Source organism: Neovison vison, chromosome 8, assembly GCF_020171115.1.
Source record: "Neovison vison isolate M4711 chromosome 8, ASM_NN_V1, whole genome shotgun sequence".
Classification (NCBI taxonomy): domain Eukaryota; kingdom Metazoa; phylum Chordata; class Mammalia; order Carnivora; family Mustelidae; genus Neogale; species Neogale vison.
The window spans coordinates 113,629,909-113,774,087 of NC_058098.1; the positions used below are offsets into that span (position 1 = coordinate 113,629,909).

The 144,179-nt window shown below is 42.6% G+C and overlaps 2 protein-coding genes across 7 annotated transcripts; one reads left to right on the forward strand and one right to left on the reverse strand.

The window, feature by feature from the left end:
• The first annotated feature begins 16,652 nt into the window (after positions 1 to 16,652).
• Positions 16,653 to 25,972, forward strand: LOC122915146 (cytochrome P450 1B1). The gene is made up of 3 exons (XM_044261726.1): positions 16,653 to 17,890; positions 18,178 to 19,317; positions 22,128 to 25,972. Exons 2-3 carry the CDS (start codon positions 18,272 to 18,274, stop codon positions 22,714 to 22,716), a joined length of 1,635 nt encoding a protein of 544 aa, XP_044117661.1. The 5' UTR covers positions 16,653 to 17,890; positions 18,178 to 18,271; the 3' UTR covers positions 22,717 to 25,972.
• A 27,329-nt stretch (positions 25,973 to 53,301) lies between these two features.
• RMDN2 (regulator of microtubule dynamics 2) lies at positions 53,302 to 116,608 on the reverse strand. 6 transcript variants are annotated; one of them, XM_044261731.1, is made up of 13 exons: positions 116,514 to 116,605; positions 114,841 to 114,955; positions 109,028 to 109,495; positions 90,282 to 90,456; positions 89,195 to 89,297; positions 85,525 to 85,585; positions 79,157 to 79,232; positions 78,024 to 78,101; positions 73,052 to 73,150; positions 68,072 to 68,125; positions 67,499 to 67,579; positions 57,356 to 57,405; positions 53,302 to 56,058 (listed from the first exon to the last, which is right to left on the reverse strand). In XM_044261731.1, exons 3-13 carry the CDS (start codon positions 109,477 to 109,479, stop codon positions 56,025 to 56,027), a joined length of 1,263 nt encoding a protein of 420 aa, XP_044117666.1. In that variant the 5' UTR covers positions 109,480 to 109,495; positions 114,841 to 114,955; positions 116,514 to 116,605; the 3' UTR covers positions 53,302 to 56,024. The 6 variants fall into 6 exon arrangements, with proteins under 6 accessions (XP_044117666.1, XP_044117667.1, XP_044117665.1 ...); XM_044261732.1 differs by lacking the exon at positions 53,302 to 56,058 and adding an exon at positions 56,070 to 56,224; XM_044261730.1 differs by lacking the exon at positions 53,302 to 56,058 and adding an exon at positions 57,032 to 57,247 and having other exon boundaries at positions 116,514 to 116,606.
• Between the last annotated feature and the right edge of the window lie 27,571 nt (positions 116,609 to 144,179).

Consider the following 144,179-nt stretch of genomic DNA (forward strand, 5'->3'; position numbering starts at 1 on the left):
TCGTTAGAAATGCCTCTTACTTAATACCTGATTACTCGAACCATAGATCTAACTTGGAGAATACGTGTGCATCACTACCTCCTAAAGTGAGTTTAACTAAACTGACCTATTGTCAAGACCAAGGAAAAGTGTTTCTTTTTTTTTTTTTTTTTAAAGATTTTATTTATTTATTTGACAGAGATAGATCACAAGTAGGCAGAGAGGCAGGCAGAGAGAGAGAGGAGGAAGCAGGCTCCCTGCCGAGCAGAGAGCCCGATGCGGGACTCGATCCCAGGACCCTGAGATCATGACCTGAGCCGAAGGCAGCGGCTTAACCCACTGAGCCACCCAGGCGCCCAGGAAAAGTGTTTCAGTGAGACAAAACAATCTACCAGCTCAAGTTTAATGTGTGGAACTTAGCAAGTTTCAGAGGATGGAACCATAGGGCCAAAGACAGGCTGTTCCAAGATGGACCCCTTTGGCCTGAAGATTATCTTGAGCTGAAAGCAATTGAGACCCTGTGGGTGGAGAGAAACTCTTTGCCCCTCCCTTAACTACACAGAAGAATCTAAATTGGAAATCTTTCCCAGAAGAATGGTTATTTACCAGAGATAAATTTAATCTGAGTGACCCATCTATAGGGCAGGGCAAATATCTAATTACCAAACATCTGCTCTTTTTCTTACTGCCCTATAAATTGCATTTCTTCCCTTCAAAGGCCCAGACTCCTACCCCTTCTCTTTAGTTCAGGAGGACATATATACCTCACTTTGCCTGTCTGTCTTTGGAATTTCCACATCTGTGTGGATTCCCCATTAGTACACTATGAAATTTGATTTTCTCCTGTTAATCTATCTCACATCAACTTGATTCTCAGTCCAGCTAGAAGGACCTTGGAGGGGACAGAAATTCTTGCTCCCTGACATTACTCTAAGGTAAACACTCTCTCCAATTTCACTGTTCTCAAAATCTCCAAGAAAAGGTTTGAAACCCGAAGAATTGGCTCCAGGACTCTGGGGCCTCAGAGAAGGGCCTGGTTCTCCTTAGGTCACAAATACCCTCCCTTGACTGCAAGCTGTCTTGCAGAATTCCACAAATGAGGCCAACTTCACAGAGTGTTGACAAAACAGACCTTTAACTTTTAGAGCGGATGTGAAGGAACGCAGGCTTGTGGTGTCACCATCTTTGCAGAAACTGTTTCTGGAGACCAGGTCCTGATACCACACACCTTCCTGGCATTGCTGGTGGCTTTCCTGTCCCTCCTCCATGGATCTCCTCAGTGGGAAGTCCCCTCTCAGATCTAGAAAGGAGAATCCCCTCCCCACCCTGCTGCCTTTCCCCCAAAGTCCTTCCTGTTGCCCTTCCATTTCTCTCCTCGGTCTCTGGACCTCAAGTCTGGCAGTCCTTCGGCCTAAGCTGCCAGATGTTGTCCTTGGTTCAAAGCCCTCTTTCCTCCCCAGACCCCCCCTCCCCTGATCTTCCACAGGCCCTGGCTACCCTTCTCACCTCCTACCCATCTTTGAGAGTCAGCTGTGCCATGTTCACTATAACTGCTGAGACATATTCTTAAAAAACCCCCCGACTCTTCCTTTTCTTCTGAGCCAGCATTCCAGGCCAGCTAAGAGGGGAAAGGTCAGCGCTGCCTTGCTTCTCCCCTTAGGGACCCAAGATCTCCTTCATTTCGCCTCCATTTCTGGAATGTTGCTTCCCCATCCGCACTTGTGGTAGCAAACAGGTTTTATCTGCTTTGCTTCCCCAGCGTTCATGTAAACTGTCTCAACCTTGCCTGCCTCTCTCACTCTCAGAATGTTTTGTAAAGTTGCATCTGCCATGTTTATCCCAATTATTAAAGCAAAAGGACTCTGACCTTTTATCTATTGAATTCCTAACACAGTGATCTCCTGTTCACCAGAAATGACCTCTATTCCTCCTCTGGCTTTTCTTCAGCCTGGATAAAATGAAATCCCCAGCTTTCTTTGCCATTAGTGGCCTACGTACAACAACCGTAAGATTCTTTTTCAGATGTCTTTGGTGAAATTATTCACATATTTTAAGAAAAAGTTACCTCCAAGGACACAGTTATCTAAGCTCTAATTCTGTTCAGCTTTTCAATTAAATGGATCCTTTTCTGGAGAAATTGTTCAAAATTTACAGCACCCATGATTCCTTCTCTGCAAGAGGGCAATAATCAAGGGTGGATTTCAGAAACTTTTTGGGGGGCAGTTGACACTCTTCATGACAACACTTTTCTGTTTGTTCATTCTCATTGTAAAAAGGCTTTGCTGAACATGAAATCACCTTTCCAATAGCACAGCTCTTCCTTATCTCTCTACCACGGTGTTTTAAAGCATCTTGTCTAAACTTTTCCTAATTAGGCTAACTTCAAATCCTCATTCATTTAGAAAAAAAAATTTTTTTTAAATTCTTGTTCATTTTAAAATGAGAAGCCCACACAGAGCTTGATGCCTCCAAACATGACTTTACACCAAATGCAAGGAAGGTATTGATGCACGTTATGGTCCATCTTGGAGAAAGAGTGGGGCAAAGGAAACCATTCCTAAGAGAGTTACCATATGCTGGAAGAAAGAAGAGCCTGGAGCAAGTAAACCCGAATAGCAATTATTCTTTAAATTTTAGAAACACTCCCATGTAATCCAAGTTGGGTGCTATTTATGAAACATTCTGACAAGAGGGTCAACCAGCTGGTTCTAAACCTGGCTAAGTAAGGAGAAGAGAATATGCAGTCCGTCTTATCTAGGGGCTTTGCCCACCACTAAAAAGCCAGCTTTCCCCTGCACCTCACAACACATGCTCCTGGGATCCCAACCTGCCCTCCAAGCCCTAACCCCCCTCTTTGTGGTCACCAGCCTAATCAGTGATCCTAGCGGGGTGGGGATCAGTGCTGCTCAACCCAGGCTTGTGAACTTCTAACCCACAGAGCATTCTTATCCCATTGTGATAAAATCCACAGAGCTCAACAGTTTAATTCTTCTAGGAACACTGAATATATACCAGGTGCTGGGAGAGAGAGGGAGGGAGGAGAGGGGGAGCAGTGAGGCCGAGCTGTGCAGAGACCCAGTCCCTGCTCCCCAGGTCCTGAGGGTCTAGTTAAGCAGAGATAGATTGGATATGAAACCAAAAATAACATGACAGAATGAAGTCAATGGAATAATAGTGCGATGTGCTCAAGGGATTCAGAGGAGAAACAATTCCTTCCATAATGCGGAGGGGAGCAAAAGGGAATTGAGGCTTTTCACAGCAGAGAAAGGGTGGGGGCATTTTTAGCTGAGGGAACAGCCTTGAAGTGTAGGCTGTATTTTTAGCTGTCTAGTGAGGTTACAGGGGAAATTCAATAATTTGACGGGAATGAGTCGGACTAGAACTTTTGTATCACATCTCACCATGGAGGGGTGGGGGGCTAGTATCCTCCTTGTTTCGTGGAAGTAAGGCATATAAAAGTATTTTTTTTGAAAACTTTAAAAGAAGATTTGCCTGACTAGTGAATTCTTTGGAACCATAGAAGGGACTTACAGATAGTAATAATAACATTAATAGTAATAATTGCTACTCTTCTTATTATCTTGTCAAACTGGAAGTGATTTAGGGCATACATAATCGTTTCGAGTTGAAAGAACTTCAAAGACCACCTCATCCAACTCACTTATTTTCCAGATGAGGAAATTGATGCCCAGAGATTTCTTGTCTCAAATCTCTGGCTAGTTAGAGGCAAAGCCAGGTTGGGGTACAGATGGCTTCCCTCTGAAACCAGGACACCACAAATGACTTGCCACTAGAACTAGTCTGCACCACTCCCGGCTGTGTTTCAGGAAAGCAAAAATGGTGACTGGAGTTGAAAGAAGTTTGCCTGGAGTCCCACAGCCACTGGTGGCTCACGTGGAAACTCTAACCCAGGACACAGGGCACAGGCAGCCCGAGCTCTCCTGGAAACACTCAGACTAAAATTAAACCCCTTCATGAGGGATGAAGCATGAGAAGGAAGAGTGAGTGCAGTGGTGAGAGCCCAAGAATGCCGGTTTCTCCAGTCAGGACCTGGGCTGGAGGGAGTCTGCCTCCCCTCAGCTTCCCTGCAGCCTCACCAACACACACACACACACACACACACACGCGCCAAGCCACAGGGAGCTCTCTTCACCAGGGCTTAGCTGCAATATGGTTTAAATTAGACATTTCTTGCCTGAGTAGAACAAATCACTTAGGTTATAGGCTGACAAAAAAGGAACAGTCTGCATGCTTGGAAAGCTTAGGGGGAATTAAATTATGTGCTGTCACTTCTGGGGCTCCTCGTCCTCTCCAGCGCCACCTCTCAATTGCCTGCAGGAGTCCTGGAGCCTTGCGTGCAAGCTGAGCCATAACCCAAGGCTTAACATAAACTTCGGACTCTCAGGTCATTGGGAAATAACAGGTATATCCGGTCGGGCCCTTTGTGCTTGTCTGCACGCAAATTAAAAGTTCGTGCAAAGCTGAACTCCTCTGAGCCTCTGGTGAGGGAGAGGGGAGGATGCCTTGGAAGAGAATTCTCACACAGGGAGAGAATTCTCTCCCTGTTTATTTTTTCAGGGAACCGCAGATAGAGCTCGTTTAGGAGAAGTTCGCACCTCTGGGAGCCTGAGCTCAGAAGGGGCGGGCTGTGGAGGTGGCCTTGTGCCAGATGGTCGGATGGGGAGAAGGGCTCTGAAGGACCCCAAGGCAGGGCTTTGAAGGGATGTAGTTCTTATAGACCTTCAGGGAGGAAGGTTTGGGGGGTGGTTGTGGTATGCCAAAGCCCACACTTGCCCCACTGGAGGCAAACAATGGCAAGGTGGCTGGGTGGGAGCAGAGTTGGGTCGGGAGGGTCATTGTGGGGGAGGCCCAAAAGCCAGTGCTGTTATCTTGGCTCCTCCCTGCCTGCAGTCTTTGATGACCCCCATATTCAGCTCTGAAGCCCCCAAGAGGGTGAATGAAGCTGGAAGGGGTGTCCACTCTGTCCCCATGCTTCATCCAGTGGGAAGCAGTCACATTCAGGCTTCCTGCCCTTGAACTTGGATTTTCCTCCATCAGGAGTTTGCCCGCTGGGAGCTGGGAGCTGGGAGAGAGTTTCTGGTCTGGTAGACCTGGATTCAAATTTCAGCTCGGCTGCCACAGGCAGCGGTGTGACGTTGGTTGGTAATTCGAACTGCTCTTGCCTTACTTTGTCCCTACAAGAGGGATTACAGTTAATAGTTACCTCAAAGGGTTAGGGGTGAGAGATTAACGGAAGGATTTCGGTCAAGTGCTTGGCACATTGCCTGGGTCCAAGTGCTCAATAAATAGTAATTCCACATTACTGGCAGTATATTCTTCTTGTCGTCATTACAATTGGCAGAGCTGCCGTCCTCCGGAAAGCTGCTGTGGCTCACACCTGAGCAGGATCCGCCACCCTCTACCTCTGCCACCACCCTTCCCGCCCTGCCCCCCAACCCCCAGCTCTCCCGGCCGCCCGCTTCAGACAGCGCCTGGGCTCTGGCAGCAGGGCTCCGGCTACCAGCCTGCCTCTTCTTCAGAGCTCTACTTGGGACATAAGGCGCCTCCTCGCAGCCAGACCCCTGCTGATGGTACTTCCGGGATAGCCCAGCCAGGCTGTCGAAGGGTTCTTATGTGTCCACACGTGTCTCCGAGGCTCTCCTCCTGAAACCAATAGCTGGGCCATCACTGCTCCTGAAACTGACCCCCACTCCCACCAACTTCCTGTATCAAGCCCCTTAGATATTGCTTGGATGGAGAGACACACCAGAGGAAAAAAATCACACTTTTAAGCTTAGACAATGGTTTCCAAAGTGTGATCCAGAGACTCCAGAGGAGAGTGGGTGGTCCCCAGGACTCTGTCAGGGGATCCCCAAGTTTCAAACCATGATCCTAAGCTGGTCTTCGCCTTTCTTCCTCTCCGTCTCTCACCTTTATTGGGGCCTTTCAGGGGCCGCATGACGTTGGCGATCACAACAGACTGAATGCAGAGTCAGATACCAGTCTTCATCCGTCTTCTGTTAAGTCAGAAATTAAAGAGATTTGTAAAAATGTAAAAGGATGCCACTCTTGCTAATATTTTTGGTTTTGGAAAATATAGTTATTTTTCCCTAAAACATGTTATTTACGTTAACATGAATGTGTTAGGTTTATTCTTCTCCAATGAATAAATATTTTAAATCTTGTTGCATTTTCTTTTCAAAAATTGTAAATATTGGTAGATATAACCTCAATTGAACAATAGTTTTTTGGTTTCAATAATAATCTTCTGGAGTGTAAGGAGGTCCTGAAAGCTAAACATTTGAGAAGCACTGAGCTAATATTTTGGCATTGGGGTCTATGAAATCATCCCTTTGCTCACTTACTTCTAAATAAAACCATCATTTCTGGAGATTTGGAATTGTGTGAATTTTATAGTAATTTCAATGTAATGGATTTGAGTGGAGCAGGTCTAGTCATGAAGCCCACGTGGAATGCTCTTTCCAGCTCTCGGCATGTTCCAGCCACTGTTTTAAAGGAAAAATGTCTAAGCTCTCCCAAGACCAGACTGTAAATTACAGAGATTAAATCGTGCAGGGCAGACACCAGGGAGATCCTCGGCTGGGAGGCGAGGGACAGGGTTTGAATCACATCCCCCACTGGAACCAAGATGATTTTGCCCCCTGGGGTCCTGGCCCATTATGGGGAGTCAGCTCTCCCTGGCAGGATGGGGTTGGGTGGAGAGGCTTGGGGTCACCCAGGTCCTTAGCAGCCATAATCATGCCAGAGAAATCTAAACTCAGCAAAGAGTTTGGAGGGAGGGGCTGCTGTAAGATTCAGGACCCTCGGCAGAAGTTAAATTATCTTTTCTGCTGGGGTATGGATCAGTTTTGCAGCCTGCGGACCCGAGTTCAAATCTTGACCCCTCTCTTGCAATCTGTGTGACTCTGGGCAAATAGTTCACTGTCTCTGAACCTTAATCCACTTATGTGTAAAGTAGGCTAAAATTAGCAATGCTTTTAGGGTGATTAGAAGAGTTCAATGAAATCATAGTTGTGAAAACATAGAAAACAGTTCCTGGCACTGGGGAGGAATATTAGCTCCTTGTCTTTCTCTGTCCCAACTTGCTCTGTGGTGTTAGGCACCCTAAGAGCATAGAGGGCCGTAAAGCACAGGCCCTGACCTTATTATGACTGTCACATCAGAGAGGAGTCGTCCTCTCATGGCGGGCATTGTGCTCTGCACGTGGCCCTCCCAGGTGCTGTGTTTATTCCTTATTGAATCCAGTGATATGTGTAATTGGGCTTTTACCTCTCTGTCTGCCTCGGGTATGGTGCTGAGAGCCCAGCAGTAAAAGAGAACAGAAATGAGGCTTCTTAGGAGTCCAGATCCCTCCTATGTCCTTGCTGGGGAGGTAGATTTCTCTTTGACCCCACAGCCCCAGGTACGCCTCTGGGGCATGACGCTGGAACCTGGAGTTCAGGGCCCAGTCACATTCTAAGGGCATCAAGAAGTCCCCGAAATAGTGAACAGAGAACAAGGGGCCTGGCGGTGACGGATCCCACCCAGACATGAACAAAGCAGGGTGCCATGCTTCAAGGCCCGGAATCCGCCAGACGCCCTCCTTCCTTCTGCATCCAAACCCTTAAAATGAATGGGTCACCAGGGACCGACTCAGCCCAACGGGGAAAGGAGAAACCGAGATTAGTCACCACCCAAGTCCAGACTATTGAATTTAACTTTCCATTTTGGATGGGAGAGCATTCTGGAGAACGTTCTCCCTGGCGTTTAAGAAGGGGGAGCTGAGAGCCGCCCCACCCTGCCTTCGGGTTCTGCCTCCCAGGCATGGCCTCAGCCTCTTCAGCGTGGTTGTCAGATGGGCTTTCAGCCCCACCTGTAACTTCGGGAAAGAAGGCCGGCGCTTCTGGGAAGCTGGACAGCACTGTGTCATTTGTACAAATCAGCGGGAGGTCCCTTGCATTCTCTCCCATGTGCACCACGAGGACTAGTGCTTTCTCAACTGTCCCTGGCAGGGAATCGCATGAGTCTTGTCCCGGAGCCTCATTCCTGAGGGCTGCAAAGCATTCACCAAAGCCACGGTGGGACTGGCCCCAAGCCGAGCTGAGAGGAGCGAACGGGGCCCTGCCTGGCCCAGAATCTTTCAGGAATGTGGCACCCTCTCGCCTGAAGGGCTGCCTCTGTACTGGGGTCCTGAGCAGGAGCACATCCACGGTGAGCTGGCACGGGGCGAGGAAGGGGGCAGCACGGCTGCCATCTGCGGGGTGGAGGAAAATGCAAGTTGGCTGTTGGTGCTGAGCCTTTCGGCCCGGAGCCGAGGGCTCTGTGGTCAGCCAGCCTCCTCCTACAGGCAGCCGCCAATGGCTTCCCGTGGAACAGTGACTGGAGCTGATGCCCTGAGGCCCTGCGGGGTGCCGCGCACCGCTCTGGAGCCTCACACGTGGCAGCTCAGTGAGTCCCCGCCTCAACTCTAGGGCCTGGGATCAGCTCCGTGTCCCCAAAGCGGAACCCGGACCCCGGGAAGTGGTTTGATTTGCAGCCGCTGGAGTTAGCCACTGTGGGCCTCACAGTCTGACCCTGGCTGGCTCGACAGGGGTGCCCTTGGCCGCTCAATGCTGCCTCAGGAATGTAAGGAGCAGGGGACTAGTGTTGCCCCAGGCTTCCAGAAGCTTGCAGGTGGGTAAGGGCACATCGCCAGGAGCCATCTCACCCGTGCCTTTATCACTGTGAGCTCCAAGTCCTTGCAGGACTCTGACTTTACTGGAAAGGAGTGAGAATGTATATCTGACCAAAACAGAAAATATACTTTACACACACACACACACACTCACTAAATAAATGTATGTATGTAGGCTTAGTAGTAGTAGTGGCAGTAGTAAACAACAACAACAATGACAGTAATAGTAAGGGCTAACGTATCTACAGCTTGCTCTTTCCATCAACCACGTTACTGGTTTCCTCACAATATCTCATTTAAGCTCCCCCAGTGCCCTCTAAGTTTGGGATAGTATTACGTCTCTTGCACAAAGGAGGAAATGCAGGCTCAGCAGAATCCAATAACCTGGCCGAGGTCACTGCTGATAAATAAGCAAGCTGGGCCTCACACCCACGGGGGCCTGTTCCCCGGGACCCAAAGTCCTGACGAGGGGGATCTGCTGGCTTCACTGTTTTTGATCTCCTCCGGAGAATTAGACAAGCCTGGAAGGCATTTGGGCCTGTGCCCAGGAGCCCATAAAGAGTTGTCATCATCTCGGGGAGGCTATCAAGGCACACCGAGGTCACTCTCCCACTGTGGCGTCTGTGATGTCTTCCACATCGATGCAGAGATCTGGAATGTCGTCCCCCCCACCCCCCCACCCCCCCACTGCCAACATTTCACAGACTTTCATCTGGGGATTTCCCTCATCTGTCAAGAAAAGGAGACATCCAAACACAAGCACACATATTCTTTTAAAATAAGGAAGAGTACTGAAAGACAAGTAAGCTTTTGTTTGTTCTCTTTCTACATTTGCAAAGCTTGATGACAGCAATGGTTCTTTACCGCAGCACACAGACTCCTTGTTATGAAACCCAGGTTCCTGAGGATGCAAACCCAGTGCCCCTTTCTGGAAGACAAATGGAGGGTAACAAGACCCTTTCGAATGCAGGTGCCCCTGGTTTAAACATCTCTACTGGAGTGTATATAGACCTGCACAGACAAGCAAAGTATTTCCGGTGAAGTCTACGAGCGAGACAAGGCACGAGTGACCATCTATGAGCTGGTTCAATCAATTATGCTGTAGTCATATCACACAATAGTTCAAAAGCATGAGGTAGGTTTATGCCTTCTATTGTGGTCACCAAGACAATTACTAAATGGGAAAAAAAGGTCACTGAACAGTAATGTACAATCTCGTTTGTATCAAAAATACATACCTCTGTACAAACATATGCACGTACATAAATAGAAGGTCATGGTTCCCTGGGTTACATCTGAGAAGAGGTGGGAGTATGGGCTTTCCCATTTTCCTGCATATTCTTATATTCTGATTAAATCATTTGCAGCAAGAATCTATTTTTGTGCTACTTGTGTGTATTTTTAAAATGTATATCTGACCAAAACAGGAAATATACTTTATATAGACACATACATACACATATATAAAATAAATATATATTTATGTAAAATAAATATCTATCCCCATGTAGTTTTCCTGCTCCTGGTCTCTGGCCCTGAGAGTCAGCAAGAGCTTAACATGGCCTCCGCGGACCAGAACACTGTCTTACAGCCCCAAGAAGCTCTAAGTTCAGCAGAAGACAAGAACGTCCACTCCAGAATCTTTTGTACTGTTGGAAAGAACCTTCTGACATCTAGAGCTTTCTCACTTGGGCAATCCAACAACAGGACAGGCCATGGCTGAAAAACGAACACTTCCAGAGTAGAAAAGAAAAATCCTGTTGGGGGTTGATGGTCAAAAAGCCGATGTATAATTATCCAGCCCATGCGTTCCCTTTTGGGAATGGGCAGGGAAGGAATAACCACTTAACTACCCAATATTATATTATATTATACCCAATATACCAATAATAAACAATATTATACCCAGTATACCAATAAATTACCATTTAACTACCCAATATTTTCTTAAGCCCTGGGTATGACTACAGTTTTTGACCTGAAATTTTGTCCCTTTGTGGAAAGAGACAAAAACCCGTTAAGATAAACAGATTTAACCCTGAAAACTAAGAAGTTTGTGGAGTAAAAGAAGACTGGAATCTGGATTCTCAAACAAGAATCTGCCTCAGATCAGGAAGGTGTACCAGTCAGTGGACCATGGCCAGATGCTGAACCCAAATGTACATTTTTGTTGGTTGGTTGAACTTTACTTACTGTGAGAAGGTGAAATTACTTACTGTGAGAAGCTGAATGTCAGAAACTGGATGGCTGGTAGTCAAAACTCAGGGAACAAAGGTACTGAAGCCACCCCAGACCTCGGCGTCCCTTCCCTTCCTTTGAATTATCACTGTCCCAAGTTAGTGATTGCTTCTCCCCACAAACACGGAGCAGGGGAGTCCTGCCGGCTGGGAGCCCCCCCTGTCTGATCACTGCGTTCTCTGTTAGCCTCGGCGTTTAATACTTTGCCCTTATTCCTTTTCTTAGTTCTTCTAGTCCCCCGATCTCTTTTCTTACTTTCTTCACTCCCCTTCTCTTTTCTTCTCTACCCCTAACTCTTTACTGTCCAGGGAGAGAGAAAAGGTGAGCAGGAAGATGGAGAGAGAAAGGGAGACAAAGGGGAGCAGGGACGGTGGTGGTCGCTCCAGGAAGAACAGAAGAAGGCATGCAGGTGACACGAGGCAAGGATGGACCTAAGGAAAAGGGGAAGGGGAGAAAACAGGATGCAGGAAGGAAGGAAAACTGCAGAGCAAGGAGAAGAAAGAAGGTTGAGGAGGAAGGAAACTGACAGAAGCCAGAAGAAACAATCTGAGACACGAACCCTTGGCTGCTTTTACGGAACGTGGGAAATGGTAAGTGGGTTATCTCCTGGAATTAAGATGCAGAGGGACCAGAGAAAGAGGTTTTTACATATTATATTCCTTTTGTTTTAAAAAAGAATCGAAGGAGATCAAAGACCCAGATTCACTTAGAGCATTCAGTGAGCAAGGATAGCAAAGAAGGGAAGGGGCAAATCAGATAGGAAACTGGGGAAAACCATCCCAGCTGAGCATACAATTTCCTAGCCCGGAACTCCGAGAGCCAGATCCAAAGAAGGAGCCTGAAGGACACGCCAATCCCAGGTCCTTGCCACTGGCCTCTCTCATAAGACACTCTCAATAAAAACGGAGGAGACAATGTAAGAACACAATGTCAAGAAGATCTTTCTTACTTATGCTCCTAGTTTCTATTCTTAGTAACTTTTCTTTTTTTTTTGAGTAACTTTTAATTTTGATACAATTTCAGACTTATAGACATGCCCCAAGAACATCACAAGGAACTCTCATTTACCCAAATTCTCTAATTATGGACATTTTACCATGTTTGCTTTATCACTTTCATTGCTCTTTCTCTCTCTGCCCCCCTCTCTCCCTCTTTCCCTCCCTCCCTCCCTGTCTTTCTAATTGAACTCTGAGAGCATGCTGCAAACGATGGTGTCTATTCACTTCTAAATACCCGTGGAAGTATTCTGGTGGAATCGGGACTAGTACAGTGTAGCTTTGTGACTTTCACTAGCACCAGATTATATGGAAAGAGCTTAGTGGGGCACTGAGATTGGAAGGGGAGGAAGACTAAGAAAATGGTCTTAACCTGCATTGATTTAGTAAGTGACTGTTTTCTTGGGTTTATTTAGGTCAATAAAATTAGCAAAATCTTCCAAAGCAGTTTCTCCCCATGTTTTACATGAAATTGAAGAAACATCAGTTGTTCACATCAAATTAAAAAAAAAAAAATGGAAGGGAAGATGGCTTTGGTAGGTGACACTCCTGGCTCCAAATGCCTTATCTAAGAGCTCTCAGGACCCCCACTACTGAATACAAAGGCAGCAAAGATCACCACCAGCACACAGTGCTCTGTCCATCCTAAAACACACTGAGGATATTTTTAACATCTGTGAAATTAGACCATGTCTTATTAACCGGTGACATAATTGTAAGTGGCAGCCCCCTGTGTTTATTTATATTAGTGCATAAAACAACAGTGCATCCCACAAAAGATAACTTCTTCGATGAGATGAAATAAGAAAGATTTTTTACCTCTGTGCTTCTTAGCCTGTGTATTACCAGGAGGAAGGAAGCAGAAGCAGGTCAGATGGGGCACAGGGTTTTGGTATCACCTCCTAAGAATCCTCCCAAGTCCCAGCACATGATCTGTAGCTTCCTCCTCCTCCTCGCTCTGCCGTCCTCTCACTTGCCTGGATCACTTGCTTATCTCCCGATGGCTGTTTCTCTGCCTGCTAGCATGGGTCTGATGACAATGTCTTGTGCATCCCATATGTCAAAGTCTTGCCAGGGGCTGTTGCTTCTACTCCCTTCTCCTCTCAGTGCATGTGCATATGTGTGTTTGGAGGGGGTTGGAAGAGCACAGCATTCAGCCACAAAATGATGTGCTAGAGGACTAGGCTGGAGGGAAAGTCCAGCAAGAAAACTGACTTCTAGCGTGATGACGTAAAGGCTGACTTTCCTGGGTAGGGGGTGCAGGTGTAATGCATCCATCTGATTTGCTGATTTAAAATGACGAAGAAGGGGCACCTGAGTGGCTCAGTGGGTTAAGGTCTCTGCCCTTGGCTCAGGTCATGATCCCAGGGTCCTGGGATCAAGCCCCGCATTGGGCTCTCTGCTCAGCAGGGAGCCTGCTTCCTCCTCTCTCTGCCTGCCTCTCTGCCTATTTGTGATCTCTGTCAAAAAAATAAATAAAATCTTAAAAAAAAAATAAAATGACAATGAAGGGAAACCTGGGTGGCTCAGTCTGTTAAGGACCTGACTCTTGATTTGGGCCCAGGTCATGATCTCAGGGTTATGAGATCAAGTCCCGTGCAGGGCTCCACGCTAAGTGCAGAGTCTATCCCTCTCCCTATCCTTCTGTTCCCCCTCCCCCAATAAATAAATAAAATGTAAAAAACCCCAAAATGATGATGATGATGATGATGATGATAGGCTTGAGGTATTCTTCAACCCAAAAGGGAGTGATGGACAGAAGTGAGATATAGGAGGACTGAGGGGGCTTTTACCTTTGGTTTCCTAGCATGTTCTCTCTTCCCACATCCTTCTTTTCCCGATATCAGACCTGGAACATTGGCCACAGGGTGGCCTGATGCTGGCCTGGCATGTCAGAGTCCTTCCGGGGTCTTGTGTAATGACCTTGGGAGAAAGATATTCTCTTATTCTTGGAGTGGTCCATTTGGGGCTGCCCATGGCCAGCTTTTCCAGCATGTAAGGAGAGTCTCCAGAACAAAGCCCAGCATGATAGAGATGGAAGAGAGTGGCTCCAGATCCTTGCATCCTGTAAGGTACCACAGTTATCCTTCTCTGAGCACAAGCCAGGGCTTTCCTGTTCTGCTTAAACAAGCTTAAGCTGGATTTCTGATCTTTGGAATCAGTATGATATGAGGTATTTTAAACCTCCACCTTAAACTCTCTCTCTAGCTTAGCTGTTCTTTTGAAAGTTATTTGCCCCACATAATTCAAGTTTGGGATTTGGGAAGGTGAAATCCCCACATCCCGGGCTGTTGACTGAAAGGGGATCCCAGGGCCTTAAATACTACTGGCTTTGGTTGAGGAGTTGTGTTGACGACTGAAGAGCCTGGTGTGGATTCTCACTAGGGGGAGGGCCTTGCCTCGAACTGGGTCAGGGCTCCCCACGGGCCACCTAGGATTCACCCTACATCTCTGTTGGGTCCACGAAGTCTGCGAGAATCTGAGACCTGCAAATTCTGAAGAGGCTGTTACCATAGCCAGTCACTTGGGTTTGTCATAATCGATAAGGAACTGTCCTTTTGACAGGATGGGCCCAGCTGGGGACTCTGCTTTTTAAAGCATGTCCTAGAATAAAGGCTGAGCCCAACGCACCACAGCTTGAAGGATATGCTTAAACTATTCTCTATGGCAAGAGGGCATGCATCTAGTTTACCTAAAAACCACACATACAGCATTATTCAGGAATTACTAACAAGAGGTCTTAAGAACAGCCTTGGGTTGGACTTTGGAAAAGAGTAATTTGCTTGGTTTAAAGGCAACCCCTATTTGCTCGGTTTCTGGTAGAGCTACTGGCATAGAGCTTTCAGGAATGTTGATAGCTGAGAATTGGCATAAGTCCGTAGACAATTCCCGTCTATTAAATTAAAGCCTACTGAGAGACCGGTGTGTGCAGCTGTCTCGAACTGAATTATTAGGCAAGGGGCTTGCTGAAGCTGGACATTGTAAAGTTATGAAACTCATCTCAAAGGGTGTGTAGACCAACCCAACTATGAAACCAATGCTTGTTTATTCCATTGCTCAAAAACAACTTCATCACGGATTGGAGAGCTCTGTTACAGTGTGTGACATCATTTCCAGAGAGAACCTCTCAAAAACTACTGAATGGAGACTTTTTTTTTTCAAATGATTATTTATTTATTTATTTGATAGAGAGAGATCACAAGCAGGCAGAGAGGCAGGCAGAGAGAGAGAGAGAGGAGGAAGCAGGCTCCCTGCAGAGCAGAGAGCCCGATGCGGGACTCGATCCCAGGACCCTGAGATCATGACCCGAGCCCAAGGCAGAGGCTTAAACCACTGAGCCACCCAGGCGCCCCCTGAATGGAGACTTTTACAAAAAGCATTTTCTTATCAGGTCAGATATTTTATTGTTGGTCTCTCACAAAGTGTGATTTTCAGACATCTCTTTGGGCTTTAACCACTTAGTTCCAGGTCAGCTATGAGGCATAGTCCATAGGCCTCCCTCACCCAGTTTTACTGCAAAAGGGAACCACACTATTTCTTCTTTGTGAACCTCACAGTCCTCACTTCCATAAACAAAAACAAGTATTCAAAGAAATTCTTCCAGCTGATGATGATGATGATGATGATGATGATTTTAGCAGGCAGGAAAGATGGCATTTGTGCTTTTCTCACCTGAGGATTTCCTTCCACATAAACTTGTCTGATGGATCTGGAATGAGACTGAGGGGGGTTCGAATTCTGGCTTCACCTCTTGAGAGGTGGTTAAGAGGTGGGAAGGGGAGAAAACCATCAAGCATTTTAATCACTTCCTTGAAAAGAATCATTTAAGATTACAGTGTTGTTGTTGTTGATTTAATTTTTACTTAAAAGGGTTACTTGGGTTACTTAAAAGGGGTGGAGGGGAACAGGGAGAGAGAGAGAATTTTAGGCAGTCTCCACACCCAGGGGGGAGGCGACACGCGGGGCTCAATCTTACAACCCCGAGATCATGACCTCAGCCGAAATCAAGAGTCTGACGCTTAACAGACTGAGCCCGCCAGGCGCCCCAAGATTATGTCTGTAATTGTATTATTGCAGTGCGAGTGATCTTGGTTAAGTCACATAACCTCTCCGAACACCAGTTTCCACCTCTGCAAACTGAGAAGCAATAGAACAATAGAGATTTCCAGCGTGGATAATACTCAAAGCGCAGAGTTGTCACGTGGTAAACCCCCAACTTTTATGACACTTGAGGATCCCAGAGGCCCGGAGGTACAATTCCACCCTGGTCAACTACCAGACATCTCACCCTTCCCCGGGCTCGCCCTTTCCCCAACCTTGCGGAGAAGCCCTTTTCTCCCCCGGGGCTTGAAAATGCTTTGTACCAGCTGGTAAAGGGAGGGCGCAGCCAGCGGGGGAAGCTACCGGGGACGGAGCACCTCCTGCTTCCCCTTGGAAGGAAGCGTCCCCATCTCGAGTTCACAGCGCCCAGATCCGCCTCCCGATAGGGTGGTCAGGGCGTCCTCCCCGCTGGCCCCCGGGGTGCGGCAGTGCGTGCGCCGCGGAGGGCGGTGGCGGCGGGTACCCCGCCCTGGGCTGCCGCCCCCGCCGCCTCGGCGTGTCAGGTGCCGTGAGAAGCGCCCAAGGATATGACCGGAGCCCAAGACTTTCCAGAAGCCGCGCACGCAAAGGTCTGCTCTGCACGCAAGGGGGAGGGACAGCAGAGGAAACTTCAACCCGATGAAATTGGTAGGCGCGAGGAGAACGGCCTCCTGCTCCTCCTCCCCCTCGCCCTCCCTCCGGGATCCTCAGAGCGCCTTCCCTCTGCTCCTAGCCCCCCGTTCGCCCCAGCTTGGCTCCGGGCTCTGTGCCGAGGGTCTCGGACGCGGCCAGCGCGACAGTGCGCGGGTCTGGGGGAGGCGCCACCTTGGGGGACTGCGAAGCGGGAAGCCTCTCGACCAGCTGCGCGCGGCCAGCGCTGGTCTTTGTGTGCCCAGCACCGCTGGGGTCTGGGAGCGGCGTCTTTCGGGGTTCTTGATCTCTCTGCACAAGGTGGAAGGAGAACTTTGCCCGCCAAAGGGCCTCATCCGAGGGGCCTATTTGTTTGCAAGAAAGTTAAAATAAACTAAAACAACTGGGGATATGCTGTAAAGGCAAGCCGCCACCATAACCCGGGCAGTCCGCGTTCCTAAACCGACAGGTTCCCTCCCCCGGCCCGGGCGCCCAAGGATCCCGAACGGGTTTGTCTCGGGGAACGGAGCTCAGTCACCGAGAGGGAAGAGGAGTCACGCGCTCCGGCCGAGGGGGCGCGTTCCCATCCAGAGCCCCGCGGGACGGGCAGGTTCTGTTCCCAGCGCGCTTCCGGGAAACTGCGGCTTCGCTGGGGAGGGACTGATTAAGAGTGGTTTTCCGGCAGACTAGAAGCTCACACCGCAGCTCTGGCAAAGCCGACAGTCACTGTGCCAAGGCCGTCGGGAGAATTGCGGCCGCCTTGCGTGACCGCGGGAGCACAGCTACGCGGGTTAGGGGTCTGAGCCGCTGGACCCTCCCCGGCGCCCCGCCCCCCTCAAGCCCCGCCCCGCCCCGCGGGGCCACCCGCCCAATGCAGACCTTAAAAGTCGCGCGGGATGGCGCGTTTCAACTCTGGAGTGACTGTGCGCAAACGGGCCACGCCTTTGCAACACCAGCTGTCGGAGACACGCGGGGGTCCTGAGGGCTGGGAATTGCCTGCATTCGTTGACCCCCCAGTCTCAGTCCGCACTCTGTGAGAAAACCCCGCTTTGCCGAGGCCCCAGGTATAGCGGCGATCGGCAAAGAAGGGACCCTTCTCGGTCCGCATCCCAGTCCCAGCGCCCCTGGCTCGGACGACGCCTAGAGGCTACTGAGTGGGTGCTCAAGCTCCCAGAGCAGCAGGTGTCCCGGCTAGGTCTCCGATTTCCTGGAGACCTCCTGCCCTCCACAAAGGCCCCAGCCCTGTTTCGGAGCCGTGCATCCCGCGCCCGCAGGAAACCGCGCCACCTCGCAGGTCAGTCTCTCCGCGGAGCTGCTATCCCGCGACCTTGCCGGGCCGGGGTGGTAGGCACCGAGAGGGAACGGAGCGCCTCGGTCTTGATGCCCTCCGGGTTGTCCCCGAGTTGCTGGGACCGTTAGGCCGCTGAGGGTTGAGGTGGGGACGGAGAGTTCGGGGCACAGAGAGGTGGAGACACGCTTTTCCCCTTCTTCTTAGGGGAAGGGGTTTGGGCCGGGAAGAAGCGTCCTCTGCTGCTTGACCAGTGCGCGCGCCCTGAGCTGACCTACGCGCCTTCCCAACAGCGCAGCGTAGCCAGACGCCAGGGGTAGGGGCGCGGGGCGCCGGCTCCTTCCTCCGCACACCTGAGCGCCACGCCTCCGTCCATCTCTCTCCGACATGGCCACCAGCCTCGGCCCCGACGCTCGCCTGCAGCCGAGCGCGCTGTCGTCCCAGCAGACCACGCTCCTGCTGCTCCTTTCGGTGCTGGCCTTGGTGCACGTGGGCCAGTGGCTGCTGAGGCAGCGGCGGCGACAGCCGGGGTCCGCGCCGCCGGGCCCGTTCGCGTGGCCGCTGATCGGAAACGCGGCGGCGATGGGCCCGGCGCCGCACCTCTCGTTCGCGCGCCTGGCGCGGCGCTACGGCGACGTCTTCCAGATCCGCCTGGGCAACTGCCCGGTGGTGGTGCTGAACGGCGAGCGCGCCATCCGCCAGGCGCTGGTGCAGCAGGGCGCCGCCTTCGCCGATCGGCCGCGCTTCGCCTCCTTTCGTGTGGTGTCCGGCGGCCGCAGCCTGGCTTTCGGCCAGTACTCCCCACGCTGGAAGGTGCAGCGGCGCGCGGCGCACAGCACCATGCGGGCCTTCTCCACGCGCCAGCCGCGCAGCCGGCGAGTCCTCGAGGGCCACGTGCTGGGCGAGGCTCGCGAGCTGGTGGCGTTGCTGGTGCGCGGCAGCGCGGGCGGCGCCTTCCTTGACCCGCGGCCGCTGACCGTGGTGGCGGTGGCCAACGTCATGAGCGCCGTGTGCTTCGGCTGCCGCTACAGCCACGACGACGACGAGTTCCGCGAGCTGCTAAGTCACAACGAGGAGTTCGGGCGCACGGTGGGCGCGGGCAGCCTGGTGGACGTGCTGCCCTGGCTGCAGCGCTTTCCCAATCCGGTGCGCACCGCCTTCCGCGAGTTCCAGCAGGTCAACCGCAACTTCAGCAACTTCGTCCTCGACAAGTTCCTGAGGCACCGCGAAAGCCTACAGCCCGGGGCCGGCCCGCGCGACATGATGGACGCCTTCATCCTCTCGGCGGGAACCAAGGCGGCGACGGAGGGCTTGGACGACGGCGGCTCACGGCTGGACCTGGAGTACGTGCCGGCCACTGTCACCGACATCTTCGGCGCCAGCCAGGACACGCTCTCCACGGCGCTGCAGTGGCTGCTCATCCTTTTCACCAGGTAAAGCCTCCAGGAGGCGTGGGCCAGGCCTTTCCTCCCCTGTAAAGGGCGGAGTGGGGCTGGAATATGCTGAGGGCGCGACCAACGCCCAGGGTCTGTGGTTCCGCGCCAGGTCCGCACCTCTCCAAGCTGAGATCTCGGAGACCGCGCGCGCACCCTGCCCAGCCCCGATCGCCCGCGGCTTTGATCTTGTCGCTTGCTACCCCTCCAAGTGGGGACAGAATTGTGAGAGCCGCCTGAAAGGCAGGATCTTCTAAGTGTCCTCAGATCAGTCCTGATCTCTGCCTCCTTGGCACAACAGAAGCAAAATCGGCACGGTTCCGAAAGAAAGGGTAACGGGGGATACGTTCAATAAACAGAGCAGCTCGTTGGCCCGGCCGGTCCCCGGCGCAGAGCAGAGGCCGCCCAGCCCCTGCGCTGCCCGCCAGCCGCGCGTCCGGGCTTTGTTCCCGGGCACAGGGAGCCCCGCCAGCGCTTACCCGGCACGGAAGCTTTAGGAAGGCGGCCAGAAACTAGCAGGTTGTGCTGGGTTTACGAAACCGCCGCGCTAGTTGTGTTAGAAGTATCCGAGTTAAAAAGCGGCAGAGGCAGTCACTTTTACCGAGCGCAGAGCGGCGTCCGGGAGGGCAAACGGGGCATCCAGGAGGCGCCTGCGGACGCACTTCTCTGGTCCCCGGGCCCGGCTCGGTGGGCAGACTGATCAGCAGTGGCCACCTGGATTAGGATCGCAGACCTCTGGGAAGCTCTACACGCAGGAAGCAAACGGGTTGCTGGTATAGGGTGTTGCTAGATTTAGAAAATAAAAAAATAAAATTCACGCAGGACATGCTCTTGCTCAAAGATTAACCATTGTTTATCCGAAATTTAAACATTTAACAGAGCAGCCTGTTTTTGTCTAGGAGCCCTACTCTGGGGCAGATGGCTCACTCAAGGCACATCGTGGTTGCCCTGAGAGACCTGAAGTCTTGGTTGTGCCATTTCTTGGTGCAGAAGGGAGCCACGGTGGGGGGGGGGTGCAGAATTTGCTGGCAATCCAGACATTGGAAGGCAAAGACTGTTTCTTTTCTTATTAGAATCCTCCAACCTCAGATCGGGTGCAAGCACTTTTATAAACTGAATTTTTTGTATTTTTAACATTGCATTTCAGTATTAAGAGCCCAGAAACACATATGGGCAATGAGCAGAAATCAAATACAAACAAGTCGATAATAGATTGGGAAGAAGACATCCCAAAACGAGATCAGTAGGTTTTCTATGTCTCTCCATAAACATATCATCTTTTGAAACTGCGCACGCTCTCTCTCTCTCTTTAAATCAGAAACTGAATTGGGCAGCATAAATAAATAAAACAATTTTGGAGTCACTTTCAATTCAATATAGCTGATGAATACATTTTTCTTCCTTTTAGTGAAAAGACAGTATGATGGAGGTTAGCAAATTACACTGCCCATTTTTGTATGTAAGTTTCTTAGCAAAATACAACCATGCCCAGTCGTTTATGTGTTCTCTATGGCTGCCTTCACAGCACAGGGCAGAGCTGAATAGTTGCGACACAGGGATTTGATTGGCAAAACCTTAAATATTTACTATCTGAAGTATGATGTTCATGAGGCAGTTTTTTAAATCAACCATAATTTCATACCATACATGCTTAAATTTTTTTCAGAGATGCAATAATAATTTACTTTTTTTTTTTTTAAACTTCTGGCATTTTCACTTACTGTAATGGACATTTTCCTATTTTTTAAAACTTTATTTTAGTGATTTTTGGTGGCTCTCTAGTATTTTTGTCATAATAGTCCCATGATATATGATCACTTCTTTTAACACTGTTGATTGCATTTTAAAAATTTCGGCTATTGTTTTAGTTACATATTTTTGTATCTGTTGTTTCCTGCACATACATTTCTAGGCATGGATTACTGGGTTTAAAAAGATTTTTGTATCTGTTGTTTCCTGCACATACATTTCTAGGCATGGATTACTGGGTTTAAAAAGATTGCGTCTTGCTTTGTACTCAGATTTTGTTCTCCAAAAGGACTGTACTATTTGTATTGCCAACAGTGAATAAGCATTATAGTTTGTACCATCGAACACTGGGAATTTCCTTTTACGTTTAGAAGATGTGTAGCTTTATCAGGATACCAATTTGTGTGAAGTGAGAGCAGTGTATGTCCTAGAATTATCCTGGGAAATGAGAGAAAAAAGGATCAGCTTTGGAGGCTGCTTTTTTTCCTTTTGTGGACCCTGGATGGGACCTCTTGCCTCTGTAGACGGCTTACCCCAAGTGATTTTTTAGTGACATTTAGTGACATTTTTAAGTGACATTTTATTACTACATTGGAATAAAGATAATTAGGTTAAAATTACATATTAAAACATTTTCTTTGACCTAACAGCTCCTTTTTTTGTTCCCTGATTTTGAATGAAATGAAAACATTTTCATGGGCCCCTGGAAAGTTTTGTGGGTCCTTGGCACTGTCTCCTGTGCCTCATGGAGAAATTGTCTTTGTTAGGAGCTTTTTCAGACTAGAAAACTTAAAGACTGTTTTCGACTTACGATAGGAAAAAGAGCATCAGCCAGGTGAGGCTTGCTACAGGAAATAGAATTATTAGTTTACCCATCCCGTAATTTAGTGAGAAAGTAGGAAACTGTTTGGGATTGTTTTCTTTTTGAGGGGTTGGCTGTGTTAACTCAGCCACTGATTCAGATAAAGAAAATGGCATGAAAATAAACGGTCATGCACTTCCTAGATAAAAGAATTCATTTGCCTCCTTTACTTTCTCCTTCTGTGTTAACAACCCAACAGGTATCCTGATGTGCAGGCTCGGGTCCAGGCCGAACTGGATCAAGTCGTGGGTAGAGACCGGCTGCCCTGCCTAGGCGACCAGCCCAAGCTGCCCTACGTCATGGCCTTTCTTTACGAAGCCATGCGCTTCTCCAGCTTTGTGCCTGTCACCATTCCTCATGCCACCACCACCAGCGCCTCCGTCTTGGGCTACCACATTCCCAAGGACACGGTGGTTTTTGTTAACCAGTGGTCTGTGAATCATGACCCGGCAAAGTGGCCTAACCCAGAGGACTTTGATCCGGGCCGCTTCCTGGACAAGGACGGCTTCATCGACAAGGACCTGGCCAGCAGCGTGATGATTTTTTCAGTGGGCAAACGGCGGTGCATTGGGGAAGAGCTTTCCAAGATGCAGCTGTTTCTCTTCATTTCCATCCTGGCTCACGAGTGCAATTTCAAGGCCAATCCAGACGAATCCGCGACGATGGATTTTAATTACGGTCTGACCATTAAACCCAAGTCATTCAGTATCAACGTCACTCTCAGAGAGTCCATGGCGCTCCTCGATAGGGCTGTCCAAAAGTTTCAAGCCGAGGAAGGCTGCCAGTGAGAAGCCAGAAGCGAGCTCAAATTTTGGAAATACTCAAGTGAGGGGGGGTTGTATAAGACTGTTCTAGCTCCTCTGTGCCACTTTCTCAATTGGCTTCTAAAGTGAGCATCCACCAATGGACCCACTGATGAGGGGCTTCACGGACCTGTGCTCAGAGCAGCGCAGGGCTATGAAGGAGCTCCTGGAACATTTTTGGAGCCAAAGAATTAAAGGGTCCAAGCTATTTTTACACAATATTGAGTGCTGGTAATAATGTCTTGAGGGAGCATCCTTTGGAGTTGAAACCCACATATGCGCACCCACAAATGACCTAATGAAGAACAGGTTCAGTAACCACACCTTCGTGGGTGGGATCCAGGACTGACATTCCGAGCGCTGAAATCTGCTTCATAGGAAACCACAGTGAGCAAAATTTCTGAAAATACTGTTGATTATGCAAAGGCAAATCATTTCAGTGTAAGACGCGGGATTGAGGATGACAAGGGAAGGGGGTAAAGACCAGAAACTCCTTTCTGACCTCTTTGGTAAAAAATAGTTTAGGGAGAATCTCCGGATGGATTTGTCTTTTTGCCTACTGATGTGCTTTCTCTTTTTTGCATAAATCATGAGGTCATTTGCTTATAAAGAAATTAATAGTGGTTGATTCAATAGTAGGCTTCAATGATTTATCATGATTTTGAAGTGTAAGTTGTTAAACTGTCAAAAATTCCAAGCCGAAGTCACACCTCTGCTGTTGCCAAAGTATAGAATTTCAATGATGAGGAAAAAAAAAATATTTACCAGCCCAGCTAAGCTTTATGGCATATGATCATAATGCACTGATTTCAGTAAGTCTCGTAGAATAAAAAGGTCACCAAATACTATTCAATATATTTACATATATAATTATTCTTAAGTAATATGTATTAGTTATTAGATTATTAAATAGTATTAGTGATTTTAAGAAGTTCGAGTTATGTACACCTTTCCAAAAGAAAGACCAATCAAAAAGTACAGTTCAACCAATTTAGGCTCAAATACTTGAAATGAGCCTATTTTGACATCATGGAAACTAACATAAAGCAAAGTCCATTCTCTCATCTGCAACTTGAATCAGAACTAAAAAGTCTCAAAATTGGATCTCTAAGATGCGTTCCTTATTACTTTACAACATACTTTCTAAAAATTATATTCACAATCTAGAATCTTCTTGTGAAATCAATGTTGTTAATATGCTATAATTCTAAACTCTCACCATACTTAAATTTTAATTTAATTTTAAAGCCGTTCTGATTGTTGAGTTTCCATTGAAGTTACTGGAAATCTGACCGTTAGCCTGTGTAAGGCAAAGAAATTTAACCTGTGTCTGCCTGGTGAATAGGAAAAATGCAATGAACTATCCAGATCTTCCCTTTATTAGAAACCCAAGGGGGAAATTCCCATCATACTAGGCCTAGTTTCTTAAATTATTTTTAAAAAATAGTGTCCATTTCTGTGTTTTGGAAAGTCAGAATCAGAAGGTAGCGTTGGGAGGCTGTTTTGAGGATTGTATCACGTTCCACTGGAGCTGATCAGATCAGGCGTGCTGTTCAGAATGGCTGGCCTGGTGAGCAGCCCACTTTGATAACTGTGAAAACATGAAGCCTGAAGGAAATATATATGTTCCATATATGTAAAGAGCCCCAAAACCTAAAACACACACGCAAAAACAAAAAAACAAGGCAAAACAAAAAAACGCACAATGGAAAGTGGCAAAAGTTCAAAGTGGAGGTTGGAGATTTAACTTGCTGTTGCGTGTGAACTTTCAGAGGAAGGTATACATGTCCGGAGAGTTTACTGCTTCTTACATTCTATTAAGCTTTTTGGGAATCTTTTAATCGTGTTACAAAGGGAGGCATGTCTGATGGCTCTGCATAGGGGCGGTGAGAAAAAAGATAGGAAAAGGAAAAGGAAGAAATATGATTAAGCTTTCCCCCATTCATTCCAAATTAATTCCTCTGTAGCACAAAATTTGAAATATGAACATTTAGAAAAATGTATCACCGGCTAAAGTTCAATCCCAAGTATACTTAAAAAAAAAAATCTACAACACAGAAGATCTATTTTGTAATTTGGAATTCTTTTATGAATAAACATTTTGTATGCTTTTAATCAATAAAATCTCATAGCTCTACCTCTTGAGGATGGAGACCCGTGACAGTATTTTTAAAGGCACTAAAGTCAACTGTAGAAATCGGGCTTACTCACTACATTTAAATTTTTTTGTCACCCACTATGCTAAAACGTGGTTACCCCCTACCCCTAAGCAGGGCCAAGACAGTGATTTTAGGCTGTCCTAGCCCACTTACTCTGAGACATGTGTGGTACAAGAGCAAGCATGTACCAATCTGGATGCCTCATTAAGTCAACCAAGTCCAGATGTGCTATAATCTGTTTGTACAGATGTAGGCTCAGTTCGGCTGAGACTTCTGGCAACGGAGAAGGACGAAGAGAGGTGGGTTCCGGGAGGCTACCTGGCTTATTTAAATGCAACTTGGTTATTCTCTGTTTTATAATCTCGTTAAAGGAAAGAAAACGAAACCCAAAACAAACAAATACAAATAACCAAACTTGGAGGCTACAGTAATCCAGCTACTGGTCTAATCAGAAAACCTTACTATATTTCTTCCAGACAAAGAATGTATTTGCTGGTCGCTATTGTAGTCGGAATATCTACTCTCCAGGTTATGGTAACAGTTAAAGCATATTGTTCGTTAAATAATTCCTTTATATACTGAAGCTTTGACTTTGCAAGAAGATGACTTTTTTTCCAAACAAAAAGATGTCTCAGGTTTGTTTTGTGGGTTATCTGAAAGCTTTTTTTTCCTCCCCTCCCTCTAAAAGCTTTCACATCTCAGAACTTAGCCTTCACCTGTGAAATGCTATTACGGCCTTAATATTTCCGTATTAGATCTATATTAGATCAAATAGTTGCATGGCATTTATATGAATTTGTATGTTTTTAGCTATGACACATTGTGTGGTATTTTAGTAGATGTTTATAGCTCAATGATAACTTTTTATTTACCTTTTCCTATTTTTGTATTTTATCACCGATGCTTTTAACACTTAGAGAGCTACTGTCGTACATGCTTGTAACTGAATACATTTTGGCGACACAGGGTTAACATATATCTTTTACTGTGTTATTGACCAGGTTAAAAACATTCTGTATCTGTAATTACCTATAACCTGACACCGTTACCAAAATAATAAAAATCACTTTCTAGTCTTGTTAGGAAGTTTTACTTTCTGTTGTAGCGAATCTGTTACCTTTTTTTTCAACATGCATCCATTCATTAATGCATCCATTCATTTCAACTCCGACTTACAAGTGCTTGAATTAAAATGTTGCCTTGTAAACATTTTACTTGGTCATTTGACATTTTAGGCTGCTTGCCCTTTTTTTTTTTTTTAAGTAGGTGTTCAGCATTCAGTTTCCTACCATTTTTCTGATCTCTATATTTTTCAGTTTATGAGCACCAACACAGAAGTTAAATTTCAGTGGCAAACACCTAGCAAAGTGAGAGTTGATTTTTAATTTTGAAAGATGGACTAGAGTAGATTTTTTAAGACTCTGGTCTTTTATTTCTGTTTCACCTAAAAAATGCAGGATACACTTCCACCCTCAGCAACAAGCCAGTCTTTTCCTTTGGTATTTCATTCATTCATTTTGTTTCCTTTTGTCACAAAACCGTGTGTGTGTGTGTGTGTGTGTGTGTGTGTTGAAAGCTTTTGTTTTCAATTCAGTTGATACACATTTTTTCATTCATTTTTAAGGTACATGTGCCTTAATTAATAAATGCAATTCATGTCCAATAAAAATAGAATAGGGAAGAACATTCTGTCCCATACTCTGGAAATATTTTCTGCTAACCTTTTTACTGGGTGAAGGATGTGACTTCCCAGAGCCTCTGCTGGGACTCTCCAGGCTCTCTCCGCCCCACGCACACAGATCGCAGGCTCTGCAGTGCCAAGGGCTCTCATTTCTTCCAGACCGAAGCTCCCATTACTGTGAAAACAGGAAAGGAAATTGGACACACACAGTGTTATTGATGCCTTGGCTCAATGACATCATTTCAGCAAGTAAAGGGTATGCCTATAAATTGGTTTAAGAGAAGATCCCCCTGTTTTCCAAAGGTGCTAATCTAGGGTTTTCAGAATGATCATACAGTTTTAGGACCAGTGAAATACATTTTTCCATAGGAGAGATTTTAACAAAATTGTAAGTGGGGTCAGGCGTTTGCAATAATGTCAAGCAGAGTTGAATTCTACCCAACCGATCCACTAAAATATAAGGCTGGAGTGCAGGGTGGGAAATGGACGTAGCTTTAGACAAAAGACAGGCATGATTGCTGCAAACACATAGAGGTCATTTCTCTGACCTTGAATCCAGTCCATTTTTCTGCAGAAGTTTGGCTGTTGACACTCCCTCCCTTCGCCTCAGTGACTCCCATGCTCTCTGCTTTCCAGTTCTGACCCACTAGCTATAATTCTCAAGAGAAGGGAAGAAAAAAAAAAAAAGAATACACTCAGAAGCAATTATTTTTGATGGGAAAGAGTGGAGAAAATCTGTTTTAAATAGGTTTGGGCGAGCCGCAGGCAGACAAGAGCTGCTGGTGCACTTGCACCAGGCTGCGTGCTCCGTGCATACACGTCCAGCACGCGGCAGGGACGGGAGGAAGCCACGCCCCCAGACCGTGTGGGGCGCGTGTTGTGTCTGAAGCACCGCACCCCGCGTAACTGCACAAGCATTCCCTGCTGGGGGCCGTCACGGGGCCTGCTAAACACTGAGAAGTTGGCAGTGTCTGGACACTCCCTAGACAGGAACTGACTCCACAGCCCATTGTCCTCACGCTGTAGTGAGTTACCTTCCGACCTGGCCATGTGTGGGGGGACAGTCTAGTCCGTCTACGGTCCAATCCCTCTGATCCTTGGGTTTCACAGCCATGTGCCAAACCTGTCTAGGGCACGTTCCGCACGGCAGTCAGGTTTGACATTGTGAAGTGCCAGGAAGACTCACAACACTCCTCTCTCCTGAGAAAAGCATCCTCGAACTTCCTTATTGAAAAGGAAGGAAGGGTGGGGGACGCCTGGGTGGCTCAGTGGGTTAAGCCTCTGCCTTCGGCTCAGGTTACGATCTCAGGATCCTGGGATCCAGCCCCACATCAGGCTCTCTGCTCAGTGGGGATCCTGCTTTCCCCTCTCTCTCTGCCTGCTGTTCTGCCTACTTGTGATCTCTCTCTGTTGAATAAATAAATAAAATCTTAAAAAAAAAAAAAGGAGGGAAAGGTGGAAGGGGGCAGGGAGGGGGCAGGGAGGGAGGGAGAGGGAGAGGGAGAGTGAGAAGAAAGAAAGAGAGGGAGAAAGAAAGAAAAGAAAAAAAATAAAGAAAAAGAGAAAGAGACAAAGAAGGAAAGGTCGTAGTTTGTTTTATAATCCTAAAACTTCTATCCTGTAATCTGTTTAGGTTAAAGATCCTTGCCTGAGCCAAAGGCCATCCATCCATAGGGAGGACCAGTGGCCTACGAAGGGGCCTGATTGAAGAATTCTCTCTGGTAGGGGACACCACACTGGATATTGGCTCAGGTGACCCATCAGAACCTTTCCTGCTTTCGGCGACTTTGAGTAGGGTGAACACAGAACATTCTCCAGAGAGAGAGAGAGAGAGAGAGAGAGAGCGCCTGCAAAACCGAGGCATGAATGAAACAGGCATGTTGATGGGAAGCCTCCTTTGAGAACAGCTTCTGGGAGCTGCTGGAACGGATACTGGGCTACTTGAGGTCGTTTTAGGTGATAGAGAGGCTCAATAAACCAGCTGCATAAGTGTTCTACTAAACGAACAGCACGATATTACATAAATTGCACAATATAACAACACAAACTCAACAGCCACTGAGAGCCCTTCAGGTCAGAGAATCACTCCACCAGCCTGGAAAACCTTCTAGGTTCTCCCAAAATTTTTCATTCTGTTTTTTATTCCTACCCGCTTATTTTTGTTTCTCTCCTTCTCTTGATGCTTAATGGGTACTTTTTGTTTGTGTGTGTTCCAGCAAAATTTGTATTATTGTTTTGTATACATGTGGTTTTAATTTATTGTAAGTGCTCTCTGTATCCCATCCTACTGCTTGGTCTTCTCTGTATACGATACTTCAGACATTGTTGAATCCCATGGCTTCTGCTCGCTCTCTTGTGATTTTAGGCGTTCATCTACCGCATTTTCTCTATCCAAGTCTTGGGAATGGGCACCCAAATGGTGTCTGATTTCATGTGTCCCCATATAATGCTGCAAGGAACATTTTTGTGCATGTTCCCTTGAGGATTTATGAGAATTTTGTAATATACACCCATGATCAGAACAGTCAGGTTCGCAAGTCTGCGTCTACCTGATTTAGGGACTGTAAACATGTTCTCCAGGATGCCAACTAGCCACACTTCCGTCAGTCTGGTCCCTCTACACCATTGTCCCTACCAACACATGAAAATGACCTCATTATTTTTTACATGAAATACATTGCTTAGGGAGGTATAATGCATTAGATTTTTTTCAAAAGAGACATCCACCCTCATTTTTCAACATGTCCTATAGATATATCTGTGGTTCTATCAATCTCTTTTCGATGGTACCTTCATTAAAAGCAGGGACTTGGTGCCGGCACTTTGCTATTGAATGGTAGTTTGCACGTACACTTATCAATGAACAAAGGAGTGAGTTCTGGTAAACCTGCTTCTCAGCACTAAGGACACCATCTTTCCCCGACTCCTTTCTCAATCTGTGCCCTTGAAGTCTGACCTCAGTTTCTTCTCCCTGCTGTAGAGTTGAGCTTAGTTAAGGTTTTGAGGTTCTCCCTAACTCACTCCAACAAGCAGATTGGCAAGCAGAAATGCCAATCCTGGGTCTTCCTCCACTGGTAGGAATAGTGGCTTTTAAACATTTTTTTTTTTACCATAATCTGCAGTATAAAATACATTTTGCACCATAACTTAGTACATATCTATGTGTGCCGGGCACCTGGGTGGCTCAGTCGATTAAGAGTCTGCCTTTGGCTCAGGTCATGGTCCTGGGATCGAGCCCCAAGTCAGGAATCCCTGCTCAGTGGGGAGTCTGCTTCTCCCTCTCTGTTTGCTGCTCCCCCTGCTTGTGCTCTCTCTTTCTCTCTCTCTCAGTGTCAAAAAAATAAAATCTTCTAAAAAATAGTATTTAGCATTGTTTTCTGTGATGCAATTTCTTTCAAATCTACTTTATTATTTTTCATTTAAAATTCACTGTAATGAGATACCACAAACTTTTGATAGAAACTAAATTAAAAAACAAACACATAATAAGTGTTAGAGATAATGTGAAGCTATTAGAGCATTCAGACATTGCTGGTGGAGAGTGCAAAATGGTACGGTGTGATCAACAATCCTACTCCTAGATATTTATCCTAGACAGATGAAAATTCATTCACATAAAAGCTTTACATTAATATTTACAGCAGCTTTATTCATAATCACCCCAAACCGGAAACAGCCTAAGTGTGCTTCACAGGCTAAAAAAACCTTGGTACACCCAGACAGAGGAACGACACTCAGCGGTAAAAAAGCAATGAACTCCGCAGATCTATGTACCAGCTTGGAGGAATCTCAAGGGAACACCATTGAGTCAAAGAAGCCATCCTCGAAAGGTCACATACTGTATGAATCCAGTTTTGCGACAGCCTCCAAAAGACAAAATTGAAGTGATGGAGAGCAGACCACAGTTTGCTGAGGGTTAGAGGCAGAGGGGGCTGGGACTACAGAACATAGTGGAGTTTTGGGGGGTTTCTGACTGTGGCAATATAGCTTCAGTGTTAAAGCTTATTAAGCTATACATTAAAATAGGCTGAAAAATTTTTTTTAAAGATTTTTATTTATTTATTTGATAGACAGAGAGAGATCACAAGTAGGCAGAGAGGCAGGCAGAGAGAGAGGGGGAAACAGGCTCCCCGCTGAGCAGAGAACCCGATGTGGGGCTTGATCCCAGGACCCTGAGATCATGACCTGAGCTGAAGGCAGAGGCTTAAACCACAAGGAGAGTTGGCGCAAATGAGTTTCAGCGAAGCTGATTGGTGGTTGGCAGAGACAGCAGCTGCTGGAAGACAGAAAAGCACTGAACAAAGGCCAAGTCCAGGTGTGTGAAGCCGGGTCACAGTTGAGTCCTTGTTGACTGAGGCAGCAGGCCCTCAGAGCAGAACCGGGAAGTAGGACGCCAGCATTTCCGATGAACAACAGCAGCTAAAAGTCAAGAGTGGGACCCTGCCACTCGGTGTGATTGAAATCAGAGTTATCTGAGCACCTACAGTGTGGCAGGCTCTGTTCTGGGCACTGACAATAAGACAGCGATCAAGATACTTGGCTCTGAGCTTTGGGGGCTGATATTCTAGTGGGGTAGACCTGGAGAGAGGAAAGATAGAAAGGAAAGGAAGAAAGAAAGAAAGAAAGAAAGGAAGGAAGGAGACTTCAGTTAGTAGTAAGGGTCCTGGTGCTGTAAAGCCAATGGAAGAGAGTGGAGTATGTGTGTCCGTGTGTGGGTGTGTAAGTGCATGTGTTTGTATGTAAGTGCATGTGGGGGAACTCTATACGTAGTCAGGGAGGCCTTTCTGGAGGAGGTGGCAAGGAGCAGAATTAAGGACTAGCATCCTCTTCCTCCCAGCCTATCTGAAGGAAATAATCGACAAAATTTTCAGACAATAAATCAGTTATCTAAAAAAAAAAAAAGGCTGGTTACAACTCATTAAATTGATTCTGTGGTCACTAATGAGTCACAGGCCACAGCTGGAAATAAAATCACTTCAACACGTCCAATGACAGATGTTGCAGGCAAGCCCTTATGCAGCTTTGGCTTTTGGTTTGGCCACATGGCATCAGTATGGTCCAGACCGTTTCCTGCCTCTGACTCCCAGACTCCATCGTCTTCCCCTGGGAGCACTGAAACAGCTCCCGGAGAATCACCAGCGAGCAGGCCCTCGACATGCCTAAGGATGTCGGCGCTAACGTACTTGACAACGGTGCTTTGAACAAGACAAGTTCGAATGGTCTGCGGATTCTCCCACTTTCTAAGCAGCAAAGGATTTCAACTTGATGCTTCGGAGCACTTAATGGATCTTCTTCTGGAGTATTTCACAGACTCTGCCTCTGGCCCTTGAATGAAACTCTTAGTGTATTTGATTGAGAAGGATTTCCACCCTGATTTCCGTGGGCTTGCGGGGAAGAGCAAGCAGTCCGGGTTACAGTGTCCTGGGTCTCGCATCCCCGGTCTCGTACCGTGCGGCCGGTTAGGCTTTCTCTATGGGCCTTGCCTTGTGGTTGTGTCTGTCAGCTCTGGCTTTTGCCCAGGTGCTGGGACACCAGAGCACAGGTCACACCCAGCGCCGAGACTTCCCCAGTTCCCTTGCGGCTGGCAGGCTCTGGGCTGGTCCTTCTGATGCCGCCTTGGGTGCTCCCCTCCGACCCCCCATTTCACTGCTGCCCCACCTCAGGGGGCCACGGGGCACCTCGGCTCTCCTACTGTCCTTCTCAGCAATCTTCATTTTAACTTCAGACTCTGCTTCTGCAGTTTCCACAGCCTCCAAGCAAATCCAGTTGGCACGCGGCTTTCCCTAGCACTTGGCATTGACACGGAGGGAAAAGTTGGGAAACACAGGCTGGACAAAGAGGTGGAGGAATGGTTGGTTTTTTTTACTGTTGTGTTTTCCAGCGTGGTTTCCAGAAACTCATTGTGGTAAAGAGCAGAACAAGGCTGCTTGCCACTTAGTTTTCATTTTTAACTTCACAAGATGGTTCTGGAAATACCAATCAAAGCTTTGTTAACAAAGCCCACCAGAAACTGTCCTCCCTCCTCAGGGCCCCTCCAGGCTCATTTTCTCTGTGACCATGTGGCAGGGGTTCAGTCCATGATCCAGAACCACCACTGGGCTCTGCGGGGTTCAGTTCCTTTGTCACTTTGCCCCTTCCTGTAGTCCGAGTTCAGACCTCAATTTTTTCTTTTTTAAGGATTTTATTTATTTATTTGTCAGAGAGAGAGAGAGCCCACAAGCAGAGGGAGCAGACTCCCTGCTGAGTAAGGAGCCCAATGCAGGACTCGATCCCAGGAACCCTGGGACCATGATCTGACCCAAAGGCAGAGGCTTAACCCACTGAGCCACCCAGGCGCCCCATCAGCTCACCTTATCTTATTCTACCTTTTCTGTGTTTCTTTTTTTTTTTCTTTTTCACGGCACATGTTTCCTGCTAATATAACATAAATCTAACCTTTCCTTTTTTTTTATGGCTTAACGTCTGTCTCTAACGAACCTTACTCCACAGAATGTAAGGATGGGCATCTTTATGTTCCTTGGGAAGTAGGACATCCAGTCATCCCACTAGGTTTTCTACACAACGTCTGTGGGATCTGATCACTGCCCCAAATAAGTAACACACACACACACACACACACACAAATTGGTTAATTATTGTTGTATAGACCTGCTGTCCAATAAAATAGCCACGAGTTACATGTGTCTATTTAAATCTAAAGTAATTAAGATTGAAAAAATTGAGCTTCATCTCCCTAGTCATGCTAGCCATATTTTAGGTGGTCTGTAGCCACGTGTGGCTAGTGGCTACTGCCGTGGACAGCACAGATATAAAACACTTCCATCACAGCAGAAAGTTCTATTGAACCGTGCTGCTATAGGTGAATTAGTTTGTCAACGTGTTGGATTTTTTTTTCTTTTATCCAAGTGGTAGCTATCCATTTAGTGTCTAATTGGAATAAGGTGCCCTGATAAGAAATGCATGTTGCACAGGGAAGATTCAGAGAACTTGCTTCTTTCAGCAAGTGGGTCTGAAGATAAATATAATATGAAAAATATGTATCAAAAAACCTTGAGGTTGATACAGATAAGTTACTGCAGGAATTCAAAGGAAGGAAATATTTATATTTTCCAGTTCAGGGTAGGAAATCAAGGAAGACTTCTTGGAGGAGGTGGATCTGAAACAGAAAACTGTCCAGTACTTCAGTCTGAAAGCACAAAACACTCAACACCTTGAGAAAACTAGAGGAGAGGACCTGATACAGTCAGAGTCCTGGTGGGAAACTTAGCTCCACACAAGGAGATTAACAGTGATCGTTCCCATAGCTTTGAAGTTCTGCTTTTACTTCTCCCTCACCTCTGCCTTGGGACAACGAGTTCCCTGGAAACAAATACTTCTGGTCCTGATGTCCTCTGCTTGTTCGGAGCTGGGGAAGCTGGTAGAAACTAACCACATTGAATGGTTCCTTCTCTGATTTTTCTCCTCTGTTTGGGGATCGCAATGCAGGGAGAATCTTCTCCTAATTTCATTTCCCCTTGCAGAACAAAGCTTGAAGTCTTGACCTGAAGAGCTCTATTGCAGGATGAGGAGTGATTGACTGTGATTTTTGGCTGAGATTCTCCACCGGGCTCGTTTACCCTCTTCCCGGAGGCTGTAGATGCTGACTAGTGTCAGCCTGGCCTTCTCTCACAGGTGGGGAACCTCATGCTCCCAGTGGAAAACTCAACTCAGGGCAAAGGAACAAGGCACATGAGGAGCACAATTATTTCCACAGAAACCAGTTAAATTTCAAACACTTGATGTAGCTCTCTAACGCTGCTAATATGATTGAATATTTCTGGAATGCTTCTTCTAACACCACTAGCATAGCCTCAGCGGGCTCCACTGATCACCTGCTGTCTGGACAGATGCTACCTTCTGTGCTTCACACCAGAGGTCAGCAAACTGCAACCCACGGACCGAATCCAGCCCATGGCTTTTTTTTCTTCTAGCTTGTGAGCTATGACTTATTTCTACATTTTCTAATGGTTGGCAAATATCAAGAGAAGAATAGTATTTAGTGACACATGCACATTTCATGAAACTCAAAATTCCGTGTCCGTAAATCAAGTTATGCTTGATTTACACAAAGACATCCATTTATTTGCTTTTTGTCTATGCTGCTTTCCTTCCCCAGAGGCAGAGTTGAGAAGTGACGGGGATCATGAAGCCCGCAAAGCCGACAGTATTTATTCTCTGGCCCTAACAGGGTGCCATTCCTGGTCTGTACCATCAACGCCTCGAGGCACTAGCGAATATTGATAATAACTTCTTCACCATCCACCAGCCCACTGTGGCTGACAGGACACTTCCCCGGGCGCCACTTTCCCCTCTGTCTCCAACTGTCCTGGCCTCTGTCCGGCAGGTTCTGGCAGGCTGTGGCTGCTTCACAGACAGACATGAACCCACAAAACCATCACCCCAGGTGAGGTCATTCGAGAGCAGAAACGGGTGCAGGCATTTTTTTTACTGAGGCAATATTCCAGGCTGTTTGAAAATGTAGGCATCTGATGACAGACGAGAGAACACAGCTGTTACGTTCAGGCAACATTCAGATCCACGCACGTGGTGCGGTAACATCACTGAAACAGAATCAAAGAAATAGATTGTGTGTCGGCACTTGAAGTTCTTACTTATTTTCCTCTTCCTGAAGGATTTGGTGTCTGTAAGCTTGTATCATCTGAAAGGGTGCCCTTCACCTTAGCCTGAGCTAAGGCGACCAATCCGATAAACAAAATTCTTCATCTTATACGGCCACATATAAAAACACACTGAAGTGTGTTTTTGAGCAACTCTCATAGGATCTTCCATGCAGAGTGGAGTAAATCAAATATCATTTTAGTACATTCAGATCATTTATTCACATCCAACTTATGCCTCTAAGCATTGTTAAACACTTAGATTTTGTGATAAGAGAAAACTACTGAAAAAGCAAACACATTTCCTGTTTCAGGGGTGTTTATTCTTTTTTTTAAAAAAGATTTTATTTATTTATTTGACAGACAGAGATCACAAGTAGGCAAGAGGCAGGCAGAGAGAGAGGGGGAAGCAGGCACCCTACTGAGCAGAGAGCCTGATGCGGGGCTCCATCCCTGGACCCTGGGATCATGACCTGAGCCGAAGGCAGAGGCTTAACCCACTGAGCCACCCAGGCGCCCCCAGGGGTGTTTATTCTTTGTTCGAGGAAACACACGCAAGCAGTGGGATGGATGCAGCAATGGTTTTGTATGAAGTGCCGGGGGAATAGAGATCAGAAAATACCGGATTCACCTAAGCAATGTGGGGAGGCGAGGGTCGGGAATGGCTCTGCAGAGGAGTTCACTGTGAGCTGGGCCTGGGAAGATGCTCAGGGTTGACCAGAGAGACGGGATACTGGGAAAGAGGGCTGAAAAGATCCTGGCTGGGCGCTGAGGTGTGGAAGGGCCTGGTGGTCTGTCTGGTTCCCTGCTGGGTCCCCAGGGCTTAGAATGGTGCCTTGTCCTTGCTCAGTAAATACCTGTTGGATGAATGAATCTGGCATGTTTGTGGATTGTGATAATCCACATGGAGTGGGGACTTGTTTGTATGGTTAGTAATGTCCTATTTGGGAACCATTTCAGCGATGAGATGAGACTGACTTTTATCTTGATTTTTCATGCATCTGTGAATAAATAAATACGAGTCTCGGAGGGCCTGGAAACAGCTTGCTTTCTCTCTACAGCAGCATTGCTGAAGCTTTCTCCTGCTCTGGCCCATGGGTTAGACATTGTGTACTCTCAGAACTCCCGTGAAACCTCCCACACTGCCCAGGACATTTCAGCTAAAAGTGCTGAGATACTCAGCTGTTAACAATATGCCAGTAACAGCCACCTGCAGGCTGTTTGGTCTTAAGGTGAGAGGGGCTGTGCACTATTTCTCTCACTCAAAAATCATATCATGGGACACCTGGGTGGCTTAGTTGGTTAAGCAGCTGCCTTCGGCTCAGGTCATGATCCCAGCGTCCTGGGATCAAGTCCCACATCAGGCTCCTTGCTCAGCCGGGAGCCTGCTTTTCCCTCTGCCTCTGCCTGCCACTCTGTCTGCCTGTGCTCGCTCTCCCTCTCTCTCTCTGACAAATAAATAAAATCTTTAAAAAAAAAAACAAAACATATCATGAGCCAAGTGAAAAAGATGTATTATGGTAGGAACAATTTTAAATCCACTGCTTTGTTTATTTATTTATTTAGAGCATGCCAGGGAGGGGCAGAGGGAGAGAGAGAATTCCAAGCAGGACCCACGCTCAGCTGGGAGCCAAATTTGGGACTCGATCTCACGGCCTTGAGATCATGACTCGAGCCAAAATCAAGAGTCAGATGCTTAACCGCCTGAGCTACCCAGGCGCCCCTCACTCATTTATTTTTAAGGGACATTATTATTTGTACTTATTGGTACTTTATTTTTTATCAACAAATGACTTTCAATCTCACGGTGATTAAGATATAACAACGCGGATTGAGAACCAGTGCTTTGTACTACAAAGAGCCTTGACATTTATGGATTTGGCGGTCATGGAGTTAGTGACCAAGGATCCGTTCTATATGGTGATTTTTCTGAGACACAGATTTGAATCCCATGGCCAGTTAGGCTGGAGGATAGCAGGGAATCCATTAGCTGGTGAATCCAGCCCACTGCCCACCTGCTTATGTCAAAATAGCGTTAATATTTTCTACTTGACTTCAGGGTCCTCTAATTCTTGGAAACTGATTAAGAAAAAAAGTTTGTAGAACATGTCCCCAGGACAAACAATAATTGCTGGTGATGAAAATAAGAAGACAGAGAAGTCATCTGACAAAGAAGAATCCTTATCCGGGCTCATCAATGCTTATGGAGAATCATTAAGGATATGAAGGTCATTCAGAATTTCCATTTCCACCTGACTGCATTGTACAGAGGGCATGTGAAACTGCTGCCATTCACAAACACCTCCAGACACATCCCACCTGACCGCCAGGGGTCAACTCTATCTTCAACACTCCCCCGGCAATTTGGTTTTGCTACGACTCTGCATGACCTTGAAAGAAACGGTTGGCAAATCGAAGATAAACATCAAACCAGACTTGGTCTAACTGCATAAATTCCAGACTGATGAAGCCTGAGCTAATGAGGTTTCATGCCCTGAAGGACATCTTAGTCCTTGTCACCGGGCTTGGGGATGTCTTTCCTGAAGAGGCTCACTCCCCGGGGTACAGCCAGCCCCACGAGGCTGTGTTCTAACTTGCTCTCCCTCTCTGCCTCTCTGATTCTGGCCATTAAAAACAACACACCCTTCGTGATACTTTCGAGGTAATTCTTCCAGGTGGAAGATTCGCAAAAGCACAGGATTACCCATGAGCCTTCTTTGGACGCCGCTCCCCTCTCTCATTTCCTTCTGATACTTAGACATCAACCACGGTGGGAGGTTATCCAACTTGAGTTTTGAAGTGGCGAATCTTTTTCACAGCCGGGAAACTAGACTCAGATTAAGAGTTGTAAAATGTCTATACTGCCTAGAGCAATCTATACTTTTAATGCCATTCCGATCAAAATTCCACCGGCATTCTTCAAAGAGCTGGAGCAAATAATCCTAAAATTTGTATGGAATCAGAAGAGACCCCGAATCGCTAAGGAAATGTTGAAAAACAAAAATAAAGCTGGCGGCATCACCTTACCTGATTTCAAGCTTTATTACAAAGCTGTGATCACCAAGACAGCATGGTACTGGCATAAAAACAGACACATAGACCAGTGGAACAGAGTAGAGAGCCGTGATATGGACCCTCAACTCTATGGTCAATTAATCTTCGACAAAACAGGAAAAAATATACAGTGGAAAAAAGACAGTCTCTTCAATAAATGGTGCTGGGAAAACTGGACAGCTATATGTAGAAGAATGAAACTCGACCATTCTCTTACACCGTACACAAAGATCAACTCAAAATGGATAAAAGACCTCAACGTGAGACAGGAATCTATCAGAATCCTAGAGGAGAACATAGGCAGTAATCTCTTTGATATCAGCCACAGCAACTTCTTTCAAGATACGTCTCCAAAGGCAAAGGAAACAAAAGCGAAAATAAACTTCTGGGACTTCATCAAAATCAAAAGCTTCTGCACAGCAAAGGAAACAGTCAAAAAAACAAAGAGGCAGCCCACGGAATGGGAGAAGATATTTGCAAATGACAGTACAGACAAAAGGTTGATATCCAGGATCTATAATGAACTCCTCAAACTCAACCCACACGAAACAGACAAACACATCAATAAATGGGCAGAAGATTTGAACAGACACTTCTCCAATCAAGAAATACAAATGGCTATCAGACACATGAAAAAATGCTCATCATCATTAGCCCTCAGGGAGATTCAAATTAAAACCACATTGAGATATCACCTTACACCAGTTAGAATGGCCAAAATTAACAAAACAGGAAACAACATGTGTTGGAGAGGATGTGGAGAAAGGGGAACCCTCTTACACTGTTGGTGGGAATGCAAGTTGGTGCAGCCTCTTTGGAGAACAGTGTGGAGATTCCTCAAGAAATTAAAAATAGAGCTTCCCTACGACCCTGCAATTGCACTCCTGGGTATTTACCCCAAAGATACAGATGTCGTGAAAAGAAGGGCCATCTGTACCCCAATGTTTATAGCAGCAATGGCCACAGTCGCCAAACTATGGTAAGAACCAAGATGCCCTTCAACGGATGAATGGATAAGGAAGATGTGGTCCATATACACTATGGAGTATTATGCCTCCATCAGAAAGGACGAATATCCAACTTTTGTAGCAACATGGATGGGACTGGAAGAGATTATGCTGAGTGAAATCAGTCAAGCAGAGAGAGTCAATTATCATATGGTTTCACTCATTTGTGGAGCATAACCAATAGCATGGAGGACAAGGGGTGTTAGAGAGGAGTAGGGAATTTGGGTAAATTGGAAGGGGAGGTGAACCATGAGAGACTATGGACTCTGAAAAACAGTCTGAGGGGTTTGAAGTGGCGGGGGGGTGGGAGGTTGGGGTACCAGGTGGTGGGTATTATAGAGGGCACAGCTTGCATGGAGCACTGGGTGTGGTGAAAAAATAATGAATACTGTTTTTCTGAAAATAAATAAATTGGGAAAAAAAAAGAGTTGCTATTTGACTTCAAATTATGATGCTTCGATTAAGCATGTTGGGGGAAAACCATAAATAACAATCCTAGGCCTAATCTTCCAAAATTAAATAAGAACTGATTTCAATTTCTTAAACTCATGTCTTTCAAGGAGCGGCTTGCTCTCAGAGTGGTCCCAACTTTTTAGGGTCTTTTTATATTGACGGCCTGGTTTTTTCTTTATATAGATCCTATAGATAACAACACAAATCACAATAATTCAACAGAACAACATGTGATTATTCCAATACAGTGGATGCAGAGGTTATGGTCATCACTCAAAGCCACGTAGTGAATGGCCCTCTGATCTTACTTTAAGAAATCCGTGTGCCCTTCACACAGGGTCGTGTCTTCTCTCAGTTCCAAGTTCATAATGGGGTGACCAGGAGCTCTATTAGAAATTGAACCACGGTAAGATATCCAGGGCAGCTGTTCTGACTAATTAAAGACTAGATTGCCTTCCCCTCAGCCAGGACAGAGATCCCGTGGGCTTTTATTTTTTTTTTAATTTAAAGATTTCATTTATTCATTTGACAGAGATTACAAGTAGTCAGAGAGAAGGGAAGCAGGCTCCTGGCTGAGCAGAGAGCCCGACGCGGGGCTCGATCCCAGGACCCTGAGATCATGACCTGAGCTGAAGGCAGAGGCTTTAACCCACTGAGCCACCTAGGGGCCCCTCCCGTGGGCTTTTAAAGACTCCACCAGAACATCTGAGAGCTGCAAACAATGTAATGGACTGGTGATGTTGTTTGCCTTTTCATGAACACAAGAGGAGAATCAGAGAAATTCAGGCTTTAAGTGGGGACGTGAAGAAGGAAATGTACGGTCAAGGGTCATACTTTGTCAGAGTAAGTCATGCTTAGGCAGGTGTGTATGCTGGACCCCACGATCCTAGAGAGAAGAGGGGGTGAGGCAGGACAGAAGGGAGCTGGTTGTAGGAGTGAGGACCCTCAGAAGGCAGTGGAATGTGGGACGCACAGCTCGTGGGGACACTGGGCCAGGGACACGGAGCTCCTGTAATGTGGGGCTGAGCATTTTTGTCAAATCATGGGTTCAAATCTAGTCTCTGTCAGTTTGTAGAAATGTGTGAATTTGTACAAGTTAATCTCTTTAAGTAGTCATTCCCTCGTGTGTAAAATGGAGGGAATAAGATCTCAAATTTAAATTGCTACCCTTGAGTCTCACACACACACGCATGCACGCACACGCTTGCGTAGGAAATCACTCATCTGTGAAGAAAGATTACGTCCTCAGTCTTTCCACAACTTACCTCCTGGCATTTCTCTGTCCTCCCGACCCACGCTGGCCTTCCCCCAACTTGAACCTGCCGATCCCTGCTTGTCCGGCAGGTGCCAGAGGGCGAGGGTCTTCACCTGCCTGGGACACGACTGTGGACTGAGCCGGAAGCGCGGGGCGCCCCGCTGGGAGGGTGGCCTGGCGGGACAGCCTGAGGAGAGGAGGGGTACCGGGAGGTGGCAAGGAGGCCAGCAGGGCTTGCTGTGGCTTTGTCAGACATGGCGCTGGGCACATTCCCTTTCCTTGTCTTCTTGATTCCTCGCAGCAGGGTCTGATCCTTGGCATCTGGGGGCCGGGAGTGAAACAGGACACATTAGGGTTTTGGGAGGGCAGGGCCAGCTCGCGTCCTTCCCTGCTATCCTTCCTGACTCCTCAGGGAACACACGGTTCAGCCTCAGACAGTGGAAGATTTTGTGGCAGGGGAGGAAGAGGGGTCTTCCCTCATCTGTCAGCAAACCTGATTCCTCCTTTTGTGGAAGTGGGGCCTTCTGGTTAACAGCAGGAGTGAACAGGGGGACTGTTCCATCACCACAGAAACGATGTCTCAGAGGAGCAGGGGTGACATAGGAGAGACTGTGCCCCTCATGTAAAGGAAGTCGCTGCTTCTGAGAAAGAAGTGAAAAAACACGAGTGCCTGGCGATGCTCCGAGGGCTTGTCACTTGCCTTCGACGGCACAGCCGACCTGCAGATTTAGGAACCAGGCAGCTCTGAGTTCGAATCATGTTTTGTGACTCACTAGTTTTATGACCTTAGGCAGGTTAGCCTCTCTGGACAATAGTTTTTGCATTTGTGAAATGAGACCAATCCCAAATGAATAAAACCCTAAAGGACAATCCCAAAATGAAGACTGACTTTTCCAGGACAATCATGTGCATTAAAATCACACACATATATATGAATTACGTGTATTATGGACTGTTGAATAACATCTGGCTTTTAACCGTTGCTTTAAGAAAACCATTACTGTATTTTCATCATCATTTAAAAGTTTCAAATCAAGGTTGGGTGCAAAAAACCCCTACACTTCCAGCTTGGCTTCTAGGAGACATACCGGCCCCAGAAGCACGGGCCTGACCCTCCTAGTGCTGAGGGGGCAGAACCTCTCAGGGCAGGGCTGGCCTGGGTCAAGGCTAAGACCTGATGCGCGTCCTCAGATACGGACTCCACAATCGGGTCTGTGAAAGTGTCTGTCTCTACCTGTCCCAAGGTCTACCTGTTAGTCTCAACCCTGTGGGGTTCTGACAAGGCCCCAGTGTCATCAACCCACATTTCCTTTTGATTTCAAAAGGCTTGCCCTGGGTGCCTGCTGTGGGGCAGGGTTGATTCTAGATGCTGTGGGTACAGAGACTGAAGGTGTGTGCTTGAACCTCAGCTCAGGAAGTCGGAAGGAACCGGCAGACCATGCCCCCCAGTGCGGGGGCCCCTCGCCTGCAGACGCAGACAGCTGCCCAGCACAGGCTGCAGACAGCGGGCTGGAGCCCTGAGCCACGCAGGAGACAGTGCTGAATTTCCCAGAAAACAGCTTACACAACAAGGAGTATCAGTTTTCCTTGGCTCCTTCCCCCATGGACCAAGATAACCGAACCAGTTACACAGAACACTCGGCTTATTTGATTGTTGGGAAAAACCAAAACCTCCCCAAGGGAGGGAAGGCCCAAGCGCCTGGTGCAGAGAGACCGGCAGCTAGGGGCGACCTTGCCCACGGCTCCCAGCACGCCCCGGGGACCAGGCTGCCCCCGGTTCCCCGAAAGGCCAGGCTGAGGCCCTCAAGTAGAAAGTCCGCGAAAGGCTCCCTCGGGGATCGGGAGATTTCCGCTGGCTAACCGGAGGCAATAAGTGCCTTCCGTGGTCTAACTGCGGGAAGAAATGGAAAAAAAGAAGGGAACAGGGGGCATAAAGAGGAGACAAGGGACAGAAGACAGCCGGCATTCTGGACGCCCAACTTGCAAGTGAAGGCAAAACTCCTAGGTTCCAGGGCGCCTGGGGGGCTCAGTGGGTTAAAGCCTCTGCCTTCGGCTCAGGTCATGATCCCAGGGTCCTGGGATCGAGTCCCACATTGGGCTCTCCGCTCAGCAGGGAGTCTGCTTCTCTGTCTCTCTCTGCCTACTTGTAATCTCTGTCTGTCAAATAAATAAAATCTTAAAAAAAAAAAAAACACCCCAAAACAAAAAAAACCTTCTTGGTGCCAGAGCTCTACAGGCTTACAAAACACTCCAAAGCATTGCATTTAATCTTCTCCTGCAATTCTCATTCCCTCACCTCTCTTTCTGGTCTTTCTGGGAATGACTCCCAGCCCAGGCCGGCACTAAAGTCTGTCACACTGTGGGAGTTATTGAGACTCGGGGAGCTTGTTTTTATCACCTATGATGGCCTTGTGGGGAGTGGGGGAAAAGAGCCAGAGGGTGTAAAACATTTCACGCAGTGTCTTCCGTGAGCAGTTTGTGAGTTTCCTGCCTAAAGTTTCTTTCAAGCTCTCGGCCACTAAGGAGAACCCAAAAACGTGATCGAACACAATATGCGAGTTCGGGAAAGACGCACCAGGATTCTGAACTCATTTTGAGACCCTGTTAAGTCAAGGACACCGATGAAGAAGCCCCAGCAGGTGTGCGTGTGGCAGTAGTGGCAGCACTGGTCTGTCTTCCCCCAGGACTCGCACAGAGTCCATGGACGCTGTCCGGCCCTCGCTCTGGGCTGCGAGGCCGTGAGCTCGTGGTCGGGCCCGTCTCTGCAGACATTCGCTCAACCAGAATCTAGAGGCCGAGTCTACAAGCACTCCAGGGAGAGGACAGGGTTATGGGGATAAAAAGCAATGTGGAAACATCTTGGGAAGATAGGGAAGCTGAGAAATCCTCTCCATGTCCCAATGCCAATTATTTTCCTTGCGTTTATTTAAACTTTCTCACAAAATCTTGCATCGTCAGAATTTTTAGCACCATTTTATGAAGGGGGAAACGAAGGCTCACTGAGCTTAAGTCACTGCTGCAACTTTGTGCATGGAGAGAGGGCCAGTCTGGATCAGAATCGGATTCTGAACATTGTACTGGTTTCTCTTTTATATCATGCCACCTTTCCCTGGAAGCCTTGACTGATGGAAAATCAATGCTATCCGGGGATAAGGCGGCACATTTTCTATGCACTTTGCTCTGCACCCCCTCCTACTCTTTCTCTCTGGAAATAGATCATGAAGCCACCAGGACCCCCGAAGTGGCCGTGGTCACCAGCCCTGTGGATTTTTGGCCCAGTTGCTTCCCATCAGACTTCTGCATATCTGCCAGCCTGGTCCAGCACATCTCTGGCTCTGATTTCTCCCTGCAGGAACCTGAGAGTCTGTCTCTGTATGTGTTATCAGACCAGCTAAAGAGTTACACATGTCCGCTCAGAGGAAGAGGGCTTTGATGTTGGATCCGCCTCCAAGAAAGCCTCCTGCTCCCCTGCCCCGGCTGGAGCTCTGTGTTTTCATCAAGTTCCTCACGACGCCTTGCTGCTTGCCAAGAGGAAGGCCAATGAAGCAGGAAGGTCCCGGGGTGGGGCGGGGGAGGGTGACGCGCCTGCCCGGGACCCTGAGTTTGGGCAGGGTGCTGATTATTCCCTGGCTTCCAGCCTTAACTTTCTTCAGGGAAGGGAATCTGGATTCTTGCTGGGTCTACAAATCCTGTGGCTCCTTCAGAAAGGATAGGGGACAACGGCGAGGGGCGTGCTGGTTACAAGCCAGACTCAAGGCAAAGTGAACACTTGTCTGTGACCAGAGTTTGCAAAGTGTACTCGCATTTGTCATTTCATGCTCTTCTTGAGGGAAGCCCGGGAGCTGGGCACAGCAGCCCAACAACGCGTACTTGGCTTGCTGGGCGTACGGAGCCCTACCTCTGGGCTCCTGGTAAGACTATCCTGCAGGTGGTGGCTGTCCCCAGGTGACACCTCCATCTCTTTGTGATGAGATCTCCGTGATTCTCCATCACAGGCACCTCTTTCTTTATCCTCAGGTTGGGCCCATCAGCAAGGGTCCCCTGCATGTGTGCCCAGGGAAGCTCTTTTTCCACATGTTCTTGTAGCTCCTGACACGGTGATGCTTGGAATTGGGGGGGGGGCGGTCCCTGTGACCCGGGTGATGCCCAGAGTGAGCCACCGTGCCACGGTTGGGGGGTGGGTCTCTTGTCCATCTCTCCGACCCTTTTTTTCCCCAAGGGCTCCTTTACTGCACAATCCCTTTTACGTGCCCCCTCGATTTATATTAAATTGGCCGGTGTATCTGGGTGTACTTACAGCCTCTCCACGCTGATGGGTCATCGATTCATTCACAAAACTGTTTTCATTCTTAGAGATTTAGGCTCCATTTTTTCCGATCTGGTAGGAATATCTGCTTCCTATCTGTTTGCCCTTCCTTCCTTGACTTTTTCAGAGTCTTCCCAACTATTCTTCTTGTTGTTTTTCTATATGACTCTTAGGATACGGAAAGGATCTTGTTGGCATTTTAATGGGAATTACACTAAATTTGTAGCTTGACTGAGGAAGCTTTGGTAACTCCAGGATGCTGTCTTCTAGTCAGAATGCAGTAGGTCTTTCTACTTGTTCAAACCCTTGACGACTTTAGATTTCCACTGTGCATCAGGCACGTTCTTACTTCACTGCTAGGGATTTGCTTCTGTCTGGTGGTTACAGTCGATAAGGGCTTACCTTCCATTACCTCTCCGCCCGACTGTTTGTACTGGGGATGGCTGTTGATCTCCACACACTGCACTGTCTTAGTAAACTCTCTTATGTTTGAAAATAGTTTTTTAGCTACTTCTCTCAGTTTTTTTGTGCATACAGGTTGATTTACCTACATAAAATACAATATTTATTATATTCTGTTAATATAGTACTTCTAAATGGACTCTGTAATTTATTTGTCTTTTTAAATTAGAGCTAGTACCAGGGCTAGTACCAGGTGGTCCAGTCGGTGAAGTGTCTGACTCCTGATTTCCACTCAGGTCATGATGTTGGGGTGGTGAGATCGAGCCCCACACGGCTCTGCACTCAACCGGGAGTTTGCTTGAGATTCTCTCTCCTTCTCCCTCTGCCTCTCCCCTGCTCAGGTTCTCTAAATAAATTAATTAAAAATATTTAAAAAAAAAGATTTTACTTATTTATTTGAGAAAGAGCAAGTGAAAGAGAGAGAGCATGAGCACATGAACTGGGGGAGGGAGGGGCAGAGGGAAGAGCCAGCTTCCGGCTGAGCAGGGAGCATGACCCTGGGATCATAACTTGAGCCAACAGCAGACGCTTAACCGACTGAGCCACTCAGGAGCCCCAGTAAATAAAATCTTTAAAAAAAATTCGTGCCAGTGCCTCCAGAACAATATTGAGTGATAATACTGATAACATCATTCTTGTCTTGTCCCTGACTTCAGTACAAAGGTTTCTAAATTCTGTGTTAATAGCATGATCGACTCAGATAAATATCTTTTTATCACTTTGAGAAAGTCTTTTTTTTAAAGAATTTTTTTTAATCAAGAAAGGAGGCAATCCCATGCTTTGAAAAGTTATATACGTGTGTGTGTTTTATCATAAATATGTTAATAGAGTTTTAATATTTGTAATTTATAGATAAATGAATGTAACGATGTTGGGGATCCCAGCTTTGAAAAACTGATTGCCTCAGGCATGTAATCAAAGAAGCTTGGAGACAATGGGCTTGTAAGATCGTAATAAAATTACTATATTAAAATACTAACGTTTACCACTATAATTTAACTTTTTGGTTTTTTTTCAAATGCAGAAGGCACTTACAGATCTTGAATGCTTTAGGTTTATCGCAATGGATGTTGTTTATCTTATCAGTTGATGGAAGATTAGCTAACTAAGCATCGATCATTAGAAGGTCTTAGTTCATCTCTGAAAAAGTCTGATTTTTTGCCCCTCTGAATGTCTTCCTCTACATCGGATGGTTTCAGGGAAGCAGCAACATGCTGGGTTCCCCCAGTCACACCCCCAAGTGTGGAGGCATCATAATATGACAGAGGAAAGATTGAGGGGGGCCTGTGTGGCCTGGGTCCTGCCTTTCTGAAGCACACCTTGGACAAAGAGTGTGTCCTGGTTGAAAGATGCTCTTTCTGGCACAGGCAAAGTAGTGACACACCTATGTGCAGACCACTCAGAGGATGGGAGGGAACCAGACTTCATAATGACTCATGGCTTCAGCACAGTGGGACTTCCTGTCAGGGCCACTGCCGGAAATCTTGAGTAGATGATTCTGACAAGTAAAGAAACACAAGTATTCTTTGTAGTCACAGATGGCTAGAGGGATAAACATCTCAAACAACAAATACTTTTTATGGGATGTCTGGTTTTCTGCAAATTTTTACTGAACCAAGACATGTGTTCTTTTTAAAATTAATACATGCAGTACAAAAACTCAAAGCAATATGCTGATTTATTCCATAAAGATAATTCCCAGGCTAACTGTGGTTTGTTCTACATTGTCAACAAGAGTAGGGAGCTGGGGGAGGAATTTTGTAAAGTCCTGGAGATGAAAAGCTTGAGTCCACATGGAATGACTATAATCTAGATAAATTCAATCTCGGCCTCCCTCCTTCCCTCCATGTTCCTCTCTCCCTCCCTCTATATCCCTCTCTCCCTCCCTCTCTCCCTTCTTTTTTCTCTCTTTCTCTTTTCCTTTCTCTCTAAATATATACATATACATATATGTTTTTATGTGTGTGTGTGTGTGTATAAAATAAACATATATGTTGAAATGGCAAATTTAATTCAACCTTTTAAAAAGTACTCATTGAGTACCACGGGAACACAGAAGCAGGATAAAATGGAGTGCCTTTTAATCTATTTAAGGAGTGAATACATGTGCATATAGAGTCAATAACAATTCAAAGAAATACAGAATTGTGGGGCAACTGGGTGGCTCAGTAGGTTAAGCATCTGCGTTCAGCTCATGGCCTGAGCCGGGTCCTGGGATCGAGCCCTGCATCAGGCTCTCCACTCAGCAGTGAGTCTGTTTCTCCTCCCTCTGTCATCTCTCCTGCTTTTACTTTCAAATAAATAAATAAAAATCTTAACCCCCCCCACAATTGAATAACAAAATAACATGGACTGTGTTATAAGAGGTCAGAAAACTCACGACTGGTTATTGGGATTCTGTCAGTGGGGTGTCTGTAAGTACACGGAGCAAAGGGGAGAAGAAGGACCTAGGATTTCTCTTCCTTCTCCTAGCATTGTTCCAATGTCACAGGATCCATCTACCTGCTCATCTGAAGGTCTGTTCTGATGACCTCATCCTGGGGCAGGGGGCAAATCAGAGCTCCTGTCAGCCTCCTTATGTGCTGCCAGTGTTAAGGCAAGAAGGAAAAAATGACAAGCTACCCGCAAGTGAGAAGGATGTTTTTGGCTGTAGGATTTTTGAGTTTAGTGCCATCTGCTAGTCAGAGCAACTGAGTCAAGGAAGAAGATGGACAACGAGCCCATGAAAAGATGCTCAGTCATCAGTTAGTGAAGTGCAAATTAAAAGCACAATGCAATGCCATCATGCGTCATTAGAATGGCTAAAACTGAAGACAGGCTGACCGTGCGGAGTGCTGGTGAGGAACAATGGGAATTCTCATTCACTTCTGAGGGGAATGCAGTATGGCGCTGCCATCGGAAAAGCAACATGGCGGTTTCTTGTAAAGCAAACATATGATTATCATGTGACAATTCCTTGCCTAGGTTTTGCCTCCTCCTTCCAAATAAAAACATATCCTTGAAAGACTAGTGAATGAATGTTCACATCAGCTTCATTCATAATAACCCCAAACTGCAAACAACCCCAGATAGGTGCACTGACAAACGATTTATGACATTCAAATTATCAGTATTACACAGCAACAAAATGGAATGAACTATTTATTGATACACCCGAAAACACAGATGAATCTCAAAAATGTGCTTGGAGAAGGAATGGTTCCATTTATGTGATGTTCTCAAAAACAACCTATAGTGACAGAAAGCGGATTTATGGTTGCCTGAGGCTGGGGTGTGGGCTAGAGGGACACAAGGGATCCTTCTGGAATGATGCACATATTTATATCTCGATTGTGGTAGGGTTTAACCTGATGTATACATTTGTCCCGACTCATCACCCTTACGCTTCACATGAATGCATTTGGTTGTATGTAACATTTATAAGAAGAGGAGGAGGAGGAGGCCCTTCTTCTGATGAATGGACTTTCAGGACAGGTGAACCAGTGAGAGATAGCACTCGCTTCTGAGAAAGGCCTGGGGGATGATGGACAGAGAGCAACTCAGCCCCACATCTGCCCCAGTGCTGTACAAAGATGGCGGCTGAGTCATAGCCTGGCAGCCATGGTGTGGTCTGCTTGGTTGGATGTTTCTTTTGAGACCCAACTCAGTTCACTGGCTCCTCTCTTGAACAAGAAACTTAAGTTGGGGTCTAGCTAACTGTGGTTTGGAAGAGCATTCCTCCTGGGCCCTGTGCATCCCAAAGATGGTCCCTTCTCCGAGAGCATTTCCAGTTCGAGACAAGGTGGGAGGTCAGAAGGAGATGGGAAGCTTTTGCTTGTGTGCCCCCAGCAAGTTATCCTCTTTGAAAAGAAACCAGGGGTTCATAGTGCATTACTAAGTTTGGGAAAATCTAAATAAACTTCCCCTCATCCCCAAGCTTCTCGGCCAACTCAGTGAGCCACATTGGAACAGTCTAGATTTGGGGAGGAGGGAGTTGTGACTTCGAGATAGATCATAATCTCCACTAAGTATGTTCTGAAATGTAAATTATGGTTATGGAACAGTGATGATTCACATAATTACATCGAAATTAAAATGGAAACAAAGTTTGACTGTGAGCAGCATCTTGTAGAGAAATTACCGCCACCAGATGTACGGAAATTGTTCCCTGAGTAGAGTAAGGCACCTTTCCAGGACATTCCTATGAATTTATATTCTATGGACACTGAACTCTCTATCCAAAGCCCATCTTAATTACTGTTTTCCTTTCCAATGAACCATTTCCCCCACTGTGGGAGATACTTGTGTGGTTGGCTAAGTTAACAATTACATGAATTTCAAGAATTCTATGTTTTTAGAAACAAAAGATATAAAAAAAAAAAAAGAAACAAAAGATAGACAGCCACAGGCAGTTTTTAGGTAAATAAAAACAAAGGAAAAAGAGTTCCTAAGTACATTAAATCTAAAATGGTTTAAAGTTGATTGTATGGATCTGAATATGATTTCCTCCCTTCCTGCACACACCAGGGCTGGGAGTCAGGGCCCCAGGGTCTGATGTCCACTGTCTCATTAGCTAGGTATGTGACTTCCAGAAAATTTAACCTCGTTCCGGTTTCCTCATGGTCAAGTTAAGATGGCACCATGTCCTTGCCAACCTCAGCAAGTAAAAGGCTTGCAACGAAATGTTACATCTGGTGCTAACACTTTGAAAAAGTGAAAGTTTGATATGAATACAAAGGAGCGTTTTTTTGGTTTTTGTTTTTTTTTCCGCATTCCCAAGACAACTTTTACAATGTTATAAACATAGTATATGTCGTATCAGTAGATGTACATACCATGAGACTGGTTCTGAAAGCAATAAAAATCATCTCATTCAAAAATTTACCAATCTGTTAGCAGGAAGCACCAAGGGCTGAGTGTCCTCCGAGAGCAGCCCTTGCTGTCACCCGGTGGCTGTTAGGAACAGTCCTCTGTCACCACCAATCTAAGTCGTTTTAAGTTCCACACTGGGGTACGGCAGGGGTCACTGTATTACTAAACCAAGAGACTGCAAACTGAAGCCTGGAAATGGAATATGAATTAAAATTTCAAAAAGAAAAAAAATAGCAACTGGGTCTTAGAAATGCCACCATGGTTAAGTCTAGAATATAGTCCGCATTCCATTCAATGCAGGCTACAGTTTAAAAAAAAAGAAGAAGAAAAGGAATGTCCCTGTGTCTGTGTTGTTTTTAGGGGAATAAGAGAGTCCTAGGAATTTGAAGTCAAGGACTGGTCTTGGCATTGCCTTCAGCTTACTGCCTCTTGGCCTAGCCCTTGAGCTACAGGGTGGATCCATTTCCTGCCCTGCTCTCCCCTCCTTCCCTCTGCTTGCTCCCTGTCACATCATCTCCGAGGGTAGAAGTGACCCTTAATTTCCTCTTTTAGGAACCCTAGGAGCTGTGAAGTGCTTTTGTGTTTCTTGAGTTGTTTGAGTTAGTTTGAACACGTGTTAATTGAGGGCAGACAGCCAGACAGGCAATAGAAAAGTGACTAATACATGGTCCTTGTCCTCACCTTGCTGAAGATCTGATGGCTGGTCAGGCTGACAAAGGACACAAAAAGTGCCTTGCTATTTTGAGGAAGGAGAGAGCACATCTAGAAATGTGGATCAGGAAGGATTTATGATGGAGCTTCTGTCACTTGAGCCAGGCCTAGATTGGGGATAGAGATATTTGCAATGTGGGGCTCGACTGTAGGACCCTGAGGTCACCACCTGAGCCGAAACCAAAAGTTGGACACTTAACCAATTGAGCCATCCAGGCACTCCTGACTGGGACCTTTTAAAAATTAGGACAACCAATGTTGGGTTCCAGATGATTCCATACACACCATGGTGTGACTAGTCTACCTGACAGGAAGTGGTTGCCCACGGAGGGCTTCATGAACAGCACAGCTGAGTGACATTAATAATTCCTAATGCTGTTTCTACTTATAATTTTCAGCAGATTCTTTTCCCAGTCAAGTTTCCCCAAATTTAAATTAGTAGGGTTGTATAAATCTAAAGTACTGAAGGAGGAAGAAAGGTATAATTTAATTCTTCATATGCAAACTTTATTTGCCAAAGTGTAAAAATGCTGTTTAAAAACAAATTATCGGGGCGCCTGGGTGGCTCAGTGTGTTAAGCCGCTGCCTTCGGCTCAGGTCATGATCTCGGGGTCCTGGGATCGAGTCCCGCATCGGGCTCTCTGCTCAGCGGGGAGCCTGCTTCCTCCTGCTTCTCTCTCTACCTGCCTCTCTGCCTACTTGTAATCTCTCTCTGTCAAATAAATAAATAAAATCTTTAAAAAAAAAAAAAAAAAAAAAAAAAACAAATTATCTGAGTTGGAAACCAAAGTCTAATTAAATAATTAATTTCATAGTACCATGGCTCAACTTGTTTTATATTATAGAATGGATACATTTGAACAGTATAGAAATTTGTTTTAAGAAACAATTTAATATGTTTAAGTTTGCTGTACAACAGAATGGTTTGGAGGACTGGAAAGTGTTCCAGAGTGACAAGTGTTCCTGAAGTTACAATTTCTCTTCTTCAAAATCCAAAATATGGACAAAATGTATGAATCAATGGTTTTCCTGGAGTAGGAAAGAAAGGACAGTAACCCCTGAGAGATTGTAACAGACAGGATAAGCCCTGCATCTGCCCAGGGTTATTGCTTTGAGAGAGTCTCCAGGAGACCATGAACAGAGGAAGAGCCTGAAAGGAGTCCCACGATCTCCCTGAGTTGAGGAGACAAATTGATCAACAAAATGCCCATCAAAATCCTACTGTTTTTTTTTTTAAAGAAATTAAACAACTGATTCTAAAATTTCGATGGAAATGCAAAGAAGCTAGAATAGCCAAAACAAGTTTGAGAAGAAACAAAGCTGGAGGAATAATAATATCTGATTTCAAGAGAATATAAAACTACAGTAGTCAACAGTGTGGTGTTGGCATTAATACTCAATGGAATAGATCAATGGAACAAAATAGAAAGTACGTACGTGTGTGGAAATTGGATTTTTGACAAAGGTGCAAAGGCAACTTGGTGGGAGAACAATAGTCTTTTCAACAGATGGTGCTAGAACAATTCTGTATCCACATACACAATGAATGAATTTCAATCCGTACCTCACACCGTATACAAAAGTTAACCCAGAATGGATCACAGATTTAAATGTAAAACCTCAAATATAAACTTTTTAGAAGAAAATATAGGAGAAAATTTTTATGACCTCATATTAAGCAAAGATATTTACATATACCACCGAAAACAACATACATTAAAGTATAAATTGATTCATCAAAATGAAAAACTTTTGTCTTGTCAAAGACGGTGTTAAGGAAATTAAAAGACAAGCCACAGACATACAGAAAACACTGACAAATTACCTATCTAATAAAGGACTTCTATCATACTTATTATATAAAGAATTCTCAAAATTCAATAAAAAAGAAAACAAGTATCTCAATTAAAATAATGGACAAAAAATTTGAATAGATATTTCACCAAAGATACATGAATGGCAAATAAGCACATGAAAAAATGCTCAGTGTAATTTGCCATTAGGGAAATGCAAACTAAAACCCCAATTAGACCCAATTAAACCCTAATCGCTGCACACAGAACAGTAGTTAAAATTATGGAGAATGACGATACCTAGTTGTTAATAAGGTGGTGGAAGTGGAACTCTGATTCCTTGCTGGGGGGAGGGATAACCACTTTGGAAAACAGTCTGACCATTTTTTTAAATGCTAAACAGAGATCAACCACATGATTTGGCCATTCTACTCCTATGTATTTATCAAAGAGAAATGAAAGCATATGTCCACTTAAAAAATTTATATGACTATTCATAGATTCGTTTGTAATAATCAAATACTGGAAACTCCCCAAATGTTCAACAGATGAATAAAGAGAAACAACTGTGGTACATCCATGCAATAAAAATCTCCCGGTAATAAAAAGGAACAAACTTTTAGTGCACATGATGAGATGAACGAATCTCAAAATAATTTTGTTGAAAGAAATCAGACAAGAAAAGAAAAAACATAATTAATGTACAATCTTAATTATACAAAAGTCTAGAAAATACAATCTGTGGTGACAGAAGGCAGGTCGGTGGTCGTTTGGGGATGGAGGTGCAGGGAGAGTTGGGGGGTTGCAAGCGGGTGTGATGAAACTTTTGGGGTGATGGAAATGTCTATTATCTTGTGGTGATGGTTTCAGGGATATATATATATATAGATGGATAGATCAAAACACATCAAGTTATCCACCTGAAATATGTGCATTGTGGAATGCCAATTACACCCCAATAAAGTTATTTTTAAAAAGCTTAGGATGCGACTTTGGGCACCCAGAGCAAAATCCTAGTTTGGGAGCTACAGAAGTCATGAAACAGCAAGATATGAATAATATTTGGTTCTAAAATGTGACTTGTCTTTAATTGGGAAATGAAATATTGTTGTTAACTGCCCAACAATAGGTCGTAAAGTCTCCACTGAGGCTCTCCCACGACACAGATCGAGGCGAACGAGTCACTGAAAGCAGGTTTCACCACCTCCTTTCCCCCTCCTTCCTTATCGTGGGAAAGGAGAAGGGGGCGAATGTGAAAACAGACTTAATAAAAGGGAAGATACACAACAGGTTGCTGGAAACATATGAAACAGAAAATGGGTATCAATATCCAAAAACTACAAGAAAGATTTTTTCACCTTTGCTCTCTTCCTTCTTTCCTTACCATCTCTCTCTACCATTCCTTTCTTACTAAACCCTTTCTTCCTTTCCTGTCCTTTCCCCCCTTTTCTCCTTCTACCTTCTATAATTTACCCCCACATCCCCTTGACCCCCATTTGCTGGCAGGATTGCACAGCGGTTCAGACTATAGCGCGGACTGGAGCAGACTGCCCAAGTTCAAATCTCATCCCGTGCTCCATATGGTATTTAATGCCTCCTGCTTTAGCTGCCCCATCTGTAAATAGGGTAATACCAAATGTTCGTTTTCATCAGGCCACTGTGGTAGGTAAAGCACTTGAAATACGCAGAACCATGGGTTAATACCCTGCAGTGTTACCATTCCCAGAGCCCCTAATCTACCACCGACAGGCTGGGCTCCAATCAGTTAAATGTAAAAAGTCCTGGGCTCAGAGAAGACCGCAGAAAGCACAAGATTCCGAGAGCTGGAACCCAGTCCTGTCTCGGCCAGTCCCCAGCTCCCCGACCCCTTCCATGTGATTTATGCATCAGAGCTTAGACTCTGATCTAGATGAGAAAGGAAAATGAGGTTGGTCTAGAAGACTGTCTCCATGGTCACATGCAGCTGTTAACACTGCTTTTTATAATTCAAAATCATACAAATAACATCAAATGAGAAGCTTTTTGACAACTATTAGGCACAATGGAGTTTTTCACGTTCCAGCAAAGATCATTCATTATTCAGTAAGAAAGATAACCTTGCGAATTGCATGGAGTTTAAGAGTCTGCGTATTTTGCTTGTGGTGGCCGACGGGTCACTAGCTTGGCCTTAGGGACCCCCCGGGGAGAAATCATTCCGGAAGGGCTCTGGAGCGATTCTGTCTTCTCCCAGGTCAGCGGCACGAGTGGAGTGAAGTAACCATAGAAAGAAAGCTACAGCCAGTTCTCATGACTCCCTTCGTGCGAAGTTCACTGCAGAAGTAAAACAGTGCTGCCCGCTGAGAAAAAGACTCCGCTTTTCACGGGGGCAGACTGAACGTGGAGACTGTTCCGTCGTGACCCAGACAGCATGAAGGGGATCCAGTATAACATGACGAGGGGGAGGTTTCCTCTGCTAACATCCTACTGAAGAAATTGGTAAGTGTGTCAACAATTCTGAATGCTTTAAAGGTTCAAGTAACTTTTAGGAGTGTTACATTCCCATTGGGGTCCTTATCCAGAAACAGGATCACTTAACCAAGGGACATCAGTCTGTCCCCTGAAGGCATATTGACTCCAGGGACCCAACAGGAATTTTGTTAAAACACACGGAGATCGCTTAGCTGTCCCTCATAATTCCTAGCAGAAGTCTCTGCACTGCTCTCTGCTGGGATGAGCTGCTCCCACAACGTGGTTGATTCTGTCATTTGCTGCTAGTGACAATCACCGTTCCTGGAGCTGTTTAGAGAAAGCCAGAGGCATCGTAGCCTGTGGACACCAGGGCTCTGTGCAGGGACCTACTGAGCCTCCTGTCCCTTCCAGCCAGCAGTGTCAACGTGAGACTGGGTGTCAGAGTTTGGGCAAGAATCAGTCGAACCGATCTGGGTATCTCGATGGGTCACTGTAAAAGAGGGAAGATCTGGCTCAGTTTGATTAAATGGCATCGGTAGGTCAGGGCTCGAAGTTTTGAGTGTACAAATGTATGCGTAGCAAGCAGGAAATTCAACTTCTGACCTGATTTCCAGGATGAGGCTGGTTCAGGTGTAGTGAGGAATCTTTATAGATTGCTAAGTTCAATGAAAAAAAAAATCCTTGTAGTTTATTAAAAATTGGGAAATACAGGAAAAAAACCACAACTCCACAGAAATAGGAACTGCTACCAGATTCGTGTCTTTCCAACTGATGCTCTTCTACACACATTTTCATACAGCCGAGATGCCATGGATATGTTTTTATGAGATGACAGGTATACACTACATATACATATACAAATATGTACACTGCCTTGTAAGTTGTCCTTAAGATGCTTTGTGCATTTCACAGTTCTTGTAATTTTTTCAATGTCAAAGTAATAACCTGTTGTAGTTATATTCTCACATGGTTAGATTCTAATATGGTTAACTGCTTTTTTATTGTTGGACGTAGTGTTCTGCTGTAGTAAAGAATGCTTTTATAAACATTTGTGCATAAATAATTGTACTTTCTCTCTTTAGCACTAGTCCCCTGAAATGACATTACAAAACTCAGGAGTTACTACATTTTTAAGGCTCAGGATACATTTTACCAAATGCTGGTGTCAAAATACCCTTCCTCCAGCTGTGGTTGAGAATATTCCAACTCCTGGCATCATGACCAACACTGAGCATCTCTTAAAAGAAAAAAATCCTTGCTAATTTGATGAGAAAACAGTATCTTACTGTAATTTTATTCACATTTCTGATTACTAGTTACCACGTATTTACTATCCTGTTTTTCCTCTTCTATCAATGTGTTCATGACCTTTGCCCATTTTTCCCATTTATCATCCACATTAATGAAATTTTGTTTTGTAAAGTCTCCATTGAAGCAGCAATAAAACACTTACTAGAGTTCACTTTGTTGAATTGATGTAAGTATTTTATTTAAAGTAATATCCTGAAGACTATAGTTTATTGATAGGAAAAATACGAATCATACATGTTTAAAGATAATTTTGTACTAACATTTATGGGAACTTGATTTCTCCAAATAACATGATTAGTTTTGTAGTGCGACTATTGGAATGCATTCTGCAGAAATGTGGTTTTACCTTCAGATCTGAGCACAATACCCTTACATCAAAAAAGAAAAAAAAGGATAATAAAAAAAACGCAACTTGGATGAGTTTAAATTTTAGTAGACAACATCTGATTTGTTGAAGAGTAAGTTCTTTTATTTACCTCTTCAAGGAACTTGTTATTTTTTTCACTTCTCTCTGTGCATCTGTATCCTATAAAGAAAATACAAGTACACAATGAAATTTCACACAGTGATGCTGCTACCCTGGATGTTTCGAAGCAAACTTTGGTGGAGTGAGGCGGTACTTTCTGAAGGACCATTATAAGGAAATTACAGATTTCTTAGATCCAGGTAGTATTCAGATCTCTGAGAAGATGTGTCATGTGGAGAGCTAGTTCCAGGGTCCCCCCACCAGGTCTGGAGTAGTGGGAATGCAGGGAAAAAGAGAGCCTTCTGTGTAAGCGGACACACTTGATCTCACTAGCGTGTTAATGGTTAACACTGTTTTCTTTTTCAGCTGTACCATGTGGAAGAAGTCCCAGCCCTAGCAGTAGGATTTGAAGAAATCTGAGGTTCCACTGCAAGATCCAGGCTAGCAAATACGCCTCTCATTATTGACTTTAACAAGTAGTTTATATGTAAGATGAAAAACCATGTAATATGTTTTCTAGTACTGCACATGTGTTGCTATTTCTTTAAAACGGGTATGGAGGTTAGAAAGAGAGGTGATAAATTCAGATGGCAGGGTACTCCTCTACATTTTTGCATTTAACAAACATTTATTGAGGGACGCCTGGGTGGCTCAGTTGGTTAAGCTTGGGTCATGATCTAGGGTCCTTGGATCAAGCCCCCAGTCGGACTCCACGCTCAGCAAGGAGTCTGTTTCTCCACTGCCCCTCCCTCTGCTCCTGTTCTCTCTCTCTCAAATGAATGAAATCTTGAAAAAACCCCCCAAACCCCAAACATTTATTGAGCACCTAATGGAAAAAATTTAAGGGATGTAACAATTAAAATGAACAGATGAGGAAAAATAAACAAAGTAATATTTGGAAGTAGCTGTTAGAATTAAAAAAAAAAAACAAACCCCGAAGTTCTTCAATAGTTTTAATCATAATGTAGTGTCTGATCAATAGGATGTCTACTTCTACCAAATCAATATTTGTTGAAGCTTGTGAGAAAATATGATTAACAGATTAGTGTATGAATGTATTATTTAAAAGAACTTATAAAAAATAAGCTATAATCCCTGTTGATCTTTGTAACCCTCTGGCTAGCTGAGTGCTTGGCCCCTAGGCGTCCTGAATGGATGCCTGCTATTAGGGGTCTGATGCTAGTAACACTTCCCATTGATCAATTCCTTGGAATACATTTCTTACAGAATAATGACATGAATGAGAGAATTATTTCAATTAGATGCCTAAAGAAATGAAAATGCACAAACCACAATGAAAGATTTAAAATGAAGGTCACAGAGTAGCAATATTTCCACTCATGCCCCACAAAGAAGAGCTCCTCCAACCTCCACCCCAATTCAACTGGCGGCGAATGTGCGCACCCACCCGCTCACACACACACACACACCATCCCTCCCGTTTCACTCTTGCCCAGGGCTTCCTTCAAATATTCTCTTTATTTATGTTTTTATGTACAGAGGACACTGGTAGGGCTTTTTGGTCCCAAAAAGCCAGCTAAAACCACCACCTCCAATCATGCTTCCCTTTGTTATCAGCCAAAATATAGGCCCTTTACACCCTCGATCCTTGTTGGTGCTCCCCTGATGCCGCTCTCCTGTGAATTCTCCTCCTTGACTCAACCTCCCACTTTCCCCCCTTTTCTCGGACGCTTCTACAGAGCTCCCTAGCACGCCTGTTAGGGGACTTGTTTTGAAGTCACTTTGGCATCATCTGTAATGCATTTGCTGAGAGAATATATTCTGGGGGGAAGGGGAGAGGGTGAGGGGTATTACTGGTGGAGGGGTGAGAGCCAATGAGGGAAGAGGGTTCCCCTCTTATATCTTATCTCTTATACTTGTTAAACTCCTGGTCACTCTCCCTTTACGTTTATTTTTATATGACTTCGGGATCTGGGTCACTCTCCACACTGTCTGCCACCACTGTTGGAAACATCCTTGTCCCCACGGCCCGTGGATCCCAGAGCCCCAGGACCTGGTCCCCTCATCACCAATGTCCTCCCGCACCACCCCCGTGAGCACACCCTGGGCTGCGTCATGACCTAGAACCGCTCTACCCCGGACACACGCAGCCTGCTCTCTGAATACAACTGCCTATCTTATTGGGCCCTTTATCCAATTATTCTCAATAACACCAATTTTTTCAACTGCTATGGTTATTATTTCCTTATTGTTCTCTGTCAGCTTCCTGGTGCTTTGACTTATTTTCTACCCACATTAGGTTCTACGTCCAGCTACTCTATGAGCGAGCGCACAAAACCCGTTCTCCCTCTGTGGTGCCTGCCCTGGCTCTCCACCAACGGACAAGTCTACAAACCCATCGAGTTTTCTACTGAGCCCATGGCCAAAAAATAAAAAAATAAAAAAAGAGGAACATGATGTGCTCTCTCTGACTTCCTCAGGACCTTATTCTATCAATTATCTCCTTTCTCCCCAGTCTTTCTCGACCCCTGCCTTCTTCGCTGGCCCTTTCTCATCATTTAAATATGCTCCCCTAGTTCCCATCCAAAAATACATGATTTCTCAACTCCAGCACCACCTTAACCACCGCCTGACCATCCCCCTCTCTTCCCCATCACATTATTGGAAGAGTGCCTACATGTACTGACTGCATTTCCTCACCTCTGGCGCTCAGCATGGTCTCTGCTTCTACTGTTCCATGGAAATAATCTGGGTGAAGATCGCCAGTAACACACATCATTAAATTCAGCTCATTCCAGTCCTGACTTCTCCAGAGTGTCCGACAGAGGTGACCACTTCCACCATCCTTTGGCTTCTGAGGCCCCTGTGGCCACTTCTTTCCATCTCACTTGCAGCTTCCTTTTCTACCTCCCCTTCTCTTATGTTGGTGTTTCTCAGAGTTGATCCTTGACCTGTTGGCTTTCAAATACTCTCACTTAACTGGGTGATCTCTGCCATCCTGGGGCTTCAGAGATCCGTTATATGACAAATATCAATCATCTGATGGATTGGAGAACCTCACAGACACAAACTCAAAAGGTCCATAACCGAACTCACCTTCTCTACCAAATCTGGTTCTCCAACGTTCCCTAGATCCTTAAAGGTACCTCCATCTATGCTGGTCGGTTTCTAAAGGCAGAAACTGAGATCTCATTCCTGAGTCCTTTATCTCCTGGAAATTCAGAGTCTTAGTCTTGTAGAGACTGCCGCCCACAAATCTGTTAAATCTGTGCTCTCTTCTCACTCCTCACTGCCATTGCCTTAGTTCGGGTCACTGGCTCATGCCTGCTTTATTGTAGGAATTCCCTAAATGGTACCCCTTCTTCTAGTTCTGCTCCCCTCTGAGCCAAGTCAGTCTCCACATGGCATGGTGTGGGCTCCCTAGGATCTCACTGGGTTACTTGTTGCTTAAGACCCTGTAATGGGTTCCCCCTCCTTTAAGAAAAAGGTACACAGTGTTCTCATCTCTTTCCTCCCTCTAGTACTCAACATTTCAGCCACATTGTACATTTGATTCAATGCTTTTCAGCATATTTCTCAATTCCAAGCGTTTGTTTTTAGTGTCTTATCAAGTAGGGCCACCCACGTCAGTACCAACCGAGATATGTGAACCACATCGTGTGTGTTTATGGTCCATGTTTCCATTTACCTTTGTCATGTACATACAGATTTCGACACTAATATAATCCTTAGAAAACATTATTTTGTGTTCCCCATTTTTCAGTTACATTAAAATTTGTTTTCTGATTGAACAGTCTTTGTTAATATGTTTAGAGCTGCATAAAGAATAGAAACTGGTCAGCTTTCCACAGTGAGGTAACAAAGGGAAAAAGGCCTGATTACTCAGCACGTTTCATGATTTTTTGAAGACAAATACCAATGTATCAGATTTTTTATCATCAACTTTTATTAATCTGCTGAGGAGGGATTATTTTATATCTTATTGCATGTTACCGGATACTGCCTTCTACATGTCCAAGAACGCGTTTTGGTTCTACATTTTTATACTGCATTATTTTCAGTGCCATAACATTTGCCAAAAGTCTAAATTATATGTTGAGTTGTGTTCTAAAGCATTCTTGATAGTTTTGTTCTCCAGTCTGAGTTTTCTTATAGAAGCTGCAGATAAAGGCATTTCTACTTGGACTTGAAGCCTGAGGGACTCCCCAGTGTAAGAACTTGAAGGCTGACTAAGGTACAAGTGATCGCTGAAGACTTCCCTTCATTTGTGATACTGAGGGTGTTCAATACAGTCAGAATCCTCACGTGTCCTTGAATGTTACTCTGTGAGGAAAAGGTTTCTCCTGTTTATTTCACTGAATTGCTTCTCGAACATGAGTTATCTGGTATTTCTCAAATGGCTTCCTCCTCCTGGTAAAGACTTGCTGTTTTCCTTCTTGTTTTCTGTGTTCTGTGTCTTCAGTGTTCTGTGTCTTCCAAGGCTTGAGCTTTGGCTGAAGACTGTAGGGTGTCGCCCCCGTGGGGACTCTTGTGGAAAGATTAACGCTGAGGCTGAAGCGTCAACATCCGTTACAGGTATGGGGGTTTCTTTCCAGCGTGTGTTCTCATGACGGCTGAGGTCAGAGCATGGGCTAAGGGCTTTACCACGGAGATGGCATTCATAGAGTTTCTCTGCGGTGCAAACCCACTCATGCTCTTTGAAGGATACATTGTTACTGGTGGCATTTCCACACTGATTACAAAGGGTTCTCTGGTGTGAATTCTCTCACAGAAACAAAAGTTAGCTCTGCGGCTGAAGAGTTTGCCACATTCGTTACATTTGTAGGGATTCTCTCCAGCACCACAGACCAGTCAGGAGAGCTGTGGCTACTTTCCCATTCGCATTATATTCAAAGAGCTCTGCTCCCCTGTGAACTCCCTGCTCCTAAGAGGTGAGGCTGCTAAGGGTCTGCCTACATCCGCTCATCAGTTCCTCTGTCCACATGTGGATTCTGTGCTGATCCTTCAGTGATAACCTCCAGTTCAAGTCTTCGCCGCGCTGGCTACACTCACAGGGTGTGATACTCTCCCATACTGAAGTTCTTCTCTCCGTAGCAGGTCAACTGCATGGCGATCTGATGAATTCTGAGGTCTTCATTACATTTCAGGCACTGGATATATATGGGCCATATCTGTGCACATGGCATCTTCTGAGGACTCGGGTTATGGTTTTGAGTTCAGGTTATTCTTTGCCTCCCCAGATTCAAACTAGGAGACCTTTCTGCTGAGACAGCACACTTCCTCTCCTCAAAACACTGTAGTTTTAAATTCCAGGCATATAAAGTTGGTGACATACAAGAATCTGGGCCCTAGAGCCCAAGGGCTCACATTGCCAATGTCAAGTGCAGTGTGATGAGCTTAGAGCTCCCTGAAAGGGACAGAAGACGTGTCACAAAGAACTCACACACCAGGAAGAGATTACAAGTGCCACAAGAAGAAGCACTTATGGGAAAATATATCAATACTCTCTACCAAAAACTTTGGACAAGGAAGTCTCTCTATAACTTATTCTTATTCTTATACTTATTCTTATACTTACATTGTTATGCTCCTGGCATTTGGCAATGATCGTCAAACATCAACTTGACTAGACTGGCTACAGCTTAAGAATGACTGATTCCAAACCGACGGTCTGTCATCAGTTATTTTAAGAAAATTATTAGAGGGAGGTTTAAGAAACTCCTTGAAGGTGTTTTTAAGATCAACTTTAAACATGCAACCAACGCCATTATATATCAAGAAGCCTTAACGAATACAGTATTTCAGAATGCCGATCAATACAAGAGCTGAGAGGGTAGAAATGGGGGGTGTAAACAGGGTAGCACCCTCCCACCTGAAGCTCATGAAAATGTCTCTTTAGAGAATTGGAACAGTCTGTCCATCCGCGAGTGGCCTTATTACGTTCTTTTAAAATGAACCAGGAAGAATCAATTCTCTAGGCCTGGATGGCACAGATGAGTTAATCTATAAGAAATAAGTCCAAATCAGAAAGAAATAGGGCAAATCAGAATTCGTAACAAATGAGACCCTGGACAGCATTGCTGGGTTTCAGTAAGTGACCCACTCATTCCTCGGAGCTGTTGTGTTCCCTTAACAGGAAGGCAGGGTGAACATCTGTAGACTGATTCGATTTTATAAACTTATCTGAGAAACCTATCTCCTAATTAAAATTGGCCCAGTGATGGGTATTAGGGAGGGCACGGGTTGCATGGAGCACTGGGTGTTATACATAAACAAAGACTCTCCGAACCCTGCATCAAAAACTAATGATGTACTGTCTGGTGACTAACACAAGAACAAATAATAATAATTAAAAATATCAAACATGAGGTCTTAATTGACAGAAAATTAAAGCAGGATTAGGATTTTTTTGCTAATCTGTGTAACAGCATGAAGACACAGCCCAGGATTTTAAACAACAGGTAACTTCCAAGAACTTGGTAGCCGGGACACACTAGTGTTTACTTGGAGCACTCCCAGAGTCCTCTTCTTCCTGGAGTTGTTCCTCGTGTATTTTATTTACTGTCCTTTAAGAGTTTGTCTTAGAAGAGCAATTACTTCCACTTCAAAATAGCACAGCTGTTGAAGAACAGTCTGTTTCCTTCCCAGATCAGCGCTTCCCTCGTCGTGACACACAACACCACATGCTGCTTCGTGCCCTGAGCGCTGGCAGCACAGCCCAGGACGGAAACTTGACCCTTCTTCCAGGCAGAGAACTCCCAGGCTGCTGGTGCCGTCATGACTTCATTCATCCAGCACTGTCACGCCGCCTCAGACACAGGAATCCCTTTTGTTTTAAAAACGGAATGTTTCTCAGGACCTGCGATTACCTTCCTGGGGTCAAGAAAAGTCCACATGAATAATGAAATACTGTAGTTCCAAGTTCTGGGAATACAAGGTCGCTCACGTGCATGAATCTGGGCCCTAGAGCCCGAGGGCTGACAGTCTGGATACCGAGTGCAGTGTGAGGAGAGGCAGCCCCCGGGGGGGACGGAAGGCAGCTCATCGCCAGGAAGAGGTGACAAGCGCCCCGAGAAAGCAGTGCCCGGGTCACGCAAGGTCACGCGAGGGAGATCTGCGCCAGGGGCCGGTGGCCTTCACTGTAGTTCGTGGCTCTGCTGGACGTTTTGCAAATGAACAGACTGGTCAGCAGAATCACTACTGGGGTGCACTTCAGTCAGGAAAACTTTGCAGAGATCAGGGGTACTACAGACAACTCTCCTCAGCCTACTCGCTAATTGAAAAAGAAACGGAGACATTCCTGACAGTACATTTAACTCCTTGAAAAAAACCCAAAAAGACCAAACCTCCTAGAAAATGCAAACAGAAACATCACTGGGAAAAATAAAAAAGTAACATGGGAAATATTTACTACTGTTTTGCTTATTCCCAAGTATTTCCACAGTGCCCAGCTCTCTCAGGTACATTCATAGTCAGTCCCACTTGCTGGCATTAGTATTTTGTTTGTGCGCGACTAGTCTTCTGATTCTTCCTGCCCGGACTCCGGAGTGCTTGTCACATGCCAGGCCTGGCCCCTGGCACCAGGAATACGGGGGCGAACGAAACACACCTGGCTGAGACTCTCTCGGAACAATCACACCCATTACCGTAGCTCTGTAAATGATATGAAGGAAAAGCACGAGGGGCTTTCTTGCCTGGGAGCGTCAAGAAGTCTTTCCTAAAGGAAGGACGTTTGTGGTGAGGCTGGAAGGTGAGGAGGAATAAAGGTGGTGAAGGGAGTGAGGGCTTGAGTGGGAGTGTTTCGGGAAGAGGCAGCAGCAGGGCCTGGGGTGTGAGGCAGGGGAGAGCGTGGTGCACAGTGAGGAGAGCAGGGAACATACGCCCCAGCCCTGAAGGCTGTGTTACCCGTTTAGGACTTCCAAGCAGGGAAGGGACAGATTGACGTTGGCTTAATCTGCTACCTTGGCTGCTAAGGAGAGTCAAGAACGACCTGGAGGGAGGAAGAAAGCTGTGCGGCCGGTGGGATGCTCCCCCGTCACAGTTCAAGTGAACTGGGGTGCTTTCCTGCTTGGCGTGGGGGCAGCAGAGCGAGGGGCTGCTGCGTGGCTCACGGCATGTTTTAGAAGAGGGAGTCTGCGAACCTGGGGACCGGGTGGGTGTCTGGGCTGGGCGCTGAGGTGTCCGGGATGACTCCCGGCATTCCCGACTGATGAATGAACGTGCCATTCAGTAGCTGGGAAGACGGAGCAGAGCAGATCCAAGGGTCTGAGGACGAGCTGAGCTGGAGACGTCTACGAGACACGCAGGTAGGGATGGCCCACGGGAAGCAGAAAAGGAGATCGAGAGCTCAGAAGGGAGGTCTTGAGATGCAAATTTGAGGACTGCTGGCAGGGAGAGAGCATTTGGAAGTCATGGACAACAGGTTTGTGGGGAGGGAGGAGGAAAGGTGAGAGGAGAGGGACCAAGGACCAAACCCCGGGGGTCACTGGTACTTGGCCCTCGCGCGAGAGCCGAACTGCGCGCACAAGCAGTTGCAGGCCACACCAGGCATCGCACTTCATCGTCACACCGTCCCGAATCTCAGACGCTAATAAGATCGCATAGACACCCAATTTAAGATGACTGCATATAACCCAAGTGACATCATTCAGGAGAAATGGGCAAATTGGTAGGGTCCCCATCACCAATATGGGGCAGGCAACCAGAGGGACAAAATCTGTTTTCTGCCCCCAAAATTCCATAAAATGTCTTCTGTGGGGAAGTGTTGCTACTGAGCCTGTGCTGTGTGCTCAGTGTTGACCAAAAGAACCCATGAGGGGTTAGCGAGAGAAGGAGAGCCAACCCTGTAGGAAATCCCGAACCTAGGAGCCACCCGAGACCTGGAGCAGGTGATTGCTGGGAAGGCCCAGAGAGGGCTGGCCAGCCCCATCTACAGACACGGGCATCCCTGAACCCTGAAGCTCTAGAAAGTTCTTGTTCTACTTTCCCATCATCCGTGTTTCCCATGACTGTCCTGAACACCTCCTTCCCTCCAAGCACACAAATCTTCGCTTTTCCACACAGAGACTTTGGTCATGACCTGCGACGTCCTTCTCTCACATCTCCACGTCATCAAAACCCACCTCTGATGCTCCCTGATCTCTTCTAGGTGAAAATAATTTCCATCTTCACTATTTCCATAACCAATTATTTGTACTTCTCTTAGCTCTTCGGGCTTTTCACCCTGAGCTACCTTTATTTGGCTATCTAACCTATATTCTAGGCTATAGAGGGCTGTGGGCATGCCTTGCAAGTCTATGTTTGAGATTACAACAAACATCAAAGCCAGTGTGGCTCCAACAGAGAAGGAAAAGGCTGCTTATTTCCGAGGCATTTATTTCCCCAGGCGACCCCTTTTTAAAAATGTAGGCTCCATACCCAGTGCAGAGCCCAACATGGGGCTTGAACTCATGACCCTGAGATCAAGACCTGAGCTGAGATCAAGAGTTGGATGCTTAACCGACTGAGCCCCCTGGGCGCCCCTTGAGGCATTTCTTTTAGCTGTGATTCAGAGGATGATGTTTGCTGGTATGGAAGGAAGAAGGAAAACATTTATTTTCTTTCGTTCCCACAGTACCAATATATGGCTTACAGGAACACATACGGGACGGTTAACTCTGAAATTCTTAAACCAGACCACATGCAGAATGCTAAATCAGTAAACAAAAGGGCAAGAAGCAGTATGATAAGTTTCTTCTTCATTAATGGTAGGTGTCCAAAGACTGAGAAAATGTTAATACATTACTTTTAATCTTCTTCCTGCTAGAGGATAGCCATCCCCTGCTGTGAGCTGAGGACTGAGGATGGCAGGCACGTGGACAGTCCTCTTGCTCCAAGGTGGGCAGGCTGCCTACATGTCTGCTGCCTATCACTGCTTCATCGTCAGCTCCCCAGAATGAGGCTGTTTTCCTTCCTTCCCCCAGTGGGCTTAGCCTATTCTCTACTGTCTAACACTTAACAGGCATTAGGATATTTTAACTACTAGCCCATGATTTGTGTGTCCCTTAAAGATACTGGGAGTCTACTACAGCAGACTTTAAAACTTCATACTACATGTTAGTATGGAGGAAAAATCCACATATTTCTAAGCCATATCTGAGGCCAGAAAAGGGCTAATAAAATAACAGCCCTCATTGTCACTGTTGGGACTTACCTCTTTGGTAACACAAGGAAGCAACACTGCCAAATTACAAAACTTCACAGCGTTGTCTGTTTGTTCAAGATCGATGTAACACTAGAAATGAAAAACGGTCCATATGAAAGGCAAGCACAGTTTTATGCAATGGACTCAAAGTGATCTTAGAAGAGTGGTCTTCCTGGGTGCTTGGGGGGCTCAGTGTGTTAAGCATCTGACTTTAGATTATGGCTCAAATCATGATCTCAGGGTCATGGGATTGAGCCCCAAGGAGGGCTCTGCTCTCAGTGCACGATCTGCTTGAGATTCTCTCTCTCCCTTATTAAATAAATAAAATTAAAAAAAAATATTTTATTTATTCATTTGAGAGAGAGAGAGAGAGAGCACAAGCAGGGGAAAAGGCAGAGGGAGGGCAAGAAGCAGGCTCCCCACAGAACTGGGAGCCTGAAGTGGGGCTCAATCCTAGGACCTGGAGATCACAAACTGACCCAAACGCAGGTGCTCAACCATCTGAACCACCCAGGCACCCCAATAAATAAAATTTAAAAAACAACAAACAAACAAACACCTCAAAATAGTGTTCTTCCTTACCTTGGCCAAGAACAAGTAATTGGACTTAGAAAAACCAGGGTGTAGTTCTTCAACCTGATTTTAAGAGAAAACAGAAAAGAGAATAATGGGATAATATTAAAACCACCACCACCACCAGTAAAGAGGATATATTTCAATAAATCAAATACTAACCAAACTGTCCTAAAAATTTAGGTTGATTGTGTTACATCAGAATCATTTTATCAGTTCAAGTACCTTTTGAGTGGAAATAGAGCTTTTGAGATTATCCATTAAAATGAAGTTATTATTACATTCATAAAGCTTACGAAACAATGTGATACTTTGAGGTTTCGGGATTCCTTTGTATAACCTATCCTTTCTCTTTTTCTCCTTTCAAAAACAAAAACAATTGGTGATACACTTTCCCAGGACAAGTCCTATACAATTCACAATCTATTTAGGAACTAAGCAGAGGATGACTGGTATCCTATGACAAGCCTCCACTGCATTAGTATTTGATTTCTTAGGACTTCAACACATCCCATGAGTTGAATCCTATCCGGAGACCCTTGCATCAAGTATTTTTAAAGCAAAGACTGACCCGTGAAACAACTAGTCCAAGTGGCAGACCTACGTGCAGATTTTAATAAGTGGGTATGATGGAGACACTTTACTCTTCATCTACTAAACTCTTATGCACCCGTTCCCTTTCTACAGGTCTGTGAATAATTTCTTCAGGCATCTGGCATGGCCACTAGAAAGCACTTCTTAGAGCCTAAGTCAATCTTCGGTCAGGGTCGCCTTATGCAGTTGCAAGGGCTCATGCAAATATAAGCCCCCAGTCTGACCTCGGAACCCAACCCAGAGAGATACACAACCCAACAGAAGAAGGTTACTTTAAAAAAATGTACAAAGATATGCTTGTTTTACAAGATACAAATAATATGGACATTTAAAAAATTAAAATGTGAAAATTCCTTTGTTCTAATTTTATTTTCGATTCCAGTCTCATTCCCCAGGGGTAACCACTATCAACAGTTGGACATGCATCCCACCAGACCTTTCACAAGTACACACAAATTAAAAAAAAAATCCGCTTTTGAAAAAAAATTAATATAGGGCCATTTCTATGTATTGGTCCAAAACTTTTCTTCCACAACATATCACAGGTACATTTTTGTGTTAACATACACAGATTTACCTCATTTATTTCTTAAGAGCTGTATTTCATAATACACATATGCTGTATTAAATTAAGAATCCTCTATTAGACATTTTTTTACTCTTGCTAACAATGACCGATGAACACATCTGCTCCTGTACGCTTGTGCACATGTGGAATTATGTCTGTAAGAGAGATTCCTAGAGGTTGAATTGCTGAGTAAAAGGACACATACACTTTAAAGATGGATGCTAATGGAGAGGAATCTGAGACCGAGGCACTCCTGTGCTGAGGAGGTACATCCTTGGTAAAGGACATTTACTTTCTATAAAATCCAAAGGGCAAGGGTCCTAGGAGGAGGAGGAGGAGGAAGAGAAAGTCTTTCGGGCTGGGGAGCCAGACTGGGTGTAAGTCTTTAGGACCAAATGGATGAACAGTGTGTGGACCTGGCCAAGAACCTGCGAGTGAGACCGCAAGGCTGCCGCCAGATGGAAGGACATTGTCAAGTGCAGTCCTAGTCAGAGCCTTGAAAAGCCCACAGGACCATCCACATCTGGTTCTGTTGCTTCTCTCTTGTCCAGTTATTTTCATCTCAACTTTTACTCTTTGAGTCTACTAAGTACATTTCTTAGATCACTCTAATAAGACCTCACTTAAACTTTGCTCAACTGTACCTTCTTCTATGTCCAACAGTTGCCCGGCTCTGTCCAAATCCTGCCTGGAGAACTTGCTCCAACATATGCGCATATGCAGTTTCTTCTTTTTCTAATGTTGGCATTTTAATTCCACACATACACCTTAGCACTTATGTTTAATTAACCACACTAACTATAAATTAGAACATCTCTTTTTGTGCTCATGGTTAAAAAAAAGAAGCAGCCCAAGGAACATAGGTTACAAACAACACAAACTTCCTAAAACGGAGCAGATTTTGACTTTTTACCAAAGGGCATACCTAATAACAAGGAAGGTAGTGTTGCTCAGTAGAATGTTCTAGTTAGGCAGCAGTTTCTAGCTAGGCTTTTAGAACACTCTATAATAATACTCTACAATAATACAGTAATATAAATATAATAACAATATACTCTATAATACTATAATGCAATAATACTAATACTCAATAATAATACAGAATATTGTAGTTAACTTGGTCTTGGTTGTACAAGTTCCCTGGAGGCAGGAGCTGTGTTGATCATTTCTGTATCTGTTACCAGCTATGTGCTTAATAAACACTACTGAATAAACTAGTGGTGTTTTAAGAACATCTCATAACCTCAGGCAGCTGCCCTCCATCACATCAGGACACAGATGAAGGCCCTGCAGGTGGTAAAACCACTAAGGGGGGATCCAGAGATCATATGTTGCAAACAGCAGGGGAGACCAGGGCCACCGATTCCCCCACATTGCTACACCTGCTATCCTATTACATGTACTCAAGGCACTGGGTTCTCAACCATGCCATGGGCTGTACAGGAAGAGCTGTGAGAGCTTTAAAAACACTGATCAAGCTTTTAAAATACTTCCCTTATGACCCAAGTCCATTCCTTTTGCTAAGGTAACGTAGCAAAGAAACTTTAAACATTTCTACCTAAAAGCTTGCATATGAATGTTCACAGAAGCTTTATTCATAATGGATCTGGTCTACAACCACCTCCCGAGATGCTGTGACACTGAGGAGGATCAGACTTCACCAGTTATAAGAGCAAAATAATAGCAGCTAACATTTACTTTCAGTTAGAGAACTTAACGTGCTAGATCCTGAGCTAGGAAACTTACATGAACTATTTTATGTATTGTCACAAAAACCATATAAAGTGGGTATTATTATACCTGCTTTACAGATGAAGAATTTAAGATTAAGAGAAATAAAGAAACATGGCTAGGTCATATGGGCAGGAAAAGACTTAGGTCTCAAACTGTCTGGTTCTAATGCCAGTGCTCCAGATCTCTACAGGACTGAGCTGGATGGCCTGGGGGCACATTCCTGACCCCTGTGAACCCTCTTTGGGGGGACAGAGTTGGGGACAGGAGTTCTATAGTCTGGGGTCCAAAACCCCAACCTGCTGCTGGGACCAAGGGTTGTGGACTCCCCTTGGGTATGGGATCAAAGTTCTTTCCCCTCCACCCCACAGTGTTCTTACTTCCCCCCACAGCCTTCGAACTTAGCACCTTGGGCTCCTCAGAACCCTTCGCTGTGGCAGTCGACACAGGGAGAAGCTTTCCTTATGTCTTCTCACTCCCTCAACAAATACCACAAAATGCATCTTCAGACAGAATTTAAGTCACGACTGAATGGTGAGGTCCCCGAGATGGCTGGCCAAGGTGTGTACAATTTAATGGAGTTAAAATTCTGTGACCTTTATTGGGCTTACTAGGTACAAGGCACTCTCTAAGCAATTTCCTTGTATTAACTTATTGAATCTTCACAACAACGCTATGAGTCAGGTACTATTATCTCCATGTCATTGATTAAATGGAGAGAGAAGTTAAGAAACCAGTCCAGCGTTAATCAGTTGGTAAGTGGCAGAACTGAGATTTAACCAGGTGGTCTGGTTAACCAGAGGTAAGGTTGCAATCCTTACCTCTACATTATTGGGCCTCTGATCATTTATTTTATCTGGGTAGTATTTTGAGTACATTAGCTCCTGAAGAACTTCTGTGCAATGTCCTGAAAACCTGAGCCCCCATTTATAACTTTGATACTATGAAGAAATGAGTTTCAAGTCCAAATGACATTCTTCCTAATTAGCTTAGCACCTTCTATGACCTATCTTAAATATACCATGATCTATATTCTTATAAAATATAAAATGAAAGAACTAAGTCTCAGTGGTAGATAAAAAAGGTGAAGAAATGGGGATGACACAGAGTTAGACTACATGCATATTTTGGCCTGCCACTGTGTGACAGTAGAAAAAATTAAGTTCCTTGCTTTCCTTTTTTATAAAGTAAAAAAGATCCTTTTTTTATAAGATAAAAAAGATTTTTAAATAAAAAAAATAAGACACATTTGGCCCCTGCGCTTTTATACCCTCCACTCTTTTCTAATGGGCTCATGATCTCAGAACACTTATTTTTTCCACAGGGTGTTGTAGGTAGCTGCTAACCATTCAATTAGAAATGGAAAGTGCAATGAAATCTGTTGCGATCTTAGAACATATGTTTTCTAAATCCCCTCTTCGTTCTACAAAATCAAACCCTAAGATACAACAAAAAAGTATAAGCATGTATAATATGTTGGACAATACAGTTTAGAGCCTGATTTTTGTCTACATTGTTACAAATCTGAAAAGGTAAATAAGGAAAGAAAAGGCATCTGAGTGTCTGTAAGATTCTATAATTGCTCCCAGAGAAAGATAAAGGGATTAGCTCACCAGGAACTTGATTATATACACACACAAGTTATTACTGTTTAGAGTTTTATCAGCACTGCAATTATACATTTTAAGACAGGAATGAAAATACTGGTTTGATCTGATGCCCTGTGTTCCATAGAACGGTCTGCAACTTATGGAAAATAATAACTTTCCTCTTTGATATCTTTTAGTTCTTCAAGATTAAATTGCTTCTGTATTAGGCTAATTGGGAGTATTTAGGAACAAGTCTAATAATCAGGGCATGAATGCTTTTGTACATACTTGTGTGAGTATGTACCCAGAGAGCAACTCTTGGATTCGGTAGCAAGGGCTGTGCCCCTAGGACCTAAGGCATAACTAGCTGCTCTGGGAAGCAGTCTGGACACCTCAAAACTAGGATTCAGCCCACGGCTTCTGTTAGAGATCTATACATGGAGAAGCGTAGGAGGGATTGGTGCAGGTTGGAGCCAGTTTGATACTAAAATAACAGACAAAATATACCTTAAGGAAGTTTTGCAAAGCTTCTTCTACAGTTGAGGATGGTATTTTTCCAAACAGAGTAGCAGCCATCTTTTTCTCAATCCAGCTCAGTTTTGAGACCTGCAAACAGGGAGGCGACATCATTCTTAGAAAGCTGATCACCTTTTGAATGAATTGTCTCTCCTCAGATGTGCATGTCCAGGTGTATATGGATGTATATGCATAGAATATATAAATATAAACATCCCCATAAGTAACATATATGACAGAGATCATCTTTACGGTATTAATATTTTACCTTCCCTTTTCTATAGTTCTAACAAACCGTGAGCTCTAAAAGCACTGGTTACCAAATCAATCTGAAATACTCATGGTAAGATTTGTGTTCAGACAGAGAAAGGGATGGGGAATACTGCTGATCCTGCTTGTTTATATGATTCAAGATTCTGAGATGACCACACAGAATTTCTTTTCAGGGTGTAGGACCTACCAGTCTCCACCTTGGGTTCCTTCCTGCCTACTCCCTGCGGCCAACCTAACTCAGAACACAGCATCTCAGAAATATAAATAGAAGAAGGATCTTTAACCCAGAGGGAGTACAGAGTGAGGGCCCAGGATACATATTCACAATTCAGGAGAAAATTTTTTTAACCAATAACCACCAAAATCAAAATTCACATTATCATTTATTCTTTGCTTCCTTTCCCCCCCCATTTTAATTCCAATGTAGTTAACATACAGTGTTCTGTTCTTCTCAGGTGTACAATACACTGATTCAACAATTCCGTATGTCACTCGCTGTTCTACAAGAGAAGCGTGCTCTTCGTCCCCTTTGTCTTTCGCACTCACCTCACCCCTGATAATCAGCTATTTATTCTCTGTAGTTTAGAATCTGTTTTTTGTTTGTCTCTCTTTAGTTCCCTTATTTATTTGTTTTGTTTCTTATATGCCACACATGAGTGAAAGCATATGGTGTTTGTCTTTCTCTGACTGACTTATTTTGCTTAGCATTATAGTCTAGGTCCAACCATGTTGCTGCAAATGGCATGACTTCATTCTTTTCTATGGCTGAATAATATTCTATTATATGGAATACTATACCACTTCTTTATCTATTCATCTATTGAGGGACACTTAGGTTGCTTCCATAATTTGGCTATTTGAAAATAGGTTACAATGAACATCGGGGTCCATGTAACACTTTGAATTAAAGGTTTTGTATTCTTTGGGTACCAAGCAGTGTGATTACTGGATCATAGGGTAGTTCACCAGTTTCCATTCCCACCAACAGTGCACAAGGGTACCTATCTTTCTACATCCTCACCAACACTTGTTATTTCTTGTGTTTTTGATTTTAGGCATTCTGCTAGATGTGAGGTTATATTTCATTGTTGATTTACATTTCCCTGACAATGAGTGATGTTGAGCATCTTTCCAAATGTGTCTGTTGGCCATCTGTATTTCTTCTTTGGAGACATATCTGTTCATTCTTCTGCCCATTTTTAAATTGGATTATTTGAGTGTTGAGTTGTATCAGTTCTTTTATGTATTTTCGACACTAATCTTTTATTGGATACATGAATTGCAAATATCTTTTCAATTCATTAGGTTGTCTCTAGCTTTGTTGATTGTTTCCTTTGCTGTGAAGAAACGTTTTATTTTGATGTAGACCCAATAGTTTATTTTTGCTTCTGTTTTCTTTGCCTCAGGAGACACATCTAGAAAGATGCTGTTATGGTCAGTGTCAGAGAAATTACTATCTATGCTTCCTTCTATGGTTTTTATGGTTTCAGGCCTCACATTTAGGTCTTTAGTCCATTTTGAGTTTTTTGGCATATGATGTGAGAAAGTGGTCCAGTTTCATTCTTTTGCACGTAGCTGTCCAGTTTTCCCAACGCCATTTGTTGAAGAGACTATCTTTTTCCCATTGTATATTCTTGTCTCCTTTGCTGAAGATTAAGCGACCATGTAATTGTGGGTTTACTTCTAGGCTTTCTATTCTGCTCTATTGACCTACAAGTCTATTTTTGTGTAAGTAACATACTGTTTTGATTACTTGTAATATAACTTGAAACCTGGAATTGTGATAACACCAGTTTTGTTTTTCTTTTTCAAGATTGCTTTGGCTATTTGGGTGGTTCCATACAAAGTTTAGGATTGTTTGTTCTAGTTCTGTGAAAAATGCTGTTGGTACTTGGCTAGGGATTACAATAAGTCCATAGATTACTTTGGGTAGTAGAGCCAGTTTGACAATATTTGTTCTTTCAATCCATAAGCATGGAATGTCTTACCATTTCTTTAGATCATCTTTAATTCTTTCAACAATTTTTTTTATAGTTTTCAGAATACAGGTCTTTTACCTCTTTGATTAAGTTTATTCCTAGGTATTTTATTATTTTTGTAATTGTAAATGGGATTGTTTTCTTAATTTCTCTTTTTGCTTTTTAGAAATGCAATGGATTTCTCTACATGGGGATTTTCTATTCTGTGAGTTTACTGAATTCATTTATCAGGTCTAGTAGTTTTTTGGTGTCATCCTTAAGGTTTTCTATATAGTATCATCTCATCTGTGAATAGTGAAACTTTTACTTCTTCTTTACCAATTTGGAAGCCCTTTATTTCTTCCTCTTATCTGATTTCTATGGCTAGGACTTCCAGTACTATGCTGAATAAAAGTAGTGAGAATGGACATCTTGTCTTGTTTCTGATCTTAGGGGAAAAGCTCTCAGTTTTTCACCATTGAGTATAACGTTAACTGTGGATTTTTCATATAAGGCCATTATTATGTTGAGGTATTTTCCCTCTAAACCAACTTTGTTGAGGGTTTTATCATAGATGGATATTGTACTCTGTAAAATGGTTTTTCTGCATCTATTGAAATGATCATAAGGTTTTTATCCTTTCTCTTAATAATGTGATATATCACACTGATTGATTTGCAAATACCAAACCACCCTTGCATTCCAGAAATAAATCCCATTGATCAGAGTGAATAATTTTTTAATGTATTGATGGATTTGTCTTGCTAATATTTTGTTGAGGATTTTTGCATCTATGTTCACCAGAGATATTAGCCCGTAGTTCTGTTGTTTTGTCTTTATCTAGTTTTGGAACCAGGATAATGCTGACCTATTAGAATGAATTCAGGAGTGTTACTTCTTATTTTATTTTTTGGAAAAGTTTGAGAAGAATAGGTATTAGCTCTTCTCTAAATATATGATAGACTCACCTGTGAAGACATCTGGACTTTTTTGGTTGGGAGTTTTTTGATTACTGATTCAATTTCATTGCTGGTAATTGGTATGTTCAAATTTTCTATTTCTTCCTCTTTCAGTTTTGGTAGATTATATGTGTCTATGAATTTATCATCTCTTCTAGGTTGTCCAGCTTGTTGGCATATAATTTTTCATAACATTCTCTTATAATCCTTTGTATTTCTGTGGTATTAGTTACTTCTCTTTTCATTCTGATTTTGTTTGAGTTCTTTTTTTTTTTTTTGTATGAGTCTGGCCAGCGATTGATCAATTTTGTTTACCTGTTCAGAGTTAATCCTAGTTTCATTGATCTCTTCTATTTTCTTTCTTTCTTGTTTCATTTATTTCTTCTCTAATCATTATTTCCTTTCTTCTGCTGGATTTGGGTCTTGTTCTTCTTTTTCAACTCTTTTAGGTGTGAGGTTGGGTTGTTTGAAATTTTTCTTGATTCTTGAGGTAGGCCTGTGTTGCTATACACATCCCTCTTACAATCACTTTTACTGCATCTCAAAGATTTTGAATCATTGTGTTTTCATTTTCATTTGTCTCCATATATATTTTTTAAAATTTCTTCTTTGATTTCTTGGTTGATCCATTCATTGTTTAGTTGCATATTATTTAACCTCTGTGAAGATGTGGTCTTTCCAGATTTTTTCCTTTTTTTTTTTTAGATTTTTAAAATTTATTTATTTGACAGAGAGAGAGAGATGACAAGTAGGCAGAGAGGCAGGCAGAGACAGAGAGAAGGGGAAGCAGGTTCCCCGCTGAACAGAGAGCCCGATGTAGGGCTTGATCCCGGGACCCTGGGATCATGACCTGAGCTGAAGGCAGAGGCCCTAACCCACTGAGCCACCCAGGTGCCCCCAGATTTTTTCTTTTAAGCTAAACAAATAAAGTACATTCAAGCCCAGACTCATGTGAGGTTGGGTCAATGGTTTTTAAGTCTGTGGAGTCTTGTACCTTAATGAAGACTCAGGTTCTCAATATCTAAAACTGGCATAATAAAAACTGCTTACAGGGATGTTTCAAGGATTAAAGGGGATAGGAAATACAAAGTGCAAACTGCACATTTGATACATAGCAGGTGTTCAATAAAAAGAGCTTCCTTCTCCATTCCTAATCCTCAAATCAATTAAAAAGCTTCCTCTTTTGCTTATGCTAATTTCCTCATTCAGAAATAGCATTTCTCTTCAGCATAATTTTTCATGCATCTCTTAAGATAGACTTTCACATTCTGTTAATTTTCTATAAACTAATGTCATTTAAGACACTGGATCTTAGACTCGCCAGCTGTCTTGATTTATTTCTGTGTTTCAAGTGTTTTTCTAAATTCAGTTCTTTGAAGACAAGAGCAGTGGGCACATAATTTATGTTCAACACACTGATAAATGAAACAGTCCTCTCACAAAACAAAGAGTAGTACACCAACACAGAGCACATGCCTATAGGAGGCTGACCAACAACTGAGAGCACAAAGGGGCCATGTGATTGCCGCCAGGGGAAACAGAGAGGTGGTCAGGGGAAAACACAGATATATACGTGTATATAAAAATTACATACTGTATGTAACACAGTATATAAACAATCAATCATAAATTCATAAAATAGGTACTGATTTTATCATTTTCCCTATAGTAGGCACTAGGTAAAACACTTACAGAAAGAATAAGTCACTGGAAATATATCCCATAATCATAGTATATTTAAACAAGACTTATAGATAGAAACATTCAACTCACAGTATAACAGTATCTTCCTTTGAGGTAATACAAAAAGGGTTCTTCAGGTAAAAATTGGATTGCTTTATCTAAATGTTCCTGAAAGAAAAATCAAAACAAATACCATCTCTCAGATTTCAGGCAGTGATGAATGAAAGTATGCCTAGTCAATTCAAATGGGCTTTACAGTGTTGTTTGGTCCTCCTCCTCAATCCTTAGCATTAATACAAGTAAGTCTTACCAATAATTCAATTTTCGGGAATGACTGCCCGTAACTAGAACAAGACTGTGACTATGAAACAATCTGAGGATTCTGAAGGGGTGGGGGGTGGGAGGTTGGGGGAACCAGGTGGTGGGTATTAAAGAGGGCACAGATTGCATGGAGCACTGGGTGTGCTGCAAAAACAAGGAATACTGTTATGCTGAAAATAAAAATAAAAATAAAAATAAAGTAAAAAAAAAAAGACTGTGACTATGATTTAATTAAGCAATGTATAATTTAAAGCCAAATGTCACTATAAAAATAGAAAACGTCCAAGTGACATTTTTGTCTGCCCATGTCTTGCCAAGCTAGTACTTACTATTGGGAAGCATCCTTGCAAATATCAAATGATGGGGATATAACGGGAGAAAGAACAGCAGAACTAGGTGATGAAGGAATCTACTCCCCTGACGTTATTGTAATGGTCATAGGGAGCTGGAAGACAAACCCTGACCATTTATATTGAGCTATGAAAGCTACAGGCACATTATAAATGATGTACATGTACATTATCTGTTTTATTCACTCATCATGTTAAGTTTAAGCCTTCAATTGGATTCTACTCCTCCTGCCACATCAATATGCAAGAAATGTTAACTAATTAGTCCCCATCATGTTGATGATATTGGTGAGTTCATGACCAAAAGACTAATCCTCAGTCTTTGAACAAGTAATACTCGTCTACTCTGTGACTACTTTCAAGTTCCAGAATAATAATAATCTTCAAATTCCCAAGTAGTTTCATTCTTTTTTGTGTGGTATGATGTAAAGACTGTTACTTCATTTAAATAAAAAAGATAAATTCCTTGAGATTAATTCATTGAATAATTTGATTTATATCTTTTAAGGAAACAGATAGGTCCATTAAAATATTTTTAATACCAAGAAATACCTTGAAGCGATGTCCATAGTTGATTTTGTTTTGTAAGCCCTCAAACTCAGATACATAGCCACACAGAACCGCATACCTGAAAAGAATAAAAACAGCGGAGAGCGTGTGAACTTTTAACCATCAAAATACCATCAAATATAACATTTTAAAAATATTTCTTGCATTTATTAATATTTGGCAGAAGTATTCATACAGATGCAAGGGCATCTTTATGAAAATAAAATAAAATGAAATGAAAAAAATAAAATGAAAAAAAACAAAAAACAAACAAAAAAAACACCTGACATGAACATGAGGCCAGTTTCCTCACCTGTGGCAGGGGAAAATAACACCATCTCCTACATCCCGTACGTATGCCAGAACACCTTGAACACATAATTGCTTAGCGTACTACCTGCCACAGAGTGAGTGCTGAGAAACGGGAGTGGCTGCTACCACCAACACCAACATCAAGGTCACAAAGAGGCTCTCTGAAGAAGTCTAGTCACACAGGTGATAAACTGAAAAATATATTGTATCCTCATATCCCTGCTCCTCCTTAATAAAAATAAAAATAAAAATTTCACAGCCTCCCTTAATGTCATTTGAAAACAAAAACAAATACCGTGACTAAAACAAAATTAAAGGTAGTTTCAGAATACGCTTTTCCGAAAAACTCCCCATGTCCTTCGATCCTTCCTTGGAAACAATGCAAACCAGAATAGCGTTTCCCATGAATTGTTTACTTTTTTTTCCCCACTTGGAATACAAAAGTTACATCAATAATTATTTGACATAAATTGGGTGTGATACTTGTTCAGCAATTTGCTCACTTTGAAATCTGGGGATGCATTACTCTTTATATCAGAGTGTTTCTGTTTCAAGTCTCCAGAGTATTTCAGAGTATTTCTGTCTGAGGCAAAATATTCACTTACCTAAATATTTCAAGAGTACGTATTAATTTTTACTTGCACTGTCATAATCGAAATGAAATATGTAATTTTGGGTATTTATCTTGATCATTCCTGTAGATCAGCATAACTTTCAAGTACAAAAATGAAGTGAACAATTTTCTTAATTTGGAACAGGAAGACCCTTCCTGAACACAAAAGATGACATAATTCACACAACTTATGACACCAACAAAACAGTCACTTTTCAGTTATGATTTGTTTGACCTCTGAATTTCCAGTTTCTATATAATCAACCAAATCTGCTATAGAAGAAACAAGAATGATGACTAAATCAACCTATCGAAAATAATCTGAGAGCCTAACTAGATTAGGAGATACTACGACTCACAAATTCGATCACCAGACTACATTACACACAGCTCTCTGCACCCACCAGAGACTGAGCATGGAGGAAAAGTTGACCAGAGAAAGACTCAAGAGTTTCCTTGTAAAACTGCTACCGTCACCTCCAGCCTCACCATGGTCTTTTGCTCTCTGTCATTTTGTTCAGGGAGTTCCAGAAAGTGGAGCAGAATCCCATACATCTATTTCCCCCAATGCTCCCATTTTTTTATGGGCATTATCATTTTCTCATTCACTTGGGCTTAAAACCTTAGGCCACTTTAAAAAAAAATAAGTTTTTATTTTAAAATAGCCTGAGATTTATAGGAAAGTTGCAAAGATGGTACAGAGAGTTCTCATACACCCATATTCTGTTTTCTCTCCTGTTTACATATTACTTTACATTTTTGTAGTTTTTTTGGTACATTTTGTACTGTTTACATATTACAGTACATTTATCACAAGTCTACCAATTCTGTCAAGCAATACTGATACATAATTTTTACAATGTACCAATAGTAATACATTATTATTAATTAAACTCCAAGCTTTATTCAGATTCTCATGTTTTTCCCTAAGTTAAATATTGACACTTTTCTCTCCATCCCTCCTTCCACATTTATCCCTGTTAACTCACACCTGTGAAAATCTTTTGAATTGCTTTTGTCATTCATCATACATCCTCTTCTAGTTTTGTGTTACTTGCAACTTTTATAAATGTACCTATTCTATCTTTACCCACTGACAAAATTATGGAACACACCAGTGTCTAAGATACAGACCTGGAACCCTAGAATCACCTCCAGATTGACAATGATGTTGCCAACAGTTATTCTGTTGAGTAGCTGAGGCTTGAACCCTTCTCTCTACGTGGGTAACCCAGAGGACTCCCCACATTTCTGCATCTTGTCCATAAGAACATTATAAGTAAACTTACATTAATGCCTTGCTTAAATCCAGATGTACCAGCTCAATTTCCCTACTCTATATGCTGGCAAAGAAATAAAAAACAAATCATGTCACATTTTTAGAAAAATCTGTTTGAACTTTCTCATCCAGAGATTTACAGAAAAACCGAAATATGTGCACTGGAATCAAAAGAAAAGAATCTATGTTCGCTGATCTAGAGTGCTGGGATCAATCATCTATTCTGTTAAACGTCAGCATCAGAGCAACTCCATGCACAGCCCTAGGCTTCGACACTGCTTTCTCAGCATGCTCTCTCCAAGCTCCTCTAAGTGAGGAAAAAAGGGAAAAAACCCTCTATGACTTATGCATATTTCATATAATGAATATATGCATATTTCATATAATGAATGTCATTATATGAAATATACACATTTCTCTTATAAATAATCAGTCTTAATGCTTCTCATAATCTTTTATGAAGTCTGTTTCTTTCTTTTTTTCCCCCTGAGCTGAGATCAAGAATCGGATGCTTAACTGACTGAGCCACCCAGGCACCCCTTGAAGTCTGTTTCTTCAAAGTCTAAAATATTGCTTATCTTCCTACATATTCTAAGTTCAAAGTTCACCTGACCTCAAAGGATCATCGCTTTTTTTTTGGCAATCAGTTCCACTTATGTCTCTGTGTGTCTGCGTGCTTTTGTTCTTTTATGCTGTTCATCTTTAAACATGTAATTTAAACAGTCTCAAGTTGACGGGAACTCTGAAGAACGGTAATTCACAACATGGTCCATTACCTCCATCTAGAGGTCATTCTCACCGTAAATACTTTGACAAAAATTTCGATTTTCTTTGCATTGATATCGAATATATCTTTAATAAATGACCAACATTCCTGCTTTAACTACTAAAATTACCCCATTAGTTTCCCTGCATACTTCTTATTCAGCACAAATGCTATTTACACTGTAGGAAAGCAGTAGAAAAATAATGTAAAAGGAAAAAATACTGAGTATCTAGGAGTAAGAGATCTGGTTGTTGTTTTTTTATTTATTGTGTGACTCTTGCTTACTAATCAGCATATACCCCCCCACAACAGACCCCCTAAACACACTACCTGGCTCCTCCTTATCTATAAAGTGGAAACAGGTTGCTCTGTGACTCCTGTGCTGTAAACATTTGGATATAATTTGTGAACAGTAGAGCACAACAAATATGTAAGACATTAGTTGTAATTAAGGTCAGGCCTATTGGGCTAACAAACTAAATCCTCAGTGATTTTACTCTCTTGGTTCTAGAAGTATTTTAGACTGGGTACAACAAAAACAAGAATTTGTAGCAAACATTTTAGGCTTTGGGGTCAGACAGTGAAGGTTGCAACTATTCAACTTCATTGCTGTGCACAAATGCATAGGTGTGGCTGTGAGCCAATAAAACTATTTATGAAAATAGGCAGTCAGCCCCAGGATGTACTTTGTCATTTATGCTGAATGAATGAGAAAATGTCTCAACACCCCCAAAAAGACTTTTTATGATATTTTTATTACAATTAATTATGGAATCTGTTAACCAAATTTTAACCACTGCTTCTCAAGTCAAACTTTTTTTTTTTTTTAAGATTTATTTATTTATTTATTTGACAGAGAGATCACAAGTAGAGAGGCAGGCAGAGAGGGAGAGAGGGAGAGAGAGAGAGAGAAGCAGGCTCCCCGCTAAGCAGAGAGCCCGACGCGGGACTCGATCCCAGGACCCCGAGATCACGACCCGAGCCGAAGGCAGCGGCTTAACCCACTGAGCCACCCAGGTGCCCTCAAGTCAAACTTTTAATTTCTTTTATCATTACCTTAAGCCTCTACTATTTAATTGAATGAAAACTCTTGTATTCACTACATACAATATAATATATTCTAAGAACTAAGATAAAATTGACATTTGAATTTATCAAATTTTACTAACTGATTAGATGTTAACTTTTTTAAAAGTTTAAAACTGATACTGAACATGACATGTGCAACACAGTTGGATGACTACTGTGTGTGTGTGTGTGTGTGTGTGTGTATAAGATTTAAACTTGGAGTCAAATACCATAGTTATAAACAAGGCAATCTGTTCACAACAAAAAGTGAAATAAGATGAACAAAAGCAAGGAAGCCAGACTAGTGTACGGCAGACCAGGTAGACTATGAGGGCAGAGTTACGGATAATTTCTTCTTACAAGATAGATTTCAAGGTACTTATGTAGCCCCCAGGGAAGACTTATGAAAATTCCTCTAGGAAAATGTGAAGCTTACATAGATAAATGCCCTCAAGTTGAGGACTGAAATCCACTGTCTATTTTAAGTGTGATCTTTCATGGACGCAGATCTATATGTGGGAGAAGGAAAAGGACAACAGAGGAAGAGCAATGCAGCGGGAGGGAGAGGAGGAGCAGCTCAGAGTTAAGAGTAAGTAGGGCTTTGGGGTTCTTTCTTCATCTAAACCTCGTCAACCAGCTCCCAAACCTCCAGTATCAAAGGAGATGAAGAGTGTGTCCTGATCAATACAAATTCATTACAGTTACGACTAAAGGTAGAAGAACAGAAGTACCTCAATGCATTCCTCTGTTCATTTATTAATACTGATGTGCACATTAGATGAGAAGGTCTATTTGGCTGTAGAAATGATAGCCAGGACCCTTACTTACTGGGAAAATGATCTTAAAAGATACGTACCAGGAAGTTAACTGCAAAACTGCCTTTCTGCTAGAGTTGCGGCAGAGGGACCAGGGGCATAGAACAATACTTCACTTTAGGTGCTCCAATTCCTAAAGCCAGAAGTTCTACTGCCCGTGCATGACACCTTAAGGAAATGACTGACAGGCTCTGCTGGGCTCAGCCCTGCGCCCTTCTCCAGGCTATAGAAGAGAAGATAGAGGAGGATTCTTGCAAATGGGCGGACAGTGGGCTCTGACTCCCCACCTTTTCATGGAAGGGGGCAGGAGGGAGGCTTGCACCTCATCTTAAGCCAAGTGAGAGCAGATCAAAAGACCTGTTTTTACTTTGGCCTGTGTCCCTTAGGGGCCATAAAAAAATGTCCTTGACTCCTAAGCAGAGAAGCTTAGATGAGCGTGTGGAGGAGCTCCCCCTGCTGGTGGCGGAGTAAAGAAACAGCTCTGCTTTGAGAAAATGGGTCTGCATTTCAGAGTTAGCCAGTGGAATGAAAATGAATTTCCTGTGGAACAAATGTGGACCTGCAGAAAGGGAGACATTGTGAGAGAGATATTGCCTAAAAGTGCTCCAGAAGAATAAAAATAATCCCGAAGAGCGGTAGGTTTCTGGAAACCTAGGTCTGAGAGAAGGATCGTAAATTAACTTACTATTGTTATCTTCCTAGCACCTGAAGTACCTCTGTTGCTGAAAGGAACTAAAAGATGTTGTAAAAATGCAACCACAGGGGTGCCTGGGTGGCTTGATGGGTGAAGCATCTGCTTTCCGCTCAAGTTGTGATCTTGGAGTCCTGGGATCCCTGCTCATCAGGGAGTTTCCTCTGCCCCTCACCCTGCTCATGCTTTCTCTCTCTCAAATAAGTAAAAAAATAAAATCTTAAAGAAAAATGCAACCAAAGAGTGTTAATTTAAAACAATATATTTCTTATTTGTGTTTTATAATTCTAAACATACAAAGGATCCAAGAATAATTCTTGGATTCTTGCATTCAAGAATAAATTTGTTTCCCCAAGGATATTCACCTACCCAATGAATTAAATTCCCTTTGTTTGAGCTTTCTTATATTCCCTATATTAAAATGGCTCCTCTTTGACATGTAGAATTTGTACACATGGACTCATTAAGGTAAAAGAAATGAATTCTTTGAAGCACTCTTCCTACATTTCATTTAGAAACATGGTATCAATTCAATATTTGTTTTCAAACAAAACATTAAATTATATTTAATTAGAATTTATCACATTCAAAGGCACTGCACTTGGTTGATTCACCTATGAAATCTTCAGTGAAAGTTTACTTTGACTATATTAAAATATATATACTATAAAATACATGAGAATAAGAATATTTACTGTGCTATCTACTAAATATATTTTTCAGTGAATGTGACAGGTGAAACAGGTCAATAATATCTTAAAAATCAATTGTAACTTACATAGAGGCGTATGAAGGTTTAAAAAGACTAAAAAGTTCTATGTACTTACCACAGATGACAATGTCCATTCATGGGTGCTCTAGTGATAGCTCTCTCCCCTAATGTCTTTCCTGAAAGACAAATGTACTTACAGTTAGTACTTTCACATGAGTTGGTGGACGAGTGGATTATTGAATTAAGTCAGTGGTTCCGAAAATATGGTCCCAAGACTGGAAGCATCGCCTGGGAACTTGTTAGAAAAGTGAATTTGGGACTACGAGGGAGAACTCATTCCCTAACAAAGTCTGGGCTCAGCAATCTGTCTTAACTAGCCTCTAGAGATTCTTCTGTATGCTCAAGTTTAGGTCTACTGGACTAAGTGATGGAACCTAGTGTAAGAAAAGTCATTTGATCATTATTTGAAAGCAAAGAAAATGGATGCAGAAACTAAAAGCAAGATGAAGAAAGAGAGAGCGAGGCAGAGGACAGAGTGCTAACTCCATCTAAAGGGAAGGCTTCCCAGGGAACAGGCTCTGTACATAAATAATCATTCCAAATCATGTCCCTTAGTTTTAGGATTACTTTTCATAATGTCATAATTACTTTGGATAGAGGTTTGTCTATTGGCCTGAAAAGTCAAAACATTTGTTACAAAACTGAACATTCTGAAAATTCTTCTCTAAAAGAGGCTGCTTTGTCTTGTGCCATCTCCTTTTCCCCTGCTCCATGTTTTTGCTGTCGCCTTGAAGAGAATATCCAGGGATCTGCGAAATGCTCTTCCAAATAAGTGGTTGAGATAATCTTTATAAATAAGGATCTTTTATTCTAAAACCATTCTATTTGTTAATATGTTAAGGTGGTACACTCTGTATTTGATAGCTCTATCCATGAAGAAAACCATCCTGTGTAGAAATCTACCAGAACTAGAAAAAATTACAAAGTGAAGTGTTTTAATACTGACATTGAATCGTAGACATATATTAAAAGAGTAATTTTTAAATAAATGATTGAAAAGCAGTTTTAAACGTACATTTAAATATTAGAAACAAAATCAATATTTTACCTCCTTGGCCAAATGAGCAAAAATAGCTTTGAGTCCACAACCACAAGCCCGAAATAGAGTCCATTACCCTGAGACTAGGAAAGGACACTCGGTAGTAGGCAGGAGGGTTCTGCAGCCTCACTGATCCAACGGAAGTCCGATAGGAAAGCTGTTTTCCTTAGGACATCATACTTTGTGATCTATTTGAGACACTTACACTGCTCTTTTAATTCTGGCAATTATAATAATGTTCCTTTAGATAAAAGATTCATATTTTGTTTGGAAGACAAATTATGATCAGAGTACTTCAAAAGAGGCCTGTGTAAGGCTCCACCCCAGCGAGAGGGTGCGGAAAGAATTCTGCACTCCTCGGCCATCACATTTTCCCCTGGCACAACAACTTTATTTTTTATTTTTTTAAAGTGTTTATTTATTTATTTGACAGAGAAGGAGAAAGCACAAGTAAGTGGGGGTGGGGGGGATGGAGGAGGGAGAGGGAGAAGCAGGCTCCCCACTGAGCAAGGAACCCCATGTGGGACTTGATTCCAGGACCTTGGGATCATGATCTGACCCAAAAGCAAACTCTTAACCGACTAAGTCACTCAGGCACCACCTCCCGCACCATTAAAAAAAAAATTTAAATACTCTATTATAGGGAATAACATTCAGTACTTCCTCTTCCCTCATGCGGAGCTCCAGTGTCCTCCAACACTGGTCTCAGCTCAAGCCTATTTTTGTCATTGCCTTTCCCAGGTACTCACTGCCTGAACCCTTCATATGATGGGCTGCCTCAATGTTGATCTTTCTAGCAAGTTCCTTAATGTAGCATCACCTTAATCACATTCACCTCCCTCTTCTCTCCCTTCTCTCTCACCCTCCACCCCTCATTTTAACATTGTTCCTGGACACGGTAATTTCCAATAAATACTTCCTAAATGGAGAGGAAAAAGAATTATTTTTTAATATATTTCAGTATCTGAATGAATGCATTTGAGGCTTTCACTCCTTTTCCATGACATCATAAATGTTTCTTTTTAAAATAGATCCTATTCCAATCTATGTTCCATTTGTCCCCCAATTTCCTCCAGCCCATTACTTTTTCCATTTTTACCACCTCGTTCATTAACTCAATTAAACTTCTACTACATTTAAGAATAGAGATCCCAAGTAATTTCACCTATGAGAGACTCTTACTTCCCTAGGAAAGCCTTCCCTGCCTCGACCCCCAGCCCCTGCCATCATATCCTTGCTGTTATTACTCTTAAAGTCCTGCATTCTCTTTCCTCACAATGGCTTTCCTTCTGTTTCCTTTTATGTACAGTTATTTCAATAATACTGCTTCCCCAACAAAGCCATCGGTTCATCTAGGGTCTGACAACATGTGATTTTGCTATCATTTCTACCTCCTATCACACACAGGAGGAATCTCAATGCCCAGGGTAGGGCAAGTGCATACAAGAAATAAAAAAGTATCTGATACTGATGAATGTTGAAACAGTTTACATGGGATATCCTGTGACTTTCTTAGTAGATGCAAACACAAATCAGTTTTTTCTCTTTGTGCAAAAGTCACTGGAGGAGGAAATCTACAAGTGGAAGGAATGTAATTACAAGGAGTTTGAAGATACTACCTTCTTAGAAATTAAAATGACAGTGAGACTGGAATGAGGTCTGTGGTATCATTATGCTTTGCTGTTTCTTCCTTATGCTATCTTAGAGGAAGAAAGGTTGGAAAAGAGGAGGTTTGGAATAAAAGAAGAATTAAAGAAATTCTGATGTCAGATTACTATGCTGAAGCTCAGAGAAATGGCAACTACAGGGTTTTTTGCAAGAAAGGGTTTTGATATTTAATGAGAGTCAAGGTGAGATATATATTTATATATATTTAAATATGTATTTATGTATATTTACATATACTATATATTTATATATTTATTATTTATATATATAAATATTTGACATCCCGGCTGTTTTTCTTTTGTTGTTACTATGGAAAATTTCAAAAACATGCAAAAAAGTATAGAGTACAGTATAATAAACAACCAGGTACTGTATGCCTTAGCATAAACGATGATCAACTCAAGGCTAATCTTGTTTTAGCAAGATGAACTTTGTAAAAAAAACCACTGAAAAAAACCCTGAAGTTCTACCTTATAGTAATCAGGGAGGGTTATTTTAATTGTACTGAAGACAACTATCTTCTGCCTCTTTTCCTCCTCAAATATTACCTCTGAACATTTTGTCTTTCTGTGATTTTATAATCTTTCAGTTGCCTATTCTAATATGCTCAAACATTTAAAAAATATATATACTTTAGCTCTAAAAAACCCTTTCTGTCAGGGCTGGGTAGCTCAGGGGGTTAAAGCCTCTGCCTTCAGCTCAGGTCATGATCTCAGGGTCCTGGGATGAAGCCCTGCATCGGGCTCTCTGCTCAGCAGGGAGCCTGCTTCCTCCTCTCTCTCTCTCTCTGCCTGCCTCTTTGCCTACATGCGATCTCTGTCAAATAAATAAAATCTTAAAAAAAAACACCAACCTTTCTGTCCTTAGACTATGTATATTTTTCAGTACTAGGATATATTAAAATAAATTAAACATATTGGTTCTAGCTTAGGTAATTTAAATTTGATTAACATTCATTAATGGGTTATTATAGATAATGACTGCATTTGAGGATAATCAATCTTTACAAAATACTTACCGACATTAGCATAATGTTTTTTTTCTTGTGCGTTAGTAGATAGCTCATACATGTCTCCATAAGCACGGGCTAACCGCCATATAAACTCTATTTCATCTCTAAACTGAAAAGACAGAACTGTATATTAGATTAACTCAGTAACTTGACAAGACTATAAATGTTTTCCCCTGCAACTTCTAAAAAAGTAGGCAGGTGAACTGACATTTATGGATGACTGAATCTATTCATGTGCATACAACATTTTCAATTCAAATATTCATGGCTACAAAATGTGATTTAATACAGTGTTGCATTTGGATCTTAAAACTAAGGAGGGTTATGGAGACACTAGCTCTACACCAACATGGAAGAGAGAAGGGACAGGTGTCAGACTCGGTGAGTTTTCCCTGGATTATAGTATCCTCTTTTTATTTTCCTTTCTAAGTTATCTACCTTCAATATAATGCCCCAGAGAGCATTACAAATCACATATACTCAAAAGAGCAGTCATATTTTTAACCTAAATTACCTACAAATACAATCACAATCTTTGTGTTTAGAGTTGCTAAGTCCTCAGACAAAGGATTTAAGACTAATATTGCTCACAGAAAAGACGTCCTCCCTCCGTCCTTCCCTCCCTTCCGCCCTTCCTTCCTTCTTTCTCTTTGGTGGTAGTAGTGGGAGGAATGGGCTTTTTCAATTCAGCCCAACGTTAAATATTGAAAAATGTCCATTAGTAGAAACATGCTGAAACTGATGGTTGTTACACTAGTAACTCTTAAGACAGAAAACTTAAAATTGTAGCTTTCCTGGCCCAACAAAAGCAGTAGGTCATATTCTTTATGTTATAAAGTACATATCAAATATGGCAAATTAATAAGAATCAAATAAAAATAGGTGTGTACAATCTTATCTCCGGTTCTCATTTTCATGATCTTAGAGTCTCATAAACTCTTATAATTTACTTTTTAAAAGTTTCAGTTAGATTATAGAAAAATTTTGCATCAACCATTTAGGTAACACAATTGTTACAGTCATAACAGGAATGGGATTGCAGGTAAAATTAAAAATCAAAATTATACAAACGTTATTGTCTCATATCCCTTACCTTTTCTTTGTGATCACAAAGTAGTTCGAAACTCTCCAACTTGCTACATTCATTCATACGTAAATTATCAGCCTTCTGAAGAAGGACATCTAAATTTAACTCCTCTATGTGTGTGTTAAATGCCTTAGTGACTGGAAAACTCTGTTCTTCTGTGTCAGTATTAGCTGTAATATACCTAAAATTCAGAAATAATAAATAATGATCAAATCTCTTGAAAGTTAGAATAGCCAGAGCGATACTTTTAAAATACAAGCCAGTAGGCTATGAATACCAGAACAGATGCGTGACTGATGAAATAAAAGAGGCATGAAGCAGATTGGTACACATTATTCACAATAACTAACTAAATGATTCTATTTATTTATGTGACAGAGAGATCACAAGTAGGCAGAGAGGCAGGCAGAGAGAGAGAGGAGGAAGCAGGCTCCTTGCTGAGCAGAGAGCCCGATGTGGGGCTCGATCCCAGGACCCTGGGATCATGAACTGAGCGGAAGGCAGAGGCTCAACCCACTAAGCCACCAAGTGCCCTTGTAGTCTGTTATTTAAATCTATGCTCTGTCTGTAGTAACAATGTTTCATTCCTGATGCTGTTTATAATGACTTCTGCTTTTCTTTCTTTTCTTTTCTTATATTCTCTTATGTATGAGATGTATCTTTTTAAAATTTTTAAACTTTATGAAATATAGAGTACATGCAGAAAAGCATACAAATAACACCCAGACGGATTTTCCAAGCTGAATACAATGGTAAAGTCAGCACCCAGATTTAGAGACAGAATATTTTTAGTACCTCAGATATTCCCAACATGCTCTCATCCAGTCACTCCTTGATTTTGGTTCAGGTCATGATCTCATGGGTGGTAAGATCAAGCCCCTGGGTTATGGCCTACACTCAAAAGGGAGTCTACTTGAGATACTCTCTCTCTCTGCCACTGCCCACTCATGCGTGTCCCCCAATTCTCTCTCAAATAAGTAAATAAATAAATAATCTTTTAAAAAAAGAATAAAATTCTTAGGATTGAATTTTACAAAATATGTGCAAGACTTATATACTGTAAACTATCAAACATTGCTGAAATTAAAGAATAGGATCTAAGTACATGAAAAGAAGTTTTGTGCTCATGAATCAGATTTAGTTGTGATGGCAGGATTCCCCCAATTTACCTACAGATTCAAAGTAATTTCTATTAAAACTCAGCTGACAACATTTTCCCCCCAGAAATTGACAAGCTGATCCTAAATTTCACGTGGAAATGCAAGGGACCCAATATAGTCAAAATAATGTTGTAAAAGAGGAACAAAGAGAATTCATGCTTCCAGATTTCAAATTTTACTATAAAGCCACAGTAGTAAAGATGGTACTGGCATAAGGAAGATAGACATATGGTATAGGGATTAAGGACCTATTAAGAATTCAGAATCCAGAAACAAACCCTTATGTTTATGGTCAATTTGTTTTAACAAGAATACCAAGACAACTTAGTGGATGATACAATTTTATTTTCAACAAATGGTACAGGGACAAATAGATATCCATATGCAGAAGAAATAAGTTGGAACTTCGCCTCACACTATATATAAACATTAACTCAAAATGGATCAAAAACCTAAATGTAAGAGCTAAAATTATAAAACTCTTAGAAGAAAACACAGGAGTAAATATTAGAAAGAAAAAGTAGATCAAATAGATTTTTTAAGATTTTAAACTTCTGTACTTAAAAGAAATTTTCTTCATCAAGAAAAAGAAAAGAAAATTTTAAAATGGAAGAAAATACTTACAAATGAAATATACTAATGTATATCTAACAAGTATGCTGACAAATACACTGATGTATATCTAAAGAGTATACAAATAGATTTACAACTCAATAATAAAAAGACAAACAATGCAATTTAAAAATGGAAAAAGGACTTGATATTTCAACAAAAGATGATAACAAAATGGCCAAAGAACACATGAAGAGATGGCTCCATATCATTAGTCATTAGTGAAATACAAATCAAAACCCAATAATTCATTCATTCACACATTCTAGGATGGCTAAAATAAAATAGACAATAACAATATTGACAAAGATGTGGAAAAACTGGGAACCCCCTACACTGCTGATGGGACTGTAAAATGGTGCATCAAGTTTGGAAAACAATACAGTAGTTCCTCAAAATGTTTAACAGCAAATTACAAATTTGACTCAGCAAGTTACAAAATGACTCAGCAATTACACTTCTAAGTACACATTCGAGGAACTGAAAGACCATGTCCATACAAAAACCTGTGTAGGAATGTACATAGAAACTTATTGCATAATAGCCGAAGAATGAAAGCAACCCAAATACCCTTCATCTGCTGAATGGGTAAACAAAATGAGTGAACAATGGAATATTATTTGGTAACACAAAGGAATGAAGTACTAATGGGTGATACAACATGAATGGACCTTGAACACATCATCTAAGGGAAAGGCCACATATTGTAAGATTCCACTTCATGAAATGTACAGGATAAGTAAAGCCATGTTAACAGAAAGTGAGAATAATGGTTGATAGGGCCTGGAGATGCAGAGAATTAGAGAATGAGTAGATATAGGGTACCTGGCCTTTTTTTGAATGATGAAAGTTTGGTAATTAGATAGTGGTGATGTCTATACAACTAAGTGTGAATAAACTAATCCCCACCAAATTGTACACTTTAAAGGGATGAGTTTTACAGCATATGAAGAATATCTCAATAAAGATTTTATTTTTATAAGAAAGAAGAAAAAATGTGACTCTTCCTATAGCTATCAAATAAATTAAGCCAGAATCTGTATATCTATTTCAACACACACACACACACACACACACACACACAGAAAGAGAGAGACAGAGACAGGGATTGGGAGAGAAAAGAAGTTTCTCTCATGGGGAATTCCACCAAATATCCAAAGAATTAGATTTAAAATTCTTTTTAAACTTTATGAAATATAGAGTACATGCGGAAAAGCATACAAATAACACCCAGACGGATTTTCCAAGCTGAATACAAGCACAGTTTAACATTAGAATGTTTCTTTTTAGTACAACAGAAAGAATGAGAAAAACTAGATGATCATTTCAGTGATTACCAATTTTTTCTCAATAAATTCATATTCATTTTAGGATAAGGAAATAGCAGGCCCATGAACAAGGAGTAGAAGGGGACTTCTGAACACAAGGTTATATGCCAAAACTAAAATATACATTTCACACTTAATGATGAAACATTAAAAGCATTCTCCTTAAAGTAAGAAATAGAAAAGGATGTTCAATATTGTTGCTTCTATTCAATAATGTACTGCAGGTCCTGTTAGCACAATATTAAAAGAAAACAAATAAAAATTATAAGAATTGGGAAAGAAGGACACCTGGGTGGCTCAGTGGGTTAAGCCTCTGCCTTCAGCTCAGGTCATGATCTCAGGGTCCTGGGATCGAGGCCCGCATTGGGCTCTCTGCTCAGCAGGGAGCCTGCTTCCCTCTCTCTCTGCCTGCCTCTCTGCCTGCTTGTGATCTCCCTCGCTCTGTCAAATAAATAAATAAAATTTAAAAAAAAAAGAAGAAACAGAACTATTTTTATTTGAAATTAATGCAGTAGAATAAAAATGCTAGCAGAATTTACAGATAAGTAAACAAAGCTATTCAACATTTACGATCAATTTTTGAAAATAAATCATGCCCTTATATATATAAAACAAGTTAGAGAATGTAATTTCTTTTTCTTTTTTTTAAGCTTTTATTTATTTGTCAGAGAGAGAGAGAGCACACAAGGGGCAGCAGGCAGAGGGAGAAGCAGGCTCCCTGTCAAGCAGGGAGACTGACATGGGGCTCAATCCCAGGACCTTGGAAACATGAACTGAGCCAAAGACAGATGCTTAACTGACTGAGCCACCCAGGCACTCCTAGAGAATGTAATTTCATAAAATGTAACATTTACAGGAAAAATACACAGCACCTAGGAAAAATATTCACATTTTTTTAACTTTTCTATAGAAAGCTAAAAAATATTATTTGAGGAAATTAAAGACTATCTAAAAAATGGGCAAAGATATTATATCCATGGAAAGAAGAACTTAACATTAAACCAAAAAGATGCTTCATGTAAATAATAACATCGGCTATACTAACCTCAAACAACGTGACTTTAAGTCAAAACTTACAAGGGTCAAAGAAGGACATTATATAATTATAAAAGACTCAATTCACCAGAAGTATGTAACAATAATAAACATATATGCATTAAACATTAGTGGTTCTAAATATTTGAAACAAACACTGATAGAATTGAAAGTAGAAACAGATAGTAACATAATAATAGTAGGAGACTTCAATATCTCACTTTTAATAATGGATAGAATAACCAGATAGAAGATCAATAAGCAAACAGAGAACTTGAATATCGTTAGAGACCAATCTGACCTAACATATACAGAATACTCCACTCAACAACAGAGGAATACATATTCTTCTCAAGTGAACGTGGGCATTCTCCAGCATACATCATATATTATACCACAAGACAAGTCTTCATGAATTTTAAAAGATTAAAATCACAAAAAAGCATCTTTCCTGATTGCAATGAAAGTGTAAATCAAAGGCAGAAGGAAAACTAGAAAATCATAAATACGTGCAAATAAATAACACACTTAAACAACAAATGAGTCAAAGAATAGATCACAAGGGAAATTAGAAAATATCTTGAATCAAAAGAAGGCAAAACACAGCATACCAAAATGTACAGAGTGTAGTGAAAGCAGTGGTAAGGGGAAATTTATAGTTATAAATGCTTTTATTAAAAAGGTATCAAATCGACAACGTAAATCTATAGCTTAGGAAACTAGAAAAAGAAGAGCAAACTAAACCCAAAGCTAGCAAAAGGAGGTAAAAAGGAAATAAAAAGATTAAAGTAGAAATGAACATAGACAGAACTTAAAAAAAAAAAAAGAAAATCAATGAAACCAAGAGTTGGTTCTTCAAAAAGATCAACAACCCTGACAAAACTTTAGCTAGACTAAGAAAAAAGGACAGAAAATCAAATAACTAAATACAGAAATGAAAGAGGAATATCACTATCAATTTTACAGAAATAAAAAGGGTTATAAGAGAATATAATGAAGGATAGCATGCCTACAAATTGGATAACTTAGATGAAACAAACAAATTCCTAGAAACACAGAACCTACCAAGACTAAATTAGGAAGAAACGGAAAATCTGAACAGATCTAACAAGTAAAGAGACTGAATTAGTAATCAATAAATTCTTATCAAAAGAAAGCCGAGGACCACATGCCTTCACTGGTAATTCTACCAAACATTTAAGGAATTAACTAGTATTCTTCAAATTCCCCAAAAAAAATTGAAAAGAAAGGAACATTTCCTAACTCATTCCATTAGGTCATTACTACCCTGATCATAAAGCTATACAAATACACTATAAGAAGAGAAAATTAGACTAATATCTTTGATGAATACTGATGCAAAAACCCTGAAAGAAATACTAGCAAATAAGATTTGAAAGCAATTATACACCATGACCTAGTGGAAATGCAAGGATGGTTTAAATATGAAAAATCAATGTAATATACCACATTAGCAGAATTAAAGGGGGAAACACATATGACCATCTCAGCTGGTGCAGAAAAAAGCAGAGCACTTGACAATATTCAACACACTTTCATGATGAAAATGAGTAACAAATTGGGGTGCCTTCATGACTCAGTAGGTTGAGCATCTGACTCTTGGTCTCAGCTTGGGTCTTGATCCCAGGGTTGTGTGTTCAAGCCCCATTTTGGGCTCCATGCTGGGTGTGGAGCCTACTTAAAAAAAAAGTGTGTAACAAACCAGCAATAGAAGGAAACTACCTCAAAATAATATAGGCCATATATGAGAAACCCAAAGATAACATCATACTCAATGGCGAAAGACTAAAAGCTTTTCCTCTCACATCAGGGACAATACAAGAGTGCCTCCTTTTGCCACTACTATTCAGTACAGTACTAGGAGTCCTAGCCAGAGCAATTAGGTAAGAAAAAGAAATAAAAGATACCTAAATCAGATAGGAAGAAATAAAATAATCTCTTAGCAAATAACATGATTTTAAATGTAGAAAATCCTAAATATTTCATACACAGACACACACAGACACACACAGAAACTGTAAGAATTATAAACAAATTCAGCAGTTCCACAATATAAACCAACTTGCAAAAACCAGATGTGTTTCTACACATTAACAAGAAGCAATCTAAAAAGCAAATAAAAATGAGTCAATTATCATATGGTTTCACTTATTTGTGGAGCATAACAAATAGCATGGAGGACAAGGGGTGTTAGAGAGGAGAAGGGAGTTGGGGTAAATTGGAAGGGGAGGTGAACCATGAGAGACTATGGACTCTGAAAAACAATCTGAGGGGTTGGAAGTGGCGGGGGTGGGTGGGAGGTTGGGGTACCAGGTGGTGGGTATTATAGAGGGCACGGATTGCATGGAGCACTGGGTGTGGTGAAAAAATAATGAATACTGTTTTTCTGAAAATAAATAAATTGAAAAAAAAGACTATAATAGCATCGAAAAGAATAAAGTACTTAGTAGTAAACTTAAAAAAGGAGATGAAAGATTTATAAACTTAAAACTATGAAACATTGCTTAAAAAAAATTAAAGACAAAATCGGAAACCCCATGCCAGAGATTTAAAGACAAAATTGGAAATCCCATGCCATAGATTTGGAGACTAATATTGTTAAGATGTCAGTATTACCCAAAATAATTGATAGAGTCAGTGCAATCCCCCTCAAAATCCCAACAATGTTTTTGTAAAAACAGAAAAATCCATCCTAAAATTCATGTGGAATCACGAAGAACCCTGAATAGCCAAAGCGACCTTGAAAAAGAATAAGGGTGGAGGTCTCACACTTCCTGATTTTAAAACTTATTACAAAGCTCAGAAATCAAAATAATGTGGACTGACATAAAGTCATGTATAATATCAGTGCATTAGAATAGAAAGCCCAGAAATAAACTCTTACATATATAGTCAAATGATTTTTGATAGGGGTCCTAAGCCCAATCAATGGAGAAAGGGTAGTCTCTTCAACAAATGGTGTTGGGAAAACTGGGTATTTATATGCAAAAGAATGACATTGGGCTCTGTGCAAAAATTAAAAATTAACTCAAAAAATGGATCATGTACTATTTTGGGGATGTCAACAAAAGCACTGGTTACAGAAGCAAAATAGATGGACACCAAAATTAAAATAGATAGATTAGACATCAAAATGAAAATGAAATTTTGGCCATCAAAGGACATAATCAACAGAGTGAAAGGCAGCCCACACAATGGGAGAGAAGATTTGTAATCATATATCTGATAAAGGGTACAATTCAACAACAGAAAGCAAACAACCCAATTAAAAAATGGGTGAAGGACTTGAAAAGACATTTTCCCAAAGAAGATGTACAAAAGGCCAATGAGCACATGAAAAAAAGTGCAGTACCATTAAACATGGGGGAAATGCAAACCACAATGGGATACCACCTTGTACCAATTAGGATGATTACTGTCAAAAAACAGAGAAATGTTGGTGTCGATGTGAAGAAACTGTAATCCTTATGAACTCTTGGAGGAACATAAAATGGTGCAGCTGCTATGGAAAAAAATTAGGCAGTACCTCAAAAAAAATTAAAAATGGAATTGCCATATGATCCAGTAATTCTACTTCTGGATAGACAATCAAAAAGAATTGAAAGCAGGGTCTTGAAGAGATATTTGTACACCCATGTTCATAGCATTATTCACAATGGCTAAAAGTAGAAGCAACAAAGTGTCTATCAACAGATGAATAAATAAGTAAAATGTGATCTGTACATACAAAGTAACACTGTTCAACCTTAAAAAAGAAAATCTGACACGTTATAACATAGATGAACCTTGAGAACATTATGCTGAGTGAAACAGCCATCACAAGAAGACAAATACCACATTATTCCACTTCTTTAAGGTGCCCAGAGGAATCAAATTCATACAGACAGAAAGTAGAAAAGTGGTTGCCAGAAACTGGGGGGTTGAGGAAGGGGAGTGATTCTAATGGGTCCAGAATTCAGTTTGGAAGATGAAAAAAGCTCTGGAGAAAAATGGTGATAATGGGTGCAAAACAATATGAATGTATTTAATGCCATTAAACTTAAAAACAGTTAAGACAGTAAATTTTATGTGACATGCATTTTACCACAATTTAAAAAAATGAAGTAGAAATTTTTTTTTTTTACAAGAAATGCTAAAACTTGGAGAAACATGAAAGTAAAAGTGATATCTTGGCCCAATGATGCAGGTTTAGGGGGCATTTTATCATGATAAATAATTGAACACAATGCCAATTTCTTTCCTCTACAAAGAGTAACTATATTCTAACTTAAGTATTTTTAATTGTCTATATGCATTTTTTATTCAATAGTTATTCTGATAAATATATCTATAGACCTTAAAATAGTGGGGAAAAAACTGAAAGATATTTACTCAAAAGTAAAGTTTTGGGAGGCACTTTTTAAAATAAAATTTTTATTTAAAAAATCTTTAAAGTAAAAATTTTGGAAAAAATCTGAAAAATATTCATTTTGAAAAACTGAGACTAAAATACGCATTTATTACCTTTGATCTCAGAGTCCTCTGAAGTCTCAGACATACACACACAAATGTGTATTAAAATTATTTAGTTAAAATACCTGGTTTCAGTATATTCAATAGTTTCCATTATATTTTTTACTTATAACTTGATCCTTATATTAGTAAAAATATCATCTGTCTCTGGGCTATCTGGCATGAGAAATGTTATCTAGCAATGTTGATACAAATGAAAATTTGTGAATTGCTGAATATAGCTCTATAGATGACATAGGTAGAAACACTGTCTATAATGACTAAAATAGGATAAAAGATGATGTTAAAACTCTCAGAGAATGTCACAGATCTAGAAGACATATATCAATGCTTGAGGTTATTTTCAGATCACAGAAATATTACAATAATCATTCAGAAATCTGAGACTGGTCAACCTGTTAGCAGTCAATCGGTTAAAAGCCTTAAACAGATTAATAACTTTTGACTTCTAAATTTCAATAAAGTCATAAGCTATTTTTCCAAAGACATACAGCAATTAAAATTAAATTTAGACTGCAACCAGGAGGTCTTTTTTTTCTGAAAAGGCAGTGAAGCTTGGTGAGATAGACTTTTAGGAGAGCTGAGCCATGATTTGTACAGAATGTGCCTGGTGGAAAAATTTCTGATTTAAGCTACTCTTCTAAGAGAGGGGAAAGTCAGTGGCAACGTTATTTTAGGAATTGCAATAGTTGAAGATCTGTCTTCATCATGGAATGGCCATGTTTTTATCTTCAAAGGAATCTAAAGCCATGTCCTTCTGAGGTGGGATAAAGCGAGTAGCATTTTTTTTTTTTTTTTTTACAAAGTGAAGAATATCCAACATTACAGAAAACATGGGAAGTTACTCTTTGAGAGGGATGCTGCTGAACCACAGGTGGAGAATGATCTGTACGGTGATTCCGAGAAAAGGATGAAGGGAAACTTTCCTTGATTGGCCTCTTTCTTCAATATCGGTGGCAGTTTCGTTTTGTTGACAGGTGTAGGAAACAATACCTGGAAGGGAAGCTAAGGCTGATGTGCTAGGTTGACAGGTGTTTCCACCAACAGTGTGTAGATGGGCTGAAGGATTAGCTCTTATTCCCAAATTCATAAAATGTGTAAGGTTAAATTCAGGAGAACAAGAGCTTCGATATTTTTCAGCACCAGAAATACTTGAGTTTTTAGAAACTCTTTCAATTTCATCTGTATTAAAGATGCTTTGACCAGTTGATTGAAGATCAAAAAAACTAGCATTCTCATAACAGGAAATTATACTAAGTTTAGGGGCAGAGAAAAAACTTTGTAATCTAAGGCTAAGATGGTCTGAGGAAGATTTTAAATCATGGGAGGTTCTTTTTTCTTGAGAATCAAAGTTAGCTCTACTGTGTTGATGGTCAGGGAAAATATTGCTTTTCTGAAGTTTAGCAAGTAAAGAACGTCTTCTTCCACAGAAAGATGAGTGAGTAGAAGATAAATGTTTACTTCCTCTACGTGAATTGATATTACATATTGCAGACAGACGGGTTCTTTTAGGATTAAGAGATCGAGGAGTTAAAGAAGAAGCTTCATGCTGCAGGGGGTCTGAAGTAACTTGATCTGCAGGATAATTTGGTCGCAAGTTCTGGTCCTGTTTGCTGCGGCTAGAGTGAGAAAAGTGTCAAATGAGGGAAAAAAAACAAAAACAAAAAACAAGGAGCAGAGGTGGAAACCTGCCAAGCCTTCTGAAGAGTGATATCTACTTTATCGATATGGAAACAATAGGGAATGAGAAAATTATAGCAGCTGAATTGAGGGTCACACAGATGTATCCCCCTCCCCAAAAATGACCTACTCTAAGATTATCTCTACTTGCACAGTACCTGCCCAATCTGTTAAACCTTGGGAAGATCGGTTGAAAGAATCAGGGAAACAGGCAGAAAGACCAGGGGAAACATATCACAAGGCATGGGAACGAAAATATCCCCTGAAGGAAAGGAGAGGGTTTCCTCTTTTAAAAATAGTGAATCATAGTATCTGTTTGAGATTCTTGAACTACCACATTTAAAGGAGTTAAGTAGAATAAATGTATGCCCTGTTGACTAGTATATTTTAAAATAGTAACCATGGAAGAAGCAGGACGTCTCTGGAGAGAATACTTCAGATAAAGCACCCAGAGTCCTCATTTTCAGTTATTGTGGGAAACTAAAGGAAGCGTTAAAGCTGGGTTCATGAACATGTCAGTGTTCTTTAGCACATGAACGCATATGGAACGGGGGTTTTTCTTTTCTTTTTAAAGGCTTACCTTAAGTATTTTCCCATATTGAATTTAATCCAAAGGAAATCTCTCCCTTCCTTCCTAAGCCATCATCCTTAAGCCATAAAAATGCCCTGTGTAGGTGGAACAGGTCAGAAGACTGAACACTTAACCTGTGTGTGGAATCAACATGGCGATAACACAGAATGTGATGACAGCAGACTCTAGAATCTCATGACATCAGGTTCAGATAAAACTGTTCTGTGGCTTGCCTTTCTGAAAAGTTGCAATCCATGTGATGGGGGAATGCGTATTCTAACTTCATCATGTTCAAGGAGCCAGCCAATAAATCAAGAGATGAGAAAACAGGATAAGGCAGTAACGTATATAATATCCGCACGATCTTTTGCTTGGGACTGTCTCTCACAGCCGCCCTACACACCCCTGGCTTACTAATTCATTCTACTTTCACATGAACACTCTTCACCCCAGGTTTTTATCCCCTCCAGTAATACAGAAAATTACCATTACAGATTTTGGTCCAAAGATATATGGAAAAGGAACAAAAAAACCCAAAACCTGAATAGCCAACATCATTGCCCCCCGAGAATGAAATAAGCTTTCTCTAAGTGGGCAGTAAAGCACGCCAGCTGATAGTGCAGGCCAGACTTAGAGATTAGAGATCTGCTGTGTTATTGTTTCTAACTCCTTGAAACAACTTATACCCATTTAAAGACAAGGATAACAGAGTCCTCGGAGAAGAAATACTGTCCTTTCCTTTTCCAAACCAACTTGGAGCCCCATCCGTGTAATAGGTATGTGTGTCAAGCCAGTGATGACAGAAAACAGTGCCTTGAATATAAACTTTTCAACGTCTCAATATTCTGAACACCCTGCTGCCACGTTCTGATTTTTCTTCCCTTCCTAACAATCTTCTTTGGTAAAAACTTTTATTTTATTTTATTTAAGATTTTATTTATTTGTTGGGGCACCGGGGTGGCTCAGTGGGTTAAAGCCTCTGCCTTCGGCTCAGGTCATGATCCCAGGGTCCTGGAATCGAGCCCTGCATCGGGCTCTCTGCTCAGCAGGGAGCCTGCTTCCTCCTCTCTCTGACTGACTCTCTGCCTACTTGTAATCTCTGTCAAATAAATAAATGAAATAAAATAAAATAAAATAAAATAAAATAAAGATTTTATTTATTTGCCAGAGAGAGAGAGAGAGGTACACACAAGCAGGCAGAGGCAGCGAGAGAAGCAGGCTCCCTGCTGGGCAAGGAGCCCCATGTGGGACTCGATCCCAGGACCCTTGGATCCAGACCTGAGCCAAAGGCAGCAGCTTAACCAACTGAGCCACCCAGGCGTCCCGGTCTTTGGTAAACCTTCGAACAAACTACTTTTCAAAGGCCCAACGCTCTCTCATTTTCATCATATAATTGTTGGTTTGGTGATCTAATTTGACCCTACACATAAGCTCATACACTCATCGGTTAATGTCTCACACACAGGTCTTGAGTCAGAAGAAGAGGACTTTAATACACACAGCAAATCCAGCAGTATGATCATTGGCATATTTGTGCTGGTTCTCCCAGACCCCAGGTCTCCCACAAGGGCAATGCAGAGGGCCTGGAGACCCCTGCATTTGCTCTGACTCGTGTTACAACGAAAGGAACGCTGAGCTTAGGGAACCCACTACACTGACCCCAAGCAGTAAGCAAATCTGCTAACTGTGCTATTGGTGCTGGAGGGGAAAATCACCTCATTCCTCAAAGTTTCTCCCCACAGTCCCGACACATGCCCTGGACAAAGGCCTTATACACTTCCCAAACATGAACTCAAAATGGAACACAGCCCAAAATATAAAATGCAAAACTATAAAACTCTGAGTAGACAACACAGGAGAAAACCTAGATAAATTTGGGTCTGGCAATGACTTTTTAGATAGAACACCAAAGGCATGTTCCTCCACTTCGGCCCACTCCTCAGTATTAGTTCTAAAAGGCTCTGCACTCTACCTCTTCGCTCTATCCCATACAACACATTCTGCCTGAGCAATGCTATTCATTCCTACAGCATTCAGCATCATACTTAGTGGGATGGCCAGAACAGGAACGATCTTCCCTGAAGGAATCCTTCTATCAGACCTTCAGCTGCTTCCTTTCACAGGCTACTGTCGGGTGAACGCTCATGCCGGCAGGGGCTTCCATCTTTTGCCCAGTCCTGCCTAGGAGGGTCTAGAAGGCAAGGGGACTTGGCCCTTACTGCTCTGTTCTTGGCCTTTGGGGCTCTAGTTAAAGTTAGAACACAGTATCTCTCTTTAACATTCTGTTACCTTGTTTCAAAAAGATCTGTATTTGACTTGGAAGACTCTGTTTTGTTTTCTAATGTACCTGGGGAGCCTACATGGTGCTGGGCACAGGGTGGACAGTCCCAGAGAATCAATAAAGAGGACACCAACCTTCCTTTATTGTCCCATTTTTAAAAGAAATTCATAGATGAGAAGACCGAAATATAAATAAACTACGATGAGATGCCCAATCTTAATAGTGTTTGGGGAAACGCAAACTGAAATCATGATTAGTTACCACTTCGTCTCCACCAAGTTGCCTAAAATTAAAAAGTCTAACTGTAAGAATTTGTATGGGAAAATAAGATTTCTCATATATTGGCACACTCTGAGGAACAGGTTAGTAATACAGCATAACACTCTATTTGGTCTACAACTCAGCAACCACTTCTAAAATATATACTTTGAAATTATTCCACCAGTGCCTAAGGAAATATGAAGGTATTCAATAAAGCATTGTTTGGAAGAACCAAAAAATGGTAACCTAAACAAACATCCATCCACAGGGAAATAAGTGAAGGCATATTCATACAACGGGATGCAGCATAGCAACTGAAAAGAATGAAATAAATTTACATACATCAATCTGGAAAAATCTTAAAGAAACATTTGATGCAAAAGTGAGTTACAAAATGTTACATATTATATAATGCCACTTATGTACATCTTGAGAACCAAACACCATTTATTCATTGTTGAGGTAACCATGCACATGTGGGAGCAACATTCACTTTCAAAGGAAGAATCTGACCAATTTTAAGACAATGGTTACCTCCAAGAGAAAGGACTACAAAAAGGATTTCATTTATGTGGCAATACTTTATTTTTTAAAAATCCTAATCAGAAAACAATTTTTGTGTGTGCAAATGTGCTCTTCCACATTCTTTCAACATGAAAGAATACAGAAGCACCACATCATGAATATATGAAATTGTCTCTCTCTCAAGGCCTTGAGAAATTGAAGTCCAACAGTAAAACTGTCTTGGCAGAAGTAAATAATAGTAAGAATAATAAATGTAAGTGAACAAAAGGCAAAGACTTTATATTTTGGCTCACGAAATGAAAATTCAAAGATTTTTAAAAAGATTCATGAATCTATTTATTCGAGAGAAAGCACGAGTAGTGAGCAGGGGGAAGGGCAGACGGAGAGGGAGAGACAGAATCCCAAGCAGCCTCTCACTGAGCACAAAGCCCAAGGCAGGGCTCGACCTCACAACCCACAGATCATGAGCTGAGCTGAAACCATGAGTTGGACGCTTAATTGACTGAGCCATGGGCACCCCGAAAATTTAGATAGTTTTAAATAAAATCTCAAAAGCCTTTTCTGTCTGTGGTCTTGCTGGCATCACCATCCTTTATTATTTGTAGAGTAATATCTCAGATACTACGTACTGTGGCTTGTATTATGGCTTGGTGTTCTTTTGGGGGTAGATTTGTAGGGTTTTTCTTTTCAAATAATTGTGTGTCTGTTGATACCATCTGAAGCTATCATATGAACTTAACACTAAAAGGAAAATAGTTACATCAAGAAAAAGAGAAAGAAGGCCTGTAGGATTACTATACAACCATGATTTACCGAATAGAAATGTTTCATTTTGAAACACATCTAATATTTACTTTTTTAATTTTTATTTTTTTAAAGATTTTTAAAAATTTATTTTAGAGAGAGAGACACAGTGAGAGAGGAAACACAAGCAGGGGAAATGGGAGAGGGAGAAGCAGGCTTCCTGCCAAGTGGGGAGCCTGATGTGGGGCTCAACCCCAGGACCCCGGGATAAAAACCTGAGCCGAAAGCAGACGCTTAATAACTGAGTTACACAGGCACCCCTCCTTTCTTTCTTTCAAAAAAGATTTTATTTATTCATTTGAGAGAGAGAACGAGCAAGCACGAGCCAGGGAGAGGGGCAGAGGGAGAGTGAGAACCACGGGGCTCCATCCAAGGACCCCAGGATCATGACCTGAGCCGAAGGCAGATGCTTAACCAACTGAGCCACCCAGGTGCTCTGAAACACATCTATTCTTTGTAAAGTTCACTTAAAATGAAGAACTGTGAGTTTATTAGAGGTATTACTTTAAACTAAACTGGAACAAGATGGAACTTTTGAAAGAAAGGTTTCTAAAGCTTTACATAACATTGTGATTTAAAGAACTTTTTAAACCCATGGTTCGATATAACCTTTACAGATAAAAGTTGACAGAAAAAGGAGCAGTGAGAGGCTTGAAAAAGAAAATGAGCTAAAAAGTTTTCAGAAATAAGGAAGGACTTCTGTTTAAGCAGAAAACACTACTGTGAACTCGTGACCTTGAAAATATTTAAAACTATTTTTCTTTACTCTGACCCTAAATGGGCCCAAGCAAGCTCTGGTATCATCCTGCCCACAAACAGGGTGCATCTGCACACCCGGCTGCTGCTGTCTAGTACAATTGGTCCCTGAAAGGAACCAAAGCTGCCAAGGCAGTGGCTGACTCCAAGTCTTGGAGCAGGGACAAAAGCAAAATCAGTAGAAACATAATATTATCAAGAAGCACAGATGCTTTCCAAGATGTTCATGCTAGTGCTAAGAAGGAAAAGGAAGAAACTTGACAGGCCCTCTGATGGCCACATTATGAGAATTCGAGCCTCTGGGATGATCACCTCCACAGTGAAGTAGATGAAATTAGCTAAGTCCTACAAAGGCATAACTCCCTACGTCTGTAATGATACTGTGTATGAAGACAGGCATGCAGAAGATACTCTGTGCAGAAAATGGTTTCTACTGATATACCTATTCAAGCTTTTGATACCACTTAAGGATATAACTAGGTTTTTCTCTCTTCTTGTGTAGAAAGAACAGTGTCAGCAAATTGTGACTGGCACCCTTTTTACTAAAAGATGTCAAAAGCTCCAGGAACCTTTGGCAAAAGATAAACTTTACATATGGAACATGCAATTATCATTTGATGTTTAATTTTGCTGTCAAGGACACTGCTGTATCAAGGATACATCTCAACTTAAATATGTTAATGGGGCTATTTTCTTACCATGACCAGTCATTTCTGTTCCGTGGGAGGTTTATCAGGACAGGCAGTCTTAATTTTACACAAATCCACTTTATAAAGACCTTGTTTTTAAAAAGTACATTATTTAAAAAGTTTGTCTCTACATTTTTATTTAGAAAGGTATTAAATTTTTCTAAATCTTATTCCTCTCTCCAAAAAAATCCACATTAATTGTTTCTTGTTTTGTTTATTTTACTGAAGTACAGCTAGTAGGAAAAAGTTTCCCTTTACTTTATTAAGTATATATCTATAATTATATACTAGTCCAAGTCATTAGGGCTGCCTTGCCTCTACTCTAGTATTCTGTTGCTAACAAAGGCCCCCAGGATCGAGCAAGAAGAAGGAATGTCTTACCTGACATCAATCTTAAGTTTTTATTAGCCATCTGCGGCTGTCATTCATAAATTTCACAAATCCTTCTTGAATTCACATAAACAATTTATGCCTACACTATTACTTGAAGTTAATTAAGTCCCACGATTACCTCGTTTTCATTTGTCTAAACTTATCTTTTTAAAAATTTAAATTAATTAGCCAACATTTGGTACATCATTAGTTTCATATGTAGTGACTCAATAATTCATCAGTTGCATATAACACCCAGGACTCATCACACAATGTGCCCTCCTTAATGCCCATCACCCAGTTACCCCACCCCTCCTCCATCCGCCTCCCCTTGGTTTGTTTCCTGTAGTTAAGAGTTACTCATGGTTTATCGCCCTCTCTGATGACCCCCCCTCCAGCTTTCCCTCCCTTCCTCTAAGATCCTCTGAGCTGTTACTTATATTCCACATGTGAGTGAAACCATATAATTGTCTTTTTCTGATCATCCCAAACTTAACCTTAAACTTAGGAGAGGCTGCCTCTCTTCCTAGAATCTTAGAAGCTCTTGAACAAGGCTGTGCTCAATCTAACCTAAGTCTTTCTAGATGAAGGGTTACCCAGCCTTTTGGCCTCCGCTCCTTTACTAGGACTCCTCCCAGTCGATCCTCTGGCCAGGCCTTCGTTCCACCATGTCCTTTCGAAGACGTGCTTGCCACATCAGCGTCCAATGCTGTGTTGGGATCTTTGTCCTCACTAGAGTACAAAACTGCTGTTCTTTATCCCCTTAATAATTAACAGCACCTTTTCAGAGTTGTGGTTCTGGAATATTTAGAACTATTGTCAATTCCTTTCAATCACCCCACTGCCAATTTTAAAATCAGTTTACAACTTGTTGTTGTTCAGGAACACAAATGTTAAAAACCTTCCTGTTCTCTAGATCAACCATTTGTGGCTCTTCCCTATCTGATTTTTCATAGAGTTCATATATATAAAAATGCTAAGTAATTCCAGTCCTAGCATGATGTCAAAGACCTGATCAACCGTTTACATTTCTTTACCTATGAAATCACACTTTTAACCCAACCCACTGTTTCCTCTCTTCTCTATCCTCCCTTCTCCCAATTCCATGGTGATGTAGCAGAACACTCATTCATTCATGAAATAGTTATCAGCAACTCTGTGCTAGGTACAAAAACAAGATGTTAAGAATATAACAAAATAGGGGCGCCTGGGTGGCTCAGTTGGTTAAGCATCTGCCTTCGGCTTGGGTCATGATCCCAGGGTTCTGGACTCACGCCCCGCATGAGGCTCCCTGCTCAGACGGGAGTCTGCTTGCTGCTCCTCCTCCTTGTGCCCTCTACCTCTCCTTGTCAAATAAATAAAATCTTTTTTTAAATAAACGATATAATAAAATAAACATAGTGTCCCTGCCCTAAAGAACCTCTAGTGATTCTTTATTTACTTGCCTATTTTACTCCTCAAAAATATTAGCTGGGGACAGTTTTTTGTTTTTTGTTTTTAATCATAAATCATTTGTTTTTATTCTAGAAGAGTGTTTTTTATGTTCTTGGTTTTAGAATTCAAAGGTTTACCACTGTGGATGGTGAGGATGAAACTGAATTACCTGTACCTTCTCAAATCTTTTTAGGTCTGCACTAGTCCCCTGGTTATTTAAACTAATTACAATTAAATAAGATTAAGAATTCAGTTTCTCAGCTGCACTAACTACAATGCAGGTGCTTGATGGCTAAGATGGTTAATCACTACCATACTGGCAGCATAGACTTAGACCATTTCCGTCATCACAGAAAGTTCTAGCTGAGAGCACTCCTTGGACAGTTCTTACATAAGGGGTCACACATGGCCACATATAAAAACAGGTTTCACATTCTGGCAAACAATTAATGACTTTTTCATTACTCATGATGGCACTTGGTGCTAGTAAGTCACTTATATTCTTTTTGTCAGTACAGTCTAAATTATCTTAAATACAGACCACTATTGAATATAGTTTTAATTGAGATGTAAGCCAAATAATCATTTCTTTTTTAATCTTATTACTAGCAGAATACATAGCTGGAAATGCATAATGAGAATACCTAAATATAATAGCAATAATGAAATAAATAATCAATTCAACATGGGAAACATCATGGAGAAACTTACCCTCCTTCACTTTCTGCTTCCTCTGAACTATTACTTGTTCCAGAACTTTGAACTGTGGCAAGCCTTCTTTTTCTAGCTCTGTGCTGAGGACTTATCTTATGAACAGTTATCCGCCCTCCAAGTTCACCTTGTATATATTCCTCCAGCTTTGGAATGGTTTCTTTAAGAACTCTGATTTCCTCTTTGAGTTCTTCCATATTTATCAGTAATTCATTTAACTTCTCCAATATCTGAAGCTGCCTTCTTTGAAAGATTGCTGCTGTTCCTTGGCCATTATACATTTCATCTTGAAAAGTTATGGAATCAAACTTAGTACCCAGAGAAAGAAATTTAGGTAAATTCAGTGTTGTCCTTGATTTACGAACCTTGTGGTACCACAAAAGAAGCAAGCTGATTCCAGTAGTTCCCACCATGATGCCAACTATCAGTTCTTTGTTTGTGGAATGAGGCATTTCTTGGGTTTTATTTCTAAAATTGAAAGCATAAATGTAAATAAATGTTATTTCTGTCTTTGCCCAAGACAAAAATATTAAAGCTTTCTCAATCAACAAAAGTCAAGTCCCCATCATAGACACACAGACATACACAGACACACACATGAAAAATCATAAACTAAAATACACTGTAAGTATAATATATTTATTTCTAAAATGTATGTGGCCCAATAGAAATATCTACTTTAAAGATATCACTGAAGTCCAGTGTAAAATTTCAATTTTAATTCAGAATTTGTATTCTACATGCCTGATGTATTCTACATGACTGATCTGAAATTTATTCTTTATCATATATTTTGAAAGAATATGATAGTGGTAAAAGCATCATTATACATTTCTGGAAAAAAAAAAAAGCTATTTAAGAATTCAAATTGTGGGGGCACCTGGGTGGCTCAGTGGGTTAAAGCCTCTGCCTTCGGCTCAGGTCATGATCCCAGGTTCCTGGGATCAAGCCCCGCATCCGGCTCTCAGCTCAGCAGGGAGCCTGCTTCCTCCTCTGTCTCTGCCTGCCTCTCTGCCTACTTGTGATCTCGGTCTGTCAAATAAATGAGTAAATAAATCTTTAAAAAAAAAAAAGAATTCAAATTGTGCTTAACTCTTTTTGAAACTTTTATCTGTATAAAATTGGTATGCTGATTTCTGAGTCTTATCCAATCTTTAAGGAAGTTCAAGGAGCTTTTCTTAGCACCCAGTTCATATGTATACTTAGATCAATAAGCATTTTCAAAGCCCAGGGAGTATAACTGGAATATAAACTATATCAGAGAGCCCTGGCAAGTTCGTAACCCACCTCATCTCTGTTTTATTCAGCATGCAGAGCAAAAACACTACCACATAAAGGCTTCATCACCTTTCTTCTTTTGATCCAGAATGCCTCTGCTCCTTACATTTCTATTTCTGAGGTCTTAATGTTTTTATTTTCTTTCGAATTTTCCTCTTTTTTAAAGTAGCAAAAATGTCCTTTCTTTGACTCTTCTCTCCATCTGAACTTTCACTGTTTTACATCCAAGGCTCGAGTGTTTGCCTGCCTAATTCCACCCAAACTCAGCTACTTTGACTAAATGCGCCATAATTTTTTCTTGGTATATCCCATCTTCCTAGTTTTATTGCTTATTTCTGTTCTTAAAATCAGAAGGCCATTAATAAAAAACAAAAATATAATATTATTAAACAAACATATCTAATATTAAATATATAAGTAAACATATAAAATATAATAAAAATATAATATTTATAATAGTATAATGTTCCTTTCCTCCCAAGACTTTAAAATGGCAATAAGTATATTAGTACTATAATAAACTTCTGTGTTTAGAATAAAATATAATGAGGCTTCTTTACAGACTTTGAAGTTCTCAAAATTATTTTCCCATCAATAGCCACTACTTTGTATACACCTTTATTAAATTTTGTTAGCAATTTGAAAGAAATGTTACAAATAATGGTAAACTGTATGTTACAGGAATTTGAATTCATGAAGTTTTTGGTTTATTTTTCTTGACACTTTCTCAAGGAGCAAATTAATAGAACACTGCCACCTATGATCCCCAAGAAAAAGGAAAATGAGATAAGTCCTGTGATCTCCCTGGGTTTTTAATTTGAGGCATTTCTGGACTATGGCACAGGAACAGGAAAACCAAACAAAGCCTGGTAGTCTACTGAGTTGAACAGAGAACAGAGTTCAGAGAATCTGAAGGACATAGAATTTGTGTGGCACAGTAGTGAAGATGAAGAAAGTATACAGAGAAAGAGCTCTAGAAATATGCATAGGAGTCTCCTTAAATCTTTAACTGAATACCAGTCTGAACTTGCATAGAGTCAAATCCCATCAGCCCAGGCAAATGAACAATTTCCAGGAAGTTATAAACCTAATTATTCCTAAAGATTACACAAATTCCCATCAGCCAGACTGGAGAGTGTTTATCAAATATCTGAGGCTTTCAGTAGAGATCTCAGAAGGCTAATACCTTGGAAACTAACCCTAGAATTAAGATCTATTTAGATTTGTTCTAAAATAGATTAAAAATGAGCCTCCAAAGGATCAAACTAATTCACAAATAATTTAACTGCCTTCAAGAGAAAGTCCAAACTCTTTAAAGAAACTGAAAAAGTTCAGAATACAATGACATAAAATCACAATGTTGATCATCCAATCGAAAATAACTAGATACACAAAGAAGCAGGAAAAGAATGGAGATAATGTAATTAGCAGACAGGATGTTAAAATAACGATTACAAATATGTTCACTATTTAATATAAATATTAAAAATATGTTACAGGGGCACCTGGGTGGCTCAGTTGGTTAAGCATCTGCCAACAGCTCAGGTCATGATCCCAGAGTCCTGGGATCGAGCCCCACATCAGGCTTCTTGCTCACTAGGGAGCCTGCTTTTCCCTCTCCCACTCCCCCTGCTTATGCACCCTCTCTCTCTCTTTGTCAAATAAATCTTTAAAAAAATATATGTTACAGAAAAACATAAACATGATGAGGAGAGAAATAGAAGGTGTTAAGCAAAACCAAATAGAACTTCTGGACATGAAAAATAAAATATCTGAAATAAAATTTTATTGATTGAGATTAACGGAAGAAAAAACATTGAGGAGAAAAATGTCGGCAAACCTGAAGACAAAGTAACAGGCAAAAAAACAATGAAGTAACATCTTTAAAGTACTGGAAGAAATTGTCAACTTACATTCTATACCCAGTGAAATATTTTTTAAAAGTGAGGGTAAAACAAAGACTCTTTACAGTGTTTGGGTTTTTTTCCTAAGATTTTATTTGTCAGAGAGAGAGAGAGAATGAGTCCAAACAGGAGGACTGGCAGGGAGATGGGGAAGCAGGCTCCCTGTTGAACAAGGAGCCAGAGGTAGGACTTGATCCCAGGACTCTGGAATCATGACCTGAGCCCAAAGCAGACGATTAACAGACTGAGCCACGCAGGCATCCCAAACAAAGACTTTTTTAGACAAAGGAAAGTTGAGAGAATTCATTGCCATCAGACACGCACCTACAAGAAATGCTAACAGAGGTTCTTCAGGCAGAAGGAAAATGATAACAGATAGAAACCTGAATCTACACAGAAAATTGGCAAGTACGAGGGTAAATATGAAAGTCATTTTTCCCACTTTAGGATTTCTTTATAAAATATTTGCTTATCAAAGCAAAAATGATATTAACCAATTATGGGGTTTATAACATATGTAGAAGTAAAAAAAAAAAAATGAGGACAACAATAGCCCAAAGTATGGGAGGGGACAAAGTAGAATATACTGTTGTAAGGGTCTTGGATTATAACACAGTGTCATTATAGTAAGTTAAAGATGTACTGTTGTAAATCCAAGGGCTAAAAACTAAACAAACAACAGGGGCACCTGGGTGGCTCAGTGGGTTAAGCATCTGCCTTTGGCTCAGGTCATGGTCCCAGGGTCCTGGGATCCAGCCCCGCATCGGGAAGCCTGCTCCTCAGCGGGAAGCCTGCTTCCTCCTCTCTCTCTCTCTCTCTCTCTTTCTCTCTCTGCCTGCCTCTCTGAGTACTTGAGATCTCTGTCTTTCAAATAAATAAATAAATAAATAAAATCTTAAAAAAAAAAAAAAACCTAAACAAACAACAGCAACAGTTTAAAAAAACTCCTTAAAGGTGTAAATAATAAGCCAAGAGTGGAGATAAAAATGTAATACTAAAGATATTCAGTTAGTCCAAAAGAGGTCAGAAAAGGGTGAAAAAAAGAACAAACGGGCAAAGAGAAAGCAAGTAAGGAGAAAAGAAATGATGTCATGACTATATTGGAAAATGGTGCCAAAAAAGATGGGAGAAATAAAAGCATTTCTATCTGGGCATGGACAAGATCCAATTCTTTAAAAAAAGGAATATAAAATGATGAAGTAAAAGATCAGAGAATCACTGAAGCACGAAACTTGAGAAGGCAGAGGGATGGATGGTCTGCAGGGCACAGGCACAGACCTTGACCTTTGATGGAAACAAACCGTTCATTCATAGGAAGGAAAGAAAAGGCAGATTATGTGAGCAGATTCAGGAAGGTGGGTAGATGGGACAGTGGGAGCTTATGAAAGTTCTCTGTGGTTGCTTCATTGTTCTAAGTGAACTAGGAAACAAAATAAACAGCTGAGAGTGAGGACAGGGAAAGGCGCACTGGAAAGATGTGAATCTGAATTCAGTTGTGTACCTGAAATGTGTCTTTCTAGGGTCTATAGCTCATGATCACATATACTTGGGTAAAGCATTGTTTGTTATACTCTAAATGAGCAACTAAATGTGGTGCTTCAAATGGTCTCCCATTGGAGCGTGAATAGGATTATTTCCAAGAAATGTGCCTAAGAGAAAGTGTTTTCGGATTCCTTAAGTAATAGACTAGATGATATGCACTGAATGCAGGGAGGATCCTAGCTAGATGCTCCATTTCATCACAGGTCTCGGTGTAAAAGAGAAGGACTAAGGATTTTAAAATAATCACTTTTCAGAAATTACTATATCCAAGAGAATTAAGACTCCCTTCTTCTAAAGCCAAAGATTCTAGGAGAAAGGCTGAGTGCTTAATCTGGCCTACCTGACCTCAGGGAAGTTTTCCTGGTATTAATTTATTTTTAAATAATCATTTTTACCTAATTGTTAGAATGGAACTGTAAGTCTAGTCTTTCGTCCTCTCCTATCCTGTCCAGGAGACACGTCAGCAGTAGACTGGGATCAATTCAGCTAAAGTTGTGGGTAATTATTATTAGCTGTACAGTTATTTACATACACACACACACGGACGCACACAAAATATATCACCAAACTAAATTATTTTGAAAGATTATTGCAAAAAAGGCAACAGATAATAATAAAAGTCACTACATGCCCATGACTTCCATTTGCATTATGTCTACTAACCACGCATCAAACTCCATCTTCTTGGCTTTTTGTCAATAAAAAGATTAATGCAGAATGTTCCTATGCTGATCCGGAAGTCTATTAAAAGAAATCTTCCTATTCTGATTGCTTTCTTGGCTCATGGGCCTTCCTTGAACTTTACATGAGAAAAATGTAGCCTAGTTTGAAATTATTTTCATTTAACCAAGTAAATAAATGGAAGTTAGGAAGGCGATCTGATCCCTGAGACTGTCCCAGGTTCAAATAAGTGGCCAGGGGCATGAATTTTCGTTTGACCTTTTCTTTAGGAATTGCACCAATTCCAAATTATATCTTGGAGGCAGGTCCTATTATTATCTCTATTTTGCAGAAAGCAAACTGAGGCATACTGCCTGCTGTTAAGTCATTTACCCAGGGGCCGTGTGACTAGAACAGGAAAACCATTACCCTGATAAGTCCTGGACGAATGGCTGCCTGAGGAAGATTCAGAGAGCATCCATAAGGATATGGAGGAGGGTGCTGCCTGGGCAGAGATGTTCGCAGCTGAAACAGGATTTCAGAACTATAAAAATCAACAGGGGGAAAAACTAGAATCAATCAGTGGAGCAGATATTGCTTTTAAATAACCACAATTAGAGACTAATAGTGCAAACTATGTTTGAGTTTTTTACCAGTATAAAATAAACCTGGTTCTAAGCCACCAATCTGAAAAATGCCACTCATTAAAAAATAGTAACTAGCAAGGGCACCTGGGTGGTGCAGTTGCTTAAGTGCCAGACTCTTGATTTCTGTTGAGATCATGAGCTCAGGGTCCTGAGATGGAGCCCCTCCTCCGACTCACCTTTAAGTCTTAAGACTCTCCCTTTCCTTGTTCCTGTCCCTTGCACTCATTCTCTCTCTCTAAAAATAAATAAATCATAAAAAAAACTAGCAAAGTAATAAACCAGAACACTTGCTTACCTGCAGTATAATTTCAAAGGCTGTATTACATTATTTGTGTAACTTCTATATGTCTATCAATTACTGTATTTACCCTATCCTTTAGTATAAAAACACAGTAATTAAAAAATGTATTGACTAGATAATCAAATGCTAAGTATTCGTCCCCTTACAAGTCTTGATTTGTAAGGTGCTAGTAATAATAGAAAATGACACATTATTTTCATAAAAAATATTGTCATCTAAAGCTAATGGGTAATACATAATTATTTGCAGATGAGAACCAAGAATCCTACTGAAGTAATAAATCATCAAAATGTTAAGGCTAAAGAAATTTTTACATTAATTTTTAGAAATGGAAATTGTGTTTTATCAAATTACAGTGTTTTCAGTAATATCTACCATATATTAATTTAATTCATCAGAATCTTAGGGGGAATTACATAAAATATGTAACTCTGGTACTTGGAGGACGTATGAAAAATTTTGCAAGAAGGGGAAAGGAATACCATGGGTTACACTCGGGCCTGAGGTTGGATTCCCATAGGATTGTCTCTGAGACCTTGAACTGGCAATCACAGCGACCTGGCTAACCTAGTATTTCCAAGTGAATTCTAATACTCCTTTTTCATCAGGTTCTCATTAGTTTTCCTATTTAATAATTTTTTTAAAACTCAGGGCTCGCTGATGTTTGGCTTCTTTGCAGATATTTGGGGCACTGAAAATTTGGCCTTTCTTTTGTGTAAAGTAGAGAATCGGAGTCTGAGCAAAACACAACAAAAATGTTTGCCGGAGACTGAGCGGCGACCCGGCGTCTCCGGCTGAAACCCTTCGGCTTGCAGGGACCCACCGGGGCGCGCAGCACACCGCCAGCTTCCCACGCACCCACGACGGGCGGCCTGCGTGAAACACCCGCGAGTTCCAGGACTGCAGCTTCCAGACGCTGGCTCGACGCGGCTGCTCCGGAAGGGGAGAGCCACCCCCCGCCGGGGCTGCCCCCGAGAGGACAAGGCGCAGCGCCCGCCGGCGGAAGGATGCCCAGCGGGGGGTCGGCGGCAGGGACCCCCGCGGGACCCGGAAGTGCCGCCGCGGCCGCCGGAAGTACCGCCTCAAGCCCTCCGCTCTGCGGTCGCGTCCGGCCTCCGCCAGGCGAGCCACCCATTACCCACCTCCCCACGCACCTGAGTTCGCCACTCGGGCTTCTTCGCGGTCGGAGAACGGGGACCCGGGACCTGCGGCCGGGCGGACGGGAGCGGAGCGGCGGCCGGGCGGACAGCAGCCGGGAGCCCGCGGGTCCCCCCATCCGGCCCCGCGGCCCGCCGCGTCCTGACCCAGATAGCGGAGGCGCCGGGGGAGGAGCCCGCGGCCGTTCGCGCTACGGCTCCCGCCTCTTCCCGCGGGGGGTTCGACTTACCCGGGCGGGCAGCCAGCACACCTTTTCCAGAAGGAGAATGCGCTCCGCCGGCGCCTCGGCCCGCACCGCATATTGTTGCCGGGATGCCGCCTCCCCTCCAAGCCTGTCTCCCTCGGGTCTCCGGCCCTGGCTTTGGGCCAGCCGCGACAGGCCCAGCGCGTCTGTCCCATCACTGCCGCTCCCCAAACCCGCCAGCACCTGGCTCCCGCGCCCAAACTCAGCCTTCCCCCAGTATACCCTTCTTTGTTACCCCTCCTAGGCATAACCTTGAAGTTCCATCTACATTACAGGGTAGGGCAGACGTCAGATTTAGGCTTGCAGAGAATTTAGTCTTCATTACTAAATTCCCCACCAATGCACTGAATGGAATTAAAAACAGGTCACTCCTATTTGTTAAGGAAAAAAAAAATCCTGCTCTACGAAAAATTGAAAGGCTTGTTTTATCATCTATATAATGCTATTTACTGAAGGGGTTCTCTAGGATCCTAGAGACTCTAAGGTGTTTTTTGAGTTTTAAGCAAGCTGCACTAAAGAAGAAGTAAGCCTAGCCATAGCCACAGTCATTTTATTGAAACAAAGTTATATTTTGGAAGACAGTAGGCTAATACTTCAAAGATTTGAAACTAGCTAGAATAGCACTCCATTCCAAAAACCACTTTCTCATTTTATGGTTTGCAAGGATATCGCAATACAATACTAATATTTGTTTTGTTTTCCAGAATACAATATAACGTAAACCTGTTACGCAAAGTGATAATAGGGTTTTGTTTTGTTTTGTTTTAATAAGATTTGGGTACAAAAGAAACTATTCTGTCTCTTCTATAATACTTAAAAGAAGCTTAAAGCACCATGCGATTTAAGCTTTTCCAGAAGCAGCCCACTGAGTTGTTCACTGCTATGTCCTCAGTACACAGCACAAGGGAGATCCTCAATAAAAACATGGAGTGTGAGTGGAGAACAAGGCCTTACCAACTTTCTGCTCCAAGAGGAAGATGGCAGCTGGTACTGACTTGCTCTTCAAATAGGGTCAAGTAACTAGACTCTGGTTTTGCCTACCTAACACCTGTTCCTCTGCCTGCCACCAGTATCTTTGATTCTGTTCCCTGCTTAGTAAAAATTATCTGAGAGGTAGAAACTGAGATAGTGGTAGCCATTGATCTTTGGTTAAGTTAAAACGAAACAGCACAGAGAAGAGCTACCCTTGCCAGGAACTGTTGTAGGGATAGCCTAAAAAAGAAGGAATGACTCCCCCACCCTTCCTCAAGTATAGCATCAAAGGAACTACTAAAGGGAGGTTTGGGAAACAACAGGAGTTTCAAAGTTTCTGTTGGCCATGGGCAAATACTTGTGTTCCCCCAAAGTTCATATATTTAAACCCTAATCCCCAAAGTGATGTGATTTGGAGGTGTGACCTTTGGCCAATAACTTGGTTATGAGGTTGGAACCCTGTGAATAGGATTACTGCTCTTATTAGAAGACTGAGAGGCCAGAGATCTCTTTTTCTCCCATGTGAGGATACAGTGAGAAACCTGCTGTCTGCAACCTGGAAAACGACTCTTCCAAAAAGCCAACAACACGGGCACTGTGATCTTGGATTCCAGCCTCCGGGGCTGTGAGAAATAAGTGTCACTTAAGCCAGCCAGCCTATGGAAATTGGTTCTAGCAGCTAGAACTGATTGAGACACTTTTCTCCATCAAAACTAGCACAGTGCTACAATGATCTGGCCCTTCCCAGTTTGTCCTCACCTGCTTCTCCAGCTTTTCCCTACCAGACATCATTCTATACTTCAGCTATAGCCAAACTGCCTTACCATCTTGCCCTAAGCCACAGATTTTCCAGTCTCTGCGTTGCCAGTCTCTTCAGGTTGCTCTCTGTGCCTAGAATACCCTCCCTTTCACTGCGGGTCAAAAACCAATTCATCCAGTTAATCTGCTTCTCTTGGGAAGTTCCTCTATACATTTTTCTCCTCCCCAAAAGATGTGCCCATCCATGCCCCCATCAAAACTTTTGGGGAAGGATAAGGACTCAAACAATCACAAAACCCTTCCCCACTGCCTTGCAGACACCTCTCTCTTGTACCCGGTTTTGTTACTGCTTGGCCAGTGACTGTTGGGTCCTTGAGATTGGGCTCTTCAAGGCAAGGATGTATCTATCTTGATGTCCCCAGTTCACATACACAAGGGCACAGTGCACATACTCAATGTCAAATATTTTGAAAAATAATTTTTGTAAGTAGTATGTATAGTCAAGAGAAAAGCATTAAGACATTTGAAGCCCTTCCTGCCATAGAGCGCACGTAATGGGTTTATCAGGGTTTTTTATTTTGTTTTATTTCTTGGGTTTTATCTAAGTGGTTTTATTTCCAGGAAGCAATTGAGTGACCAAGTTGGTTTTAGCCCTATAACAGTTATCAATATACTCTATGGTTAATTATTCATATACTTCCTTGTGCAATTATTTCCAGATCTTTTTATCACCTATCAACTTAGGGAACAGACCATTAAGAGCAAAGAAACTGTTTAGTTAGGAGGCAGTCAAGGGTTTTGCCTCCATTTCCTTGAGAAGATATACTCCTATTCTAGAAATTTGATCTGGATTTTACTTAAAGACCCAGGAACCTATGATGGTCAGATATTGCCATTTACATTCCAGTCCATTATATTTTTGCTCTTGGAATATTCTAATTTACAACCTGAATTTCTGTGAATTGCAGGTTGAGCAGTAAATATAAGTACCCCCCCCACCCAGGCCATGCCCCCAACCCCTACCTCAAAACAGCAACATCTACCTTCTTCTCCAGGCTGGGGTCAAGGAAGTGTTTTGTTGCTAAATAACTGAAGACATTATTCCAAAATTAAGGACACACTAACCAAGAAGAGAAAGAGTGGCCCAAGGCTGGCTGCACAAAGAGCTGCCTGGAGGAGCCCACCAGCACCACTGAAGCTCCAGGTTTCCCAGATCAGACCTGGGGGCCAGAAGAGAGCCAAGCAACAACAGCCACAACAAAAATACTGACTGTGTCTTACACTCCATTCTTGCTTCCTTCTACGGATGACTTGTCTTATTCCATCGTCCCAGCCATCTGGTGGGAGAAGGAATGTTATAGGTGAGGAAGCAGGGGCTTGCAGAAGGGAAGAAACTTGGCCCCAGTCCCACAGTCATTTTTAGAGGCAATGATCAAACCTAGCTTTTTGTGAATGCCTTTCCTCTCAACCATCTCCAGTGAGGCCCGCCATCCTGATGCCTGATAGAACATTCGATCGAGGCTCATCAGAACACCTCTCATAAGCACATCCCAGAAGTTCGCAGGTGATATTGTCCTGACTTCATCTCCCTAGTCAGTTAATAATGGGGTTCAGCTCTCACTGCTCCTCTTACAAGAGGGCCTGAATCTCCAGATCAGAGCACTTTACCCCACAGGGAGCTTCTCTCGTGGGGTTAACCATGATGTCTAAGCCACAGCTGCATACAGAATTATGGTGGATCTAGTATGTTCAGGTTAGGCTAGGAATAGACTTGGGGAAAAGAGGGAAAATAATACTGTGTCTAATCCAAGCGGAGTGCTTTTGGGGGACATTTTTATTTTAGGGGACCCCCAGACTATGAAATTACTCTGAGATTACTATGACCAGATTGGACCTTCCAAGGGGAAAATGTTTTCTATGAAAAAGGCACAAGAGTAAGTTTATTAACTGTTTCCACAAGACTAAGTAATTAGTGTAATAAACTGTTAATCATTTAAATACAATAAAATAGCTGATCCAATATTCCTGTGCTGAATAAAACTTAAAATGATATTTTAGAAAAGTACATAGGAAAGAAAAATTAGCAACAATATTTATGTAATACTACATAGCAATCCAATGTTGGAACCATTTGTTAAAAATATGACAACCTCATTGAAATATGGAAATCTTATTCAAAACTTCCCATTTGTCTAGAAAAATTAAGTTTTTGTGCAATGAAGAAACAGTTATTTTCAGAAAAGCGTATACTTTGCCTGATTGATACCAACCTTGCTCGATGATGCTCAGCAGTTTTACTGGGATGCTTAAAGATAGGAATAAAGTTTCTTCAGAAATTGCAGAAGGCTTTCTAAGTCACATTCTTACTGTGGTTTCCTGTAGACAGCCTGTTTAAAGCACAGCCTTGGATACACTCGAAAATGGAACTCAGCAGAACAGAATAAAGAGGAGTCTTGCCCCTCCCTTCTGCATGTTTTCTTCATCTTGAGAGAAAATGTTCAGGGACATTCTTGATTTATTTGTCAACTTCACAAGCCAAGGTCATTTTCCTTGTGGCAGGTTCAAAATAAAGTCAAATGCTCATCAGTTAAGCAAAATATTGTTAAACGTGAATATACAAACTAGTTAAAATAACTGGATAGTTTTAATTATACTTAAGTAGAACAAAAGATTTCATTTTGAACTTGGGTTTTGTACAAGGTTCAGGCTGGGAAAATTTAGGTTAGCAGTTTCCCAGACCCACTGTCCTCAGACTATTTAAAGAGAAGTAGTTTCTCCTTAGGAGCAGATCTCTTTCAAAAAATTGTTCAGTAGAGACGGCCTCTTGTATGCAAATAAATCTAGAAGAAGAAAACACCTTTGTGCCGTAATAGAGACACATTAATTCACCATCCATCATTAAAACTTTTTCCATTTTATAAAGATTATACTCTCATTATTACAATTAAGACACATACAAAAGTGAATCTAGACAAAGATGAACATTGTAATTCACCACTGTAATGATTTTAGAAGAAAGCTTGATTCCTAAAGCAAGTGACTAACCCGTAAGAATCAGGATCTAAAATAATTGAGGTTTGCTTGGAACTTGGAATATATATCTTATGAAAATCACATTATAAATTGTGGTTTGTTTTCTTTCTTTCTTTATTTCTTTTTTTTTTAAGATTTTATTTATTTATTTGGCAGAGAGATCACAAGTAGGCAGAGAGGCAGGGGGAAGCAGGCTCCCTGTTAAGCAGAGAGCCTGATGCGGGGCTTGATCCCAGGACCCTGAGATCATGACCAAAGCCGAAGGCAGAGGCTTAACCCACTGACCCACCTAGGCACCCCTGTGGTCTGTTTTTTTAAGTAACCCCATAAAATCCTTCATAATCTACGAAATATGAAAACATACTATATGGTTTCAGCTGAATTTTCACTCAGAACTGTTGATGTCAGGATATCACCCACCTTTAGCTCTGGCCCTAGCTATTTCCACTTAGGAGGGTAAAAAAAAAAAAAAAATGGACTTGTCCCTGCCAATTGCAGCAGCAATAGCTGTCCAATGAAAAGAGAGACCCCATCTTCCAGCTATGGCATCTTCTTACCAACTAATTAAAAAAAAAAAAAATTCTTCCTACCTCCAACCACAGCCTCTGCTGAGTTTTCTAGCAAGGAAAGAACTGTCCATTCAGCCAAGGGGTCTTTGTTTCTCAACTGAGGCAAAACAACTATTCCAAGCTCCTCAAAAAGAATCAAGATAAGAGAAAATAAAATAAAAAGACAATTCCAATGGTAATGACATTTATTTTCTCTGTAGTGGAAACCTCCCATTTCTCAAACAGAAGGAACTTTTCTTCTAGATGTAATGACTGACTAGTCACTCATGGTATAAAAAGTGTAACTCAAAGGGTGTCTGTATTTAACAAATGAAAGCCTGCTAAACTAATTTTAATCATGTAGACAGTCACATAGAAAAATGCAATATGGCTTTACAGAGTGACAGCAATTAGAAAAAAATTTAACTGAGAGAATCCAACTTTTGCCATAAAGGCACTTACAGTTTTATCCTTTGCTAAATATTTGTGATTGTGAAGACATGACCAAAAATAAGCAGTATTATCTTCTCCCCTTTTTAATGTGTAAAAACTGAAGATCTTTCACCAACATGCTGTAATTGCCACTGTAGCCCAGGTTAGGGCTTCAAAGGCATCAAATGGCCCAGGTTAGGGCTTCAAAGGCATCTAAAGGAAAAATGAAAATTTTAGTTGATCCAAATATTTTAAAATACTTGACTAGCATCAATTACCCTTCCTAAAATAACGCCCTCAACCTGCCTACCCGCTGGTGTCTCCCTTATCTCACACCCAGCACGACCAGAAATGATAAGAGAATACTTCCCATTCACAGACTTGTCTTCCTGCTTCCCCAACCATTTATCAGCCCCTGGAGGAAAACCCTAACACTGCTCTCACGAAGGGGACAAAGGTCTCCTGATGTCCCAAATTACTGCCTTTGGAGCTCTTTGGAACAGGATTTTTCAACTTCAGTCCTGCTGACCTTTGGCACTAGAGAATTATTTGTTGTAGGCTCTCCAGCATATTCCTAATCTCCACCCACCAGGTGCTGGTAGATCTAGAAGTTACCCATCACGGAATCTCAGCCTTACTTAACAGTGAGTGGCCCCAGTCAGACACACGCACATTTTCCCAAAGAATTAAATACTCCATGGGCAGGCTTGTTAAGCAACGCCCAAACATCAAAAGAATGTGATGGACTGGAAGAGATTATGCTGAGTGAAATCAGTCAAGCAGAGAGAGTCAATTATCATATGGTTTCACTCATTTGTGGAGCATAACCAATAGCATGGAGGACAAGGGGCGTTAGAGAGGAGTAGGGAATTTGGGTAAATTGGAAGGGGAGGTGAACCATGAGAGACTATGGACTCTGAAAAACAGTCTGAGGGGTTTGAAGTGGCGGGGGGGTGGGAGGTTGGGGTACCAGGTGGTGGGTATTATAGAGGGCACAGCTTGCATGGAGCACTGGGTGTGGTGAAAAAATAATGAATACTGTTTTTCTGAAAATAAATAAATTGGGAAAAAAAAAAAAAAGAATGTGATGGGACTTCTTAATTTCTAAGTTTAGATAATTTTTCTTTTCTTTTTTTTTTTTTTAAAGATTTTATTTATTTATTTGACAGAGAGAGATCACAAGTAGGCAGAGAGAGAGAGGAGGAAGCAGGCTCCCTGCTGAGCAGAAAGCCCGATGCGGGACTCGATCCCAGGACCCTGAGATCATGACCTGAGCTGAAGGCAGAGGCTTTAACCCACTGAGCCACCCAGGCACCCTAGATAATTTTTCTTAAAAGCATGGGCCATGTCTTATTCATTTTCTATCCTCAATATTTGACATTCACTAATACACATCTTGAATGAATAGATTGACGGATACATTAAAATACCTCGACATCTGAATTCTTTACTTTTTTTTTTCTTTCTTTTTTTGTTTTTTTTTTTAAAGATTGTATTTATTTATTTGAGAGAGGGAGAGAGAGCATGAGAGGGGAGAAGCAGACTCCCCAAGTAGCTAGGAGCCTGATGTGGGACTTGATCCCGAAATTCCAGGATCATGACCTGAGCCGAAGGCAGTGGCTTAACCAACAGAGCCACCCAGCCATTCCTGAATTCTTTACTTTTCAACCTGAAGTTTTGACAAGTTTGCACATTTGTCCCCAGCCTACATGATTGCTTTAAAAAAATTTTTTTTTTAATTGGTTAATGTCAGGTAAGATGGGTTACAGAAAAGAAAGACCCATTTGGTTGCGGAATATGGAATTGGAGGGAAGCTGAGAAAGGAAAACTCAAGTTTTCAAAATTAAATGGAATTTTTTTACCTTACCTCAGAGACCCAAATTTTCCCTAAAACTAACTCTGTTTATCAAACTACTTTTCTCATCAGAATTATACTATCCAGTATTTGTAATTCTTTCTAAATACATGTATACTTCAACAAGGTTTACTGTCCCTGGTTTCTGCTTTGCAAAGGCCACTCAATCTTTTAGGTAGCATTTGTAATTAAAATGTTATACTGAAAGACTGGGGTATTTATGTGCATATACACTAACTGGGTTGCTTGCTTATTTTATAGATTCTCTGACCATCAAAACTTCAGATTCTTAGCTCCGAGATGGGGCCCAGGAATTTGCATTTCAAAATATTATTCTGACCTGATGTCCCATGGACCACCCTTTGAGAAACATTACTTGTAGCGGTAGGGATGGTGATCTGCTGAATTTCTAAAGTAAAAATGAGGTCAGGCAGCCTTACACTGGAGGAACCGCTGTTAAATCTGTTCTTTATTCATTTTTGGTGTTTTATGCAAAAGAAAATAAATGAAATTCAGATTTGGGAAGTCGAATACTTCATTAGACGTTCTTCTCACAGTTTCTCCTGTGAGTGAGAGAAAGAGTGAGCGCAAAGATAAGAGAGGATAAAAAGGTCCACATTTGTTACCATTCTCAAGATTCCAACTCATAGGGGATATAACTCTTGGTATTTTTTGTTTATTCTGTACTCTATGGCTTAAGGCACTTTTTAGACTCACTTTCTGACATCATCAATTAGATCATTAAAGGGAAAACATGGGCAGCTTAAGAGTTGTGGAAGGAAGAAGAAAACAAAGAATGAAAATCTAGGTGGAGACAGGTCACAAAAAATAGTACCAAAGCTCTCCACTTCATGTTTATGTATGTTTGTAATAGCCAAATATCCAGGATAGCAAGGAAGTCATTCTTTGGTCTGTCATGGCACTATGCCAGAATCACCTAAAAGCTCCACAGAGTGCCAAGAACAGATCCAGAATGCAAGGCAAAGCACTAAGGAGGTTGGTACTGAGATGACAGAGGAGCTAGGAGTTGGGCTTGTGGACCCCCAGAGAGAACGAAGCATTTCCCTGTGGAGAATGGGATGGAGGGGAATGGGAAGAGGACTCTTATACTAAATCCAGAGGATCACAGCAGGAAAATTAGAACACAAACTAAAATATTTTTATTCTCTTTTCGCAGCTTATGGAAATTATTTCTCTTTCCTATGACTTTTAATGTCTTGCTTGGCTGCAAGTAATAGAAAACCAACTTGATGCGTCTTAAACACTTAAGGTTTTTCTTATCCCACATCTCAAAAAATCTGGAGGCCTGACTGATTCAGCATCTCAACAGTATCATTAGAAGCCAGGTACTTACCATATTTCCAGGCTGCAATCCACAACATATTGACTTTCATCCTAGGTTGGCATCCTCATGGTGGCAAGATGGCTGCCACAGCACCAGGAATCATGCCCTCTCACAACTGCTTCTGAACACAGGAGGGAAGAAGGAGGCTATCCTCCTGCATCTCTTTCTTTGTATGATTAAGGAAAATTTCCCCAGATATTCCTCATGTCTTCATGGCCATAGCTGCTCATACCCATGCCATTGCTGAAAGGGAGCTGCCTTACAAAAACAAGTAACTGCCATTTACCCTCTGCTGTGGCTGGTGGAGTCCATCAAACAGTCAACATAGGAAAGCTATTGTGCAAAGAAGCTTGTGGGTGAGCAAACAAAATTGCTTCAAGAACAGATCTTGTGTTTCTCTTTAGACGTTTCCCTACAAGTGAGTCAGATTTCTTTCTTTTTTTTTTTTGATTTTTATTTATTTATTTGACACACACAGAGTGATCACAGGTAAGCAGAGCAGCAAGCAGAGAGAGAGGGGGAAGAAGGCTCCCTGCTGAGCAGACAGCCCGAAGCGGGCCTCGATCCCGGACCCTAAGATCATGACCTGAGCTGAAGGCAGAGGCTTGACCCAGTGAGCCACCCAGGTGCCCCATGAGTCAGATTTCTAACCTGGCTTTATAGTAAAATGGCTCAGGCCCAGATATTCCCTATCTCCTGAGAGTAATGCTGACCAGTTAACTGACTTTAGGGAACAGGGCACCTGACCGTGAGCCTGCTTTCCTGCTAACATGCTTTCACATTTGAAGGATCAATGCCTGTATGAAAAGGAGAATGTGTTCCAGCATGTTATGTTGCCAGAAACGGAGGTCTAAAAATATAGATCAAGAGGCAGCTTTGTTGTATCTAAATCACATTTGCATTCATACAAAAACAGCTTTTACTGTTTCTCCTTTGGATCCATATAAACAAATTTCCAGATGGACGTGAGACATTTGGGGAGGTGCTCTGTGTCTAATGGCCCTTTAAAAAGAGAAAAATAGATTCTGGCTTTTACCTCCACAAACAGTGTGGAAATTAGGGGTCAGTGCCTTCTTACACAGATCTACTATGACATCCTTTAGTAAAACAAAATGTTGCTGATAGAGCAGATGAGACTTTCAGTTGTAAGATTCATGTATGCAGAAATGTCCCTTGTAGTTGAACTCCGCAGAGGATCTTTTCGTCCTGGCTAGCAACGCCATGGAAGAGATCAAAATCGCCTATTCAAGGTAACTCAGCTACTTCTAGATTTTAAGTCTGGGAATCTTCCACTCCGATGCACCTTCTCTCCTCCTCCTGGAGGGCGAGCTAAGCTCCTGGGAAGGCTCATGTGTCATCCTGGCAGCTCGCCAGCCTGGCCATGCTCCCATTTGCTTCTTATGCCAGGGAGCTGGTTTCCCCCCCTCCCACTCCAAACCCTACTTCCACCCCGTCCTTGGGTGCAGGCTCTGCCTTCAGCTGCTGGTGTCCCTGGCCTTTGGTTTCAAGGTCTAGCATTTTGTTTCTTTTGGGTCCCAACCATAAGTGTTTTGTGCTCTCTGGCCCTCCCACCACACTGGTCCCCACCTCCCCGCACTGCATCCTCGGGGGTTTTAGAAACTCTTGCCCTCCCTCCTACCTGGGTGGGACCGCAGAACTTTCTGAGACAAACCAGTCTTTTCATAAAAATAGTGGTAACACAATAAAGCACGGGTATCTAAAGAGAGAGTCCCTGACCCCGAGATTTTCCAAATCCCGACTTCCCCTTCGCACAGTGTGCCTGCTGCCATTATCAGAGGAAAAATGAGAAATCAGCCTTACTTCCCACAGTGCAGGCACTGCTGGGGGAAAGCAGGAAGAATTTGATCCTCTCTTCTTAGATAAGGGAACAGAGTCAGAGATAAGATAATGTTGCCTTGGGGAAAAAAAAATGTTTGGTTTCAGTGGTTTTCTTCCTGGGAGCCTGACGTCTCTGTGGGGATTCAATCCTTGGCTGAGTCAGTGTGGGGTTTTGTACCAGTGACCTGTGCCTATAAAGCATTCAGCTTCTGAAATGAACACCGAGTCCCCCCAACAAATCCATGCCGCCAGGCCCTGAGTGGCGTGGGGCTGTGTATGGAAATTGAAGTTCTTGTGTTTTCAAAAACAAAGCATAAAAGAAAAAGCAGATGGATACAGTTTCACAATTTCTAAATGTTCTTTCATGCAGGTTAAAGAAAGAGTTTTGAATGATGACCGTCTGTGTTCGTCTATGTTAAATACACACCATGCTGAAGGGTAAGATTTAGGTGAGAAAGAAGTTTTGTGTGGATGTAGAGCTAGGAGGAGTTTGGGGGGTGGCAGCAGGGCTTGTTTGCAGTCTTGGGCTGGCTTGATGGGGTAAAGCTGGGAGGGAGAGCTGAGTGGCTGTTCTGCCTCGGACATCGATTTACTTTGTGGCTTCGAGCAAGTCACCTTAAAGGATCTGTGTCATCGGTCAGTCAATGACCTAGCCTTGAAGTTGCATGGAGGACCAAAGCGGACAGAACCGTCTGGTCCGAATGCAGGAGCTTCTCAGAAGGATGGAGCCCCAGAAAGAGCAAGTGTGACTAACTGTGCCTTGGTGAGCCTGCTGCGACCCACTGGAGCTGGAAGCGGCCTCTGAGACCATCCGGCCCACCCCCCTCATCGGTCAGGTGAGGAACCCAGGGAGGGGAAAGTAACTTAGCAGCCCCATGTAGCTGGTAAGTGCCAAGCTGGACCCCTAACTCAGGGCTCGTGGTTGCCATGAAGGTTCTGGTGTCCTCGATGTCTAATGGTGAATACAGAGTTTATTTTATGGTTAGAAGCAAGGTGAGTGTGCTCACGGTGTTCACAGTAAAACGCCCGGCTCTGTGTCCTAGAGAACAGAGGGATGACTTAAGGAGACATTCCCTGTGAGCCAGGCAGAGGCTGCTTAGGCTGTGCATTCTAGTCAATTCTGTCATCACTAGGGATGAGCCATCTTACAGACCTGGGGCTGCAGCCTTTAAGTAGGAGCAGCCCAAGGAGGCTCCAGTGCTCCTCACCCCAGAGACCTGACTGGGGAAGGCAGGGGGAAGAGAGCACTGAGTAAGCAAGGTGGGGGTAAGGGTGGGGGTTGGAGGAGTGGGGTTGGGGGTCGTGAGGGGGGTGGGAGGTGGAGGGGAGGGGCAAAGGAGCAGACTGAGTGACAACAGATGGCTGTGGGGAGAGTGTTGGTGAGGAGATGGCGGGAAGGGGAGGGAACAAGCCAGCAGGAGAGCAGAGAGAAGGGGGGCTCCTTCTCCTGAGGGAGTAGGGTTGTGGTCCATCTGACTGATGGACAGGAAGGGCCAGTAGTCCCTGGGCTGAGGGCATGAATCCAGTGGCTGGGCCAGGGCCCTGATGGGGTTTGGAGGAAACAGGCAGGATGGAGTCACACTGGAACCTTTTCCAGGCTGTTCCAAGTGGAGCCTTTGGGCAACAGAGGCTTCTAAGGGCTCCAAATGACTGCTTCTAAAATACAGCCCTTTGAGTCCCAACAGGCCTGAACTTCATAATAAGTAACAACGAGTATATTTCTTTAGTGCTTCCATGTGTATAAAAAGAGATAAGTGTTTTTTTCATACTGTTTCCTTCAATAATCACAACAAATTTCAAGTTAAATATTATTATCCTCTTTATCCAGCAGAGGAAATTGAGGTTTAGAGATGGTAAAACAATGTCCCAAGACTACCAAGCATATAAGCAGGCAGGGATTCCAAACCAACTTCTATTCTCAATTCATTTTTAATCACATTACACTAGGGACTCTACACACTTGGATCCTGCCTCCTGGGGTCTGGGCCAGGCTCTTCCTTTGAGTGACACCAGTTCTATGATTTTTCTGAATGAACCTGCCCATGTCAAGCTTGATGTCAGGAATCAGAAACTCTGACTGACTGAGGAAGGGAGAGAGAAAAAGGAAGATGGCGGACAGGGGCAGAGAAGCCCCAAGCACCCAGCGTGCTCAGTGGAGCCTCAGAGCATTCACCTGCCCCAGAACTGCATTTCTCTGTGGCTTTTGATTCTTACCCTCTTAATAGCTTTGCCGTTGTGGCAGCCAAAGGGCAGGACAGCATCGCGCAGGAGAGTCCAGGGTCAGGGAGTGGTCTAGATAGCCCAGATGTGTGTTCAGGCAGAAAAGGAGAGCCGCTCCTTTGGGCAGGTGTGTGCAGGTGGTGAGTCCGGGTGGGGAGGCAGTTTACAGAGTCGGGGCATCTCCCGGGGTAGGGAGGACCAAGCCGCAAGAGGGTCTGGAGCAGGCAGGTCCATGAGATCCTCTCTGTCAGGAGAAGCCTGGATTAAGTTCGAGGCAATGAGCCAGGCTAGAGCACTGGGACTTCACATAGAAATGCTAGACAAGCTAGTGGGTCCTAGATGCTGTTTTTGGCATCTAGTTCCATCGTACAAGTCCTAAATCTGCCGCCAGGCCTGTACGACCCCTGATCCCAAGGTGAGTCTGCTCCCTTGCTCATCTCGCCTGGTTTCCTCGGCTCGGGTTGGATGGGGAAACTGGCCACGAGAGGGCAGTAGGGAGCAACTCTTGAGGCTGCGTAAGGGTTGGAGGGACTGGGTGCTCCCAAACCGGGGCAAAGGGACATAGATTCCTCCGCCTCACACTGGGCGCTCTGATTCAGTAGCTGGGGGTGGGGGTGGCGGTGGCACATGGCAGTTTTAACGCACGGCCCGCCTGACTCTGATGAGGCAACTCCATAGCTGGCATTTTAAAGGACCCCGAATCTTCTCTTACCTTCAGCCACCTTAATCCAGGTCGACAAATATGATTGTTTGGAGAACCATACCTGTTCAAATGTTTTATGGAGAAAATAGATCGCGTAACAATGACTGTCTAAAACATATGTTCATTTCAACGAAGAAGAATAAGGGAAAGAGCCCACACTGCGTAGGTTGAAACGTAGAAGGCGGCGAGCCCCTTAGAAACCCCTGTGTGCCTGTCTCACCTCGCGTTCCCTCCTTCCCTCCAGAGGTAACCATGACCCTGAGGTTTGTAGGAATCGCCCTCTTCCTTCTCTTTAGAGCTTAACACCTCTGGGTTTCTGGTATTTTTTTTTTAACCCCTAAAAAATATATTATTTAACTTGGGCTGATTTTGAATTTTTAATAAAAGGAATTCTTTTTTTCAGTTAACAGTAGGATTGTGAGACAAATCCATATGGACACATGGGTTTGTAGTTCATTACTGTGTAGGGACATGTGCACCTGGATTCATCTCCTCTCTCTCTGTGTTTCCCCCTCAAGTTAACTCTACCCCTAGTGTGGGGCTCAAACTCAACAACCCCAGATCAAGAGTCACACACTCTAGCAACTGAGCCAGCAAGGCGCCCCCATTTACCCTCTTGATGGACACTTACAGAGCTTCTGGTCTTCTCCCTCTACATTTCTGTGAATATTCCTGTACCTGGAGAATTGTGTGAGAGTTTCTCTAGGGCATAGATCCAGAAGTAGAATTGCTGGGTTTAAGTGTGCATGATAAGCACTAACCATTAAAAAAAAAATATATATTAAGAAAAAGGGAGACAACCTGGTAGAAAAATGGGCAAAAGTCAGACATGCTTCAGAAACAAGGAGATCCAGAAGGCCATTAAAAATACTGAAAGAGGGGGGGTGCCTGGGTGGCTCAGTGGGTTAAAGCCTCTGCCTTGGGCTCAGGTCATGATCTCAGGGTCCTGGGATCGAGCCCTGCATCGGGCTCTCTGCTCAGCGGGGAGCCTGCTTCCCCCTCCCCACCCCCCCACCCCTGCCTGCTTCTCTGCCTACTTGTGATCTGTCTGTAAATAAATAAATAAAATCTGAAAGATTAAAAAAAAAATACTGAAAGAGGCCCAACCTCGTTAGTTAATAGGGAAATGCAAAGTCCAGTCACAAGGAGACAGCAGCCCATAGCTTACGGATTGTTCAGAATGAATCAGCCCATATTAAGTGTAGTTGAGGTTGCAGGACAATAGAAAAATCCACACGTTGCAGAGCAAATGGTAGAATAACTTGGAAAAACACCAACATTATTAGGAGAATGCAATGGAATCGGAAAAGCCAGGGGTCCATGCTGAAGTGGGGCCATGAAGAGGAACTGGTAGGGGGTTCTCTAGGAAGCTCTTGCTTCGGTGTAGCTATGGCCTTTTTGGGTTCACAGCCAAGCATCTGATATGAGGCCTGGGGCTGTCTTGGCTAAGCAGGGCCTGTCATCTGGAAGAGCTAGACACGTAGCACAGGAGAGCGAGGCCAACCTGGATGGACCCTACGGGGTACCCTACCACAAAGACTGTCAGAGAGAAATGGCTCCCACTTCCCAAATCTTGTCCAAGTTTCTCCTTTGGCCAACTCTAACTGGGACACACAGGAAAGGGGATTCTGGGAGATGTGGTTTCCATTGTATTAGTTTCCTATTACTGCTGTAACAGATCACCAGAAACTCGGTGGCTAACAGTGCAAACTTAGTAGCTTGCAATTTTTTAAAAAAGATTTTATTTATTTGTTTGACACAGAGAGAGAGAGAGATCACAAGGAGGCAGAGAAGCAGGCAGCGGAGGGAGGGGGGAGCAGGCTCCCTGCTGAGCAGAGAACCTGATGTGGGGCTTGATCCCAGGACCCTGAGACCATGACCTGAGCCAAAGGTAGAGGCTTAACCCACTGAGCCACCCAGGTGACCCAGTAGCTTACAATTCTTGAGGTCAGAAATCCAAAATATGTTCCACTTAGTTAAAATCAATGTATTGGCACTGCCCCACTCCCTCTGGAGACTCTGAGGGAGAGTCCACTTCCTTACATTTTCAGGCCTCTGGAAGTGACCTGCATTCTTAACTTGTGGTCCCTTCCTCCATCTTCAAAATGTGTCAGTCAAAATGTGGAGTCACCCTCTGTTTCTGTTGTCATATCTCCTTTCTGACTGTGATCCTCCTGCCTTCCTCCCATAAGGACCCTTGTGATTATATTGGGCCCACCTGCCTAATTTGGGATAACCTCCCCGTCTCAAGATCCTTAACTTAATTACATCTACTAAATCACTCTTGCCATGTAAGGAAACACATTCACAGGTTTCAGGGACTAGAACATGGGTGTGTTTGTGGGGTTGTGATCCAGACCACCATGGCAGCCCAGCCCAGCCCAGCCACCATCTTACTGACTGGAGCCTTTTTTACTGGATGATGTTCAGTTTGCTCACTGAGGTCCTCCTAGCATAGCTCTCTTCTTTCAGGGGTGAGGTAGACTTGGTAATTTATAGATCCTCTGGCTCATAGATCTTTCTAATCTTTCTTCTCTCTCTCAAGCCTTTGCTGCTGTCTCACGTTTTGGCACACCCAGCCATCACCTGAAGATATGGAATCCTGGGAATTCCTTTTCATCTTGTTTGTTGAAGGTGTCCTTGGTGTTTTTCTTTCATCATCCTTATAGCTGTGTCTCTTTTTTATGATCTGGGGATTAAATAAACTCTACTGCCACTAGTTCTTGCTGTCTGAATGGTCTGCATTCTTGCCATGGTTTTGAACCCATGGGTAGAATACTATTCTTTTAAATGAAGCTGGAAGATAGGTAAAGATTAATGAAGGTTTGCAAAAGACCTTTTCTGAGGTTGGATTTCCTAGCCAATCTCTTCCCAAACCATCCCCTAAAATATGGCTCGGCACTAAACTTCAAAGCTGAGTAGCTACTTATACTACTAGAAATAAAATTGGATATGAGGGTTTTGTGGCTAAGATAGCCCTCCATTATGGTCAGAAATGAAATTGCAAAGGTTTAGGGTCAAGATATTTTCGCAATTGAAGTATCAGTTTCAATACCTATTTTAAAGATTCTCAAACAAGGTGGTTTGATTTCTTGGTGTCTTAAAAGTGTTTGGCTTCACTTTATCCCAAGTGAGATTTTAGACTATGAACCACATTGCAAGAATCCCTTGGACCACCCACCTCAAAAATTCTGCTTGCAACCATGGTACACACACACACACACACACACACACACATATCCCACCCCCACCCCCACCACAACCGCACCATATGAAGTGTCCGCTTAGCAAGTGACCATCTTTGTGGTTGTAATCATCAAATATCTATTTCTATACCCTTTTTACAGAGAGTTCAAATCTCTAGCAGAAAATACTCTTCGAGCAAAACCTACTCATTGCATTTGGGCAACCGCAGACCACCTGGAGGGCCTTCAAAGACCAGAATCTCAGAAACTACAATTTAGAGCATAAAAAGAATCATGGTGCCTTGAGTTGAGGAGAACCAAAAAGATACCTGGTACCAGTTCACCCCAAATTTGAAAGCTAGCAAAGCACACAATGTGTACTGGTTCAGATATATATATAAAAAATGTCTTAAAGGGATGAACTATGGAACCCAGCTGTCAGCTAGGACCACCTCTGCTCTGGGGGTTTAGTTGAGCTCCTACATTCACAAATGTTCTTCTGTTTTGTCTTTCCTTCAACCTGGAAACTCAAACCCTTGGAGGATTCTGTAACTCGTCCTTCTACTCAATCATGTCTAGAAGTTAATGGTGTCAGAGAGAAGTCAAGGGGGTCATTGGATGCCATAGCCCACAGCCTGACATCTCCTATATCTTCACTTCTCCTCTTCCTCTAACCCCACTTCCTAACTCCACCTCCCTCCCTCTTTGGGGAGCAGACAATCCCATCTCCTTCACTGCCTGCCCTTCCCCTGTGGCCTCATGGCCTTGGCTCCAGTCCCCCCACACTCACCCCAGACTCATCTGCTCCAAGTGGCTGCACTGAGTATTTCCCCAACAAGGATGGGCCTCCTGTGAAGAGAAATTCACTGACCAGTCCCTGAAGGAACAGAAATGTCTTCACCTCCTGACACATACAGCAGGCAAAGTGGTCATAAAACCATGAAACTACCAAGAAGTTATTCAGAAGTTGAATAACTACCAAGAAGTTATTCAGTCTCTTCTTCTACAGGAGAAAATCCACACAGAAAACCCAGACAGGTGAGGACAAATGTAAGAATGTCTGAAGGCTTCTCCTACTTCCTTCCCTTAGCAGGCTTAGCAAACTTGCGTCACCTGAATTTGTTGTCTCTCCCCATGCTTCCATCAGAGTATGCTATTCTTCTGCATTCTTTCCAAATCATTCCTTCCAAATCTTCTTCCCCATGAACTAAATCTGCCATCCTGCTCTTTCTCCTTGTTTATGGGTTCACATCCAACAGGTGAATTTCCTACTGCTGGGTTTTGTGTTTATTTCCCTTGCTGTTCAAAAGGCAACATTGCAATGAACTGTACTTATCTGTAGAGAAATCAGTAAGTTCTTACAATACAAGAAGGTTGGATTCCCGTATTTTTTATCAGGAGTCTCACAAGCCTGCGTATCATTTGACTGACAAAGCAGCAAGCTCCTGAGACTCTCTTACATTTCCTTACAAACTCCACTTCCTCTCGCTGTCTCAGAAATGAACAGACAGGGACGCCTGGGTGGCTCAGTGGGTTAAGTGTCTGTCTTTAGCTCAGGTCATGATCCCAGGGTCCTGGGATCAAGTCCCGCATCCAGCTCCTTGCTTGGTGGGGAGCCTGCTTCTCCCTCTGCCTGCTGCTCCCCCTGCTTGTGCTCACACTCTCTCTGACAAATAAGTAAAGAAAGGAAGGAAGGAAGGAAGAAAGAAAGTCAGTCTAGGAAGAAGAATGTCTAGAAAGAAAAGAAAGGAAGAATGTCTAGAAAGAAAGGAAGGAAGGAAGATAAAGGAAGAAAGGAAATTAAAGAAAAAAAGGAAGAAAGAAAGAAAGGAAGGAAGATAGGAGGGAGGGAAGGAAAGAAGGAAGAAAGAGATGAACAGACATCACTAAGCTTTATGGGGCAGTTTCCCGCTAAGTCAAGCAGAAGAGGGTCCTGTCTTCAAAGGACTTTAAGAAACAGCCCATTATAACAGGAAACATGGGACTCAAAGTCCAAAGGCCTGGCTTCAAAAGGAGTGTGGGTGGGCAGGTTATTGCAAGTCTCTGAGATTCCTTGGTTTCCTTGTTTGTAAGATGAGTAATAATCATTACGGCCCTGCGTGCGGTTGTTTTGAGACGTGAATACAGTTGTACCCATCAGAGTTGTGTGCAGACTGCAAAGCATTGTACAACATTGAGATATCAAGCAAGGGTTTAGCCATCAACACAAGGAGGATGTAAAAGGAAGGAAAAGTGCATCCAGTTAATTCTCTGAGTCTTCAGGTTCGTTTCTGTGGACTGAAGCTTCAAATCCCTTTTCGCAGCTTGAATTTTGATGCAAACCTTTCCTTTATCCCCAGTAGTAGCCTTGAGTTTGCAATGCACTGGCCACGGCCAGGGTCAGCTACGTCTGAGCAAGCAGCTTAAACTCAGCCCTCACAGAGGGACATCTCACCGAGCCATGAATTGTCCAGATCGGATGTGGTCACCTCTCCTCGGCTGCAGACTCCATGTCTGTCCCTGCTGATAGTGCCTTTTCCTGCCTTGCCAGGCCTTGCCTGAGCAGTGCACCGGTGCAGAGAACGAGACACAGTTTGGGCAATTTCAGGCCGAGCAAGTCTTTATCTTCCCATCCAGCCAAACCCTCCATGGAAGGCACCCCCATATTCCATTTCACAATGGAATGGAAACTCAAGGAGGCTGGATTGCCGGGTATGGCTGGGGCCTGAGCAGGGTGCTCGTGGCAGGGACTTACCAAGTGTCTAGAGCTGGGTTGGGTCTGGCAGTCCCCCGCTGAGTCAAGCTTTAGCCTTTTGTTGCCAGATCATGGGAGATCTGGGAGCAATGAGAAAGGGCAGAAAGGTCTGGACAGTGAGGGTAGGGAGGTGGCAGGGGAACCTTCAGGGAAGGATGCCAGCAGCCATCCACCCACCAGTAGGAAGGTATTTCAACATATTAAGGTCTGGAATGCTCTTAGAGGGACACACAGGCTGAATACCAGCCCAGCGATTGAGACATCATCTAGTCTACCCCTTCGGCTTCCCCCATGAGCAAATTCAGTAACTAGGCCAGGTCCCTTTCCCAGCAATGGTCTCTTTGATACAATCACTCCAGCCAATCGTCCCCAATCTCTGGGCTTCAAAACATGGAGGACTGGGGCACCTGGGTGGCTCAGTGGGTTAAAGCCTCTGCGTTCCACTCAGGTCATGATCCCAGGTCCTGGGATCGAGCCCCACATCGGGCTCTCTGCTCAGTGGGGAGCCTGCTTCCTCCTCTCTCTCTGCCTACCTCTCTGCCTACTTGTGATCTGTCAAATAAAAAAAAACAAAAACAAATAAACAAACAAAAAAACCCATGGAGAACTGCAGAGTGCCTGGTTTCCATGGCAACTGGAAACCAGACGCTATGCTGGGACAACCCTTTATCTAATCAATTAAAGTCTTGTTACTGTTGCCTTTGATTTGATTTCCTAATACTTCCTCCTGTTCCCTCATCAGTAATTGACATCAGTGCGACTTCATGAAGCTGTTACTGTGTCGATTGGGCTTGATTCTACAGGAGATTTGGAGGACCAGAGAGCCTCTGGCTTTTAGGAGGTTGCAGGTGGGAGCGGACAGAGGTGTTGTCTGAAGGCATCCAGGAATTCTGAAGGAGCAGAGTCGGGAGGAGGGCAGGAGGGTTTGGCCCTGGGAGCACCCGCAGCAGGGAGGCCCAGCCTGAAATGGAGACAGACAAACGGAGCCTTGGTAAGGCATACTCATTGAAGAAAAGAGGTGTCTGTAGATTTACAGGTGGAATTAGGTGAAACCAGGGAACTCAGCACTGAGAGCAGATACAAATGGTGGCAGGTGGGTAGGGCAGTAGTTTTCCAAATTTTCTCAGGAGTAGATCTTATGCCAGCGCTGAAAATATGCAATAGATTAGGGCAGACCTGGGAGGTGGGGGTTGGGTAGGATGGAGCGCACGGGGAAGGGCAGGGCTCTGGGAGCACAGCGTGGAAACCATTGGTTTAAAAGATGGCCTTTAGGGGCTGGAAGATCTTGCAGGATCTCTCGTGCATGGGTCACCTCATCCCAGGATCCCCACAAGGAAGGCTTCAGATTCCTCCGGCTCTGAGAAATTAACGCAGGTGGGAGACTAGCTTCCGGAGACTGGAGTGAAACAGCAAAATGTCAGCAGCTGGGTTTTCAACGGGCTGGACTCTTGACCTCTTTTCCCTGTCATTAAGCTACATGGCAAACTAAGTCATACTCAGAAAGTACTTTAGTACCTCAGCATAAGAAGTCACGGTCACTGGTCTGAAAATATTTGGTCGGTATCTTCCGCATTCTCTTTCTATGTAGATATCCACCTGTGGCAGGACGTAACCACAAGGAATCAGTACAAGGGGGAACTCAAGAAATCAGGTCTTTAATTGCATCAGGCTAAAATAGCCTGATATTTTTATCTTGTAATCCAGTGGACTCCAAACTATGGAGTGTGCATCCCAATTAGTACAAATTGATGGAGCCCATGCCCCCAGGATAGGTATTTTAGTTATGAATTCTATGTACCTTCCATGTATATTTTGAATATTAAATATGAATACGTTTAATTAAAAATGAAAAAAATTCCAGTATTTCCTTTCTTCCGAACTGTGGAATATTTAAAAGCACTTTGATGACAGATATGGATTACCATATCCATGGATTTCCTATGTGGGAACCTCTTTGCAGTGGAAAAATTCAAAACATTCTACCGAACACAGGGAGTGCATTAACTTCTTCGGGAGGCCATGCCAAGACCATCATTACCTCACTAATAAATAATGTCACACAGTACGTAGAAACTGGATTGCAAGCCCCTAATTTGTGCGTGTGCCCTTTGGTCTTATCTAACATGGAAGAGCGGGCTTGGAACTCTGCATGGAAATATTATGACTGTAAAAAATATTGAAGACATCAAACAAATAAGCAAAATGACTGTCTGGTTCACACCTACAAAAGCTGGGACTGAGGTGGTTTCTTACTTCCAGAAACACTATGAGCTCCTGTCACAGGGCAAATATTCCAGAGTCCAGACAGCTCTTCCCTCACCACTGCCGTAACCACCATCCCCGCTCATCAGGAAACAATTGTACTTGTTACGGATCAGCATCTGTATTAGCACCTAATAAAGAGAATGATTTGCACTGAACATCTCGAACCTCGATGTCATTCCGTTTTCACTATTTGAGTAAGCACATTGTATAGTTCAGCCCAATTTTTAAGGATTTTGAAGATTTCCTTGATGAATAAAGCAGTGAACCAACTGATTCACCATCGCTGGTGCGAGCTTCTTGTTTCCAAGTGAGTATGAAGAAGCTTGTCTAACCTAATCGATCGATCAACTTCTTTCCCTTTCCCACCCATGCCTGGGTCTAGAGACAGAATTTCCTTTCACCTCTTTTTTATTTCCTTTTATGGGCTTTTATGGTCTATACGGGTTTTCATATGTCAAAGAAGGAAATAAAAGAATGAGGAGCAAACTTTCTCTCTCTCCGAACATAAGCCTGGGTTTTAAGCTTAGTGTGTTGCTACAAAATCCTATTTTGAATAACAAAAGCTATTATTCAAAATATCAGATCCCCCCCCCACTTTGCGTTCCTTTCTTTTTTTTTTTTTTTTAAGATTTATTTATTTATTTGACAGGCAGAGATCACAAGTAGGCAGAGAGGCAGTCAGAGTGGGTAGGGGAAGCAGGTTCCCTGCTGAGCAGAGAGCCAGATGTAGGGCTCTATCCCAGGACCCTGGGATCATGACCCCCGAAGGCAGAAGCTTTAGCCCACTGAGCCCCCCACTTTGCATTCCTGCTGTAATAGTTTTAATCTTAGAGACAGATGATACCTCAGGTTGCCCAGAGAAAAGGACACATATACCCCAAAACATAGAGAGAAAAGTGCATTAACATTTTTAGGGTTCTTTACAGAGCCCCAGGAGTTGGCCAGTTTTTGCTGCACACTCTACAGACCCCATTTTCCTGGTTTTCCATGGTGACCCCATAGCCACGTAATGCTGTGGCTGGTGCCCCTCCGAGGACTCTCTCTGGGTTCATCATGAGTGTTATCCCATAATGCTGCAGCTACCATGGTTCTGGGCTTTGTTCTGGAACCTCTTGCTGCCCATTGCCTCCAGGGACACACTCATCCGCCCTGGGGGGAGTCTCCATTTCATGAATGGTCTGTGTGTGGAATGTCTGGAAGCCTAGCCTTGGAAACCCAGAACTCATTTTTCTATAGAGAGAATGTTTTAAGTGTTTGTGGTTCTCCAGGTCAACCCACAAAGACTCACTCAAGCCCTAGTACAGGTAATGAGTTTTCCCTTTCCTCCTTTTATATGTTAGAATTATAGACTGTCGGAGCTGAAATGGAATGTAGAACATTGTGTTATCCACTGCTAACAGAGTTGTTTTCCACTGTGTTCCATTACAGAGGCCCCACATTCCATCCACTTTAGATGTTAGTTGGGTCCTGTGGTCTGGCCTGGAAACCCAGTCATCCTTTACGACATCACACAGTCATGAAGCAGGAATGGTCTTGCCACAGAGAGCTTCACCTTGGCTACTTTTCTTTACAGTCTTGGAGGCATACCATGAGGGCTGGGTATGTGTCGATGGTGTCCCTACCCAGACATGGCCAATACTTAGCACCTTAAGTCAGTGGGATCACGGGAGCCACATCAGGAAAACGAAAGGACTCAGGTGTGGATTGGGAGGTGTGGAAGAACGCCTGTTGGCATTTCCAGAGCCAGGCACACTTCCAGCTTGGGGAGCCTTTCCTTCCTGTCCTCTCTGAAACGCTTTTCCCCAGATACTGTCATGGTGCCCTCTCTCACTGCATCAGCTCTTTGCTCAAGTGTCACAGCTTGGAGAGGCCCTCAGTGGCTGTTCCATCTGAACTGGCCCTTCCCAGCTCGCTGGTTTCCTGTCCCCTTTGCTTTGCTCCATGGCACTATCGTTTGCTTATTAGTCAGAATCTCCGCTTGCTATCCTCCCCGCCCCCCTGCACGCTTTTCCTCAGCTCATGTGTCAGCTTCATGAAGGGAGGATTTTACCTGTTTTGTTTACCATCTACCATCAGTGCCCCTAACACTGTCTTCTCAGACACATAGTAGGTACTCAGGAAATGGACTTGTAGGGGAAAGGATGAAGCCAGTAAGCACTGCCCTGATGCTCTGTGCCTGTTATCTCACTCAGTACTCGAAAGAGTTTCTGGGTGGTAGGTTTCTTCTTTTAACCCATGAGTGGCTGAACTAAAAAGCAACTTTAAAAGCAACTTTAGCAACACAATTTTGTGATTCATATATGGATTTTATCGGTTTCTAATTGTTGGTATGTTTGAATCTCGGTAAAATCCTCTCACTTTCCCTGCAGAAGGCATTTGAATTAAAAGAAACTGTCTGGACTTTGTTATCATAAAGGGGAAGGATGGCACTTTACGGTGGTTCATCCCTAAAGACAACTCAATTCAAGCCAGTAAACTAAGTGAGTGATCACTGTTGCTGGAGTGGGTAGAACTTAAGGGCTCTGTCCTCAAAGACCTTGTGGCGGCATCATCTCTGACCTGGGAGACATAATATGTTACCATTTTTCTTCCATCCATTCATTCATTTAACAAGCTTGAGTTCTGCCCTTGAGGATTTCTCTCCCAGAAAGAAAGAAGCTTTGTAAAAAAAAAAAAAAAAAAACTTTGATAACACAGTGAGTTAATAGTAACAGAGGGGTCTGAGTAAAATGCTGTGAGGACATGTGGTCCTTATATTAGTTAAGTCCCCAAGGGTACAAAGTTGTCTTTCCCATACTACATAACCTCTTATTTTCCTGGACAAGTTGTTGCAACCCTTTGTGATTTTATTTCTTGACAGTAGATGGCGCTGATGATTGTCAAAAGAGACCAAGATGCGGCCACCCCCACTCCCTTCCTTAGCCATTAAAACAAAACAAAACAAATAAACAAAACTTGAAAGGCATATTAAAAAAAAAAAAAAAAACCTGAAAGGCATATTTAAAAAATATAAAATATAAAAAAAAGAAAGTAAGATTTTCCTAATAATGAAAGGTTGAAATTAAGAATTTGGAACTGCCATGTAACTGAGCTGAATGTGTACGTGATCCATGTGTATTTAATTTGGGACTCTAGGGGCCACGCTACTTGCAAAATTTCATTAACAGGATTAAAACAAAATATAGTAAAATTTAATTATCCAGACAAACAATAAATCTAGAGTTACTTGTCAGATTTTATTGTCTGCACCATAATTTTAGGAAGACATGAATATTAAGACAACTATAAATGCAGTTAAATATATATATATGTATATGTGTATGTATATGTATATATATTTATATGACTTCCAGAGTGCTGAAGACAGTACAGAGGAATATGGTGGTCAAGATGAAAAACAGAACAAGACAATTTAATTAGATGACCTGCAGGCAAGTTAACATCTTGGACGTAAGTTTCCTCATCTTGAAAACTGAAATATTTCTTATCTAATTCACAGGACAGTTGACTGGATGGAAGCCAGTAAACGCCTTGAGAATGATCACCTTCAATATCCCAATAAGCCTTCATTGATCTTTTCCATGCACTCAACCCAGCCTCCTACAAGCACCATCTTCACACAGTGACACTGAAATGTAGAATAAAAGACTTGAGGGATGCCTGGGTGGCTCAGTGGGTTAAAGTCTCTGCCTTTGGCTCGGGTCATGATCCCACGGTCCTGGGATAGAGCCCTGCATCAGGCTCTCTGCTCAGTGGGGAGCCTGCTTCCTGCTTGCCTCTCTGCCTACTTGTGATCTCTCTGTCAAATAAATTTAAAAAAAAAAAAAAAAAAAAAAAAAGACTTGAGTGTTGAACTTCCTCATTGGTCCATGAACAATTTAGTAGACTTCCGTGTAGATTCATGGAAGACCAGGGGCTAAGGTATTTTCAGCCATAAATGGAATGTTTAGGTTAATATTCATTGATCCAGAAAATTAAATGAAAGAACTGTGAATCCAAAGGATATCCGTTTATTGGGGTAGCCTATAATTTCCTCCCAACTTTCACTATCTTTCCCTCTGCAGGTGTGCACGTGCCCATGTGTGGAGGCTGTGGGTGTGTGTACCTGAGAGATGTATGTTTGTGGGGCACAGGCAAAGCAGGGGTATAGAGAAGATCACAGCCCTACAGAAGCCTATGTGGGATTTCTCCCTCGACTTTCACATGAGGCTTAGATTTTCCCTCTGCTCTTCTTCTTTTTAAAAAATAGCTTAATGAGGGGCACCTGGGTGGCTCAGTGGTTAAGCCTCTGCCTTTGGCTCAGGTCATGATCTCAGGGCCCTGGGATCAAGCCCTGCATCAGGCTCTCTGCTCAGCAGGGAGCCTGCTCCCCCCCCACCCCCACCGCCTGCCTCTCTGACTACTTGTGATTTCTGTAAAATAAATAAATAAAATCTTAAAAAAAATAGCTAATGAACATTCTTTGACATATAAAAAAAAATAGACACTTCTCAAAGGAGAAATTCAAATCGCTAACAGGTTCTCAGCGTCTTTAATCATCAGAGAAATGCAAATAAAAACCACAAGGAGATACCCCTCACACCTGTCAGGGTAGCTATGATCACAAAGAGAAAAGATTGCACATGTTGTCAAGGATGTGGAGAAAAGGGACCCTGTGCGCACAGCTGGGAGGGATGTAAATTAGTGCAGCCATTATGGAAAATACTATGGAGATTCCTGAAAACATTAAAAATAAAATTACCATAGTATCCTTTGTTCCTTTTTTTTTTTTTAAAGAGTTATTTATTTATTTGAGAAAACACACAAGAGAGCATGATAGGGGCCTCTGTCCCATGAGGCTGAGATCACAACCTGAGCCAAAATCAAGAGTCAGATGCTTAACTGACTGAGCCACCCAGGTGTCCCCCTCTTGTTCTTCTCTTAACAAAACGTTCACAGATATTTATGGATGATGGTATTATCATTTCTGCTTCAGAAGCTCTTTGCGTCTCCTGGTCCTGGCTCCTGGGCCTCAAGCTGCTTTCCCTAGAAGAGACATCCTCCACACCAGGCCGCTAGATGCAGCCTCTCAGGTCCTGCCGGGAGTTAAGTGTCCCGTCTCCAACCTCCACTATTCTATCTGGGCTTTGGGGACACAAAGCATCCTGGCCAAGGGCAAACAGTGTCTGGCTGGCTTCTAAAGCACATGGGGCAGATTCTTTTTGCTTTTACAGATTCTATCACTTCCTCAGAAGGGACTCCCTGCCTGGCCTCCATCTTACTCCCCACCCCGGGTAATATTCCTGTAGAACCTTCCCGCATTTGTGATTAGGAAGCTGTTTCTGGGATTTTTTATTTCCTCCACTAGACTCGAAGTTCTTGGGGGATATGACTCGAGCCTGTCTTTTGTCCTGCTGTGTCCTCATGCTTGACACAGAGCCCAGCGCAAAGTAGGTGCTCAGGGAGGAGCTGCTGAATGCGTGAAAGACCGACCCACTTTGACCTTCCCTGGAGAGCGCTGGCAGCCGCTGAGAGTCAAAGGAACCCAC

Excerpts from the sequence above, each read along its gene's own strand:
- LOC122915146 (XM_044261726.1), top strand. The coding sequence starts at position 18,272 with ATGGCCACCAGCCTCGGCCCCGACGCTCGCCTGCAGCCGAGCGCGCTG. Across the intron at positions 19,318-22,127 it reads CTGCTCATCCTTTTCACCAG|GTATCCTGATGTGCAGGCTC; the intron begins GTAAAGCCTCCA and ends ACAACCCAACAG.
- RMDN2 (XM_044261727.1), bottom strand. The coding sequence starts at position 109,479 with ATGCCTCATTCCACAAACAAAGAACTGATAGTTGGCATCATGGTGGGA. Across the intron at positions 79,233-85,524 it reads AATGGACATTGTCATCTGTG|GTATGCGGTTCTGTGTGGCT; the intron begins GTAAGTACATAG and ends TATTCTTTTCAG. Across the intron at positions 73,151-78,023 it reads AAGGAAGATACTGTTATACT|GTCTCAAAACTGAGCTGGAT; the intron begins GTGAGTTGAATG and ends CCCTGTTTGCAG.